Here is a 101,829-nt window from a genome sequence, read left to right on the forward strand (position 1 = left end):
CATGAAAATTCAGCAGAACTTAGATGAAGAGCTCATCACTTCCCCATCATTTGTGTTCTTCCCTCAAGTCAATATTAGTGTATTTACCAATTCAAAAGTTTGCAAGCTGTATCAACAGTGCTCATGCTCATATTATCCAAATGTGTCAAATAATCAATGATGCCATTAATTAGATTAGGTAACGTTTCCCATCATCCCATGGTCCCATATACCTACATCATCATCATCGTTATCATGTACACAATAAAACTTTTTTATGCATGATTCTCCTCACAGTACCCACACGCGTCGCACACAAAATTAAAAGATCTTCGTTCAATTACATATTTGCAATGGTAAATGTTTTAGCGTCTGAAAATGTGCATAACTAAACATTGATCTTGAGATGTGCACAACACCTGTAGTACATCTGTAGTGTCGGAGCACGGAGATAGATTTGTGCTTTCATTGAAATGGGCAAGCAAAATTTTGCCTTAATAACTAGTTCAGTTGTCCCCTACTGATATCAGCATGGTGAGGATTGACGAACCATCCTAGAAAAATGCCAAGCTCTGACGACGTATGACCACCAATTACATACTAGGTTTTTGGGTGTAAAAACCACCATCCTCGCAATGCTAGTAAAAACCAATCCTAGGTTTTTGGGTGTAAAATGGTGTCTTCGTTCAATTACATACTTGTATGACCACCAAACAATAGTTTACACAATTATTCTCTAGTTTGACCATCTCTTCCGTTTGCTCTCTTTTCTTTTCTTGGTGTAAGTAGGTGCCAAAACTGAGAAAAACTAACTGTACCATCATAACACTTGATATAAACCTGGTTAGTGACTTAGTGGTGCTAATAGTGGACACGAGTTTTTTAGTAGGCACTTGGTAGGTTCTCTTGTGATACTTTATAGCTCTGTGTGGTGCAAAAGAAACCATTGACTCGGGCGAATAATGGGAGCAGCAGTAGACGTGCAGAAATGATGTTGATATCAGAACATAAAACTCCAACAGAAAATTTTCTCATCTCTTTGTGGGGAAGGGGATGAGGGATAAAGAGTGAAAAGCTCCCTCAAAGGTGGCATCCTCGAAGTCATTTTGTAAATCATCAACTTAACAAAACAGCTCGCTTTCCTGACTCGCGGCTGGGATTCACTTTGAGAGAGTATAAATCAAGGGCTACCATTCCGCCATGTGGATTAGGATATGGATTAGGAATTAATTAAAGGTATTAATTGTGAAAACCCTTTATAGTGCAAACCCTTTCGCTACTTCTCCCCCCTTAATTATGGAAGCCGAATAGAGATAGAAATTAATTTGAATGTTAATTAGAAACGTAACTGTGGCAATAAACGGCAGAAACCTTTCGTGTACTATGCTTAGCTTCTCCTTTCGTTCTCTCTTCCCCTCCCAAATAGTGTGCGCCTCCTTTGTCTCTCTTTCATCGTCCGCAATTAGAGATATCAATCAAATAATCCATTATACGTAGCCATTACTGCAGGTACATCATGCAATGTGTAAGGAGTTGATAAAATTAGTTGGTAAAATCTCACAAATAGTCCTGTCCATTGAATCAGCTCAACCAGAGAGGGAATAGAGGCTTTGTGCTCTTTAAGCTTAGCTCTGGACTCTGGAGAAAGCAAAGCTAATTATTCAACATTGCACCGAGTCTAGCAAGCTTTACTTGGTATGCATTATAAACTTAAAAGTTATTTATATTGCATTCTCTGTCTTAAATGTGAAAACATCCTATTAATAATTTTTCGGTTGATTTCTTGGTTACGTGTTATTAGCAATATAAGAAACTACAAGATATGGAATGGATATAATGCAATGTGGCAAGAAATAAAAAATTACATACGAAACTGCTTCAGAAAGCATAGAGCATGAATATATGTATGGACTGTGGAATGCAATTTGATCTTGCGATAAGAATTGTTTCGATTTATCTCTCTCAATGTGAGAGATATATATAGCTTGAAGAAGTCCGGGAAATGAAAGAGGCCTGGAAACCGGTTCTTTAAGAGTATTGGTTTGGGTTTCAAGACTCCTAGAGAAGCTATTGAAGGTATTCATAAGTTAGTTGATGCCAATCATAATCCAGGTGTTACTCTAACATTTTGATGTTCTTTGAAAGTTGAAATTTATTGGTATGAATAGGAAATTTGCAACTTTTAGATGTTCAATTTCAGTTGTAAATTACCGAGTTTAGAAGATCATTCACGGATGCAATTAGAGGTAAACTAAAACATTCAACATCTGATTGAGTTGTTATGCAGATTAAATTTTACCTTCATCTTATCCGTTTTGTTTGAGTTTTCTAGAGGTAAACTAACTATTGTTCGTTTTCTAGAAAATTGCCAGTTTCATGTTTTCAAACGTTTAGTTTGTTAGCGCTGATGGTACTGTTTATTTGGTGAGGTGTGCCAGTGATAGTTCAACCAGACACTCTACCATCGCGTTTTACTTGAACTATAAAATCCTTCTCTAATTTGAACGACGAGTGCAATTATTCTCAAGTTTTTACAGCTGGTGGTTATCCATGGTAAGCTTATATATCGATCACTTTTCGGTCTGATGAAGATATATATGTTGTATATAATATAATTTACCACTTCTTTTTTTAAAAATCTTGATCATTGTGTGTTTTTTTTGATAGGCGGGTCTTTGGTTTATCCAAGTGGATCATTTTTTGTCAGTGTTCCTAGATGTTGCAAATTCATATGGTCAGCCTGATGGTTGGAGTAGATATGCTGGGTTTAGTTTCTCAGTTGTTCATCAAATGAATGATCGGTGAAGCGTGCGAAGAGCTTTGAATATTTCTGTATGTGTGCTTTTTGTATAACTTATTTCAGTTTAGGATAAGATATAGCATGTCTATGTTTTGTAAATTGAATCTTACTCTTCATTACCAATTTAGTGCAAAACATCCTGATTGGGGATTTTGGAATTTTATTCCTCTCAGTGAGCCAAGGGACCCTGACAGAGGGTTTCTTCTTGATGATACTTTAATTGAGGAGGTCTAAAGTCTCCATTAGAGCACCCTATGAAGTAGCATTGGTAAGTAATACATAGGAATTTTTTTCATTTGTATGCACCGTTTTAAGTTCTTACTTTTTCCTTTTTGATTGGTGGATTTGTGATAGGATGTTTTCCCTTTTCGACCGCTTAACGGTTTGGTTGTTACCTTGAGCGTTGATTTTTGATAAACATGTGATTCAACTCCCACCCCCACCCCCACCGTAAAAAAAAGGATATACCCGTGAACATATGTTCATGAATTATGCACTTAACTCCAATCACTCAGCTCTGAAGTGAGTTATAGTAATTTAAAAGCGGGGTTGGCCTATTTGAAATGTGTTTCTCTACAAAATAGTATGATAATTTGTCTCGGGTTTTCCACTTGGTCAGATTTTTATTGCGAATAGGTTTACTCTTATGTCATAATGTTTTTAAGTTTGATTCTTCTGGAAGCTCATCCTATTTTATGACCTTGGTATCCATTGACCTTGCCTAAATTTTTTTTTGACTGAAGTTGCATTTAAGAATTAAATTGCGGTGGATATGGTGGATATGCATGGTCGATTGTTCTTTGACCATCATGTTCATTTGTTCCGAGCTGTTATAATTTGGTAAAAATCGGAGTAATATTTTATTTTTTACGTACCGGCATGCACAGTCTTACTTAATTATTAAAAATATTTCATTTTACCCCTTTAAATAATGATATTGACCTCATAGGTAATGTCTTTGTTTTGAAATTTGAAACCTATTGTATTGTTCTATGCTTGATAGTTGTGTGCACACGCTCCTTTTGTAGCCATAAATGAAGCAATTTGGTTTAAGCTTCATTTCATAGCATTGGAGGCCTATTGGCTACTTACGTTTTCTACGTTGTGTACACAAGCTTTGTATGTATAAGTGATTGTACTAATCCAATTGTTTACTTATGCCAAGAGTAGATTTCTTGACTAACTCAATTAATTTTATGTAATCAATCTTTATCAAGGTAGAAACCTTTTCATTCTTAGTCAAGGCATAGCTTCTCCCGAACTAATCTAAACTCTCTTCCCATATGTTCATTTGTTTCATTTTTTGTAGTTCTTGGACGACTTAAGAACTCTAGACCCAAGTGTAGTCTCCCCTCATCTCTCATGCTCTCTAAATTAAACTCTCTCCGTAGCTCTCCCAGTCTTTCACTATCAAATCCAAAATCGTGTTTTAGTTTATGACTGTAAGTGTTAAAAGTTCTTCTCTGTCATGAATTTTATCAATGTCATCTGAAAATTAATTAAATTCTTAATTGTGAAGATAAATGAGCAAACCCGTCGTTCGCCTCTCTCCTATTATAAATCAATCATTTCTATTTTCTTTTTTGTTGTTGGAATGCGAAAACAATGGCAACTAGACAATCGATTTTAATAGAAGGCGGTTTGCAAGCTCACTATTAAGGTTAGTTCATCCGTATATTTGAAGAATTTACACAATTTTTTTGTTTTTCGACTCAAATAGAGGTTCCACTTCAATGCAATTTTAGATATTTGAGTTGACCAATCGAGTGGGGAGTAACTGCAGTTTTTTCAATTTTCATTTTCAGATAAAATGCATACACTGGAAACTCAATGCTATCGCTTTTCGCCCGATTCGATGGGATCCATTTCTAAAGGTACAATGCTATATATCTTCCAGTTTCTTCTTGCTCTTCTTTGTACTTTTGAAATATAAATTCTGACTTATCTTGGTTGTTGTTCTCAATAGAATATCAAACCATACATATTTTTTGTTTTAAGAGATGCCGAGAGAAGGTTAAGTGCCTTCATATATTTACCCAATAGTATTATTTTTATTTTTCAATATTAACCATGTAATTGTCTTTGTAATATGTGTTTGTGGTTCGAATAATTCATTGACTTCGAGGAAAGGAGGAAAGGTTATCCATTGCTTTCACCGCAATGTGTGGTGTTTGTGTGGTAGTGCGATAGGTCTAATTTCTTTTCTTTTTCTTTTTTCTAATAAATCACGGGTTCGATGGCAGCGACAATCAAAAGTTTTGATGTACAAGTCAATCCTAAAATGATTGGTGAGATACTCATTGAGTGCATACATGCATTGTACTTACTAATACAAATGACGTGAACTGGATAAGTAGAAATAACGCTAGAATGTTTAGCTCATGCGATATCAGATTTCTTTTAATACTTTATTCATCAATTTTTATTTTATTTTTTCGTTTGCAAATTTGTGTATTGTGTGAACATGATATATTATGGGTCAGCTTAAGTTTGTTGCAACTTCTTCTTTTGTCTTGAAATGTTATAACTAAAAGATTTATTAGGGTATGCTCAACAAGGATTAGAGAGTCCCATGGCATAATAGTTTTCATCCGAGAGATCGAGCTTTATTTGAACCAACAAAAGGGTTGATATAGGATTTCCCATTGTTCTAACTTTAGGAAGTTGCCACAGTAGTTAAATGGAAATAAGGAAAAAAACATAAAAGAGCAAAAGGATGTAGTAATTCACTTTCTTTGTTCGAGTTTAAAGGGTGAATGAATCTCGGGTTTGCTATTATGTTCTATTATTGGTGATCAAATACAGTTTTCTTAATGCATCCCCGACTCACGTAGATTTTTCCTTCTTACAGGTGGGTAGGAGACTCTACAAGCAAGCAAGCAACAACAAGTTCGAGCTAAGATTGTTATTGGACATTAAGTATGTGTACAAAATCTTTTCCAATATTGTGCCTAAAACTAAAGGATACATTTTCTTCCCTCTCATAAAAACTCATTTTACGTGCTTTGTCAAGCTATCATTAAGTATGTACTATCTACTTCTCTCATTTGCAGTCGAATGTAGAAATTCATGGGGTCAAGGATGCACAAGAAAATTCAACTCAAATGGTGCCTAAAATTGAGGTACATGCTTCTTTTTATGGGGAATGTTAGTGTATTGCAATGATATCACGTCTTAATATTTATATTGAGCTAAACAAAGATAAAATTGGAAGTAGTATGGTGTAAATTGTGACAGACTCTTTTGGCCTTAATATAGAGTACTAAAATATTTACTAGGAATTATTCGATTCGGGTTCGGAAAGGCAACGGCTAACTGTCTTGAATTCAGATATTTGAAAAGGTGAATGCTCAGGAATTATTTGATTCGGGTTCGGAAAGGCGACGACTAACTGTCTTGAATTCAGATATTTGAAAAAGTGAATGCTCATTATGTTAATTTCCGAGAATCGCGTGTTTTGTGATTTAAATATCGATATAAATTTGATGATATAGTCTTTAGGGAGTCAGCATGTAGAAACAGCTTGAAACTATTATTAGTTGTTATAGTTAGTGTTATTTTCTTTGTAAGGTGAGATCAGAGTTTGCCCACCATTCAGTTGTATTTCAGGGCATTTTTTTCCTTAATGATATTTGTAAACCTCAAATGTGTTCATATTTGAGCTTTTGGATCTTGATGTGTATTTGTCCATTTTCAAGGGGATGGTTGCAGTGGAATCTTAGTTACCACATTGTAGGTCATGTGATCATTTATTTGTAGGTTGGGTAATTTTTCTGTTAGAGTTTATTCCTTGGACGACCTTTCTGAACCTTTGATGATTTTAGCTATAAAAGAATAGGCTTCCCTGTTGCACGCTTAATATGAGGTCATGAAGATTAATATGTAGGTTGCATCTCTTCTTAAAGTGTTTCTCTATACACCTTTGGTTTGAACTGATGAATGACGTCCTTACCATTTATCGAAATGGACTTGATGCATCTAATAACGTGGAAGGCTGAATTATAGGAAGGGTTATAGTCAGATGTGGTGGCTAACGTGTTAAGTTATGAGTAGTGCAATTGGATTAGAATTAACATAAGACATGTTTGTTATATAAATTTACTAGCTTCACAGCACTAGAAGCATGATTTCCTTTATTTTGTTTCTTTCATCATTGAATTAAAAAGATTACTCACTTCATTGTACAACTACTTCATGCAAATACAGTTGTTCAATATATTTACCATTTTTATACATGTATATGAAAATAACGCTTTGCCGCTATTTCATCCTACTGCCACTAAACCTTTACTTATCACTTTCTCAGCAGATGCTACTCAGCCAAAGCACCATACTATGGCACGATTTCAAGCATCGAGTCTTACCACATCACTTTGGGAGAGGCAGCCAGCGTCCATGCATGTATTTATATGTAATTATTTATGTTTTTAGATCGACCAATACAGAACATGCTATGTGCGCCGAGCAACAAATTCTGGAGATTGAGGAGGTATTGAGCATAAGTGATCAGTTCAGATGAAATTAGTAGGGTGAGATGTTAGTAAAAACGACGATGATTTCCCTTGAATGTCAGAGAGATCAACTTAAACATCCAAAATATTTACGAGGAAATGGTGGTATAAGAGATTTTGAGACATTGGAACCATAGTTTGTTGTTGTGGTTGTTTTGGCTCTACATGACTACACTCATACAAGAACTGTAAAGGATCTGATGGTATCTGGAAGCGGCTATAAACTAATGGCAGCGGTGAAGTCAAAAGGCCAGTTGGGCTTTGTGAGCGAGATGTCTTAATGTAAATAAGAAGATTACTTATATTTATTTTTTTAGTTCACTGAAAGTTAACCATTAAAAGTACCCAAAAAAAGTGTAGATGAGATTTTCTTTTTCTTTGGAACTTAGACAACGTGTAAGGGAATTTGATAGATGTGTTTGCATTCTTCAAAGCCTAACAAGGTGTATGGAAGCAGTCGCTACAAGTACTTTAGAGTCCCATAGCAAGAAACACGTCTTTTTTTGTCACCTCGAAGAAACTGGAAGAGCTAAATTTGATTGTTATCCTTGGTTCAATCTTGGGTTGTTTGTAATAATCAGAGTCCAGATATCTAAACTCTGACTATACATTTGATGGATCAACTGCAATAAATTTTGTACGCTTTTATAACTGACCATATGTGATAAGTGGAAACGTGGTACCTAGCAAAGAAAAAAGTGCCAAGGTGGCGACTTCTAATTACTTTGTGCTGCAAAAAAAAATAAAAAAAAGCAACCTATACAATTTTCCCTATTTGAAATATTGAAATATTATATGTTATTTACCTATTTGCAAATGTTTTTGCTGAATTATTGATAAATTTTGTAAAAGTAAATTAATCCACATCATTTAGTAAGTGTTGTTTTTTAGTGCATTACATTTTCCAAGTTGCCTACATTATAAATTTTATTTTCCATTACAAATATTGCATGTGTAATTTTATGTGACACGCTAAAAAAATGACCCGTATTAACACCAACTTAGTCAACCCTTTAACTAATTACCATACGTATGCTAACCTTACTCGAAACGCACATTTACAATTATATTATATATAACACAGATCACAACATCTATATTATTGCAAATTATAATAGAACATCATATTAACTATATGAAATCTGTGCCGTAGGCACGGGCAATAGCTAGTCAGTATAACATAATAGGAATGGTTCTAAGTGGTGGCTAGGATTTAATCTTAGAAAAGTTAAGTGGTGGCTGAGATTGAATCTCATGTTTCAAGATTAATATTCTAAAAAGTAGTACGAATTTGATAAGGAATTAGACACTTAATAACATCTAAAACTAAGGAAACTAAGTAATTTCCCAAAATTTAGGCTATCAAAGTTGTTCTGAAGAGTCCCAAGATTTACTAAAACACATCCCCAATTAATAGGAAATTTTAGACTCCAATTTCGATAGAAACTAAAACTAAGGAAACTACTATTTTCCCCAAAATTTAGGCTATCAAAGTTGTACTGAAGAGTCAAGATTTACTAAAACACATCCCCAATTAATAGGAAATTTTAGACTCTAAAATTTCGATAGAAATTAGTTTTGGAAACAAATCCACTCTCTAACAAAAAAAAGTAAGGAACCAATTTCAAAAACACAAATTTATTATGGGTGATCTTGGAGATACCCATAAAAACACTTCCGTACCCCAACTTTGAAATAAATAAATAAAATTGTTTAAGACACATTTAGGTTCCTAAATTACCCTTTCTTTTATTAAGTATATCAAAGACAAAACAAAACAAGTGTTTATCCTTCCAGCAAACACAAACCCTTCGCACTTATTTTCCCTTTTTTCTGTCATTTTTTGTCTCCTTTACGAAAGGAATTACAAAGAGATAAAATTGTAGAATTTAGTTTTCCTCCTCCTCTCACTTATCAGCCATTAATGTATTTTTTCCTCATTGCAGCTCCTTGCTGTCTTTCTCATTTTCTGCTTGAGAAATTTTCAATTTGATATATTTCTACTAAACTCCTTTAACCCTTCTACAATGATGAAGAAGAAGTAATTGCAATAAGAAAAAAAAAAATCAAATTTGAAGCAATTTCTAGAAAAAGAAAAAAACAATATGTTTTTTGGGCATTCTTTTACCTTTATTAGAAGTTCTCTTATTGTGTAGTGTGCTGTAGTAACACAAAGATTCTTCAAGGTCCAGAGTATTATTTTCAATTTTTTTTATTTGTTGTTTCCTTTTGGAATGAGTCTCTCGGTCTTTTTGTTTTTTCTCTTTCTTTACGGATGATCTTGGACATACCCAACAAAACACTCCCGTACCCCAACTTTAAAATAAATTAAAAAAATGAATTTAGACATATTTAGCTTCCTAAATTATCCTTCTTTTTTATTGGACGTACCCAAAATATTTATTGACTAAAATTTACTCTACGTGATTTAGAAGAAAAAGAACGCGGTGGGTTTTTTTTTCAATAACCTCTTATTTTTTTATCTCATCAATAAATATGCAAACACCCACTTTTAATTTGAATCAATCATACCAAAGTAATGATAATGAATACCAACCAAATGAGGATGAAGAAAAAAATTCAAAATCAAATTTTGACAAATGGGAGAACGCATAAGACTATTATACTTTGGATTACTACAATAAACAGATACAAACACCAAACAAAAATGTGAGTTTGTTTACAATATTAAACAAAGTGCTATTGTTTTTGGGTGCATACTAAGTATAAGAAACCTAAACCATTTTTTTTTTTTTTTGATAAAATTTTACTTTGAACCGCCTCATCCTATTAGTAGTGCATCTCCAAATGCATTGTCTTTGCTTCAACTAAATTATGAGTCAGAAAATGAAGAGCAAGAAAGCCCGATAGAAAACTCTAATTTTGTTTGTCCGGATACGACCGACGCACTTCAACTGCAACAGTAAGAACTTGAAGACACTTTTATAAATTTAGTATATCGTTTTTCCGAATGGTGATGTAATACAATCTATAACAAAATGATTACAGGTATTTGAAAATCGAAAAGACCTTGTTGATTGGTGCAGAGAGGTAGGGAGAGAAATTGGTTTTGTGGTTATCATTGCAAAGTCGGATAGCTTTGAAAGTGGCCGAAGACCTAGGGTGCTTTTAACTTGTGAGAGAGGTGCGTGGTGTTTAGAAGTACGTCGCAGCATTGGAGTTGCTCGTGTACATACATGTGTAAGCTCTATAGTGCAACTGTGCCAAGTAGAAGATAGTCACATAATGTCATAATGGTGATGTACAAATACTAGTAGTCATTGCTCATAAAACTGGTCTTGAATATTGTTGAAACATTTCAGTTACCAAACAAACCATGTTGTGATTCTTTTTCTTTTTTTCTTTTTCAGTATACATAGCCATATATCTAGGCACATTTTGAGGGTAAAATAAAACACTTGATAACCTCTCCATAGCACCCTATGTCAACCCAAAAATTTTCTCTACTGGTGTGTTGGCTCAGTTAAAAGGCCAAATCCGAATGGGTAGAGTGGATCATAATGTGCATCGCCTATGTTCATTGGGAGCTGATCAACAGACTTGAACCAAGTTCGAGCAAGCCCGCCATGGAACCCAAAGTCACCAAAAGAACGTCGGCTACACCTTGGCCTTCACTACCGGGGAGCCATGCGGCTACTAGAGCGTCAATTGATTTGGATGTATGGTTTGATCACAACGGGACGGACGAAACTACAATGACAACACACTTGATTTGCGCCAACTTTAGTGATTATTTACGGGCGAGGGGGGATTGTGAGGTTAAAGCTGTCACCCTTAGTCTCTCATAAGGAACCTCGCCAACTACGACAACACCATAGGAGAAGTCATTGGATTTCGTGGAGGTCATCACCGGGTTCTCATTGTAGACAACTTGGGTGCTTTTATCGACCGTGGCCCGATTGCCTTGAGGATGGTGGTTCCTGCTCATGAAGCATGTAAGTTAAATGACTTGCAAGAATATACTTGATAGAGCACCTTTCTCAGATTTCATTCACCATATTAACCCAATCCACAGCAGTGGCACTATGTAGCACATAATGCTCAAGATTGTAATCCCTTAACAAATATGTATGCTATTCATATGGGAAGATACAAATAAAACCAGAAAAAACAAACAAAATTCATAGCAGAATGGGAAAAGAGATGAAGCAGTGAAGATATCTTGACAAATCACCTTTCCAAGATTGATAGTCAAGAAATGCAGTATGAAAATTTGGAATTCAAAATTTTTCTAATAAAATCATATTGCACCAAACTAAGGTAACTGTGGATTGCGATATGCATGAATGTCCACACCATCTCAATTTGCATTGCTCTTAGCACGAGTGCTTGCTTATCTCTAAAAAGCTCAAAGTAAATCATAGTAACAAATCCCACTTCCTAAAAAGATAACAAAATACTTAATAGAAAAAACAAGGTGCGTGTTTCAAAGAGGAGCTAGAAAGAACTTACAGAAGTTCTGCAATCCACCTTGTTTTTTTACTCAGAGAGGATAACGACGTGGTATTTATATGAAGAAAACTGAACGGGGACAAAACTAGAAAACCCACTAAATTTAGTCACAACGTACACCTCTACAACCTGGGTTCTGGGACTCCTCAGATTTGGAGAAAAAATATTTAGAACCCCATACTACTATACTAGTCCTTTATTCCTTTGTTTTCCTTCTTTTCAATATATATTTTTTGTTTTTTTCTAATTTGCACCCAATTCATGAAAACAACGTATTGTAATTGTTGAAAAATACTGGTTAACAATCCCCTGAAAATATGTATGAAGCTCACTTCAAACAACCATTCACCATTCACCAAAATGACTACGCCCAATTCATACAACAAACCCAATTCCTTTTTGTAATGCTCGAAAGGGTTTTTTTTTTCTTTTTTGTTTTTCACTTTGTGTAGAAGATACAGCGAAGGATGAAGAAGAATGCCAAAAGAAACTTTCACATCTCCTTATTTTGTTTTTCTATGGGAGTGTTTTGTTGGGTATGTCCAAGATCACCCTTCTTTACTCCTATTAGAAATATCTCAAATTAATTTGGAAGATATTATTGGATTGAAGCGGTTATTGGGATATGGCAAAAACTGAGTTAGTTATGGGGTACGGGAGTATTTTTATGGGTATGTCCAAGATCACCCTAAAAATACACATCACTTCATTCATTAAAATTAAAATCACATTAAGAAAAATCATTAATGAAGAAAAACCATATGCCATGAAGCAAACACCATACCCCTTTTAAGAATTGCGAGATTTGCGCCTCAATTCAATTTGATAATGCCGCAACATATTTTTGAAATCGAACATGTTTGTCACATGTAAATTAGAAACAAATAAAATATATGTTAGAAAATCATGGTTAATGATTTATTTTGTAAATTGAAAAATAAAATTAAACCATATTCATTTTGTAAGTAAATGGAGTAATGCCGTATTTACTTGCGGGCAATTTCTAGTAGAATTACAACTTGGGACTGACCAATTAAGATGAAAATTGGAGACTAGAAACCATAAGCACTCGATCAAACTAAAAAAAAAATCTCACGGCCCGCCTGGGATCCCTTTCACAAACAAAGAAATTAAAGCACGAATCGTGTGACACAACAGAAAAAGGGTAAAATTTGGAGAAGTAACTAGGAACATGGATTACCAAAGAAGAAAGGAACTAGGGACGTTGCGATAAAAAACAACTAAGCGCTAACCCATAAAGAAAGGAGATGATTATAAACTTTCAATCCAATCAGAATCGATCTAGACTAGGTAACCAAGAACACTGCAAAGAAACATTAAAATGAAGTAAACGCTAACAAGAACAACTAGCCAACTATTCGGCGTGCTTGAGCTTTGCCCTTGTTAGCTTTCTTTGGATATATGATATAAAAAAATGGCAATTAGTGCTCAACATCAACAATACTACACTGTTACCTCACAACAACCATAAACGTCCATGATTGAGACCACAGGGAAGACCAACTCAAGATACCTCAGATCAAAACCAGTCCAAACAAACAAGGACCAAGTCATCTGTCTCTACAAGGGTAAGGAGGAGGGTACAGCTTCTGTAAACAACCTCTCATCCAACACCATATGAAGTGAATAAAAGGGAACCAAAAGAATGTACAAAAATCACACTAAATGAAGAATGAGGTTATACCATTCTACTAGACTCTTTTGTTCAGTCGAAACTAGATGAGCGACTCCACCTACCCTGCAAATAATCTGCCACTGAGATATTCTGCTCAATGCTGCTGTCGGAGAGTGAATCATCTTCAAAGTCGCAAAGTGCAAGGTTAAGGTGGGACTGGAAGCTAGGAGGGGGAACTGCTTCATCGAAACCATCAAATTCCCCTAAAGCACTGACTTGTAGCCTGGACCACTGCGTAACTTCAGCATCACCTTGAAGAAGCTTCAAGACCTATTTCAAATACAAAGGATACTTTAATTAAAATGAATAAAAAGGACGATTGTAGAATGGTTATTATAAACTGAAAGAAGAGATAATGTACCAGGTTCATTCCAGGACGAGATCGAGCTGAACGTCTGATACATAGGGTAGCACCAAGAACCATTCTCTCCATCTGATCACGGTCATAATTTTCACCCAAGGTTGGGTCCAATAACTCTGCAATCTTCCCACAATTTAAAATTGGCTTTGCCTATTCATGGGAAACCATCCTAATTGTCAGTTTATGAAAAGAGGTAAACTAAGGCTCCCATGGTTAATAGTAGAAAAAATTGCAGGTATATAACATCCACATTTTAAGGTGAGCAACCAAACTTACCCACATGACCAGGCTCTCGTGACCCTTTGGGTTTTCGTTGCTGATGGGCTTCCTTCCTGAAAGAAGCTCAAGGAGTACAACACCGAATGCATACACATCAACCTTGTCATTTAGTTTGCCGTACATGAAGTATTCAGGAGCCAAATATCTGCGGGAATATCAATCATATGAGTTACATCCATGGTCAGTAAGACATAACAATTGACAAAGAAAAGTTTACACACCCGAAAGTTCCTGCAACATCTGTACATGTAATATGGGATGTAGAGTTTGAAGCCCACGTAGCAAGTCCAAAGTCCGATAACTACACAAGAAGAAAGACATCTAAGAGATCCATACATATCATATTACAGATTAATTAAACTGAAAACAAGCATCAATGGAAAAGAAATACTGAAACAAACAAAGCACCTGAGGCTCAAAATCATCAGATAGAAGGATATTAGATGATTTTACATCTCTATGGATCACTGGTTGAGCATTGCCACTGTGTAGGTAATCTAGTGCTTCCGCTACACCCAAAGCTACCTTATATCTTTCACCCCAACTAAATAAGTCCTCATTCTTCTTATTACCTGCTATAGCACGTATTCATAAGAAACAAACTGATGGAAAAACAAACACAAAACTAAGAATGATCACTGGAAATATAATGCTAAGACTGAACAAATAAATGATGATATGTGTACCATGAAGGTTCTGTTCAAGACTTCCCCTCGATAAGAAATCATAAACTAAAAGAAGATTGTCGTCATCGAAGCAAAATCCAAAGAGGGAGACAATGTTCTTGTGATTTAAGGTAGTAATGATCTCAATTTCCAAAACAAATTCCTTGAGAATGTCTTTCGATGGCTTCAAAACCTTCACTGCAAGTTCCTTACCATCAGGAAGACATCCTTTGTAAACTTGGCTACTTCCTCCACTCCCTATCAAGTTCTCTGAAATTACAAAGGATTGTTAGAGTAAACCCAAAATATACATTAACTAATTTCTAAAAGCTTCTATGACAGAGATAAGTAAGGAAGAAAACGAACCGCATAAAAAGTTAGACGTCGCTGATAGAAGTTCCTCGTACCCAAACAATCTGCAAGTCGAAGAGTATTTCTCGTGAAGAAATTCTAATTCTTTGTGAAGAGTCTTTAATTTACGATCGGGAGAGACTGAAGGATTGTAATAGTTCCCAACTAGAACAATGGCACCACTTTCTCCATCTAAACTGGAAGTATGATTTTCCTTGGAATTGTTCTTTGATTCACGATCAGGAGAGGCTAAAGGATTAGGATCATTTCCCACTAGAACAATGGCACCACTTTCTCCATCCAAATTAGAAGTACAGTCCTCTTTCTTCTCACGACTATTCAATTGGCGATCAGGATGGACTGCAGCAGAATAATAGCGACTTGGCAATCGCATTGCCCACTGAACAATTGATACATCCTTTGCTGCTGCAGATCTCTTAACGATTCGCTGGTTAGGCGAAACTTCCTGATGGATTGGCCAATTATGTCTGAGCTCAGGCAAATCTTGGATCAAAAGGGAGACTGACCTCTGGGAAACCTCGGGAGTCTCTACAGGTACTAAAGCAAGGGAATTGTCCCCAGTACCATCACCTAAGGTCTCTTGCGCTGGTTTTTCGCAATGGCAACTCAGTAAGACAGACACCGACGAACAAATTGGACATTTCGGTTGCAAGGAAGTTTGAGAACAGCCCGAGCCATCTTTCAGCGAGTTCTCAGATGAGCACCGGTGAGCACTACCTTGATTAGACTCCACATTGTTTAGTACTTTTCGGTTATTAGTCCAACTCCGATGAAACGATAACAGACTTTTACGTGAATGCTCGTCCTCATTGGTACCTGCGTCATTCATATCAAAAGGCAAAACTGAGCATTTCAAAATTATCCCAAACAAACAGATGAAGTAGATGCAAAATTCAGAAATACGAAACAAACTTCACAAACCTCTTGAACCATTGGTAAGTCTAGCCCCCTTAGTTGCTTCTTTCTGATATACCACTTTCCCATTATTCACAGCAAGAACACTGCAATCTCTCGAAACCTTCCTCGCACAATACCGAGCAACATAAGTCGATAACAACCCAATTACACGGTGCTTCTTTGAACTTCCAACAATTACCATAGAAGCAAGATAAGCTTTTGCCTCTCTAACAAGAACTTTTCGAGTCGAAGGCCCACGACAGATCTTAAGCTTAAGATCAACCTATAAACCATTAAACACTCCAATCAAACAAAATAACAAATCCCCACTTTCTAAAAACATCAAAATAATACCAACAAAAAACTATAAAATTTAACAAATTGGACCTGTTTTAAGTTGCAGAAACCCTCATAAACAGCAAGAACAGAATCAAAAGCTTTAACAAGAGACAAAAGTGAAGCAGTCCCTTCACCATTCACAACTTCTACATTGCAAACAACATCCAAAAATTAACACAAATTCTACTCATTTTTATAAAATTTAACCATAAAAATCAAAACTTTACCTGTATTATTAAGAATGTGAAGAGCAATAACTTGGTCACCACTTTGAGCAACTTTAACCAATGCCCAAGTTAACAATTCTTTACTTTCTGAATCCAACTTCATTCCCACCACAACTCTTCTTCTCCCATCACTACTACTCACTTTCTCTTCTTCATTCCTCGAGATCATCAACAACTTCTTTCTATTATTACTATTACTCTTCATCTTCATCTTCATCTTTCTATTTATATAACTCTCCATATTTTCACTTACATTCAACTCTTTATATTTTCATCAAAACAAATGTGGGAACTGAGAAAGAAGAAGAAATGAGGACAAGGAAAAATAAAAACACAAACACAGTTGTTTGTTGATAATATGCAACCTTCGGTTGCCCATAAAAAGAACGTGATATGAAAGAGAGAGAGGAGAGACTAGTGTTTAAGTTTTAACTGAATGTTGTAATTATGGGATTGGATCTTGGACCCACATAAGTATGTGTCCAAATGTTTGGTTTCCATTACGAATGGTAATCTGGTTTTATTGTACTAGTTAATATTGTGGATTTTTTTTAGGAAGGGACCCAATGAGGATTTGATAATTGATAGTTTGACTTTTTATTTTTGATTAAACTGGAAAATGATTGGAATTTTTTTGGTACCAAATTTTGTTATATTTTCGCCTTTAACGTCCAAGTATAGTGAATTATTAGATTTTGGACCGGGCATACGCCCGAGATTTATTAAATATTTTGTATACTGAAAAAGCTTTATAAAATATCTCAAACAAATTTTCAAATCAAAATATATTTTTATTGAAAATAAACCAAAATACATTAATGACATGGTGCATAAGTATTTGGAAACTAAGATATCAAATTGAGATAGCCTCTTCACTTTGTGGTTTAGAATATTAATTTATAATTTTTAAATAGAATTATCTTAAAATCGATCTAATTTGTATAATAGTTTTCTTAGATTTATAGTGATTTAGCGGTAATTTTTCGAATCATAATATATTTTTATTGAAAATAAACCGAAATACGTTAATAAGCAGTGATTATGGTGCATAAGTACTTGGAAACTAAATGATCAAATTGAGATAGCCTATTCACTTTGTGGTTTAGGATATTAATTCGTAATTTTCAAATATAATTATCTTAAACTCGATCTAGCTTGTATAATAGTTTTCTTAGATTTATGATGATTTAGCAACAAATTTTCAAATCATAATATATTTTTATATAAAATAAACCGAAATATGTTAATGAGCAGCGATTATAATGCATAAGTACTTGGAAACTAAATGATCAAATTGAGATAGGCTCTACACTTTGTGGTTTAGAATATTAATCTATAATTTTCAAATTAAATTATCTTAAACTTGATCTAGCTTGTATATTAGTTTTATTATATTTATGGTGATTTAGCGATAAATCATCACCGTTCGACTTACGTAATAATATATACAAATCACTAAAATAGATTGATTGTTTCTATATCCTCAAAGAATATACTACTCCCACTTGAAAAGATCTATCACATGAACGTGTCCTACGAACGGGTGTCATTATATTAAATTATTCTAAAAAATATTATCAACTATGCATAGCTATGAGATATGAAAATTATATTAATTACTCATTTAAATTTCTTGCACCACTCTCTATAAAAATGAATACCAAACCTTGATAAAACTCATCGACTTCTTTTTATTAGATTTATGGTGATTTAGTGATAAATCATCATCGTTCGGCTTACGTAATAATGTGTACAAATCATTAAAACAGATTGATTGTTTCTATATCCTCAAGGAATATACTACTCCCACTTGAAAAGATTTATCACATGAACGTGTCCTACGAACGGGTGTCATTATATTAAATTATTCTAAAAAATATTAGCAACTATGCATAGCTACGAGATATGAAAATTATATTAATTACTCATTTAAATTTCTTGCACCGCTCTCTATAAAAAAGAAGCATCAAACCTTGATAAAACTCATCGACTTCTTTTTATTGTTAGGTTTAATAATAGAAGTTTGATTGAAGTTTTGTGAGAATGCTCAATGTGGCGAAGATAATATTGAAGCTACTTGAATAGTAATGCATTCCCAATCACAATAAAAGAATTATAATAAATATTATTTAAAATACAAAACTATATTTGTCGAGACATTTATTCTCCCTACATATAATACAAATATATTTTAGGGTTATTAGTTCAATGCATTTGCATCAAGTTTCTGATTTTCCATTAATTATATATTCTTTGAGGTTAATTTAATGTAATACGTTGCATCCAGTTTCTAATTTCTCATTAATTATTCTTTGAGGTTAGTTCAATGTAGTTGCATCAAGTTATATACTGATTTCCCGTTAATTATTATTTGAGGTTAGTTCAGTGCAATTGTATCCACTTTATGATTTCATGTTAGTTATTCATTAAGGTTAATTCAGTACAATTGCATATAGTTTTCGATGTTTAGTTAATTAGTCTTTGAGATTAGTTTATTATATTTGCATTCAGGATCCAATCTCCCGTTAATTACTTTTTGAGGTTAGTTCAATATATCTGCATCCAGTTTCTGATATCCCGTTAATTATTTTTCTAGGTTAGTTTGATAGTTTACAATTTCTATACAGTTTGCATACATTTAAGAGTCTATTTTTATAAACTCACTTTCATTTTGGGTTCCTAATTACTCGTAATTACTCATGTGAGAAGGTTAAAAAAGTGAACATTTATGCTTTGAGATCAGTGCATTGCAGTTACATCTGACTTCTGATTTCTAGTTAACTATTTTTTTAGGTTATTTCAATGCATTTGCATCCAATTTTTTATTTTCCATTAATTAATATCTAACTTTAGTTTAATGCAGTTGCATCCAGTATTTGATTTTCCGTTAATTAATTATTCTTTAAGGTTAGTTCAATGTAGTTATATCCAATTTCTGATTTTATGTTAATTGTTATCTGAGATTAGTTCAATGCATTTGCATCAAGTTTTCGATTTCCTGTTAATTATTTTTTGAAGTTAGTTACATCAAATTTATAATTTCTCGTTAATTATTCATTTATGTTAGTTCAGTGCAGTTTCATCCATTTTTCAATGTTTCGTTAATTAGTCTTTAAGATTAATTCATTGCATTTGGATCCAGTTTCCAATTTTTTGTTAATAATTCTTTAAGGTTAGTTCAATACATCTGCATCTAGTTTGTGATTATTTATGCTTTGGGGTTAGTTCGATACAATTATATTCGGTTTCTAATTTCCCGTTAACTATTCCTTGAGGTTATTTCAATGCATTTGCATTTAGTTTCTGATTTTCCACCAATTATTCTATGAGGTTAGTTCAATCCAGTTGCATTTGATTTTTGATTTTCTGTATGTTTATTATTTTTTGAGTTAAGTTTAATGTATTTGCATCTAGTTTCCGATTTTCCATTAATTATTATTTGAGATTTGTTTGATGTATTTGCATATCATTTCCGATTTTTCGTTAAATTTTTTAAAGATTTGCATCCAATTTCTAATTTCCCGTTATTTATTATATGTCGTTAGTTTAATGCAATTTGCATAAAATTTCCGATTTCCCATTAATTACTCTTTGAGCTCAGTTATGTATTTGAATCTAGTTTCCGATTTTCTTATAATTATCCAATGTGGTGTGTAATACCAACTTCTACTGATCCATCTGTAGTGTCCTTGCAAACATGACATAAAAAGTAAATTATGCTTAATTTACTATGTGGGATCATCGAAGATTATCCAGTTTTCGATTTTCGATTTTCTATTAATTATTTTTTAAATTAGGCATGACTCATCATGTGAAATCTTCAAAGATTATCTACAAAATGGGTGTTGTTATATTAATTATTCTGATAAATATTTGCAAATATGCGAAACTATTATATATTAATATTATATTGATCACTCAACCAAATTTCTGATAACGTGAAAATCTCACTCTCTATTTAAAAAAAAACTCGCTTTTGATAAAACCCTTTCAACTTCATTTTGTTGTTTAATAATAGAAGTTTGATTGAAGTTTTGTAAGATTGCCTAATAAAGCGAAGTTCATATATATTAAAGCTACTTGAATACGGAAAGAGATAAGATAAACACCATTTTAAATGCAAAACTATATTAATTGAGACATTCCCACAACATATAACCCAACTATGTTTTGAGGTTAGTTCAATGCATTTGCATTCAGTTTTTTATTTTCCGTTATTTATATTTTGAGGTTAGTTCAATTCAGTTGCATCCAATTTTCAATTCCCGTTATTTATTTTTTGAGATCAGTTCAATGCAGTTGCATTCAGTTTATGAGTTCTTGTTAATTATTCTTTTTGGTTAGTTCAGTACATTTGCATCCAATTTCTAATTTCCTGTTAATTGTTCTTCGAGGTCAGTTCAATGCATTTGCATCCAATTTATGATTTTCCGTTAATTATTTTGTGAGATTAGTTTAATGCATTTGCATCTAGTTTCCGATTTCTCGTTTATTATTTGATAAAGTTGCATTTGCATCTAGTTTTCGATTTTCTATTAATTATTGTTTGAGGTTAGTTCAATGGATTTGCAACCAATTTCGATTTCCTGTTAATTATTTATTGAGGTTTTGCATCCAGTTTATTTTTTGAGACTAGTTCAGTGCAATTGCATCCGATTTTCGATTTCCCATTAATTATTTTTTAAGATTAGTTCAACGCATTTGTATTATGTTTCAAATTTATAATTAATTTTTCTTTGAGGTTAGTTTAATGCAGTTGCATTCAATTTCCGATTTTTCGTTAATTTAATCTTTGAGGGGGTTAGCTCAATGCATTTGCTTCCAGTTTTCAATTTTCCGACAATTATTTTTTTATGTTAGTTTGATGTATTTGCATCCAAGTTTTGATTTTCCGTTAATTATTCTTTGAGGTTAATTTAATGCAATTATATCCATATTCTGATTTTCTATTAATTACTTTTTAAGATTAGTTTAATGCTTGTATTTGCATCTAGTTTCCGATTTCCCGTTAAATATTATTTGAGCCCGATACATTTGCATCCAGTTTTCGGTTCCCCATTATTTGTTTTTTTATGTTAGTTTCATTCAGTATTATACATATTTTAAAATATTTGTCATTATTGCTTTGCCATAATTATTATTTTTTTATTATTTATTATATATTTTGTGATGTTATTTTTTATATAATTATTTTTAAATTATGTTTTGAGGCCGTGTTAAGGATATATTCGAAATAAGTCGATGCTTTATTATAGACACTAAAATTGTATGATTTGTAATAGAGAATTAGTTTCTACAAATCACCTATTTTTTAGCAATTTTTTTTTTTTGATCAAATATATAAGAATTGAAACACTAAAATTGTTTGATTCGTAATAGAAAATTACCTTCTACAAATCACCTATTTTTTAGTAATTTTTTTTTATTTGATTAAATATATAAGAATTGAAAATACATTCAAACTCTTCAAAGAGGTTCCATATACATGGGATTGTAAGTTATTGGAAAATACTATCTTTCATATTAGAGTGTCATATAGGATAGAAAAAAATATAACTCTCATATTAGAGTGCCACATAGGAGAGAGAAAATCATCTGCTTTAGTATATAGATAGTAGATATATCAGAAGTATTTGTATCGCGGCCGAATCGGTTTTGTGTCGTGTTAACGTCTCTTGGAAAGTATACATTATTTTAATGACGAGGATTTTACCATAAAAGAAAATAACAAGATCGAGGAATTTATTGGTGATAAATGATTTTTGATGAACCAAGTTTTTGTCCTAATTGGAATGAGAAATATAAGCATGTGATGCATAGAAATGGCTAGAAATTTGGATTAGAAGAAAATATTGAAATACTTTGTTGGATAGAAAACTAAATATACTACTACATCTTACATGTTCACATATTTGTACTATCAGTTTGGACACTCGATAAAAACTATATATTGAATTATTGTCTTGTTGATTGCCATCAGATTCGTACATTGCTCCAATATTCTCCAACAAGCTGGACATTTCATAATTCGGGTATCAAAAAAGCAAGCTAGATAACAATCTGTGTAAAGAACAATTTAGTGAAATACTTGTCTTGCAAAGATTAGGATATGATTTTGTACCTTTCCTAATATTCTTTGTTTCTATACAAAGAGTAGTATCTATACTTGCCTTCCATAAAATTATTTGTATCTGCAAACAAATATTTTACATTCTCTGTCTTCAGTGAATTATTGGTAATTACATTTGTTTCATTGAGAAGTAATAGTGGATATCTGCGCTACTTTGTGCGAATTATTGAGGAACAATTTGGTTTGTTATTGTTTTGTTTCTTTTTGCTACATGATAACCAAAGACGTAAAAAGGAAATGAACACAAAAACAATTGCACCACATGAGAGCAGTATCATTGTGTATGATACATAATGTGTCATTTTTTTTTGGGTAAAGATAGTCTTATACATAATGTGTCATGATAACCATATGGTACCCATATTTCAGTGTAGAGAGTTGAAATACACCAGTAAAGGTGTTTAACAAAAACATAAAATAGTGATGCCTGGAAGAAACAAAGAATTAAGAACAAGAAACGTGAGATGGCCTCACTTTGATGATCTGTGCCGTGGACCCTAAGTTGAGACAGTGGAGTTAGTAGAGTCGTATAGTTTATGTTTTATTCGTTTATTTTCTGCCATTTTTTTTTTTTTTTTTGTTAAGAATAAACCTTTATTATACCAAACGTAATTTACATAACCCTAATACATCATAAAGGACTTGCATATTTACAACCATTGGGGGATCATGCCACCACACCGACGAGAACGGCGGAAGGAAAGAAAGATCTCGAAAGCAGGTCCGATGAAAAATGTACATCGTGACCGACCTGCCGGACAAAAGTTGTTTACTTGGAAAAAAAAAAGCGTGATGAGAAGTTTACTTGATGCATCTGCAGCACCATTTGCTTCCCGATAAACCCAACTGAAGTGCACTTCATGGAATTTGCAGAGCACTAACTTAATCTGAATAGTAATTCGAGCTAGTGACCAGTGCACCTTTTTTTTTGGTAACTCGTTAATTTCCTGCCTGTCATTTTTATTTCCACCCCTTTTGAGATCTGTGGCACATTTTAAAAGAACTTCCTGAACATCATATCGATCTTAAGAGTTCGACTATAATCTTTTTAATCCACTGAATTATATAATTTTAAGGATGGCATTGATCGTTTTCTAAGTTGTGCGAAGACCACACAATATAGAAGGTATCGTCACAAACAATTGCACGCTTGATTTTGAAAGATATGTATGAACTATGAAGAACATTTTTAATTATAATTAATAATATATCTATTAGTACCGTTGAATTAATCCTCCTTAGCCTTTCACTCTGTCGATCATTTCGAAATTCATCTATTGAATGGCTACAAGTTAACATTCCTCAAAATTATATGACGGGATCTGATTACACTACGTACCTGACTACCACACAGCTAAAACTCTTTATCATTTCGTCATTCTTGTATTTCATATTGTTATTGTGATCACAAAGTTGGTATAGTCTAAATTTTCATCCTCTACTTTAGGTAAAATGTTTTTCTCATTAGTGTTGCTTTTATGGAGCAGATCTCATGGCTCCTAACGCAGCAGATGCACTTGAAGAGTCCATATTTTTCCTCACCAGATTCGGAAAAATCACGTATACAGTTCGAGCAAAAATGTGATGATACTAGAGGTTTTTCCTCACCATATTTTTCTTCTGGGTGATGATACCAAAGGTTTTACCAACTAAGTTAGAAGACACTTACAAAAAATGTGTAGGCAAACTTATTTTTAAAGAGATCAGTAACTCAATAGTATGTAGGGGGTTCGAACCCCAGATCTCTAGCATCATCACCCAAAAATTTTATCAACTAAACTAGAAAGCAGTTACTTAAATAACCAATTTAAACACCACGAAAATGAAAAAACTCCTCTGTTGCCGCTTGCTGCGCGCATTGGGGATAATCCGGCGCCATGTTTCAGAGTATGTGGTGTGCATATTGACTTGTAGTCTTGTACAGTGTATTATGGACTAAACTCAGTGCTACTCGGTTATTTTGTTTCGTTTCGATGAAAATGGACTGAACTGTTGAACCGTATAAAATCACATATTCACATGCATGATTTTCTTTGGAGCCGATGGTACGGATATTGTCTCTTAAGGCACTTTGCAGATATTCCATTGCGAGTTTCCCGGGTACTGCTGATGTAGGTTGTCGTGGCCTGTGGCCACTATCAAAATATTTTCTCATTTGCTTTTGCATGGTCTTAAGAAGTGATGGTGGGTCGTCCCCATTTGTAAACAAACTGCTCATGTGCTTTTGTCAATCAGTAATGGTGCAAAATCGGTCCACTAGATTTCTTGTATTGGTTTAAAACTTTAAACTATTCCGTCTATTCATCATGCATTCTCGCTTAAAAATTGGGGTGTCGGTCCGTAGACGAAGAGCCAAGTTGCCCACTAAAAAGATTTGTTCTTTCTTTTTGGTACTTGGGTTGATCATATGCATGGGTCCAAAATGTCCAATTAAACTTAGGCAAAGATTCTTCTTCTCCAAACCTTTTGATTCTCTAGTTTTTTAATCTATGGGCAAGCATTCTTCTTGAAGCGAGACCCTTGCTGAGTTGTTGTAAAAGAGAGGTATTGGACACTTGGCTTAACATTCTTAAAATTTAAAGAAGCCCATCGATGAATGGATCAACGCCCAACCCAACTCCGAATGCATGAGGATGAATAAAGCAGGAGGGCAAGGGAAAACAAGTGGTCAAGTGCACCAGTTCTCTAGCCTACCAAGTTACGTGAGCTCAAAGAAAAACCTCTTGGAACAGCCTCAAGTATACTCGCATTGCATTATTGCAATAAGCCAATAACAATGGTAATCCTTCATCACCAATTCCACCATATGTCCATTATCCAAACATTTCCCTAAACCATAATGAAAGGGATATCAAATCATCAATTGTAGAAATCGTTCGGTTCTGTAATTGTGAACCTTCAATAATAGAGACGATGGTCCCACGGGCCACAGCACGAACACAAGGACCACGACCAGCCTTCCATGATACTGTGTGGCTCCAGTGCAAGCATATTATAGCGTGAAAGCGACCACGAAGCTTAATATTGGCATTGTTTGGTCGGTTTCTAGCATAATTTCTTCACATGCTCCCGCTTCATTCTCGGATTTGGCCAGTTGGATTCCATGCCGCCATGCCCCTAAGTCTTTACGCAACTGTGGCCATAAAAAAAACAAGGAATACTTATATGCATGAAACAAATTTTGCACTTTTAGGTCAGACGGCGATACCTAAAAAACCGAGATTTTAAAAGAGTTCAAGATACATAGTGGATTATACAATAATCAATCTTGGTATATATTGCAAAAGAAAATTAAAGATGATAGCCTCATGCAAGTGGCTTCCACGTATCTAATTTGCCCAAAAACATAGGGACCCACAATTGTTACATAAAAGTCACCGAAAAAAAAATACAGTAAACGTGGAGCCCACTGTAACAATTAAAAAACTTGCGCCTGTCTACATGTATTCATCAATTCATGCATTCACTTCGTCAAAATACGACACTATTTACAGAACTACCACCATGACAGACAGACATTTTACTGTTCCTCGGACCCAATATTTTTTTAAGTAGTAAGATAAATATTAAAATATATATATAAACTAGAAAACGAGTTTGGTTGTTGGTTGTCGTATCAAGATGTAGCACTTTAGATTGAGAACGAATTTGTAGACAGGCATCAAATTTCTGTCCACATGACCCCATCACCTAATTGGACCACGTCTCCTATTTCACTAACTGGACTAAACAAATTTGGCACGTCAGTTTTTTTTTTTCATTTTTTCATTTTCTCTTTTTTATAACAAAACAAAATAAAAAGAAAACTAAATAGCTAAAAATAAAGCACGAGTTCTTTGGTCTTTCTTCTCTCCTCTTCACCCCTCTCTATGTTTTGTGTACTCCATCTTATCCTCTAGTTTTTCGAGGTTTAATGCAAGACTATTCTCTGGCTTCAATTTCAGATGGGTTTAAATAGTGAACAATGATATAATGATATACATGAAGATGAACTATTTTATGGCTTCAATTTCAGATGGGTTTAAATAGTGAACAATGATATAATGATATACAGGAAGATGGTGTGGATGGTGGAAGAGAATAGGCAAGTTCAAATCAATGGTGCAAATTGCTTTAATTTCATACGGTCGGATGGGCTACAATTCAGATTTGTTTTGAAAGCAATTAGGGGAAAGAAATCTATGAATTTGTGTATTCGACACAATTCCTCACAACTGTTTGACAAAATATTTCACTAACATTTTCTTGCATGTCTTTTAAACCTCTACTATCTCAAAGTTCTCTGGTCAACATGAACAACAATTTGATTGCTTTCAAGAAGAATGTAGTAGTAATGATATGGAAATGCGCGTGTATGTAATCGAGTGTCATTTTATTTTTATGAGATGAATCTTTGTGTTCAGTGTCCCTGTATTGTGTTTCAGTTACAAAGCTTTTATTTGTGTTCAGTGTCCCTGTATTGTGTTTCAGTTACAAGGCTTTCATTTGTGTTAAGTGTCCCTGTATTGTGTTTTAGTTATAAGGCTTTCATTTGTATTGTAACTCTTGTAACATAACAACGACAATGTTTTGGATTCAATCGCGTTGCGTTGTAAATCTACCGATTCGTGAATTTTGAATTTCCAAACTATCTTTCCAAATTTACTTATGATGAGCCATGTCAGCTGGTCTCCCAGTGCAAGAAAGGCTTTCTTAAGAATAGCTTGCAGTTAGTTTCTCCAACAAGAAACGTACTAGCAAGACATACTATCTAAGTAGCAGAAACACAAACACAAACATACATATATATATATATATATATATATATATATATATATATATATATATATATATATATATATATATATATATACAATAAGAATTCTAAACTTCCTGAGCAAATATATTGGCTCAATATATTGATATGAAAATAGTTTTTTACAACAAGAATTCTAAGAGGTCTTCCCACTTAAAACAATTAAATACTTGTTCATAGTTTTCCAAGTTTGTAGCATGCCGCAACTTGATCTGCACCTCCAAGCATTCAACAATTGCATCATGTGTAGTCAAATGTGCACTTGAGCTTCTCTAAACATGAATGCAGGTGCAATAGGCAATTTACAAAAAGAAATGGATTCACTTCAATTCACAAAAGGGCATCCAGTTAAATCTACCAAAAACATACCACTAAACAAAAATACTAACAAAAATTTACAAAATATTTGTCCACCATCCCAAACTGTATTATTTTGATCAATACGGAAAATCTAATCTTCGCACAGGTGCTCGATACTCTTGGATATTTGTAATAGATGCCTACAAAAAGTTCAAGCTTAGTAAGTGCCAATACATGTAATAAGATTATACTTCTAATAAATTAGAAAATCAGAAACATTTAGAGATTGCATATGGGAAGTACTTAAAAAATAACCTGACTAGGTTGGTTTGAGGCTAAGGTTTATTCCTGTATATGTGACATGGTTGTATTATATTCTCTAGTACCACCAACAAAATTAGACATGTTCCCCTATATGATAAAATAACATGCAACTTAGATTGTTTGATGTCGAAGCACATGTAAGTGTAAAAAAATATAATTTCTATGAAATGAAGTATGACCTCCATGGGCTGATTCAAGGTTAACGACCCTCCTTGTGCAATCTGCATGGCCTCATTTTTTTCTCCTTTGCCATCTGTGAAAACAAACCGCATTGTAAATTTATTTGTGAACAAACTCAACTAAGATGCACATAAATTCGTGAAAACTAAGAACATGCATTTACCTATTTCTTTTGAACTGCCTTTCTTCTTTTGTGGTATTTTCTCCAAACAACCCTTTATTCGACCTCCTCCTTTAGGTTGGCCTGGACCTCTTCTTGTTGGTGGGTTTTTAATTTGTCCATCTTCCATGGCATTTGGCATTGAATTGTTATGATGTCCTTCCTGACTAGATTTGTTTGAGGCTAATGTATTTCCCTGTATGTGTGATGTGGTCGTATTTTCTTTTCTAGTACCATCAACAAAATTAGACATGTCCCCCTATATAATAAAATAACATACACTTAGATATTAGAGTACATGGAAACATAAGAGTATCGAACTTGGGTGAAGTGAACTATGACCTTGGTGGGATGATTCAAGATTGATGACCCTCCTTGAGGATTCTGCATAGCCACATTTTCTTCTCCTTTGTCATCTACAACAACAAACCACGTTATAAATTTATTTCCAAACAAAGTAAACAAAGATGCAAATAAGTTAAACAAAACTCAGAGTATACATTTACCCATTTCTTTCGAATCGCCTTTTTTTTTTCCGACCTCCTTGAGGGACACCTTTTCTTTTATTTGAGCTTGTTCTAGTTTCTTCCTCGCAGTTCTCAATTGCATCCACCTCAGCCTCTATTTGTAACATCTTTGATTTCATAATCATATGCAAAGTTTTGGATTTCGCACCTTTAGCAACAAGTCTTTGTGAAATATGTGAAAGCTCACTGTAACGAGCAGTGGATTCTGGATCAATGTCACATGGAATTGCTTCTCCATAGTAGTCATAGACAACCTCATCTGTTACATTCTTAGTCCATCTCTTCAAATAGTATTGAGATGGTAAACTTGAAAAATCTAAGTCACGAAAGAGTTTTAAAGCATGACAGCAAAGAACCCCATGAAACTCAAACTTTCTACAAGTACATTGCACTAACTTATTGGTTACATTAAAAGTAACTGTACGACTCCTTTTCCTTCCCATTTCTGCAACTACATAAGTATGAATGGTATCATCTTCCTTCTCCAATGTCAAACGAAGATCAAGAGTTTTTTTGTACTCATCTTGAAAAAAATGAAACATAGTTCTTGTATAAACCTTTGATGCTTCAAATTCTACCAACCACTTGGACCACAAGTTCGGTATGGTTTGTTGTGTCTTATTATCAGCCTCCTTTCCTCTTTGACGTAGACTGGCCATTGCTTTGTTGTATTGGTCCACAAACTCTCGAAGAATGGTACTACTTGTAAAATATTTCTTCAAAAACCTATTAATGCTTTCACTCCTTTGCGTTGTAGTTATACCCGCACAAAAAAAATCACGAGCATGCACTTGTGCCCACTTGTGGCGCAATTTATACAATGCAATCAACCAGTCATTCCTTTCCAAACCATAATCCTTAAGCAACAGTTTCCAACTCTCTTCAAATTCTTCCTCTGTCTCTGGATTGTATATGCAGTCCTTGAACCGTTGTGGAAAACATGGAAATTCACCAATTAGTTTTCCCAAATGCTTTGCTCCATTATTTAAGATATGCCACAAGCATAATCCATGGCGTGCTTCTGGAAATACTACATTGATGGCTTTTGCAATAGCCTGGGACTGATCAGTAAATATAGTATTTGGTTGCTTTCCTCCCATAACTTCTAAAAACGTTCTAAACATCCAAATAACAACATCACTTGTTTCACCTTCTAACAAGCCACACCCAAATATTACAGTTTGCCCATGGTTGTTAACGCTAACTATCGGTGCACAAACCAAATTATAGTTATTTGTTCGAAAAGTTGTATCAAAGCAAATCACGTCACCAAACAACCCATAATCTCGTCTGGAAAATGCATCACAAAAGAAGACACAACGAAGCTCACATTCTTTGTTAGTCAAAAAAAGAGTAAAAGAAATGTTTGTTTTCTTGTTTCTTTTGCTTGAAAAAATCAATAAGACAAACTGCATCACCCTTTTTTCGTATCTCTTCACGCACCCTTTGCAGTAAATTGTTACAATCAGATTTGATGAAGTTCAAGTTCTCAGCTCCCCCAGCTTCTGAACAAAAGTAATAATAGATATCTGATGGTTTGAGTCCAGAATCTTGCAATTTTTTTTTTCATAATTCCAACTTGAGAATCTTTGACACCTCTGTGAGACCTAAGCAAATAGAAATTTGATGGCGGGACAAGGCCATGAGTGTGTTCCACTATGAGCTTGGACAACACATATTTTCCTTTTTGTTAAGCGTAGTCTGAAATTTGGCCATACAACCGAATCGTCTCTCTTCTCTCTTTTTTGTAGGAGTCTTGACCTTTGTGTACGTGCCTTCACAAAAACAACAAAGAGTCTGAAGCACTATTTTAGTATGATCTCCACGATGTTTGTTTGTCCTTTTTATATTAATGCTAAACCCAACCAATCTTGCATATTCATTATAGGAGTCATACGCCTCTTTTACACTGTCAAAGAGCATTCCCAATTTTGGAATCAACTCCTCGTGGACAACTTCTTCTGAACCAACTGAATTATGTTCAGTAGCAAATTCTCTTTCATCCATCTAATACGAACATTAAATATAAATTGAAAAAACAATAAATAACTTTCTTAAAATGAACTAGTGAGACATAAGTACGAAAAAAAAAGGCTAGTGAGACATTTTGTCAAACAAATTTGGGGCTGTGGAACAACTCTACAAATCCAAATATTTCAACCCCGTAAATCAATGCTTCAAAACAAATTTGAAACTAGAAAATATTACAAAGATAAGGGATACGAGGATTTGCTGGAAAATATTATTGTTACCAAAGAAAGAGGTGGTCATTTGTTCTTCGCCTGCTCATCTTTTGGAGGAGCAGCTAGCAAGCTATAGAGAAAATGAAAGACAAAGACTATTTACTTCTTGTGATTCGTGCTTTATTTTTACTTATTTAGTTTTATTTTATTTTATTTAGTTTTTGTTTTGTTATAAGAACAAATGAAAAAAGAGAAGAAAAAATGAAAAAATGAAAAAACGAGAAAACTGATGTGTTAAGTTTGTTTAGTCCAGTTGGTGAAATAAGAGACGTGGTCCAATTAGGTGATGGTGTCCTATGGACAGAAATTTGATGTATGTCCACAAATTCGTTCTCCTTTAGATTTGTCAACATATCTTGTTAACTTGTATCTTTACTAAATTGCTAGTTCCATAATCGAAAATGGTGGAATAGTCCTCTGCTCCTACTTTAGTCGAGCATAACTTGGGAAGGGGTCATCGTTCTCGCTCTTAAACTGCACTCTAGTGATTTGAGAAACAAAACTCCATAATACCGCGACCTATGATTTCTTTAAATTTTTAAACAATATATCGGTCGAAAAAATGGGCATAATAGCATCTTTTGATTTCCCGATATATATAATAAAATATATATCATTATATCAAACCGATTTTTGATTTTTTAATATTATCTTTTATTTCACATATCGATTATCCGTTCATCTTTTTTTGCCCTCAAATATCCAAATATCGAAAAATTAACAATTTACAAAATTTCCTAACTATTTTCTAAACATTGTGGGCATAAAGCATCTAACAAAAATCAAAAAGTTTTTAAACTTGTTCAAATGTAATTAACAATTTACAAAATTTGACTATTCTAAATATTGTCATAAATAATAACCGTTCATTTTCAAATGTAATTTTTACAAAATTTGACTATATTTGGCATTTTCAGTTTTTGAAATTTTTGATTTTGATTTTGTGACAATATTTAGAATGGTTATGAGATTATATCTACAAAAAATTAGCTTAATCCAAAACTAATAAATGTCCTAACAATTTTGAGTTTGTTTACATGTCAAGATAAAATATGTCCCTAAAACCCTTCCCATCCTAAAATATTAAGAGGATACGGATGTTCTTACTTTTTGGTTCTTGTGCTTGGTTAAAGTTAGAAGCCAGAACCATTTGGCAAGGATTGTACACGAACCATTTGGCAAGGATTGTACACGTATGGATCACCCACTTCTCTCTCTTTCAAGCTTAAAACAATGTATCTCTACCACTTCTTTCTCTTTCAAGCTTAATGGATCACCTACAGGCTTTCTTAAGCCAAAAAGGGGTATCATACAAGGAGACCCCCTATCACCTTTTCTGATCATAATCTGCATGGAAGTTCTCTTGTGACTACTCACCAATGCCGAAAAGGAAAAGCGTTTCCACGGAGTAAAAATCAGTAGAAGTGATACCCCCCATAACTCACCTACTCTTTGCCGATGACAATTTTATATTCAGCAGAACAAATATAGCTGAAAGCCTGAAACACACATCCTAAAAGATATTCTCAAAACATTTAAAAATGTATCGGGACAAGAGATCAATTTTTAGAAGTCAGGTATCTTCTTCAGCCATAATACTTATCATCGACATCAACGTATTGTCAAAAGAATCCTCAGGATTAGGAAGACCATTACCCATGCCAAATATTTGGGAGCTCCTCTAGTTCTGAGAAGGAAAAACAAAATTAATTTTGAAGAAGTTTTAGAGAAAGTTACCCAAAGAATGGAAGGGTGGAGAACAAAACTTCTTTCTCAAGTTGGAAAGCTTACGCTCATAAAAGTCGTAACCTTGGCAATTCCCTCCTACATCATGTCGATTTTCTCCTTGCCAGTTTCAATCCAAAACAATTTGGATTCCGTAAACTTGAACTTCTTTTGGGGACAAACAAACAACAACACAAATAAGGTGCATTACACTTCTTGGAACAAGATTTGTCAGCCAAAGTCGTGCGGTGGATTAGGAGTTCTACTTGCTTCACCTCACAACACTGATCTACAAGCAAAATTACTTTGGTGAATAATCAAAGAGCCTGAAAACCATGGGCCTCTAGTCTCTTGAAGGAATATGCACGTGGATAGTCAATGGTTAGAGCTACATGCCCAAAAGGGGCCTCAAAGATATGGAAAGGTATTATCAAAGCAATGGATGATATCCTCCCCCAACTTTGCTGGCATATCGGAACAAGAAAAAACATTGACATATGGCTGGATCCTTGGATACCAACCTTACCAAGTAGAAAACCAATAAGGCCTCCGCCATGCGCAAACCCGTACCAGCGAGTGGAATACCTCATTGACAATGGAACTCGAACATGGAAAATAGTTGCTCTCCACAACATCTTTCTCCCAGATATTGTGACAGAAATCATGAAAATACCGCTTACTCACAACGAGTATGTTGACTCCATAAGATGGATGGAGGGAAAAGACGGTGAACTAATAGTGAAGTATGTGTAAAAGTATATAAGCAAAAGCACAGAAGACAACAACAACCACAATCCAAATTTTTAGAATCACTCGTGGAACCTGGACACAACAGAAAGAGTAAATCTCTTTTTCTAGAAAGCCATTTGCAACAACCTTCCCACAAGGGAAAATCTATGGAATAGAAATATAATCCCTTCTAGAATTTGTCCGCGTTGCAATAACCAGGTGGAATCTACTACTCATGCACTCTTCAATGCAATTTACTCATACATATATATCTGGTATGCTTCTAAGGGCATTCCCAATGCAAGTAAGTGTTTTTCGCCTCCACGTAGGTTCAATTTTCCCTCTTTGCTACCGTTTTGGTGAAAAACAAGGTGAGGGTGCCTAATGCAGAGGTGACTTTGAATCTTGGACGGGATGTTTGATTCCGTCTGAATGTAAAAATAAAAAAAATGCGCCGGACGGAATGAAACATCTAGTCCGAAATAAAAAAAAAAAACTGAAAAAACATGCGAGACGGAATGAAACATTCTGTCCAAAAAATCGGAAAAATTAAAAAAAAAACACGAGACGGAATAAAAATATTCCGTCCGAAGCTCACAACTTAGTGAAAATCCCAGTAGCAAGTGGTACCCTTATTGTGATTTAGTTACAAGTCACCGACTTTGTCACCCTTGCATTAGGCAAGGGTTTTTTGGTATTCAAAGGTAAAAACTCTCAATTTCCCCTCATAGTGACTTGCATTGGGAATGCTCTAACATTTTCATTAGGACATACCACTGGAATCAAGATGCTACCATTACCTCTATTATCACCACCATTATCGCTAGAATACAAAATAAAACTGAGATAAGAGACACTTTAAGTATTCTTGCTTCTAACATGTTCTCAATATGGACCAGGCCAGTAGAAATGATCTAATTTTTAACAACAAAGACACAGATGTAGTTAATATAATCCGTAGAGATTTAACCTTCATACTAACAAAAAAAAAACCCTGTGCTAAAAGTAATTACATAGATAGTTAGCCTGAGATAGAAAATGACTGTCACTACCTCACTACAGATGTCTCTGATTGGAATAGTAATACTAACCAGGCAAGCCTCGGTTTTTCTATATGGAATGACTTGGATATTGTATTGGTGCAGGACATGACAGAACCAGTGCCGCTGACCCATAAGAGGCAGAAGCACGAGCCATCCGAGGAGGAGTAGACTTGTGTCGACATTTGTAGTTCCGATGTGCCACCATTTTGATGGACTGCAAACACCTAGATAAAGTCCTCGAGCAAAAAGGTACTAATTTATCTTGGGGAGCTAGATAAGTTGCATATGATATTTACTATAGTATCTCTTTGTTTAATCATTGTAATTTCTTTTACATTTGCAGAGACTCGAACATTATTGCTCATGTACTCGCGGCTAGGGTACAACAATCCCCTCCGCATTTTACTTTAAACCCTGCTACGGCAAAGTCACTGATTAATTTATATAAGGATTGTACATGTAAACTATTGCTTCTCGAATATCCTGGTAGTGAGTGTTTTTGGATTTTTCTTGGGCTTAAAGTCTTAAACTAGCCCATGTAAACTCGCATTATGAATTATTAATGTAACACCATGAAAGATATGAGTATATGAAATACTCACATCAGTTTAACTTTCCCTTTTATATGAAAAAAATAGGATTTTTTTTTGGTTTTTAATTCAAAACCTATTTGATTTACCCTATTATAATACTTATATAAAATATATTATATTCAACATATATTGGCGCTCTAAAATACGGAGCTTCCCAACTTAGGCGCTCTCCTGATCCCGATCCCGCTTCCGCTCTCGCTCCTGCTGCCGCACTACGACTGGTGGCTAAGGCTCCAACATATCTTATCTCTTGGAGTATTAATGCCTTGACTGTTCTTGTCAAGCCACTGCAACGTCGTTGTTGTGCATCTAGTGGGGCACTTTCCTATGGAGGTGCTAATCTGATTGACATATGTTCTAATAATGAGATTTCTTCTTGGTGATGAGTTCATCTTCGGGTCTTTTTCATCAGAGTTGGAGGATTGTGTTTCACATATGGAAAAGTTTGTTGTTGCATCAAAAGTGAATTGAAGAAATAGGCTTGCTGGTTGATGGTGGATTTCAGTGGTTATGCAATTCAAGATTACATGATTGCTATATTGGTTTTGTTTTTAATTGCTTTAATATTCCATGTGTATCTTGGTCTTAATGGTTATGCAATTCAAGATTACATGATTGCTATATTGGTTTATTTGTTTTTAATTGCTTTAATATTCCATGTGTATCTTGGTCTTAATATTTGTTTGTACAACCATAATATTCTCTGTCAATAAAAAACAAATGTTTATCGAAAAAAAAATAAAAATAAAAATAGGTCCGTGCATACACAACGGCTTTTTTGAAAATTTGTTCAATAATCATAACTATGCATATAGAAATTTTCTAACAAATTGTGATTCCCATTTTAGTCGCTAAAGCATTTTAATTTCCTAACAAATTATTCTAATTAAGTTTAAAAAGCCCGTTTTTTAATTGGGTGAGGGATCCCATTTTAACAGTTGATTTAATTTAGAAGTGTGATTCCCGTTTTAATCAGATATGCAATTTTTTCATTTTTTCAATAGGGGAGGAATTTTCATTTCAATAAGAGAAGGACTTCCCTTTTAATACGAGAAAAAAATGTCAATTTCAATAAGAGAGGAATTTCTATTTTAATTAGAAGTGCTAGAATTTCTTTTTCTAATATGGGAGAAATTCCCGTTTTAACACGAGATGACGTGGAATTTTAATATAACTCAAAAATCCCGTTTTAATTTCTCAACAAATTGTTTTTAAAAGCCTGTTTTTTAATTGGGAGAGGGTCTCGTTTAATAGTTGATTTAATTTAGATGATTCTCGTTTTAATAAGATAACAATTCCCGTTTTAATTAGATATGCTAGATTTTAATGGAGCTCAAAAAATACCCTTTGTAGGAGCTTTAATATTAAAATACTATAAAATAGACCCGTGCATACGCATCGACTTTTTTAAAAATTTGCTCAATAATCATAATACATATAGAAAATTTCTAACAAATCATGATTCCTGGTCGCTAACCCGTTTTAATTTCATAATAAATTGTTTTAATTATGTCTTAAAAACTCGTTTTAATTTCTCAACAAATTGTTTTTAATTAAGTTTGTAAAAACCCGATTTTTAATTAGGGGAAGGATCCCGTTTTAATTTTGAAGTGTGATTCCCGTTTTTAATAGGAGAAGAATTTTCATTTTAATTAGAAGTGTTACATTTTTTTTTAATAAGGGAGGAATTCCCATTATAATAGGAGAATGATTCACGTTTTAACTAGAAGTGCGGGAATTTATATTTTTAATAAGAGAGGAATTTCCGTTTTTGTGAATATAATGTGATATCTCTAGGCGTGGTCCGAGGAGGGGTATGATGGAAAAGTGTCTAGCCCTGGTATGGGTGACAGTTGCACCATGCATGGTGTGATTCCACTTTGCTTAGGCGGCTGTCCAAAGATCTTAACACGCTCTGAGTAATTGTCTAATTGATCATCTAAACCCTAACACCGAGGCTTTTTTCGATTGTTTGGATATTGGATTCCGTATGAACTCCACAGGTAAGCGTGCTCGAGCGGGAGTAGTCCAAAGATGGGTGACCTCCTAGGAAACTGTTGATAAGTGCTCAAAAAGTGCAATGTAACCCTCGATTATGCCTCTTGTTTAGCCATCTTAGTAGACTAATAGTGTTTGTAAGTTATGTTTTATGATCCTATAGGTGAAAAAGAAAGTTTTGTGGAATATTAGAGAAAAATGGGTAAAACGGAGCAATTCGAGTCGCATGGGAAGCCCGTGGACAATCATGGAGAAGGCCAAGGAATTGAAGCTATTAAAGATGCAACTTGGACCTATTTTAAAGCCTATTTTGAAGCTCAAAACAAAAGAATTCGTTGCTTGGACCAAAAGCCACAAAAGAGGATAGAATGATAGAGCAAAAGAGGTAAAATAGACTTCCGTGTCTGGGACGCATGGATTGTGCATCCAGACGCATAAAACAGCACTGTAGCCACTTACTTCTTAGTTTTGGAGATGAAGTTAGACTCTGAAAGAAGTTGATTTGTATTAGGAAACAAATGGCGGTTTGGAATGCTTTTAGAACTCATTGTCACCCCTATAAATAGAGGACCTAAGTGCCTCATGTAATTTGCCAATTCACTTATACTATTGTCTCCAGAACTTGAGGCAGAGAGAGATTAATAATAAAAGATTCGGTTTTAACTAGTCGAGTCTTAATAAATTAGTCTTTCTAGTCTTATGTTCTTCGACTCTTCTTCTTCTCGTTCTTCATGTTCTTCCTTCTTTATGGAAGGCTAATCTTCTCCTTCAAGGGAGGAGATGAAGCCGATGCTTAAGGTTTAATGATTCTTCTGGTTTATGATGTTCTTCAATCAGGTTAGTTATGTATGTTTTTAGTTATTAGTTTCATTGCCCACACTAGGAGATGGAAGTATAAAATAGGGTTTATGTTTTGCAATATTAATATCATGTTAGTGTTCTTTACTTTTCTTCTAGTAGTATAGTTCTTTAGAGTTAGGGAAGTATTCTTTGTGTTGCCTTAGAAATGGTAGCTCAAGGAGTGGTTGCTTAGGGGAAGTATTCTTTGTGTTTGCCTTAAGTGACGATTCATTGAATGGCCGCCCTATTAGAAAGTACTCCTTGATGTTGCTCTCGATAATACATTGAATGGCTGCCCGAGCTTACATAGAAGGAAAGAAAATATTAATAGCATAAACATAAGAACAACCTTAAGTAGAGTTAATTGTTAACGATGTTTCGTCTAATAGGGTATCGACTCGCTCGATTGCCTAATTGTAGTCTACTTGTAAGAACAACCATGAAGCAGAAGGTCATAAATAAAAAGTATTGGTGGATTCTAATCTCTTGAATTCCCTCTCTTATAAATTCTCAATAGTTTAGTTAATTTAGTTTAGTTTAATATTAGAATCTAAAATCTCTAAAATCATAGTTTTTAATCCCTCAAACCCTCTTTCCAGTCCTGTCCTTCACATAACATACACTTAAATGTGGAAACGATGTCATACTCATCATTTACTTATTGAGGGATAATTAGGTTTTGATACGATTTATTTTGTTCAATGACCATCATCTATCTACATCATCCATCTACAATATTTATCTACATCATCCATATACCATCTACACACACAAAAAGAAGCAAGGTCAACTGCGCTGTTGTCCGGAGTCCGAAAACCCCACACTGTCAGATGTCCGTAGTGGCTAAGTGGGAACAATATCAGCGTGACCTCCTAGGAAATTGCATTGCTGTTCGGAGTCCAAAAATCTCACACTGTCAGATGTCCGCAGTGGCTAAATGGAGACAATATCGGCGTGTTATGATGGGGCAATCGTTACATGTAATTTTAAGAGAGCTAGAAAAATATTCATTGTAGAAGCTTTAATAGTAAGATATAGATATAGATAGATAAGTTTATATAACACAATGTTTTTAAGAAAATTTTCAGATATTTTGATCAAATTTTAAGTTTTCAAAAAGAAAATTTTCAAAAAAGATTATTTTGATCAAATTTTAAGTTATACAATCACTCTTTCTAGCAAAGAATAGGGCATGGTCGGGCGGGTCATGTATATATTTTATTTTTTTTTACCCTCATTTATATTACAAAAATAATCTGATAATTTTTAAATGTTGGAATAATCTACAACTCAAAGGAACCAAAAAGTAATAACCTTCCAAAATTTTAAAATGACCCATTGAAAGTTTTCTTTATACTCAAACCTCACTAAAATTACATTTAACATTGACATACATGTAATAATAATTATATTATCATTTTAAAAGAAGAAGGGAGGGGGGGATTGTGTATTTAAATTAAGAAATATAATATTATCTAGAGTCTGATCGCAGAATGTGTTTCAATTTGATGTTGATAACAAATTAACAATCGATATATTAATTTGGAAAACCTTTGAATATCTATCAGCTGAAGCCTTCACCTTCGATGGTTGTTTGGGCTTTTAATCCAAGGCCCATTATTAAAGTGAATTTAAACTCTTGCCACGTGGACATAATTAGTCAATACATATCCATCTTCTTCTCTACCCGTTCAGACAAAAGAAAAAAAAAAAAAAAAACTGATCCAATGGAACCACGTTCACCGTTCCACCGCCACCACAGCAACGAAAACAGGTATACTACTCTTCCACCACCACCACCACCACTACCTAGATTATTTCTAGATGACCGAAATTTTCACAATCACCAACGTCTCCCACAATACCACCCTGACCACCCAAATTACGATTTATTACCCCATCGACCACCTTTTCGTTATATCGAAGACCATCATCATCATCCTCGTTTTCCAACAACTGATTATATAGAACAACCAATTAAATGGGACCCACCTAGAGTTTCACCAGCAGCAGCACGTCCGTTGTATGATTATCAGTTTAAAGACCATTCACCCATGTCACCTTATCATCGACGTGGAGGAGGACAAGATGGTAATAATTTTGTTGTTGATTTTAATAATACTAATAATATTGTTGGTAAAAAAAGACTACTTTTTGGTGAACTTGTTGATGTTAAAAAGGAAGATTTTTTATGGGGTGATACTGAATTTTACCAAGGAAATTATCGTAGTCAGCCAAGTCGTGTTTCTGTTGATACTGGTGTTGGTATTGAGGAACCTACTGGAAATTTCGGTTTAGTGCCGTCGAGTTTTGGGAAAGGGAAGGTGTTTGGTAATGAAAATGTGAGATGGGGTACTGAGAAATTGCAGAAAAGAGGGGAAGAGTCTATGAGTGGAGGTGTAAAGTGGGGTTCTGCGAAATTGGAAAAAAGAGGGGAATTTGGTTCTGTTGTTTGTAAACCGTCTGTATCCATGGAGAGGGAGGAAATGGGTTCCGAGCGTAGGTTGAACAACAATTTAAAATGGGGTTCTGCGAAATTGGAGAAAAGGCCGTCTGTGTTGATGGAAAGGGAAGAAATGGGTTCTGAGCGCAGGTTTAACGACAATGTAAAATGGGGTTCGGAGAAATTGGAAAAAAGAGGTGAATTTGGTTCTGTTGTTTGTAAACCTTCTGTGTTGTTGGAAAGGGAGGAACTGGGTTCTGAGTGTAGGCTGAGCAACAAAAGTTATAGAGGTTTCAATGAGAAGCGGTTGTACAATGAGTCGAGAAGTGGGAAGTTTAAGAATGTGGGGATTAGAGAGGAATTGGAAGAGTTTGGATATAGTCCGAAGACGAAAGTGCTGAGAACAAGTGCTTTACTTAGAGTGGGAAAAACTCCAACGAAATGGAAAGACCAAGAAACACTCTCTTTTAAGAAATATGATGGACCAAGTACTGGTTCATTTACTCATAGAGGATCCCTTGAGTTGCCAGATGAGAAACAGGAGCAAGGTGAAACAGAAAGCTCCATTGACCTTGATGTTTCGTTCAAATCTAATGCTTTGGTGGCCAAGGCAGTTGTGTCTCGTTCTGATCATGTGGTTGGTTCTGATGAGATGAACACACCTAATAATAACAAGAAGAGGAAAATTGTGGCTCCTCTATTGAGTGGTTCAAGCCCAAGAGTAACTGGAGTTCGTGAGAAATTGTCGAAACGACGACCACGATTCCTTACAAAATTCGAAAGCTGCAACAAGCCCCAAAAAGGTTTAGTACGCTCAAAAGACAAAGCTACTGGTGGTAGAATTGGGAGTGCAGGTAGTATTGGTTCCCAGCCTTGTCGAGATAAGAACATTGTGCCACTTGAGAAAAAAGTGCGACAGGGAGAACTCCTTCACGTGTTAAGACTGGTTCTGAGAAGAAAAAAGTTAAATATAAATAAGCTTTCTAAGAATGTGGATGTTGCATCAAATTCTGACAAGGTTTTAATGCAGTCAGATGATCAAGTTTCTGTTTCTAGTATTGGAACCCTGCTTGTTATTGGTTCCCAGCCTTGTGCAGAACAGGTCACTGAGTCACACAAAAAGAGTTCTTCAGTTCACAACAAGGGTTTAACTCAGTCAAAAGATGAAGTAGTGATTGATGGAAATGGGGTCAGGGATAATATTGATTCACAACCATCTCTAATTGAAACCGATGTCCCACTGGGACAGTGTGATACAGAAAAAACTCCTTTGTGCAGTACAGGTAGTTTCGATAAGAAACCGTTAAGTGGAGATAGTTCTCCACAAACTGTGGATGCTGCATCAGTTAAGGGTTTAGTGCAGTCAGAAAGCATTAATATAAATTCTGGAATGGAGACTGGAGATATTACTGGCTCCCAGCTTTGTCTTAGTGGGACAGGAAAAATTCCTTTGAGTAAGAAATTCTCTTCTGATGAGAATCTGTTTAATGGAGATAGTTACAACCAAAATTTGGATGTCGCATCAAGGTTTGACAGGGGATTGTGTTTGACACAGTCAAGAGACGAAGTTACTGTTGCTGGACTTGGGACTGGGGATGTTAGTGGTTCACAGTCTTGTTTAAATGGGACCACCGTGTCAGTTGATACGACTGTGACTGAAAATTGTATTTTGAAAACACCAGTTGGGTCTGATATTAAATTGTTACATGGAGATAGGTCTATACAGAAGCTGGATGCTGTGTCAGGTTTTGACAACGGTTTTTGTTTGACAGATTTAAATGATAAAATTGCTAGTGTTGGAATTGAGAGCGTGGATGGAGCTGGTTTCCAACCTAATCTAAATGGGACATTCATTTCAGTTGAGACGAGTATGACGGGAAACAGTCCTTCAAAAAATAAGGTTGGCACTTCTGAGAAACAGTCAAATTCTACACAAAAGTCGGGTGCTGCATTAAAAGCTAACAAGGTTTTAACGCAGCTAAAAAATGAAATTACCATCTCTGGAATTGGGATTGGGGATAGTATTGGTTCCGGCCCTTGTCTAAGTGGCATCACTATGCCACTTGAAGCAAATGCAAGGGAAAAAACTCCTTTGTGCACCACATCTGGTTTTGATAAGAAGCTTCCAAATTGTGATAGCTCCACAAGTAAGTCGGATTCTGCATTTAGTTACACCAAAAGTTTGACACAGGCAATGGATGAAGGTACCATTTCTGGAGTTGGAAGTGGAAGTGGAAGTGGAAATGCTAATGACGACCACCCTTGTCAAAATGGGATCGCTACGCCACTTGATATGACTATGACAGTTAAAACCCCTTTGGGCGCTGAGGTTGGTTCTGATGTGATTTGTGCGCCGAAGCTTAAAAAGAGGAAGAGGAAGAGGAAGAAGAACAAGAAATTCATCGTACCTGATTCTGGTTTGCCTGCACCAGTAGTAACTAATGCCAATGTGCTTGTTACTAGTTTACCAGCGCCAGTTGCCGAAGTTTTTCATGGAGTTGCATGCAGAGATAGCTCTGGAAATGGTGAAACCACTGGTGATGTTTGTTTATATCCTTCTAATAATGCCGTCAATACATCACTTAAGAATAGGGATATTGTTGCCCCTCTTTTGAATACCTCTAGTTTTAGTGTAAGTGAAGTTGTGAAGTCTGACAACAGTCTTATGCAATCTGAAGAGAAACCTACAGTTTCTGTGATTGGTTCAACAGTTGGTCTGCAGTCTGATAAATGGAAGAGTATTTCACTTGCTTTTGAAAAAAATAACAAATCTTATCAGAAGGCCAAATTACTCTCACGTCCTTTGGGTTCTTCTCCAAGAACAGGAAAAAGTGAAATGAAGAGGTTAGCAGTTGAACATGGAGGAGGCATAATAGCAGTGAGTGAAGCCAGCATGGGCCACAACAGGGCTGAACCTCTCAAACCAGAGCTGAGGCGCAGTCGTAAGAGAAGCAGGAGAAGCAAGAGGAAAGACATGGAGCATTCTTTAGGTTTATCAAGTCCACCGTTAACAGAAACACACCATGAATCTGTGACCGCCAGTAGCTCCGGCCATGGTGCAGATTGCACCTGGAGTTCTGGCATGGGTTTAAGGCAATCAGAAGAGCAGGCAACGACTTCTGAAGACAGGATAGAAATTGTTGATATGCAGTCTGTACACAGAGTTACTGATTTGGATGAGAGTGTGGTGACGAAATCGCTTCTGAGCCCTCCTGTTGGTTTTGGTGAAATTCCTAAGGTTGACATGAAGACAGCTTCTGACAATTTTTCAGATTTGTCAACTTCAAGATTAACAGAAACACATGATGGACCCACAACTTCAGATCTAGCCACCTACTTTCTGGATGCTTCCACGAATTGTGAAAATGCTACTAGGGATTCAGAAGAGAAAAATGCAGTTTCTGGCATTGAGGCAGTAGATGATGTTGATTTGCTGTCTTTACCTGGCGTCACTGCAATGCATGGGAACAGTGCGGCCATAGAGTCGTTTTCGAACGTTGTGGCCACTGCTGCCCATAAATCCAGGGTTAAGAAGAAGATTAAGAAGATTAAGAAGATTAAGTTGATTAAGAAGATTAAGAGAAAAAGGAAGCTTATACCGTCCTTTTCAAGTTTGAGAAATTGTGAGGAGACAGGAAAATATGTTGAACCAAAAAATTTACTTAGCTGCAATGATGGTATAGATGCTGCTTTAATTTCCGATGAGGTTCAAAAGAAGTCGGAGGAGGAAGTTATAATTTCTAGCATTGGGAACGTGGATGCTGTTGGAAATCCTATATCCCTTGAGAACTGTTTGGAGCAAAGATCGCCAATGAATGTGGTCTCAGTGAGGAATGGTGTCGATGAAGATGATGATATAAGTTCTGCACGACCGAATATAAGTTCTAGTTTGTTTGCTGAGGAATTAACTTTCCCACATGGGCATTTTCCGATGTCATTAGCATATGAAGGTGACTGTAATAGAGACAGTATTGAATCAAAAGTTGGAGAAGGAGAAAGTCACATTGATTTAGATGCAGCTGGAGAGCTTGGCTTGCTGGGCAGGGAAAATTGTGAAGACCTACCATTGCAATTATCTGAGGTGGAGAAAGTAAGCTTCTTACCCTTAGAACTCCAGATATCAGCTCTGAATGAGAGGTCAGTGGGTAAAGTGACGGAAGATGACATTTATGGTCTTCCTGTAAAGGACGAGATACCATTTGTGTCTACCAGCGCAACGCCAAGTGAAGAGGCCTTAGGTACCTCTATTATCAACTCTAATGAAGAAGGTTCGGACTGTGTGTTTGAAAGACTCAGTAACACTGATGATCAGCATTCCTTATTCACAACACAAGACAGTGGGGCAACAGCAGACTCTGGAGTATGTGCAAACTCAGATCAAACAACAGAAACTGAATATGTAATTTCCAAGAAGACACTATTCTCCCCGTCAGTTCAGAGACATCAACTAACATCTACTTCTAGACCAAAGGTTGGAGAAATGATTGGGAGGAAGATTTTCCAGAGTCCTTCAGTGACTAAGGTTTTCTCTGGTCCGGCATCCTTTTCTTCTTCACATTATAACAAAAGCACCGATTCTTCAACTCGCACTGCAAGACCACGAACATGGCACCGAACTGGTAACCCTCTTCCTTTGTCCCAAAAAGTGTCGAGCTTGAGTGCTGGTCCCTCAGAAAGGCTGACAATGAAAAAGATTCAGAGCACTTCATATATTCGTAAAGGTAACAGCCTTGTTAGAAAATGTGTTCCACCTGCCACCAGTCCACAGGTATCTGGTGGCTTAAGCACTTCAAGTGTTCAGTTGAATTATGTTGGTAGTGACGAGTCAAAAGGAAGTGCTGCTTCAGACCATAAGGCTAACTGCTTGGACCCTCAGAATTATTTGAGAACAAGTATTGATGGTGGCTTGTGTAAAACTCCTGATTCGGCATATAAAAATTCAGCTAGTCATACTGTAGCTTTTCAGAATCATAATGATGTGAGCAAGGATTCAGAAACCCAAGGTCTATTAGACAATGGGAAATCGCAATCATCCAAGATGACGGGGATAACATATGTGAAACGCAAATCAAATCAGTTAGTTGCTTCATGCAATACTGAAGTTGATGGAAGCTCCAGCATTGCAGAGAATACTCAGACATTACATTCATCTGTACCCTATGATCAGTACTACAAGAAGAATAAAAATCAGCTTATTCGGAATGCTACATCAGTGGGTAGTCACTTGAAGCAAGCGCTTTCAATCCCAAATGATATTCTAAATTTAGACAGTCAAAGAGCATCCAAGGCTTCTTTCCTGAAGGGCATTAGAAATATAAGTAAGCGAAAGCTTGATAGAGGTCCGTTCTATACTTCTAACCCTTTGCTGCTGTCTTTTTCTCCTTTACATGCTGATTTTTTTTTACATGAAACATTAATTTAGTCTGCATGCTTTTAGATGACAAGGATGACGATGGATATTAATAACAAAAAAATAAAAATAAAGTCTGAATTGTGAACAGAAAGTTAGAAAACGACATCTGATATGGAATTTGTTTATCCAGCTATGGAAGTATTATAATTGTTCATTTCTTTTTATGATACTAGTTACCTGATCTGTTGTGAGAAATGCCCTGCTATAATGTGGTTTCTTACTTTCTATATATCTTTAACCTGTTGTTACTCGTCACCACCAAAATTTGAGAATGCCTTGTACAGTTGTACTTGAGCTAATTGTATCCTACAATGTAAATAAACACCATTTGATTAGCTGTCTCAGTTTCTGAAAATGTTTTTAAGGTAAAGCTGTTAAAGTTCATAGGAAGGTCTAGTAGCTTAAACTTGTTGATGTTGCAGTAGCAATCGACTCAGACTTGATGTGTTCTTCACCTTTGCAGCTTTTGTAAAGTCGGGCAAGACTTCAAAGTTCTCTTTGGTATGGACTTTAAATGGGGAACAAACACACAAAGATACAAGTTCATTGCAGCGGCATTCATTTTACCCAAATCTTTTTCCTTGGAAAAGAGCGACACAATGGAGAAATTTTAAGTGTAATTCGATATCTAGTAAGAATTCTTTCTTACGGATCGGGTACGTTAGTAATATCATTGATGTTTTTCTTAGTTTGTTCACTATTATAAATCTCTTTGTACTTGTGCATAGTCTGCTAATCAGCGTCAGGTTTGTCATTATCCTTTCAGTAAGACATTGCTTCTCTCACGTAAGAGAGATACAATTTACACAAGGTCAACCGGTGGATTTTCCCTGCGAAAGTCCAAGGTTTTGAGTATTGGTGGATCCAATCTGAAGTGGTCAAAATCTATTGAAACACGCTCAAAGAAAGCCAATGAGGTTTGTCTAATACAACATCCCCACACTTCTCCCGTGTCTTATGAATGTTCTCCTTTTAAAGTCTAGAGATTCTCTCGTGAACTTTGAGTTCATTGACAGGGTATGTCAAGGTTTTATGGTCTTGTAATGCTACTGGGTTTATTTTATTTACAGGAAGCCACACTAGCTGTTGCTGCAGTAGAAAAGAAGAAAAGAGAGCAAAAGGGTACTGGTCGTGCGGCCACCATAGCAAAGCGTAGAAATAACTCTTCCCGTAAGTTAACTCATATCATAGAGCTGTGCCTGGTAGTCTGATTAAGCATGCTGGCGTCGCAGATACACCATATTGTTACTGAGCCGTTGTTTGATAAAAACCTTCTGTTAACTGTAATATGTAATGACTTGCTATACCCTTTGAATTCAGTGAGTTTAGAGGCTACGTGAAACTTTTGCTTAAGCTCTTATTTCTAATGCAAAAGAAAGCTTAGTGGCTACTTCTTTATTTGTGAACAGGAGAACGCATATTTCGGATTGGCTCTGTTCGATATAAAATGGATTCATCTAAAAGGACACTGCAGAGGATTCCAGGTAAGATCGGAATGCCTTCTGGAAAAGACGTCCACTTTTTTGGATGTTAGATGCTAATATTTGCACATGTTATGTTATTTAAATTTCTAAGTTTCTTCCCTAGCAGCAGACACTGTCTTTTCTAGAGAGAACTGTAAGCGACATAAAACTTGTCTGTTTTTTCCTTATTCTTCTTGGCCTGTAGGAGGTTATTGCTTACTAATTTTAAGTTGTTGGAGCGAAATGTCTTTCAGTTCACATAGGGTCACTAGATCCACCAATCCACTATGTAGTAGGTCTTTGTATAGGGTTATATTAATAATAAAAGGTGATGACTTGGCCCAAATTTTTGGGTTTGGTTTGAGCTAGTTAAAGCACAAAACTTTGGCTGGGCTCGGGTCCTATTTCTGGCTTTTGACTATATTTCCCGTCCCTAGATTTTGGTGTTTTGCCTATGGTTCTGTCACTGACGCAATCTCTTTGCCGCCAACTTCCATTAATAATTTTCCCAAGTTTTTTTATTGCTTATTACTCACAATTTTCAGACTGGGGTTTGTATTGTTTTGGGCAAATCTATAAAGCACTAGTCCTCCTCAAAGCTGTGGCCGTGTTGTAGTTTGTATATATAGCATGTCAGGGCAGTATCTTGATGTAACTAACATATACTATTTTGGATATCAATTTATGGTGTACAAGCTCTGTTTTTAAGGATCTCATTGTCATCATGTGATGTACCTGTTATTTAAAATTTCTTATATACTCTTGTTTTTGCTCTTTAATCACCAGATTACTTATTTTGTTCATAAAATCATCCTCATGTCTTTTTCTTCTTGTGATTTATGCAGATGAGAATTTATCTTGTGCTGTTGATATCCAATCAGGAAAGGGAACCAGTAACTCTTTTATCCCGAAGAGATTGCTGATTGACAATAATGAGTATGTTTCGCTTTATTCTAGTATTTATGTTTTTGAATGGATAGGAACATCTCAAATTAGGATGGAAGATTAAATTTCTTATAATTTTCTCAAAGGTATTTTTATGCTTTGCAGTTTCTTTGAATAAAAACAATAATAGGAGCTTCCTTTGAAATGAATTTATTTTTATGTAGAGGGCCTTAAGCTAATGTACAGATATAGAGGGATGTCAAAAAACATCAAACTTTGATCTCTGTTTCTGTGTGTGTGTGTGTGTGTTTTAATTAATTTGTTTATTTATTTATAACCCATTTTTTATTTTATTTTATTTTATTGTGCACAGATACATCCGACTTGGCAATGGTAACCAGCTTGTTAGGGATCCAAAGAAACTTGTCCGCCTCTTGGCAAGTGAGAAAATTCGCTGGAGTTTGCACACTGCTAGATTACGTTTGGCTAGAAAACAGCAGTATTGTCAATTTTTCACAAGATTTGGGAAATGCAACAAGGGTGATGGAAAGTGTCCGTACATTCATGATCCTGATAAAATTGCAGTCTGCACAAAGTTTCTGAAAGGCTTATGTTCCAATCCTAGCTGCAAATTGACTCATAAGGTGGGTTACATATTGTCATACCAAAGGGATTTCTTATAAATTATGTAAGTTATCAATTGATTTTGTTTAAGTTGCTCCGAAAATTTGTTTTGATTTATAATACAGGTCATTCCAGAAAGAATGCCGGACTGTTCATATTTCTTACAAGGTGAATTGTTGTTCTCTGTTATATTGGTTGAACATGATCTTAAGTACACTAAAGTTCTGACACTCCTTTAACAGGATTATGCACAAACGAGAGTTGTCCATATAGGCATGTGAATGTAAACCCAAATGCTCCTGTTTGTGAAGGTTTTCTCAGAGGCTATTGTGCTAGTGGTAACGAGGTATCACTCTGTTTGTGCACTTTATTGTTGTTTGGTGGATTTGAAAACTTAAAATTGCTCGCTATTTATTTTACTACCGAGACTATAGGCTCTATGTTTTGCTGTTCACGTCACTGTTTATTATTGTTTAGTTAACTTTCGGTTTTTACTACACCATGCTTTTGTATTTGTTGTGTCCAATTTGTTAAACATTTTAGGTTTGGTTTTAAATTTTTTCTCTTGCAAAGTTACAAATATAGTTAAAGTTTTAGGGATCTTTTGACATTTTTGTGAAGTACAGAAAGACGAAAACTGAGAGGAACTAACTAAAAACTCCCCACTGAAATAAATCAGTAGGTCATTGTCAAATTGTCAATATATATCATATCCTGTATGGCCCCTCTTTTTGGAGCTGAGAATCCTGACAAACTTTTATAACCAAGTTGGATGGATTGTCTTCTCTTGCCTTTGTAGTGTTGCAAGAAGCACAGCTATGTCTGCCCCGTATTCTCCTCTACAGGAGTGTGTCCTCAAGGATCCATGTGTAAGCTTCACCACCCTAAAAACCGAAATAAGGCCACGAAGCTGGCAAAGATTTCGAGAACTATCCGAGGGCGTTACTTTGGCTCCAAGCTCAACGATACTAGTGACACAGGAATAGTTTCTTCTGACAAGCGCACTGGAGAGAAGAGTGAAGACATTTTCACAGATGACACAAATGAACTTGCTGACTACATTAGCATTGATGTTAGCGATGAAGAATGTCAGAATAGTGACTACCCAATAGGTAAGTATACAAAGTTTTACGACAGTGAGCCCTCCGATACACAATCAGACGAACTTCACGAATTCATTATACCTGTGCGTCTTCTGTAACACTTCAATTTGATACAAACCTCCTGGACCAGCAGCCGCCCGGTGTGATCATGCAAAAATGTTGTAGAGGATTATAATCTGTTTTGACTAATTTACCGATAAGAAGAGAGATGCCCCATTCTCGTTCTGGTGAGTACTGATTCTTGACCCTCCGATATGGTTTGGATGAATTGCCCATATGTATTTTCTGAGTGTATATACAGTTATACACAAAAGATAGTCATGGAGATTTTGTTAATTAAAAGGATGATTCATGTGAAAGGCCTTTTTTGATGTAATTTATTCAGTAGACAACTTGTTCACTTGTATAATGTTATGTTTTTTTTTGGTGAAGTCTTGTATATTGTTATAGACTAGTATATGCCCCGTGCCTGAAAGGCACTCATCTCTTTGGTTTAGTGATTTGCCCACAATAGATAGTATTTAAAATGTCTAAGAATTAATTGAGATAAAATTCACTTAGCATGATGGTTATGGCTCAGTAGATAGTACTACCAAGCGAGCGATATTCTTTAGTTGTTTTTAACTTATTAAACTTGATAATAATGATGAGAACGAAATGCAAAATAAATAAATAAAAGAAATTGCCTGCAGCAAGTATCGAACCCGCGACCATACACTGAAGGAACACTGCTGATGTAACCGGGTTGCGAGATATAAAACTGACTTGACTAATTAAAAACAGCTGAAACACGCATCTTGAGGTTGATTATCACATTTCAGCCATCCAATTGTGTCAAAAATCGATCTGGACTGTTGTTTGTCTTAGGCTAAATGTAATTTTGTCCTGTAGTGCCGAAAAAATCCCTAACTTATTATATAGATAGATTATCCGTAGAGTACTTTTATTCTGTTATTGTGCATAACTTTGTTCAGTGGATCAGAAGGAGAAAATGGTAAATAGAAATAGAAAAATAGAGTACAAAATTGGGTGTAGAGAAATATAAAGCTAAAATATATGAAAGATTCAAGTCAAATGCAATCCCTTGTAGTCCAATCAGCTAAACAAAACGAACTTCAAGATTACAGTGGTTAAGTGAGGCTATTGCGTTCAGTCCCACGAAGTGGGCTATTAGGCATGGTTAGAAGATAATATGGATAGCAGATTCTTATTCGTGTGCCCTACATGTTCCTACAGAGTTATAGAACACTCAAATAACAGAATGCAGATTTTCTCTTAAACGGACATATTCCTAGGGCAGTTTATGTAGTATCATTAATTTACGCTTATTAACTTGTTCATGGGCAGCTTATATACGACACTATATAAACTATTTCTCAAGACACAATATAACATGTCCGTTTAAGAGAAAGCCTGAATATAAATGATCTTGTATTATAAATTTTGATATAACATATCCGTTTAAGAGAAAGCCTGAACATAAATAATCTTGTATTATAAATTTTGATGGTGCTCGACAGCACCTCGCAGCTTTTGTAATAGCAGCAAAGTTTTGATGGAATCTGCATCTTCTAATTTGGTAGCGATTAGAGTAGTCGGAGCACCTATCAGCCCCTAAATTCAGAGTGGTACTGGTTCAAATTCTAACCCTGAAGATTTTGCAGAACTGGAAAGATAATACGCGGTCTTCATTTAGGAAGCTTGTCTGGACAGTGGATGGCTTCATTGAGTTCTTTTTTTTTTGTTTGTTTTTGATAATTATTGAGTACATTCAATAGTGCACAATTTAATAACAATTTTTTTTAAGGCTAACTAGTATTATCCCACTAGATGAGTCAATTAGGATTTCTCCCCCAAATACACAAAAAAAGACTTGTTTTTTATGAAACGAAACTGATGTAGTGTTTATAAAACAAAATATTCGTGCAGCTATCCGTTACATTTGACTGATATTTAAAATTTTGGGGTTTAAATGTTTTCGTTTTATTCTCGCGTTAACTAGAATATTAAAAATTGAATTCTACTCACACTTGTAGTGTATATTTATTGTTCTCTCTTTACATTTGTCGTTACTCGAAATATGTACCAGTTGAACAACGATCATTCTGTGGACATACTCTTTTCGCAAAGCTTTATCATTTCACGAATTTATTTGGAACTTTTTACTTGTGGATGGCATTATAAATCCTCTTATTTCTAATAATTTTGGAAGGCCAGTATGGACTCAGCCTTATCTATTGTTGCGAAAGGAATGATTGGTTGGTGTGCTTAAGAAACTTCTATAACCAGCCTACATTTTACTACTACACACTATAGTCAAAAGCCTAGAACACCACCTTGATGGCTTCAACAAGTTTTTCAATATTGGGTTGGGTAGGAGGGAAGAGAGGACTTGGTGGAAGGAAGATGAACTCCATATCCGCTCAACAAACTGACGTACAACAGCAATCGCAAGTAAATATACAGCAACAAGAAGAAGAAAAGGAGAAAGTGACGGTGAAGCAGCCACAAAAGCAACCACCGCAAACACAACCACGACAACCTATGGCAAAGAGCAAGAACATGAGTGTGGAATATGGAGGGCAATGGTTTAGCAGCGTTACACGGCATGTAAGGATATACGCAGCCTATATTGATCCAGTTACACACGCTTTCGACCAAACTCAAATGGATAAGCTTACCCTTCTTCTTGATCCTACTAACGAATTCGTGTGGACCTCAGAGACTTGCAATAAAGTTTATGCTTACTTCCAGGAGCTCGTTGATCATTACGAGGTAATCTAATTAATTTCGTTTTTACCACAAATTACCCATTAGAAATTCTTCCAGAATCCAGACTATCCTTCACATCAGCGTAAGGCATGCATCACAAGTTAAGTTAGACAACACTTGCTTTTTAGTTATGCTCATTGGCCACTAGCCTTCAGTCCGTTGATCACATAAAAAAGCTTGGCTATTTTGTTTTTCGCTAATCCATTCTGCCTACTGCTGCTGCACCACAAGCTGATCTTTTCAAGTTTTTTTTTGAAGATAACCCACCAGTCCACCACAAGATGATCAGGGATCACATTAAAATTAGCAAACAAAATGTACATTCCCTTCAGCCCAGATTGTTGGGATTTAGGCGTTTCGAATGTCATTTTTCACAAGTAAAAATACCTAGTTGTACATTACTTTCAGACTAGATTGTTGGGGTTTGGGTGTTTGGAATGTCATTTTTCACGAGTAAACGCCAGAATAGGTTGACATAAGTCGTGCCGGTTGTTTAACTAAAAGACAGTTCCAAAACCTCCCCTCAAATGTACGTATTTCACTTGCAGACTAACACTTGGGAAATGGGATAAAGAAAAATGAGACAAACCTTGACTAAGTGCAAAGAATGAAAGCAAAGACAGTCCCACACCCTGTGCTCTACATATGGCGTATGCACTATGCAGAATGAGATTCACATTGTAAACTTTTAACATAAGATTTCGTCATTTCCGTTGATTGTTTATGGGTTGTTTTTTTTTTTTTCGATAGCAGATTGTTTATGGGTTTTGCTCAGTATAATGTTGTTGACATCCTAAATTTTCATGTAAAATCAGGGAGCACCACTCGCGGAATACACACTACGACTAATTGGTTCAGACATTGAGCACTACATACGGAAGCTTTTATATGATGGAGAGATAAAATACAATATGAACGCAAGAACCCTCAATTTCAGCATGGGAAAGCCACGCGTGATATTTAACAATAACGATAGAGAAGTTCAAGATGTACAAAAAGATTAGCAGAGACAGAAACATACACAAAGTATCACCGAGAATCTTTGCATCTATATGTCCTAATATAGTAATTAGAGTGGGACTACTACTCAGTGTTCAACGCTGAATAAATTATCACAATGGGCTTGGAGCAACCTTCTCAGTCATGCTTTCTTCTTCAGTAACACACTTTCAGCACTAACGAGGCTTTTTTCCTTGGGATGACTTAACCTTCAGTGGACATGTTCTGCAACCAATACGATGTGATCAGATTAATTATGAAGATCAGCAAAAAACCAACAACATCAATATTAATTAATGCAAATTACAATAAAACAAAAATACATAGAAAGAACAAACACTCACAAGCTGTCGTCGCAACAACAAATTTTGTCATGCAGCCAAGGTGCAGGAGTTCTCCACGGGACAAATGAGCCCCTGTGAGAGACATTCTGTAACCAATAAGACGTGTTAGGTCACATTAATCTAAGCGCCATAAACTAAACTCTAAAGAAGAAGAAAAAGGAGAGACAGCCACACAAAAGTTTACTGGGTAACATTTGTCAAGGATTTGGCATTTAACCAACATAGTGATTCAATGAGCTTAAACAGTTGATCAAACAATTTGTCAAGGATTCCTCAACAAATGCTTTAGAAAGAAACATTGGGCCGTAGAAAAATACACTCTTATAGTCTATGAGCAATTGACCTTTTCCTTTTAACCAGTTATTACTAGAGTAACTGTGATGCGGGGGGGGGGCAACACCAGATCCATCATCATCCGAGCAACTTAATCAGTATCACATTGCTAGGCATAGGCCAAGATAGAGATGTGTCAAAGTAAAACCTACTTAAACAAATGCTCACAATCAAAATTTGATGAATAATTACCAACTCCATATGAACATTGCCTATGTTTTTTTTTATTTTTTATTTTTAATTTTATTTGTTGTTGTTGAAATGGTTATGGGGTTAAGGCAGACTTCCACCTGTGCTTATTGAAAGTTGAACCTTACAAAGCCTCCCTAAGAGTTAGATCATTAAAGGGAAGCACACAATGAATTACAAGATCTACAGGCATCAAGCTTGACATAGATGAGATTACTCACTGACTACACATATCACAATGGGTCCTAAAGAATGAAGTGACAGCAATGCTGTTTCATTCTCCTACTTTTTGGCCATGAATTACTTCATTATCTTTGGCTGATCGTTCCTAAGATGAGAGTTATAAGTGCCAAATCAACAAAAACAATTACCTTCAAGACAATAGGATCTATATTTTCAAAGATACACGCAACATTTATATGGCATGTCAGGCAGAGAAAAAATATAACCTACAACTAAAGGAATTCAAATGACTGCATAATTGATAAAACTAACAACTTTTTACCTCATAATAGAAAAATAAGCAACGCAAGAGAGCTAAAGCTCTTTTTCTATCAAATTTCCTTTCGGCAGCTCTAAGCAACTCCGCAAGATCTAGAACATCAATGGAAAAAAAACTCTTAAGACTAAATTCAATGAACATCGGTAGAAAACAAACAAAAATACATCTGATTAATAAAACAAAATAAAAAAGCAAGCAAACAGTTTTAGAAGACAAAATAGAAAGTGTAACCTGCACTTGACTGAGACACAGGTAAGAGCAAGTCCAATGGGGGGCTATATGGGCTGCTAAAGGCAAATATAGCACCCCAACCACAAAAATGTCATTCCAATGGGGCTGCTAAAAGGGTCTTAAATTTGGAAAGAGTCAAAAACCTAGCCAAAGTTAAGACCTTCGCTAGCAGCTGCTATAATAAGTTCGGGAGACGGACGACATAGTTTATGCCGTCCGTCGGTTTCGACAGACGACAAAAACTATGCCATCCGTCCAAAAAAAATTCAAAAAATAATGGACGGACGGCAGAAACTATGCCGTCCGTATCATTTAGCACTTCAAAACAAACAACACAATTGGATTGGTTTTTTTATTTTGGAGAGCCAAATTTGGCTGGGCAAGCTATGTGGCACTTTTAGCAGCCCAATTTAGCAGCTCTCCATTGGACTTGCTCTAAAGACACAAGTGATACCTTGGACGTACATGCTCCCATGTCACTATATGATTATTGACTTTAATTTGACTTCAAAACATTACAATGTTTTTTTCTTGGGCACGACATAATTGTACTTTCATAAACAAACTAGAAATTTTGACAGACAAAAAAAATGTAAATGTGTTTTATAAGCTGATGGCCATTTGTTTCTATCATAGCACAGCAGTAAGGTTGGCAAGACTTGGAAAACAATGAACTAAGATTGCTTATGAAGGGCGGAAAAGATAGTTTATACAAAATCAATAATTGAAAAGTGGTTAAAATCTAGAGGATTATTGGGCCGATAGATCTCAATGTTCGTCTTATATTATATGAATTTTTTAGCTACTCCTACTTTAAGTTGACCAGTACTTGCTCAGTAGCTGGATGAGGAGGAACATGCATGGGAAATATCAAAGAGAATGGCCACCTGATCTGTTCCTCTTTGCTTTCGCTTCTTTCCCTCCTGGAAAAATGTACAATCACATACGCCTATACTGCTAAAGCCTTTATCTATGCAATCTTGCTTTTAGTGTCAGAACCATTGAACAAGTACCAGAAACATACTTGTTCCTAAAAACAAAACTCAATTTCTTTTTAAAAATTTTAACGTTAGACACGTAACAGAAGAAACATTATCATAAATCATAAATTTAATTAAATATAAAACATAAAAGTAAAGGAAAAACACAGAAAGATGTCACAGATCACACTAACCAGGATGCAAATCGAGATATGATTTGCACATTTTGTCTGTTTGATATGTAACACTACGCCCACGCATTTGCTTGATTCGCTCCAAAGGTTTGCGTAGTCTCGCAGCTTCTAGCTTCTCTGTAAACTCTTTGTCATCAACTGGCTTTAGAAGAAGTTTTTTAAGCTTCTTTCTGATTTTCGTTTGTTCGTCAAACTTTGTATTCGTATCACCAAGAATTTGAACAGAATCTGAATCATCGTCACTCATCTAGAAGATAATGCCAATTAACATGGTGAACAAAAGCATACATCAAGTGATATCAGTACACAAACACTAAATAAATAAGATGATTCCAGGCAAAACATCAGATTGTGGTCAAACGAATTTACGTACTGCGATTTCACAGGTTGTAGGATTTGTGCGTGATGTGAATTTCGTCGTATTGTTGTATGGCATGACCCTGTCCTCTGATTCTTCTGAATCCGTCACCATTCCGCTGTCCGGTTCATACTTTACAATGCCATCCTCATCCTCATAACTCATTGAATAACCTTTTACCCAGAGGTGATCAAGGAAATTGCGGTAACTTTCATCTGAGCGAGAAATGTCTTCAGGTTTACAACAAGAAAGTAACCGATAACGAGTTTTAAGACGAGATTTTTGGACCGGACGTCTATCTCTCTTTTCAAAAGCATCGTCAAAAGGTTCAGCTTTTGGCTTCACCCTAGTATCAATATTGCCCCTCCTTTCTTTGCATAAAATATCATCAGAATCCTTATCACCATCTTTCTTCTTGTTACCATCTTTCTTCTTATCATCAACTTTCTTCTTATGATCCTCAAAATACTTCACAACCACCACCACACCATCCTCTTTTTCCATCTCAAAAACACAGGAATCTCCATCTTCCCTCACATTGTCCAGAAATACCTTGTACTCTGGATCCACATCGTCCTCCACTGAGCTCTTATAATCACAATTATCATCCTCCTCCACCAAATTCTTACCATCAAAATCCAGATCCTTCTCCCAAAACTCCGCGTCAAATTCCCCATTAACGTAACTGAACATTTCAAGAAATGCTTTATAATCAGGATCTATCAGATCAGCAAACCCTTTAGTCGAACCCTTACCCCGAGCACAACTACCATCACCAACCTCAGCTTCAGACATGCTTCTCGTTTTCCTGGATGGAATACTTCTCTCCTCTAAATCTTCATCAATAACATAATAATCTCCCTTTTTTTCTACACCCCCACTCTCTCTTCTTTTCGGACTGTGTAGAATCTCATCAATCCGAAAAGTCGCTCTCATTTCAGGATCTCCACTAGTCTCCATAACCCTAGTCCTTTTACGAACAACTTGGGTGTCCGAATCATCATCATCAGTAAAATATTCCCTATCTACAACACTCCGTTTCACAATGCCCTTCTTTTTACCATCTCTTTTACGCTTAAGGTTTCTACTTGCTTCAAAATCAAACCAACCATCTCTTTCTTTAGCAAGATTCTCAGCTTCAAGTCTCAAATACCCCATAATTAACTCTACAGTAAACTCAAGTTAAAGGTTGAAACTTTCTTACCTGATGATCAAATTTATAGAAGAGATTGAAAACCCTAACCCTTGAAGTGAATAAATAGGACTTGAGAGTTACGCGCCATTAAGTTTGGTGGTTGCCAGGTGCACTTTTTTTTTTTATCGTAAAATATGCCAGAGTTTCAGAAGTTGGTATTCCAATTGAAATTTTGGAGTCGCAAGTAGAAACCAACCTTAATAAATTTCAATTTACAGCCCTTTGAGATTTCAGCTAGTTTTAGATTTTGAGATTTTGAGCCTCAAATGAGTTGTTGACAGATTGTATGAACTTAGTTGTTGCTATGGAAAAGGGATCAGGACTGCTATCTCTATTGCTCATAATATTTATTTTATTTCTTCAAAGTTGGATGACTATAAAACTTTATATATCATTAGATCCTTAAATATTGTAGCTCATAGAGGAGGTCGCCTCCGTTATTTTGTTTGGATAGAGCTTCGGCAAAATCCCTTATTGACCTGTGTAAGTGTTAGTCCTATTGAGGGAATCTCTCCATTTCTATAGGGGTGATTTCCTTTTTGCTTTAAAAAAAAAATTAGAAATCAGTTTCAGCTAACATGCCATGCTTAATGAAGAAGAATCTCAGTAAGCCCATGTGAGACTAAATGCCTGATATATACACCAGAACAATAAGTTAATTAAATTTGGATTTTTAGTGAGAGTTAGAGTGAGATATAAGATTGGTGGTAGAACAATAAGTTAATTAAATTTGGATTTTTAGTGAGAGTTAGAGTGAGATATAAGATTGGTGGTTTTTTCCTCAAAAAGATGTTTGTGTCCTTGGTATAAAGTCACGATTTACAGGCATGCACCATCTCAGTTTTTTTGTCTGTTTCTCTCGAACAAATCCGAAAATGGAGTCAAATTTTTAGACTCATATGGAACTTTTTGGCATGAAATATGGAGGATAAGCTGCTGAGATCAAGTCTTACTATTAAGTATTAACCGCAAAGTTGAATGTGAATTAATCAAAACCGTTCATAGTACATTAATACATTGAAACTTGAAGGTGATTTATAACCATTTTATCAACTACCCCACATCATGCATTCATTAATAGCAAAGCAAATAAGGTCTTACATGTCACACAGGCACCCTTTTCATATAGAAAATAGAAAAGCTTATAGGAGTAAAATTTCAAGTAGTACTCAAACAGAACGAACTAGAACATCGAGAATCAAGTTCCTAAAACAACTCTCATCAGGGTTCTAACTCATCCAATATAAGTGGTTAGCAGACTTTTGTTAAAGTTTGTGTGACACTAAGAATCCACTGAGACCGTTATCTCTTGTTTTCAAGCTTTTCTGTCTCTTTCTTTACTATAAATCCATACCATACCATTTGTTCAACTCAACCCCAAGTCACCGGCCAATTCATCCTTCCCATGCATTCACCCCTTGTTTCTCTACAAATGATTTTTCTTTGGTTTTTCACTTTCAGTGCTTTGCTTGACTACCTCTTCCTCCATTCATTTATGCAACAGTGAATCACAAAAGTACATAGTTCGAGTGAGAAATGATATGAAGCCTTCAGCATTCTCTGATGTTGAGCATTGGTACCGATCAACCATGCGAAGTGTCAGATCAACTCCTCCTCTCGACTCTGAGAACTTCAAACAAACTGATCTTCTTCGTGTGTACAAGCGAGTCTTTCATGGGTTCGCTGCAGAATTAACATCACAAGAAGCTGAATTGCTTAAGACACGTCCAGAAGTTCTAGCCGTCTACCCAAATGAGATGCTTCAACTCCATACAACTCGTTCACCTCATTTCCTAGGACTGATGAATAGTAATCACGTCCCAACTCCTAAAGGCTTGTTCAGAGATTCAGATTATGGTTCGGGAGTAGTAATTGGAGTTCTTGACACGGGTGTTTGGCCTGAAAGAGAGAGCTATAATGATAATGGTCTTGATTCTGTACCCTCCCACTGGAAAGGGGAATGCGTTGAAGGCCAGAATTTCACCAGAGCACACTGTAACAAAAAATTAGTTGGAGCCAGATTTTTTGCCAATGGATTGAGCCCAGATGAAACTAAAGGTTACAGTTCCGCACGCGACTCTGAAGGTCATGGAACACACACTTCTTCTACAGCTGCTGGATCCGAAGTTGCCAATGCATCCTTGTTTGGTTATGCACGTGGAATTGCTAGTGGAATCGCACCCAAAGCCAGAATTGCTGTCTACAAGGTATGCTGGCCTAGTGGGTGCACCTCGGTTGATATTGTTGCGGCCTATGATAAGGCCGTCGAAGATGGGGTTGATATAATATCCTTCTCGATTGGTGGTAATGTAGGTCCTTATTACCTTGATCCCATTGCTATAGCTCAATTTGGTGCCTTGGAGCATAATGTTCTTGTTTCAGCATCCGCGGGAAACGATGGTCCCACCGAGGGTACAGTTTGTAACATACCTCCCTGGGTTACAACAATTGCTGCTGGAACCATCGATAGAAGGTTCCCGGCCAATCTTGTTTTAGAAGATGGCACTGTGTTCCCTGGAGTTTCTCTCTATGGTGGTCCAGCATTACCTAAAAAAAGATATGTCCCTCTGGTATACGGTGGAAACGTATCCATCAATGGGAGTGGGGTTTCTAGTGGTGCACTTTGCATGCCAGGGCATCTGGACCCTAAACTTGTTAGTGGGAAAATAATAGTGTGCGAAAGAGGGGTCATTGCTCGTGCACTAAAAGGAGAAGTGGTCAAGGATGCAGGTGGTGTTGGAATGGTACTTGCCAATGTGGATTCCCTTGGAGAAAGTTTGATTGCTGATGCCCACGTACTCCCAACTGTAGCTATCCCTGTATCAAGTGCAAACAAAGTTCTCTCGTACTTGGCCTCATCACAATTTCCAGTACGTGCTACCATTGTCTTCCGTGAGACCGAGTTAAATGTCCATCCTGCTCCGGTTGTAGCTGGCTTTTCATCAAGGGGACCAAACACAATGTCAGATTATGTAATTAAGCCTGATCTCACTGCTCCAGGCGTTGACATCTTAGCGGCTTGGACAGATGACGTTGGGCCGACAGGGCTCCCTTCGGATACAAGACGAACGAAATTCAACATCATGTCCGGTACTTCTATGGCTTGTCCACACATTTCAGGGGTGGCCGCGTTGTTAAAGGGGGCACATCGAGATTGGTCGCCATCGAGAATCAAATCAGCAATGATGACTACGTCTTATGTAGTTGACAATGCAGGGAATCAATTGCTTGATGAGATGACCTACAAGGTGTCAAAGGTATGGGATTACGGATCAGGGCACGTGGATCCTGAAAAAGCCGTTGATCCTGGTTTGGTATATGATCTCACGGTTGATGATTACATTGATTTTCTCTGTGCATCAAACTATGATCAAAAGGAAATCACATTGATTACACGAAGATCAGTAACCTGTAAGAAGGGACTGAAGGCTTGGGATCTAAATTACCCATCAATTGGCATTGCTTTTAACCGAACTCGTACCCAGAGATACGAAAAGACAGTTACCAGGACAGTAACGCATGTTAGTGAAGGTGCATCTAGCTACACAGTAAAAGTAGAGAATCCCCCTAATGTAGTTATAACCGTTGTTCCTCCAAAGCTGGAATTTAGTAAGAAGGATGATAAGTTAAACTACGTGGTCAAGATTTCTGCAAAAAAGTTTGACTTGCCAGATATCGGCCGGAAGAGTGTGTTTGGTAGAATAACTTGGCAAGATGGAAGACATGTAGTCAGCATGCCAATTGCAGTTACACAGTTTAGTCTATGATGTTTGATGTGTCATATAGAAAGACATAAACTTGATGACTATGATGATATAAGTTTCTTGGGAGGTAGAATGAAATATGGTTCCACTGTACAAAATAATTAAAATGAAATCTATAAATGAAATGAACTTATCACAGATATGTATTCTCCAAGCCAATTAACTTTAGGCTTGCTCCTTCCAGCCACCTATCTTCTCAAGCTTTAAGCTCAGTTCATCAGTATGCCATATTGCCATTCAACCTATCCGTCGTGAGGCAGACCATGACCAGAAAAAGAAAATGTGAGACAATATAATCAGAAAATGTCATGTGGGTCAGGAAACGTGGACAATTCTAGCACATTCTAAAATTGATGTGCCATTCATAACTCAGCAGACAAAGTCATTTTTAAAGAATTAACAAAATAAATAGTATGCCAGATCCCAGAGCTAGTTTACTTAAGGATTTGACTGACCTTGAATTTGGGAGGGGGAACACTGTGAAACACCCTCCACCACACTTGTAATTCTTTTTTTGTTATTATTTTATTAATATATTCGCACCTTACCAAGCAAAATATATCGTATCACATATGACGAAACTATCCTACCTTGTTTGGGGCAAGATTGATGCAACTATTCCATTTTCCCTGATATATAATTTGTTAATTTGTTTGGCCAGACTGCAGCAGCATTTCCCTTCCACATTTGATATCAATTCAGTTCCAAAGCATGTTCAGCCCTGCAAAAGATGAGATATCAGTCCACGTATCCCTTTTAAACATTAAACACGACAAAGAGTGTGAAAGAAGCCAGGTTGATTCTCATAGTAGTACCTACAAGAAGAAAACAAAGTCTAAAACTGTTCATATCAGATCTCGTTCCTATTGCTTCCAGTTTGATCAATACATAACTGGAAATTTTTCGTTGATTCTAGACTACGTATTAGGTAACAGGTTCAGGTCTTGATAATATCACGCTTGTAATATTATGGATCAAGAACTTCATAGCTAAGTGCAAATGAAGATTAAAAATAAGGGTTTCACCTCAGCACTTCTTCATTTTCTTCAAAATTTGGCACAGTTGCTGTCGTCAAGAACAACAAACTGTGGTGGCTCACTTTTGCTATACCATGAAGCTTCAGAAACTCCATATGTTTCTTCGAAAAAACATTCTGGAGCACATAAAGCATAATATCATCACAATAGAGAATACAGTTAATATCAATGGTCAAGATTAAAAAAGAGTATTTACAAGGCGACATAGTTGACTTACATATATTTGTAGCACAAATCATCCCCTCCACGCACTAAAATCAACAGATTGAAGTGATATCTGGCCCATATACAAATCCTTTACATGCTTGTTGCACAAACCAATTTTCCTTTTATTGAAACTTGGGTGGATCGCTGTCAAGAATCCCGTCTTCCAACCTGGATATCTCTGTCTTTCCATTGCATGAAGGCTATAAACTTTAGGTGCTGGTACACTGCAGCCGACAACAAAACAATTGCAAGGACGTGATGGACTCACAATCCTAGCCAGAGATAGTAAACATAAACCACTGTTAGAAATACTATAGTTCAATCCTTCATCATTATCAAAAACATGTGAATCCGAAGCCTCATTCAACATCTCGAGCTCAAACTCCTGAGTTGAAGGAATTCCACTTAGTTCTGACTCAAAGAGTTTCTCGATCTTAGTTTCATGTATCCGATGTTTTGCTGCCAATGTCCGGATGCAAGACATTCGCACTTGATTGATAACTATGAGCTTGATTTCACCAAAGTTGTCGCACTCACTGTACCATCTAAGCCAACGGCGGACAAGACCTGAAAACCAATCTATGATTTGATTGTCATCTTGCAAGATGAGTGCAGAAGTGGGCCTTGAATATCCTTCATGGCTGACTAGACCATATCGTATGAGTCTCTTCTTTATGATGCTAACCGGAGCTATAATCTCAGTGTTTCTAGAACTTTGGGTATTAGAGCTGAAATTGGACAATAGTGCAAGAGTTGAAGATGTCTCAGAGGAAACATACTCCTCTGCGTGTTTTATAAAATTGTAAAAAGAATCTTTTAGTTCTGGAGGAAGTGCTGGTTCTGCTATGTACTTGGCTAAGATTTCCTCTTCAGAATTTATGCTTTTAGCATTTACATCTTGCATCCAGATTTTGAGTAAGACCTTGAACCAGTGGTCGGTTTCCATTCCGTCTTTACGGAACTGGGCAATCTGACTCAAGGCAGAGTTACTATCAGCTAAATGCTTTATTTCTGACTCTTTAACCTTCTTCAAACCATGACCCAGACATTTCTTCCCAATTCTAACAGACATCGCATCCCAAAGCTCCTGTTTGTGCGATGCAAATAACTGAACCTTCTCCTTCAGCTTATGCACTGCTTTCACAGCAGGGCTTTCCTTAATAATTGTGCGAACAATTGTACCCAGAAACTGTAAACCACGGGGACCATCAAATGATAAAAGTTGTGTGTCATCCACGTCTAGGTAAAGAGAGTTCTGCAAATAATTTTGCATCTCCAATTTTAATTCTAAAGCAACTTCTTCAGAGTCCGAAATCGCGACAAAAATCTCATCCATCACACGGCAAGCATGTAATCTTGAACTAGAATTCCTCTTGTCCAGCTCTTTCTTGTTATCATCTTTTAGCTGGCTCCTGAACCAGCTGCGCAGTTTTGACTCTCGTTTCTCTTGATCTGCATGATTGGATCCAAGACCCTCATACTTCAAGCACATCCATTGAAATTCCCCGTCGAAAAGATCAAGGTATATGTTCATTAAAATAGGGGACAACACTCCTTCTTGAGGTAGACCTTGGCCTTTTGGAAAACCTCCAAATTCCAAGTTCAGCACATTGGCATCATACATGCTACGCAGAATATAATACAAGCTGGGGTCTTCAATCTTTTCTTCCATAGTGCATATCAGTTTAGTCAGCATAGCAGCATCAACCTTCTTGTTCACATGCAGTGTAAACCACCATTTTGGATCAGTAATTTCTTTGCAAATGTACCTCAGAGCAGAACCATGCCCCCTACCACTACGGCAACCATGTGAAATTTTGGAATAATGAGGCCTATACACAACTTCGAGAACTATTCTAATAGCTTCCTGAATAACCTTCAACTTCAAATTAGGAAGTACCAATACTTCTTCCCTTTCACCCTTTGTTGACATTAAAATGGTATTCACTTGGACATCAAACTCCCCACTAGCGAGCTCTTCTGCCATGGACACAAAACCAATGTCGTCACTCTCCGACGCCAAACCAACATTGGAGTTAAGTCTAATACAGTTGTAAGCATCCTTGAGTGTCATTGCATTGGCGATAACATTTCCCATAAGAGCATGAAACTTCCCATTTATGTATTGCTCTTTCACTCTCTTCTTAATACGGGTTTGGATGAACCTCTTTTCTTCCATTCTAGTATACTCTCTTTTTTCAATTTGACATGATGATTCATCAAGTAAAGAAGCTAGACTCTTTGCTAATGACACACCACTAGCTCCTTTATTGTTATTATTATTATTATCAGTCCTCAATGTCGAATATAAATAAGAGTATAAATGTACGTTGTTATTACCTGCTGGTGATGAAGTGCTGAGGACAAGAATGGTTGATCTTCGAAAATTTGCTAAACCCGTCGAAAACATGTTAGAGGAATTTCTACAAACAGTTTCAAGGCCAACTCTCTGTTTTATTAGAGTTTTGGTTCAGTAGTTTCAAATTTTAAGCGGACATGTATTTATATTGGATCCGAAGCTATTCTTAAAGCTCATTAGAGAACCGGCCCAATAAGCTTTTGGGGTTCTTATTTTCATCCAAGCTTATGGAAGTTAAATTTAAATGAGTTTTGGTGACAATGCCTGGAACCTAACAATAATAAAATAGAAATGGGTTACACCAATAATTTCTGTTTTATTCAATGGGTAAATTACGCAGATGGTGAACATAATTTAATTTTTGGATCAACATCGAACACACATAAAAAGGTGAACATAATTTAATTTTTGGATCAACATCGAACACACATAAAAACTCTATACGTGTACTTTTTGAAGCTTCCCAGATATATCATCCAAGTCGATGACTTCAGCTTCACTGTCTGTACTGATACTCTGGAGCTCCATATTCAGTCCAGCAATCTGCCTTTCCAATTTCTCTCCCCTATCAGGTAACTTCGAGATCATGGCCTGATATAGCAAAATAAGTAGTGAACGTCACACTAGGTGGATACATGATACATGATACATGTTGCAGAAAAACTCTGGTAAATAACCACTTCCATCCCAAACCTATATTTTCAACATAACCCACTCTACTTGTTCAACATTTACTTCCATTTTAGTTTTTATTATTTACTCTCTCATCATGTTTAACATTCTTTGTATCATCAAGTTCTCCAGGCACAATATCTTCACCTTCGTTATTGACCAAATTTTCATTGGAACTTTTTGCTTGTCTATTGCTAGAAAAAAAAATTGAATGCTTCCAACCTGAGATTGAGTCTTTGTTTTTTTGTTCTCTTATTATTACCAGAGAGATACTTTCTAGTATTCTTCATGACCATAACCAATCAACTAAGAGTCTAAGAATGTTCTGAAAAGGAAAGAATATATTATATCAGTTATCACTCACACTCAATATATATTTTCAAGTAATTTTGAATTTGAGATAATATCTTGAAAATATCTAACAATGCATACTGTGGTGTGTGGTGTATGTAAATGCCCTATTTCGATTTTCAGCCAAGCTATCTAATTATAGTGGTTGTTTTTTTCTTTTTTGAGCAAACCCCAACAAATAGTCGCAAAAAGAATTGAAGGAGATGAGTGTTTTATGTTTCTGTTGAGTTTGAGGCTTTAGTTGGTGGGCTTGAAGGCTAATTGGGGCAAATATGTTATGTTGTAAACAAAAAATAAAAATAAAATAGTGGGTTAGTGGGTAGTGGGCAAAATCCAATTTGGGGCCCTTAATTTTTTTGCAACAAGTGGGGCCCCTAGGCAGTGGCCTATGCTGACTATGGCTCAGAGCCGCCCCTGCAAGGCTGTCAAAGAAATTAACGGTGTAACTCATGTCATTCGAAGAGTCCAAAACAATAATAAAAGTTGACCATATTGTTTGGATTTAAGATATGTAATGTCAACATCTCCTCAATAAATTAAAATATGTTTTTTTTCTGTAAATGAGTACACTTGACATGAATTAGCTTTTCGTGGATGGTACCTTGTTTGCGTAAGTGTGACGCAACCTTTCCATCTTTTCCCTGATTTCTGACTCTGTCAATTTGTTTGGACTAGCTGAGGCAGTGTTCTTCTTCCACATTTTGGTATCTTTTGGGTTCAAGGCAAATTCAGCCCTACAAAAACGAGTAATAAGTGTAAGCATTGTATTGCTATATATATATATATATATATATATCAAGACAAACTAGTAAAGCCAGGTGTTTACCCATCAACATGACGTTCAAGTGATGAACTAGAGGATGAACATCCGACATAAGCAGTTTGCTTTCTCCTGCACTCTCAAATCAGCGAAAACAATATCAGACTTTCGTAATAGAAAAGAAGCCGCAGTCATCCCAAAAATGAGCATGTTAAGTACAACACATAATATGATGTCATTTCTTTTCTTCCGAATTCCAAAAAATCCAACGTTCTCGCCTCACAATAATACTTAGAATGTTAGAAACCGTCATGTGTAAACTTCCAAAAGAAACAAAGCGCATCAAATAAACACACTAAACCAAGGTTGGACATATTAACTTTTATCATCGACTTAACGACTTCATATCTAAATACAAATGAAGGTTCAAAATCATGGCACCTTAGCAACTCGTCATTTCCTTCTATAGCAGGCGAAGGCGCTGTCTTCGAAAATAGCAAACTGTGATTGCTGACTCCCGCTATACCCTGACACTTCAGAAACTCGATGTGGTTCTTCAAGTAATCATCCCTGTGAATAGAAACATGGAAATAGGGGGGGGTGTAAATAATTGTTAGGACAGACCAAAACATGTATAAATACTTATGCATCACGCATAACAGAAATTACAATTACGAAAAAATTTACTGTTTCTTCCGAGAACTAACTAAGCTAGATTCATCATACATGTAAAAACTATGCCTATACTATCTGTTGAAGGAAAAATTCAAGCGTGAGGCCTATACTATCTCATAGATCTCCAACATATTTACTGTTCAAGACCATGCCCATCACATAGGATAGCAAAAGGATAAATGTTACTAATGCGGATAGCATCACTAGTATCAGTACAAAACAGTTGAGAAGGTATAAAACATTACATTGAATGTTGTTGGTCGTGCTCTTCATTCATCTGTTGCTGCGTCACTGACACATCAAACCCCTCTTTCGGGAGCCTAAAAAGTTCACTAAGGTCCTGAAAGTAAAAAAGTGTCCATAAAAACCCTGAAAAATTGGTTGAAGACACACAAGAAGTTGACAGTTCAACAGCTGACCAAACTATAGTACGACATACTTGCTGGCTAAAGTAACGTGTTTGCTCTTTGTTCTCGGTCGCAGTTTTAAACAAACCTCCCTTGAACACCTGGATGACAAAAATCAGTATCATCACTATTGAATATAAAGTTGATATCAATGGTCAATAAAATATATTAGGACTGTTTACAAGGAAACTTATTCACCTGTTTATCTTTTGTAGCATGCCAAGAGTTACAGGTATATGAGTATATAACAAAGTATTTTTTTAATTAGGAACTAAAGCAAGAGCTTTCTAGATCAAATATTAACTTCAAGAAAATCAAACCTGCATTCTATATATCTTCTCTTCAATGGTACCACATGTCATTAACCGATAGACTACCACATCCTTCTTTTGCCCAATTCGATATGCACGATCAACACTTTGATTATCCGTACTGAGGAGATATACAACAAAATCACACGCTATTTTGATAAGGAAAAGGAAGAAGTATACAGAAAATAAATTAGTCAATAATCAACCAATGGAATCCTATTGAAGATTATGCCTTGTTAGCACTCATTGCCACGAATAGAGAAGCACCTTAACGGCAAGTCCTAACATGAAAGGAGTAGAGGACTGAACAGACTGCAAGTTGTGTGTAAAATTCCGAATTTCATATTTAATTAAGTTAAAAAAAAAAAGGTTATTTAGCTTTCGGTCGGCCTTATGTTGCAGTATTCAGCATTTGGCACCAACTTTTTTGTTTACTTATTTTTGGTCCTAGTTTTGTCAGTTGACTGCGTTGCATTTGTGTTGACCGTAACTTATCTCAAATACTCCTCGCATAATGTAGGAGGGACCAAAAACTAAAAATAATGTAGAAGCATAAGCATGCCAAAAACTAAAAATAAGATTCAATGGGCCTTCGCCTGACAGATAAGCATGCCAAAAAATAATAACAATAAAAGATAAATATAAAAATCTGGAGTTGAAGTTGACTATGTCGACTGAAAAAAATGGGGCAAAAATAAATAAACAAAAAAAGTGGGGCCAAACGCTGAATACGGCAAAATGAAGCAGGCCAAAAGCTAAATAACCCTAAGTCCCTAACAAACACAGAATTGTTCAAAGACACTGCTCAAAAGTCAAAACACATAACAGTTCCATGCATCACACAAAGTAAAATTGAGATCATACATATGAAAGAAATAATATGGACAAGAGTTTAGCAACAGTACAATCAGGCCTAATCTTATAATGTTTGATGCAACAAAACGAAAGCTGATGAGCCTGGCTACTCACAAACAAAATCTTCCAAGGCCTCCAATTAATTAACCGCCTTCTAAAGTTAGCTAATGAACAATAACTAACACATTCTCTTAGCTAGTGATTCTAGATGAGCCGACCTGGCACCAATTGTGCAGTAGACTAACAGGAAGTCAAGGTAAACTTTCTATTCAGCGGGCTTTGTTTGCCACTCTACACCTATTGTTAAAACTTGAGGAGATTCCTCAATCAACAACATAGAAGCTGCATAAAATCAAATTACACATTTTTATTCTCCGCATCACACCTCTTTCCTATAACTTGTATTAGTTTTTTTTTTTTGTTTGGTAAAACATTAGATTAAATTCAATCTCAACAACAAGTTTCCTTTGTTCATACTCCAAAATGATGATCTACAAAAAAATAAATAGAAGTAAATTTTTTTTAAAAATGGAAACGAATATACATATGCATATTTTTGTCAAATTCAACCTAACAATACAATACCATTACGGATTAAACTCACCAAAGACTGCACAAATAATTGCAGATGTTACCAAAAGGTAAAGTATTGAGCTCACCTTGGGTTCCATGCTGGATCAACCACAATCACACGATCTGCTTTCGTCAATGTAAGACCAAGACCGCCTACTTGAGAAGTCAAGAGGAAAATTGGAGCTCCTTCTCCTTCTTGAAAATTCTAAAAATGAAGGTCACAAGATAGATAAGAAAAGGTTAAAACATAACAAAAAGAATATATTTTATATGATATCAAGCAGAGAAGAAACTAACATTCACAATCTTCTCTCTGTCACTAATCTTTGTGGTACCATCAATGCGTAAGAATTTGTAACCCTTTGATATTATGGCATCCTGGAAAAAAAAAAGCAACAACAACAACTATAAGAAACCACAAGTCAAAAGACAACATTGCACAAAATAAATAGTTTTTCTTTTTTCAATAAGAGCACAAAATAAATAGCATGACATATCATTGTACATTAAAATAACTAATACCTTCAATCAATATTCAAGAAACAAATAAACAACTCAACCTTAAAAACATTTTCCTGGTAACCTTAAGAAAGTTTTCATGATGTTACAAGCTAGCAAAACAGCTTTTGGTCCAGAAAAACAAAGTAAAAAAGTAAGAGCAAGAGCTGTTGTGAAGGGAAAATCACAACTGGTGAAATTAGGACTTGAATAAAGGGATAAGTTACTACTTATTACTTAAAATAATTAAACTTTGCAGTGCGAGGCTACATGAATGCTATTATTCTTTAGTATAAGCTTCAACTTGAATGAAGCTTAGACGAGCCCAGCCGAGTATATGAAGATCTTGGGCAACTCTCTCAGCACTAAATAATGAGAAGAAGAAGAAAAAAGTGTGATGGGGAAGCAAATGCCAATGCAATGCAGGTCATGAAATGACAGGAAAAAGTAAATAGAATTATAGAAATGCTTATCAGAATCATAACAAACAAAAGATTAAAAACAAACTAAAGTACGGCCCTCCTGAATCAAGTACGAATGCTCCAAAAAAAGAGAACACTAAGAAAACCAAAAAACATTCAAACACAAACACACAAACACACAAACAGAACCAACCTGCACAAAATTTAGCATTTTGCGAGTTTGTGAGAAGATTAGTACAATGTGGCCCTCCTGAATCAGGTTATCCTGAGAGAAAAAAAAAACCCCATTATCAGATGAATAGCAGCTATAGACACACCGGACCAATGTGAAAAAGTGTAGCAGCACCAACCAATAAAGACAATATAAAAGTAATCTTGCACGAGACATTGTCAACCAAATTTTGGAGATCTTCACCATCAGAGGCATTTGCTAATTGCAGAGCCATTTTCTCTATTAAGCTTAAATCATTTCCATCAAGCATTGTCTCCATCCCTTCCAGAACCTCTTCCGCTGCTCTTTTTGTCAGCAAGTATGGATGATCACAAATTTTTTTCAATATCTGTTTCAAGGTAATTATAATTATGTTCAGATCATAAGTAAATAACAGTCGTGCATCAAAACATCACTATTAACTACATCCAGAAGGAAAGCTAACCACAAATAAGGCACAATCCGTACATAACATAAGACTTCACAGTCAACAATGTCAAAATTAACAGTCCGTTCACACTATAAAACACTTCAAAATGTGTTTGGTCAATTTTATAAAAAGTATGGTGAGTGTGACTCATGTACTTTTTTGGAGTCTCTTTGATTGGAAAATATGGTCTGTTTTTCTTTTAGAGACTGGTAACTTGGGTATGGTATTGGATTTGCTTAAAGGTTGGGATCCTAGTCCTTTCTCTTCTTTCGGAAATTGCCTTTGGAGCTTATTACCGTTGTGTATCATGTGGAGCATATGAAGGCATCTCAGCTTCACTTGAGAAGATCATTCTATCAATAAAGGCTTTATTGTTTCGGTGGACTAAAGTATTCAAAGAGTTAAAGAGGATTTTCCTTTTCTTTTGTTGCTAGATGGAATCATCTTATGTTCTTAGACATGGGGTGGGTGATTGGTGCATTTTTTAAAATCATACGCTTTCACTCAACTGCACAGATCAAGTTTTGTATGAGGGAAGGCCCTACTGGCTTACTAGATGGGAATCTCCCTCGGCGACGTTATTATAGATTCGATTAAAGGTGGTTAGGGGTTGTACAAACCCAAACCAACTTCTACAATGTAATTTGTACATCCTTTCCCCATATTAATACAATTTTGCTAACTTAGAAAAAAAAAAAATGGTGCATTTTTTTGGGTTTTCTCTTACTTTGTTTCAATTTCTTGTAAATGTTTTTTTTCTTCTTCATTGCCTTAGCCTACTTTCCCTTTATAAATGAAATTTCCCTTAAAAAGGTAAAAGTTAAGTGAACAACAATCAGAAGTGTTATCCCTGAAAGGATACAGAACTCCTTGTAACTTACACATCACGTACAGTTACTGGTGGAGGCATGTCCATAACCATGTTTAAAGTATAAATTAGTTGTACATGTGTTAGGCCTAGATACGATAAAAACCTAACATGTTAGTGCAAATGACAACCCTTCTGCTGACACTCATCCACACAATGATGTACGAACTAACTTAACTATAAGAACCCCAAAAAACAAGGAAAATCCTGTTTAAAACTATAACATTTCAAGGTACTAAATACAGTAACATTTGGGAATCAAAACCATAACGTACATGCAAACATCTACAACCGTATCAGATAATGAAATGTATTACAGCTAAAGAATCAAAAAGAGATTGATAATTAAAAGGTATAAAAGAAAAACTACCGTTATTGCCGCCAGTGGTGACCCATCAAATGAAGAAAGAACCAACTCACTATTTAGAAACGCTTCATATAGTTGTCTCTGCAATGTAAGACACACCATGAAATGATATCAAAGTAGTCCAAAAATAAGATTAAGGAAGAAGCAATCAGCTAATTAAAGACAAACCGATTGTACCTGACACTGAGTCATTCTTAACCACACAATAATCTCATTCTTCTTTGAAAGTTTGGAAGTTTTTGATGACTCATTTTCAAGAAATACTTCACTCTTCAAGCGGCGCAAAAAGTATGGTTCAATGCGTTCTCTTAATTCCTGGACAAACACATGTATATACGTATGTATTTCAATTTGTTCTAAAGCATTGGAAAAATTGCATATGGTTCTAAATAAAGTCCAAGCAGCAAGCCACAAGACTCTAGAATAGATATGGATTCTAAAAAACTAAGAGAAAAATTCCATCGAGTTATATGACAAGTGCTGCATAAGGCTAGAATATAAGAAAAATTAGAAAATGATAATAAACAAGTGAGGGATAGATTACACCAATATAAAAAAAATGATATTTCAGACAAGAATTGAATTAAATAAAAAATATAACCTATATACACCACTAAGAATTGAATTAACGAGGACAGCACTTCATCCAAAATAATAGTATTTCCATGGTGAATTCATAATATGAAATGTGTGTGTAAAACTATTGGCGGAATGTTTATTAGTTAATTGTATATCAGACGTTTATTAGTTTAACTACCATTTGGGACCTCTATCACCACAGCACGAACCATTAATGAAGAAAAGTATATGGTATAGTGGTTTGGGAATTTAATAAATCAAAAAATAAAGTTCTAACTATCAAAAAAACTTCCTAGAATTTGATCAAAACCATAACCTAGTCAAGGCTGTGTCAAAAAGCACTTCAGTGCAAAAATTCCAATTTGAGTGCAGTAGAAGAAGAAACCTCAGTAAAATATCTTATAAAGGGGTTATAGTATATATGGGTGGGTACTGGGTCTGGTGAGATCCTAGAAGAGTTGGTGCTGATGTAATCTCCAATTTATATCGAAACAATATCTTCTATTAATCAAAAAAGAAATTTTTTGAGTTTGAGTTTGTACTATAGTCTGACATTTTCAAAATAAGCAAAACACCGCTCAGTATATCAATACCTTTGCAATAGCAGAACCAGTTCGTTTCTCCCGGTCAGTGGCATTTTTCTCATTTCCACGAAGAATGGCAGACTCATACCTGACCTTAAACCTGAAAATATATCAAAGCTCTAGAACTAAAGAGTATTAAACCAAAAAAGACAACTCACAGTACAAGGGTGATTCTTACTCTTTCTTGTCACCCAGTAGTTCGGGACAACAAAAACTAAAGAGCGCCCACAGTTCCTAATTAAGAGAAAGTCAAACATTGATTAGAATGTTACTATTATGGTAGCTTATTTTTCTGCAAGCTACAAGATTTTAATGAATATTGACAAAAGGAATATTAAAATACTTCAGAATATTGAAGAAAGAAGATCACCTTGAGATTATTTTGTATTGGTGTACCACTAATAATAATACGATGACCACTAGGAATCTCAAGCAAACTTTTGGCCCTCTGCGTACTAGGGTTTTTTATGATATGTCCCTAATCAATAGATATCAAAGATAAATCAGTTAATACCATTCTACGGAAAGTAAAAGCTCAATATAACACAACCACGGCCTTCCAGAAAGAAGCTTGATAAAGCACGAGTTCTCATTCAAGAAATTCACTTTATTATGATGGCATAAGAATCTGGAAGAAACACAGATAAATCGATGCTAAAAACAAAAAAAGTGTATGCTATATGAAAAAAGCAAGATAACACATATACCATTACAGCCTGAAGTACTAGTGAAGCCTACAAAGTTGCTTTAGGTAGAAAAATTGATTATATTTATTTACATATACATGCATGCATACTGGTGTCTGTCATGAGTATAACGTTCAATGTACTTAAGAGTTTTGCCACCAAAAGTTTGAAAACAAAATCATCAAAGTAATTAATACTATTGAAGTTTTACATCAATAACAACGTTTTACATACACTGCAGCAAAGAAAGGTGAATATGCTTCAGTGCATCCACACCATTACTTCTAGTTTCATCTAGTCTTTATGGACAGTAAATTCTTGATGCATTATCATAGTTTTTGCTTTATCCATATTTCAGTTCTGTTCTGCTCCACACTTTTGTTCTGTTCTTTGACTAACTAAAATAGTAAAATTTGTAGACATAGAACGCTGTACAATCACGCTTCTTCAAGTACGAAAGTCAGCATAGTTGAGGAAGTGTCTAACTTCATTGGTGCAAAGCAACCAAAAACGAATAGCAGTAACGATTTCTTCATTGCACAATTAATCACAACAGTTGATTCAACTAAGACTTATCTCTTTCCTTTTTCTTTTCTTTCTTTTTTTTTTTTTGGGGGTTCCAACTAGTTTTGCCAACATCGACATAAAAATAAGAACACAAAGATGTAACACATTATCCATCAAGCTTTTTCCTGAACAAACACATTGAATCTACCTCATCAAGAATTGTATAGTCCCAGATGATATCTTCACAGTCATCATCAAAGTAAGAGTCGCCTCTTAACGATTTAAAATTGTTACGCACAATATCATATGTTGTGAGAAGGATGCCCTTATCCTACAAAAGAGAAACAATCTTGTAAACACGGCAAGTTACTATGTATTTCAAGAAATTGAAAAGATGGGGATAAAAATACCCAAACAATTACTAAAACATTTTCATACTCTTCTTAATGTGGAAAATAACATACTCAAAACAAAACGTATTTATGAAGAAGACAAAATATATTCAGTTAATTGTCTAAATCATTCTGATCAGTATTACTTCCACTGCCTACAAACGACCTATTTTATGTCCAAGGCATATCATAAAGTATACCGTGCAGATTATGAGAAAATTATGCAATGAGAACCAACAGAACCTGAAATATATACTGAAGCTCATATTGGCGTGCCTTCACACAAGATCCATAGTACCTGCAAAGAAAGATGATAATAAATTAGAGTTTGATTTACCAGATGTATAGATAATGAACAAAGAAAAAAAAGGACCAAAAACACAGCAGAAAAGAAAGCAGATAAAAGAAAAGCCACCCACTCTCTTATCTTTTCTGAAAGTCCAACAACTGTTAGCTCCTTGATCCAATGGGAAAGAAGTGTTTTGGGGGCCACAATCATTACCCTCTTAATCAAACCAGAATGGAAAAGCCCTGCTAAAAAGCTGCATATCTGAAAACATTATAAATGAGAGAATGAATGAAAACATGGCAGGCTTCAATTGACCTAGCTAGAGGTACCTCCAACATCCAAGCATAAATTAATATACTGAATTCAGATTCATCACCTAAAAGAGTTATCATTAAGCAAAAAACACAGCTTAAAAACAATAGGACTATGACAAGTATATATTCTCCTATAAATAACTAGCAGTCGGAAGCTTATTTAGATTGCATCACCATATATGATAAATGGCACACAAGCAACTTCTCCTAAACGTATGGACTATCAAAAGTTTCCAGTCAAGCTTCAGCTAAAACATTAAAGGCATAATGGCAACATCGTATTAAAGATGCAGACATTATTGCTTTAAAGTCTCGAAGGAATGAAAAAACAAAAGAAACCCCATTGTTTAAAATTAGCAAGAATGTAAGAGGAAGAGTGGCAGAAAGAACACAATTGTATCTAAAACTAAAAGTACCAAAACTTAGTCATTTTTGAGAAAATTTACCTGCATTGTTTTCCCGAGACCCATGTCATCTCCTAAAATACCACCAGTACCCTTGCAATGAAGAGACCACAACCACCTCAAACCACTACGCTGATGTGGATACAACATTTTAGCAATTTTACCAGGGAGCATGTAGTTTGACGGTTTCCCAGTCAAAATAATAGACTCCCCATCCTCAAAAACCCAATCACCACCAGGATCCTCCAATGCATCGACAGATATAGAACCTTTAACCTCATTTTTAGCGCGAGGGGCTCTACTTTGTACTCTCTTGCCTGATTCTCCACTGCTTAATATGTCATTAGGATTTTCGTCGTCATAATCAACAACCAAGGAACTTTCTTTTAATATGTCATAAGGTTTTATTTCTATCTTCTTCATACTGTAACCCTTTTTCTGTGTTCCATTGTCATTTATGCGATCAACAGTATTATAACCCTTGTCTTTAAAAAATGGTGTTCTCTCAGTCTTCTTAATACCAAAACTCCTCTTGTGTGGTTCATCAACATTTTTTCCAAGATTTGTGCAGTTCATTAAACTATCTCCCTCCTCTTTGAAAACAGGTTTGTTTTCAATCTTCTTAAAACCATAATTATTCTTCCGAGCTTCATCAATATTCTTTACAGTGCTCATAGAATTGTGAAAACTATCACCATCAACATCAAAAACAGGTTTTTCGATTTTCTTCAAACTATAATCTTTATGTGCTTCATCCACGTCTTTTACAAGGTTTGTGCAATCAACAAAACAATCATCGTCCTCATCATCCAAATCATAATTTCTCCCAATCTTCATCAAACTACAGTCCTGCTCCTGTGATTCATCAACAACCTCTACAACATTTCCACGATCAACAAAACCATCACCCTTGTCATAGAAACCATATTTTCTTTCAGTCTTTTCAAATGTATGATTCTTTTCAGGTGTTTCATTAGCATTCTCTACATCACTTTCACAATCAACGAAACCATCACCTTCCTCGTTGAAAGCGGGTTTTCTTTCAATCTTCTCCATAGCAGAATATTTCTTCTGTACTTCACTGATATTGTTTGTGCAATAAACAGAGCTCTCACCTTCCTCATCATCCTCATTGAAAACAGAAGGTCTTTCAATCTTCTCAACATCATTGTTGCAATCAACAAAGCTATAGCATTCATTATAAACAACATCATTCTCCGCCCCAGACTTTACAGCTAAATCAAGATGTAACAAATCAGATGAATCAGGCGATAGTGAAAAACGATAATCAGCACTACTATAGTCATAATCAGGTAACAGCACGTCACCTTTTCTATCTCCCTTTCGAACAGGCGACTCTTCCTTTGTAGACGAAAGAGTAGACTCATAACCTGCTTCAAATTTATCACCTTTCTTCTTCTCAATAGATAAATAATTCAATTTTGAGCTCAAATCATCTAAAATATCCCTAATAGTCGACTCCGGAGAGTCCAAATTCACATTCTTCGTCTCTGGGGTATCCAAATTCAAGTTTTTGGTCTTTGGGGACTCATAATATAAGTTGTTCTTCGGTGGGGAATCATCAAAATCCATTCTTTTCATCGGAGGTGAATCGAAATCCATGATTCCTGAAAAATTAGGTCCATCATCGTTTTCCTCAGCGTCTCTCGATGAGACTTTGCACAAACGTCTCCTTCCTTCTATCTTAACCTTTTGAGGCTTCTCCTCTTCTAAAATGATAACAAAAATGAACAAACAAACAAAAATGACTAAACTGTTTGATGAAATGTCTAAAAGAAGAAAAAACTATTATTTTAGTATACCTGATGGAGGGATTGAAGAACGGTTGTGAGATTGAGAACTATTTAGAAGACGTTGATTCAGACTCATGGGTTTCTTCTTCTCCGCCATCTCTCTCTCTTTTTATGAAATACTGAAATGAAAGTTTTATGCGAGTTTGGTTACCGCTCGTTTTTTGAAATTTAAAAACATTAATCTTGACTCTTGATGTTTTCCTAGGAACATTGAGCTGTGTGTGAGTGAAAAACTAACATATATTCTAATGTTTTTAGATGAAGGAATTGTAATTTGGTTTTTGATACAATTTTCTTAAATTTAATGGTATTCTTTGGTCGAATTTGATGTATGGATGTATGTTTGTTTGATTTGGATGGTTTGGATGTTCAATGGTGTGGCCATGTCTTTTGGGATTTGAACTTGGAAAATACATAAAGTTCTGTTTTTTGGCCTCTTGACCAGTGTGGCCAAGTCGTTTGGGATTTGAACCTGGAAAAACCATAAAGTTCTGTTTTTTGGCCTCTTGACCGGTGTGGCCACACCGGTCAAGATGTTAGAAAAACATAACTTTGTGTTTTTCAAAGTTCAAATCCCAAACGATGTGGCCAAGTCGTTTGGGATTGAAATTTGGCGAACCTCGATTTCTTTTTTTCTTAACTTTCATATTCCAACAATTCTAACACTTCCAAATTCAAAACCAAACACATAAAAAACAGAGAATCACATAACATCAAATAATATTTTGAAATAACATACCACAAAATCAAGTATTCATAAAGTTGGGTACAGATATCACAACGTCACTCTTTACAACAAAAGCAACATAAACTGCCCTATACTACTAGAACTCCAAGAGTTGAAATCAATGCTCAAGAATAGGTTGTTTCTTCACCTATGCTTCTTCACGATATCGTCCGCCAATGAACTTGCACCGGGTCAAATTGTATGCCTCCATGAACTCGTTCCGTGCATCATCTGGAATCGCAGTCCCACCCAATTGCAAGCCTCGATCGAGCAAGCGACAAATTTCATCGACGATGGGGTGCTGTCAAAATTAAAACGAAAAACTAAATTAGTATATACATTTATAAAATACCAAAACAAAACAAAACAAAACAAAAAAAACTAACAAAAACTAACGTTGTAAGGTATTAACTCACCAGATTATGATATGGAAGACTCTATAGGGAGTAGTGATTAGGATGATCACGGTTTATCATTCGAATATGACTATTGTTTTCGTACCAACTCATGTATCTACTCACACACTCCCATGGATAAGACGCATTGGGTCATCGATGTTCAAGTTGTATCAAGTGATTCTGTCATTTACTCCAGTAGGAAGACGCAATATTAAATTTTACATCGTACCCGCGTCCGGAAGTAGTTCGCGTCGAGGTTTTTGGTCTTGAGGGATCTGAGGGTACAAACTGCATATGACCCAATTGACGCACAACCCTCGAAACATTGTATTGCTCGATATCATCAAGAAAACATATAAATCCCTCGAAAAATGCTATTTCATCCACCGGCGTGTAGCTGGGACTTCAAAGATAGAATACCATTCAACCCACAAATAACATATGATCGAGGAAATTAATCATTAACCACATACTAATAATATCAATTAATAAATAAAACTATTTACAAACAAAAATGCTTACATCGGTACAAGACATATTATCAATCACCGCTCGGGTATGCTTAAATGCAGCTGTTGTGCTAGCATAAAAAGACTAGGTAACTGAGTACCTATGAGCTAAACAGTTAAAATCGGTTTTCGAAACTAATCGGTCGAGGAGCGATGTAACGTCCATATTTAAAATACGAATTTATTTATTAATTAATTAATTTAATTATTTATTTAAAATTCGTTGGATTGGATTTGGGATATGTGGGCCTGATTTATGGGCCCGAGTCTGTGTTGGGCTTAGGTTTCAAACCCATGTATATATACATATTTTTCTAGAGAATAGGGTTTTGAGATAAAAATAAAATAAAAATGGAGGTGGAGATAAAAGATCGTTGGCTAGAGCGTTAGAGCGCGACGATTCGGACGAGGAGAAATTCGTCGAGCTATTAATTAATGTGAGTGGACTAGTTTTATATTTCACGGTCTAATTAATTAAGGTTTCCACTCATGATTTCTATGCATTCTTTTGTCGTTATTATTATTGTTAATGTCGTGGTTAAAACTTGTTAAATGGTAGCATTACTAAAACTCTGGAGGTTGATTTGTTGAAACTGTTCGAACTCTGGAGGTTGTTAATGGCGGCACTAAGACATCGCCAGTAAAAATTTATGTGTGAACTGTTATTGTTGTTTTTTGTTGATTGAAGATTGGTGGTAGTAAGGGGATGAATGTCGGGGTTTAGAATCATTGATGGGTGCTATTGGAAGCTTGAAGCTTTGACAAGCGTTAATGGCATCTTCGCGGTTTGTTGGTATGGGTGATGTCGGGGTGTATGGGTGAAGTGCATTGTTTGAATTATCGGTGGAGGAACTAATTGCCTTATGGATTGTGTATGTATATATATAAGTATATGTTGTATTTTATAGCTACTCACACCAGCATTTTTATAATGCTGACCCGATTTGCATGTTTGCTTATCGGGTGTGTTCATTAAATGAACATAGTTGATAAGTCTTGATAGGTTTAGTGTTGAAGAAAGTTGGTTGCTGCTTGTGGTTTGCATTAGCGTCGCATTTCAAGATAGGTTTTGTTTTCCCTTGAGGTGAAATAGATTTTCAGTTGAGACAATGTTATTTGTATTTTCATTTGTAATTTTAAATAAAGAGTTATTGAAAATAGATTTGTAACCTAATCTTATTTGTGAATTTTTGTAATGAAGATGACTTTTGTTTAATTTAAAATTTTTATTGGTTTTTAATTATCCGCATATTTAAACTGTTTATGGATTTTTGGAAGTTGAAAGTGCATCACACCTCGAAAATCGAAGAGTCGGGAACAAATACAGTTTTTTTCGAATTCTGTCTAAATTCGGGGTGTGACAAGCGATATGCGATTAATCGGTGATTTAATCGGTTATATCGGATGTATATATTTGATGTTTTCAAAATATATATTAGTATAATCATACCAAATATTTCTAAACAGTGATCCGAGATACAACAAAAAATATCAAATTCTCATAATCACATCTAACTAGCTCAATTTTGGAGTACTTCAGATATGTCAAACACAAAAATTACGTTAAATATTTAAAGGAATAAGAGGATTGAGAAGCGATAATATTTATTAGAGATATAATACAATAATTTGTATATTTAACTTTCGTTAAGGAGAGGAAAATAAGTAAACTCTTAGCTTTGTGTATTGATTGGGTTATATTATTATTAATACAGTTTAATAATCTAATTCGTTAATTTTACGTATTTTTTTGGATAGGAAACCGATATTTTCAATAATTTTTTTCTCGGTTTAGCGAAAATCGGTCATCTCGGCCGATTAATCGGTCAATTCAGTGATTAAATCGGTTAAGGCGAAAAAGTAAAAAATCGGTAAAACTAATCGGTTTTCTGAAGCGATACGCAATTAATCGGCCGATTAATCCGATATTGATAGCATAGCCTATGAGCACGTGACATGCTCAACTGATAGTCCAAGTTTGAGAATGACCTGAACACCGGGAAGTACTCATAAATCCATGCCTAAATTAATATAGACACCCAGTTAATATTGTAATAAATAGATAAAATTGACATTGAAAAGAAAAACAAAAAAACTAATACCTGTAGGAGAGTGAAATAGCCTAAAACACCCTTCACCTTGGCACTTGTGGCAGTCCCAAGACCCCTGTACAAGTAAGCCAGTAAGGCTACACCCCACGCGTAGTCTATGATCTCGGTAAATTTCGAAGCAGTCTCAGATAACAAACGGGAACTGCAGTTCCAGACGTGTCGGTGAAGGCGGTACATCTAAAGAAAAATAACAGATAAGCTCCCACAGCAAACTGCAACTCTTTTTGGGTTGACGCCTTCTTCACAACAACCCCATTTCCATCACGTAAATCTTCATCCGTTACCTTCCCAGCAAACTGCTTCATCAAGAAATCTATCCTAACTTTGGAAGTGAACTTATTGGCTTTCATCTCTGCATCTATCTTGTCCATAGGTATACCAAGACCTTTGTGGAGGAGTCTTTTTGTCTGTTCCAGGGTCAAATCAGTGTCCCCAATCACTATTTTGCCTCTGATCGGAACTCCTAAGAGTTGGGAAACATTGTCCAACATGATTGTCATCTCGCCCCATGGCATGTTGGTCTTTAGATGTCACCTCTCCACAAACGCAGAGACCAACACAGGATCATGATGCCTGTATACACCTAAGACCAGAGCACATAAGCCGGTCCTTTGAAGCTCCACGTGAAAATTAGAACAGTCTGAACACTCTCCGACGATATCCCATTGTACCAACTTGTTTAGGTGCCCATGGCACTTTAACACCCCTTGCTCCGCCTAAAACAACAAAAACTCAGTATTAATGTATGCACAAGGTTTCGTAATAAAAAATTTAAATACTAATAGACACTATATGATAATATTACCTGCCCCTCCCAAACATCGCGAGCCACGTGCATCGCATAGTCATACAACAGATGTGGCACACGAGGGCCACCTCCATAAACACCTCTTTAGAACTCCAAGTCATTGTTGGACTTTCTCACAATATTCACTGGAGGTACAGGTACATGGACTTCAGGGACTTTCTCGTCATCCTCCTCCTCCTCCTCATCCTCCGCGTCCTCCTCCTCCTCGTCATTCTCCTCTTCTGCATCATCAACACCCTCTTCGTCATCTTCTTCACTATCATCTTCTTCACCATCACCATGACTTACAACTACACTCTTCCCATAGCTAGTAATTCGCGGATTATTCACGAATTATTCGCGAATTATAAGGTTTGGCGAATAAAATGAATAATTCGGCGAATTTTTGAATGATACGGTTTAATTCGCGAATTGGTTGGGTCGGGCTTATAATTGCCGAATTATTCACGAATTATAAGGTTTGGCGAATAAAATGACATTTGTATTATTTTTTCATGAATAAAATTGTAAAAATAAAAATAAAAACGTTATATACTTATATATCAAAATTTTAAATGTAAAATATATAGCCAAATTTTAAAGAAATATATTCGTATTATACCCGTTTAAAACACGTATATCGTATTTTTACCGTTAGCGTTTTATTGGACCGAATATTTAAAAGTATTATTGTTGAAAATTTCGAATCTTAGGCAAATAATTGACGTATCGAACTTTTGCCGTCCACGAATTTACTAGCTATGACTCTTCCCATTAGGGGTGCAAGTGGATATCCAAATATTCGAATCCGATTCGAATTCGTATTCGAAAAATCGGATATTATCCGAAAATTTCAGATTCGGATTCGGATTCGGATTTTTTTTTTATGTCCGAACTAGTTTCGGATACGGATTCGGATACTGCCATATCCGCATCCGATAATATCCGATCTGATTTAAAAAATTAATAGTTATTATATATAATTAATTTATTCATTTTTTATTGTATAAATATTATATAAAATCATAAACTAATAATATAAAACTATAATAACAAAATAATAATAATAAATGACAAATATATATATCTATACTAGTTTTTATAGTGGTAAAATGAATTATTCAAAGCAAATAAAATTTTAATTAATTTTAATTTTCGGATCGGATATTATCCGATATCCGTTTTGGATATCCGAAATCGGATTCGGATAATTTTTTTAATATCCGTCGGATTCGGATTCGGATTCGGATATCGGTATAAATTTTTGGATTCGGATTCGGATACAGGCATATCCGCATCCGAACCTATCCGTTTGCACCCCTACTTCCCACGATCCATATTTATGTCATCTCATCTACATCTAAATCTAAATCTACATCTACATTTACATCACTCGGAACTGTCCCATTTATTCTCTTTTGATTTCCTAACTCTACACCACTTATAAATACATTATTGGGATCATCCGCTTTCCGATCCCCTCTACGGACTGATGCCGAGGTGGTTGTTCCCCTTCCTCTCTTTTTCTTAGGCGGGTCACCGTGACCCGAACTACTACTCCCCCCACCTAACAACTTCTTAGCACCTGTGAAAACACTTTTTGCTACATTCTTCACATTCTTTGTTCGAGGCATTGCTACAAAATATAACTAACACAAACACAGAAGAATAAGTTTGCCAAGAAACACAAACACAAACACATAAGAAGTGCATAATAGTAGAAGCAATTCCCGTATAAGTAAATCAATCCTGTTTGTTTCTGTGAACCAACAGTTTCACAATATCCTCCTCAAATATGCTTGTCTATTTCCTATCGTTGGGTCACTCTATCAAATGTAGCAATTTGTAACAAATATGCTTGTCTATTTTAATCAAAGACTTTCCTATTAAGGAGGTAGAACAGGTTCGGGAAGGAATGGATGCTCTCAAAGCCAAGACAATAACTTTTTCAGTATTGCAGTAGAGCCATCCAATCCTGAGCTTACTTAGTTTAGGGATTGATATCACAACATCGCAACGCAATCTTTGCAATATTAGAAGGAACTAAAAAGGGGTGAATCCACAACTAATGCATAGTACAAGCATAGAAATGAACAATATGGGCGATAGGTACGAAACTAAATGTAAACAAACTCAAAAAGAAACAGACTCTGAGTATCAACCAAGCAACTAAGTAACCAAATTCAACTAATGATTATGAGTAAATAAAAATTCAACAAAATGGGTATCCCTAAGTCAATGGAACAAATCAAATTTCTAAACTTAATTATAATATTGCTCTACCCTACCAAAACTGATCCAAAGAAGCAAGTAAAATACGTCTTGGACAAATTATTATTAGAAATCAATATCAAAGGTCGTGTTAACCTTTTAATTATACAGTTCAATATCTAGATGCTAAAATCTTAATGACAACAAACTGAAACCACAATTAAGAAAATCTTAATAACAACACAGTTATGTCTCCTTATAAAAGTAACTAGGAGGAGTATTTACGCCTTACAAGAAACAAAACAAACGTTATTGTTTATCATCACAAACATATTGATTGAAATCAGCAAAGACATAAAATAAATAAATAAAGACCCTAACTAAATAAAGTTAACAAATAATTGAATCATACCCAGTCAGTTACTCGTTAATCGATTAAAATAGACAAGCATATTTTAACAAACGTAACAAATGAATCGATTACATATCTAATAACCAATGTAGCAAATTTGTAACGAAAATAACATTAAAGATCAAGAACAATAGAATGAAAACTTACAAATCTGATCTAGAGCACAAATATGATCAAGAGAAGAAATCGATCGAGCAATATTGATGGACCCAAAAGGTTGTTTTTTATGGAGACGAAGCTGGTTTTTTATGGAAATGGTATTTGCCAGTTACACAGTTTATGAGTATTTTGGTTGGGGGGTGTATGGAGTCAAGTTGTGCCCAACACAATATGGGGTCTGGCAGTAACAAGACTCAAAAGTTATTACAGACTTCCAGTTCAGTAGGAAACTCCCTATGTCATGCCCATTTTGCAAGTTTATGAGCAAAAATATTACAAGTTCTAGGAGTAAATCTAAACAAAAGATAATTGAAACTACTTGAAACAGAAGAAATATATAGCAGAGCTTGGTTCCAGGTCCAGGAGGATGCTTCCGCTATGTCTCCACAAACTTGGATTACAGTTTTGGCATCACCTTCCAAAATGGCTTCCTTCCATTGCTTCTGCATTGCAAACTTTACTGTTAACTCTGCTGCAAGAACTTCTGCTTCACCAGGAGAAGTGGCTTTGACTTTGCTGACTATTCCTCCCAAAAGAAAACCTTCACTATTCCTGCCAACCACACCTAAACAGGCATGAAACCTCTCTCTATTAAAGCTAGCATCAAAATTTAGTTTCACCCAGGGGGTGGCTTTATCCAGCTCAAATCAGAAGTCGTAGGATTAGTATCATCATCTTCCATGATATATGGTATATCATTTTCTTCAGAGAAAGCTCAATTCCAATCCTGATAAGAAGAATAAGCTTGATGCAAAACTGACTGTTGACTAGGCATAGCTCCTTTAAATCTCTTCTTGTTTCTGGCTTGCCATATAGCATCCAAGATGGCACAGAAAAGCATAGAAGGATTAAGGAAACCTATATCAGTGGGTTCCTTTAAATTCATGCAGAAGGATAACCAGTTTATCTCATCAAAATCTTCCACTCCAGTTCTAAGACCAAAGCTAGATAAAAACCATATTCCTCTAGACCATGAACACAAAAAGAAAAGGTGGTATAGATCCTCTGAAGTATTGTTACAAAAACAACACATGGGGTCAATTAGTTAAGGGCATGCTTGTTAAATTTTCCCACTTGATTGGAAAATATTTTCCCATTTAAAAATTTACCGGCAAACTAACTAGCGAAAAAATATAATTTGCCACTGCTTGTTTCGTCAACGGCATATGGTTTGGCAAATTTCATTTGTCAGGTTTCGCGGTGCTTGATAACACAAATTTGGCAAATAATTCATTCGGCAAATCTACTAGGCAAATAATTCAACCCTAATTTTGAATCATTAGCTTCTATCACTCTCTCTCTCTCTCTCTGAAGTGAAAGTTAGCCGCCTCAACTCTCTCTCCTTTAAAAAAAATCAAATTTTTACTGTGATTGAATTAACATATTTCGCTCGGAGATTTGGTTCATTTCTTTCTTCAATCAAGGTGAGAAATTATCCAGGTTTTACTTATTTTTTTCTTCATTTGAAAAGTTATGTTTATTCTGTATTTTATTTTTTGCTATTTTTAAATGAATTTGTTGTTCTTAACGAGCTAATTGACTAATTGTTATGTATCCTTTCTACAAATTGTCTTAGTCTATGTTTTGGTTTATCTTATTAGGATGACATAATGTATTAAGTCAATATGTATGGACTATATGGTAACGGTATGAAAACATTGGGAGTTGTGGAAGTGTATGAAAAGTGTGACTCCCTTGCATTGATAGCTAGGAATTGGAAACACCAAGGTTGTCAATGCAAGAGTGACAGTGGAAAATAACTAAAAAGCGAAGGAAGATGAGCTGCAAATGTCGGAGATAATAGAGAAATGTGTGGAGTTTAGGTGACAGTAGCGGGTGCTTCTACAGTTCCGCTCCAAGGTAGTAAGATCCAATAGTATGTTGTTGGCTTATTATGGTAATGTAATTGATAGTATGAATCATACTGTATAAAGGGTACATATCTGTAAGTTTGGTAGGGTCTTGATACATATGAGTACATAACTGAGTCTGGCAAGATAGTTGATGCACAAGCACACATAGGCTCCGATATTACCCCCCATCGCATAAGCTTATCCTGCGTTGTCAATTTTCGTACTCCAAGGCTGTAGTGAGTCACCCCCCATCCCACATTTTTTTCCTTCCCTCTTGCATTTTCTATTTTTTTTTCCTTGTAAGAGTTAAAAGAGATTGTCATGGCTTCTTCCTTTTTGGCATTTCTAGCCTGCATATATACCACAAGCATTAGTTTTAGGTTTCAATGCTTCACAATTTGTACGTTTACCAACTTTTATAGTTTCTACACACCTTCGGCAATCCGCATTACTCTGTCTCATACCCTAGTCATGTTCATCCTCTAGGCTTAGTTCCACTTCCAAGTCACCCTAAGAAAGAAGCCTCGGTTCTCAAAGGGTAGGGGCTACAACTTTTCTCAATCTTTGTCCACTCGTCAAGACTGTTGGTCTTGGATTATCTTTAGCAAAATTTGAATCCACCAACATTGTCCTTAGAGACCCTAGTTCTCAAAGTTCAAACAATGAGAAGTTTGAACTCTGAATTTTTTGAGTGTATATGAATGGCCTGTTGTAGCAAGATTGTTTGCATTGGAAGGTGCATAGCTCTAAAAGAATCAAATACTCTAAACTCCCCATGCGACCACCATTTGTACAAGTAGTTGTTGAAAATGTAGCCTAATTTAATGGAGTGCATTAAATTTTTAAAAGCGTTTAGAAATTGTTACTCTGCTGCTGGTTATTCTTTTGTTTTAATATGACATTTTCATGCAAGCATTCCGCTAATAACCATAACCTTTTGCCATGTTATGAATATGTTCTCGTTGCCTACTAACAAAATGTGTGAATGTGGCTTATATTTTAATTGATTATTAGTGTATATATAAAATGGTTGTAAGAGTAATTATCATTATTTATACACAATGTTATTTAGTGTATATATAAAGTGGTTGTAAGTGTTAGTTTGATTACTTGTGAAATACGTTGTTCGATTAGTTCAATTCACCTTTAACTTTTTTTTCTCGTAGTTATGGCAAGTCGTTAGCATACCCATTGGTCTCCCACGATGGATAAGTTCCTAATTGAATTGTTGTTGGATCATATTGTAAATGGTATGGGCAGAACGCGCGTCAAATAATGGGTGGGACCGTGGGAGAGTGAGACCTTGTCCATGATGGCTAGGGAGTTGAATCAACGATTGAACTCGTCAGTTGGTTACTTGTACCCACTTCTACAAACAACATTATGGACCAAAACCCTACACCAGACACATTGAATCTCCCCACAAGCTTTAAGTACAAACGGGTAAGTAAAACCATCAGGTTTCCAGTTTAAACTAAGCATTAAACAATATAAATTAAACGCGTTACCCTGATACCCATTACTTACATCAGCTTTAATAATTTGGTTCCACCAATAAACCGCATTCGAAGAAGGCAGAATGGTTTTTAGTAAGTCTACAGAATATGCATATGCATGAAATTTTACACGAGTTTTAATGATTTGGATTACTATATTTTTTGTTAAGTAATCTTGTTTTAATAGAAGTTGTTGGTGTATGTCTCTCATGTCGAAAAGAGACTTGCATTGGTTTAAATTTTTTATTAATAGAGAGAAATCGATGATAGTAATGAGTTTTCTTGATGTTTTGATGTTGAAGTCAAGAAATGGCGGGTGGTGGCTGATTTGAGAAGCATAATGTTATTTAGTCAACTAAATCAAATATCATGTACAAGAAGAATAGAGAAGAAAATAGAGAATATATATATACAAACCTGATGAGCAGATTTCTCCTCCTCTTGTAGGAATTGTCGGCACTTGAGAGAGAGAGAGAGTGTGGTTGAGAGAATGTGATTTTGATTTGCCAAAATTAAGGCCAAAGCGAGAAAATTTTGGTCATTTTCCTTCGGCAAAATATATCCAGCTCCCACCTGGATATATTTTTCTCGCATGAAGCGAGAAAATATGGTCATGTGCCTGATTTGCCGGCAAATGTTATTTCTTTTTGCCGGACCAATATTTAGCAACAAGCAGCGGCAAATGGGCTTTTATCACGAGAAAATATTGATTTGCCACGGGAAAACCAGTTATCAAGCAGGCCCTTAGTGAACTCAAAACCGATGATCACTTAATTTGGGTTACACCTTGGTTACTTGTAATGGCATCCTCTAAGGGGTTGTTTTTTTTTTTTTTTTTTGAATTCAGCATTCAAAGCCTCTTAAACTTAAGTTTTAAGCATTCATAGGCTCAAAACTTGTTTGTTTTTTTGAAGTAATTTAAGCATTCAGTAGTATTTTCAGCATTCAGCATTCCAAAATTTATTCTGAATGCTAAATTATAATACTTTAAACGAGGAAGTCCATTCTTGCCCTTTCTTAAGAACCCAATCTCGATAACCCATCTACTTTCTTACCTTGACCTTTATGGCTTCAAATAGGTTCTTCAAAATTTGATGTTGGCGTCATGGGTTTTTTCATTTTTTTGGGTGAATGATATCCATTTTGTTAAAAATAGAATTACATATATATTTTATGAAAGTAAACAAAATATGAAAATAAATTGTTAAAATATATTTGTGAAAGCATATTTTAAATAAATTTATTTATCATTTATTTTCTTCGATAATCCATCTTCCCTCCTCAAATATAATATATATTTTGTTTTACAATAAATAAAGTTAGTGTTTAAAATAGATAGCACGAGTAAAATTGTCTGAATGATTTATATTCAGCCTTCAAAGCAAGGTTATTCTAACAGAAAACAAACGTGTTTTTCAGAATTAAGTAATCAACATTTAGTATTCAGATGATGGGTCATTTAGTATCCAACATTTATAGGCTCAGAAAAACAAACGACCCCTAAGTGTTCTAACACTTCCGCCCTATTCAAATGAGTCGACAACTCGACATACAATATTCCTCATTGGAGTCTCACATTGTTTTCATTGTTGCATTTGTTTTATCACATGACTTCTTTCCACACTTTTCTACTTATGTGTTGTTATTTGTGTCTGGTTGTATGTATGATATTTTTTGTGATAATGAAGCTAGTATGTATATTTTATTTGTTAGCAAGTGGGATATTTGGGGATACCAAATATGTCAAAAAGAAAAGAAAACACATTTATGACTTTTGTGTGCAAGGAGTGTAATAACTGTTGGATTCATGGGTGAAGTATAATGGCTCTAGTTTAGAAATATATATTATCGGGAACAATAGTTGTTACGAGGAGAATTTGATTTTGCAAGTTGGATTGGGAAGGGAGTTCCAGAACGTAACCCAATGAGATAGAATGCACCCATTTCTTATGTAATAGCAAAATTTACAGTGATTGCCCATGGTTATATAGATTTACTTTCAAAGTTTGAAGAAACTATACGAACATGATGAAAATGCATGATGGTTGGTTTCATTTTTATATTTGTATACTTTTATAAAATAAAACTTAAACACCTTGAGAAAATTCTTAACTTTTTATTAAAAAAAAAACATAGAAAAAATTCCAAACTCATTGGGGATCACTAGCTAATTTTCGTATTACGAAAGGTAGACGCTAGTCAAAGATGGACGACGAGTTGTTTGAAGAATAAATAAAACTTAAAAACAATTTCAACAAGAGTTCCGGCCTAGCCATTAATCGAGAAGCTATGGAGGAGTTATCGTCTTGGTACTAATTTAATTACATCACTGAGATTACGGCCCTAAAAACCTGTTTGGGTTAAAATAAAAATAGGAATTGAACAAAACAAGTAAAAAAGAATTTAGTCGAGTTTAATAAGTTTTTTACTTGATAGGAGTTTCTCTGTTTCTAGTAGTGCAAAAAGGTCAACAGGACGCACTGATATATGCTTGTTTACTACTACTTAGAGGTTTGAACTCTCTAAATTGATGCAAAAGCACTCAAAGTTCCTTACTCACGATCTTCGTTTTGTAGAGTTGGAATAAGGATTCGAACTAACCTAAAGTTTAGAACAACTACAAATTGGATGTTACAATAAAGGGAACTAAGGAGTAAGGTTATAATATTAATGTTATGTTTTCCTTCCTACACAAACATTAAGAAAGACATTAAAGTTTGAAAACATGCACTTAATACCAAAATAGAGATTTGAAAGAAAAGGTGGAGAGTTAATCCTCCTCATGTGAAACTATCATTAGTTATTGATTTGAAAAATGTTATTTGATCCTTCCTAGACTCATAGACAAGCCCCTAATGGAAGAAAAGATTTGATCCCTAGCATGTATGGCTTACTTAAGAGCTCACACATGCTAGCAAGTGGAACTAAGCAATGACTTATCTCTAAGCTCATTGCTTTGATTCCTAACTAGACACTACACCAACTATCATTTTGGGATAGGGTGTAGAGCTAGTTGTTATTCCTAACAACCTACCAAACCAACAAAAATTGATTTACCCTCACATGAGTTGGATTAACTCCCCAAAAGGGAAGTTAGCTCATGATCCTTGGGACAAGGATTTATAAACTAAAAAAACAAAAGAGAGATAGAGAAAGGAAGAAGATAAACAATCAAACTCACTGATATATTTATTTTCTAGAAGAAAACAAGTGTTTCCTCCATTAAAACTATTACAAGCTTCTTACAAAAACTAAAAACTAACTTCTGATTTTTTTCACTAAAGAACTAAAATAATGTCATGTGAGGAAAATAAGTCAAGGGAGTAAATGGAGTGTCCCCCACCCTTGTCTAATTTCTTCTCCATTTGAGAGAAATCTCATTTTCTCCCACGTGAATCATCAAACCACATTAATTCATTTTTATCCACCATATTAAAATAAAGTGACACCTTGCCTTTTTTTCACTATTAACACATAATCTAATTTATTACATGCAAGGTGTCAACTTTGCACCAATAATTTGTTATTTTTGTCTTGACATGCTCCATGATTGATGACTCATCCAATCTTGTGGCCCCCATAGTAAAGGGCCCATGTGCAGTCCCGATGGCGGTCCGGTATTTTTTGGCGGTTTACAACTTCCCGCTTCTATCGTAGAGTTCATCGCCTCGATTGTCCGAGCAGCTCTCTTGTCGATTTCGAGTCCCGGTTCGAGAGGTAGGAGCTTTGGAAGTTTGATGCTTCGTGCGCGGATGGGAGAATTCATATATACTGCTCCTCGTGCTTTATTGCAGGTTTAACCAATATTTCCATGTTTACTGCAAATACCTGCAAAAGTATGAAAACATATTTATTTTATGATTATTAAACACATAATTAACCAAATTTATATGTCTCAATGGGGTTTCATAATACACTTTTGGGTGCTTATCACGCACAACCCATTCAACATGTGCCATTAAGAACTAAATTGAAAATAGAATCACACTAATGATATAACACTTATTCCTTCAAAAGTCATGCTCGTGATTATCTAATTCTAACTTTCCACCACCAATAAATAAATCTTTATTTGGTTTTGACAAAGAACGGCCACGAAACACCATGATAGCAGGCTAACAACATCAGATCACCATTCACAAATTCATTGCCTCTTCATCTATTATTTCGTTTCAGATCTATTGTTGCCTATGTATGTCATTGTTGAAGTTATTCCTGTTATCAAACACAATAGATATACGCACAATGAACATTATTTTGCAAACTAAAAGTTTAAGAATAATGTTTTGTTACATCCTTTCATTCTCATAAAAACCTTGATGACTTGCGCTTTCCAATAGATGGCTATGTACCAAAACCAATATTCAATTCCATTTCTTAGGTTTTATGAAGGGACTTTAAAGCAATTCAAATAAGTCTAATTATTTAGATATCTCTCAATTCCAGTCCTCTAGAAATTAGAGTTAGAGCATGTAACTTTTTCAATAGTATTTATTCTGGATACGACTGCTCATAAGTCACATTGTGATCAAAATTCTAGATCATTATAGAAATGACAAAAAACTAAATAAGGTCACTAAAGATCAAAGCCCACGCATATAACAAAAAACAAACTAAACCCAACTGTTGCTAGAACTAAACGGAACGATAGTTAACATTCTGCAATTTCTAAACCTTGACTTGGTCATACTTTGAGTAAGTGCGTGTATATGAGTTTGAGCTTGATTTCCTCCAAGGCTAGTCTTTAGGTCTGCTTCAACAGTGATTGTCTAAAGTAACGACACGCTTCTTTGGTCCCACGCAACAGCCCTTTATCATAAGGTAATTAGCTTTGACCACTCCATAGTGGGGGAAACCTCCCATTAGAGTATAATTTATTTAATAGATAATAGAGTCGATGTCATGGTAATAAAACCGGCATAAGTTTCCAACTTACAAAGTACTCCTGTATACTAACTCTGAGATTGCCACTGACATTTTCTTCTTGCCCAGTCCTATGAGGACCTGGAAATAATAACCAAGCATCACACACCGAAAACCCTACCATTCATAATTTCATGGTACATTCATATGAGTTTCAATTGATTCAACAACACATAACAATAGTAGTGTTATTGGTTTCTAACGGTTTTATACTTTTACAAAGAAGTTGCAGTGCTCATAGATCAGTTGCAGGTGCTCATAGAAGTTCCCTTAATTTATCCGGTCATATATATATTTCCTGGAAAGCATTGTATACTTCCCATGAGATTTAGTCATTTCCATCAGACAACAGCCAAGCAAAACATAAGTGCAAAATCAGACCCCAAAATCAACTTTAATATAGTATGTGTTAATCACAACAATTCATTTGGCATAACAATGATTTATTATATGTACAATATATTTGACAATGTACAGGATCCTTAGTATCAAAGAGCAAAGTAGATGCATTAAACGAATACTCGAAGTGCATCTAAGAACTATTGTTTTTTCTAGCATCACTTTATATACTTGGGAGTCATGCAAAGAAGAGACAATAAATGCTTAAAAAACATGTACGAACCTAAGGAAATCAAACTATATATAGAGATCGATTTTAATCTACTCCTCGAAATACCTCAAGCAATTCTAACTATATTATCAAAGTTCACAAACTGTTTGGGATTTCCTATGGACTTCATTAATAATTTCTTATATGCTGGTCATATTAAGAAGTTCTAGCAAACCTTAATTTGTTGCACAAAGCAAGTTAGTTCAAATTCATATTATGTTCGAGCTTCGCCTAATCAAGACAGAGTATTTACACCATATTCTCAATGAGGTACTTATCCATAGTATCTTAGTTCAAATTCATATCATCTTCGAGCTTCGCCTGATCTCAATGAGGTACTTGTTAAACAATTGGCTTACTTTATTCTATTCATTCATCGCTTATATAGAGTTGTTTACATCGTGTATGAGATCCTATAACTTAGGAAGCTTTGTACAAGATAACTACTGAAAATTTATCTATGATATCCAAGATACTGCTGAGAATATATCCAAGATCTCTAACTTATCCAGACATAGAAGGTTCGTCAATACTCCCCCGCAAACTTGGCAACATGTTAACGAGTTTGGGACGTAAAAAATCAAAGCGTTGTTTGGAAAGGCCTTTGGTTAAGATGTCTGCAAGTTGCTCTTGGATCGACACAAAAGCAACTCGATGGGTACCCTTTGCAACTCGTTCTCTAACAAAATGATAGTCTAATTCAATATGTTTTGTGCGAGAATGAAAAACTGGGTTGGCAGCCATGTAAGTTGCACTAAGATTATCACAATATATAATTGTTGGAGAGTGGAGTGGAATGCGCAAGTCTCGAAGAAGATGTTGGACCCAAATAGTATCGGCATAAGCATATGCAAGGGCATCGTACTCAGCTTCGACACTGGAGCTAGAGACCGTGGGTTGCTTTTTGGCTGACCAAGAAATTAAGTTGGAACCCAAAAATAGACATAAACCAGTAGTAGAGCGTCGACTGTCTGGGCAACCAGCCCAATCTACGTCAGAGTAAGCAACAAGCTTTAAAGGGTCAGGTGAGCGCCGAAGGTATAATCCATAACCAAGAGATCCTTTAAGGTAACGAAGGACTCGTTTAGCTGCAACTAAATGTAAGTCACGAGGGCTGCTCATGAATTGTGCCATCTGGTGAACAACATAGGCAATGTCAGGTCTTGTGAGCATCAAATACTAAAGAGTACCAAGAAGATGATGGTATTCAGTCGCATCTGAAAGAGGGTCTCCACTCAACGATGATAATTGGGTACGGGCTGCAAGAGGTGTGGAGCATGGCTTACAATCTAACATTTTGCTTCGACAGAGCAAGTCAAGTATGTGTGTATTTAGTTTGGGAAAGATGAAGACCATTGGCATCACGAGTGATTTCTAATCCCAGAAAATAGTGCAAATCACCGAGATCTTTAATCTCAAATTTAGCCCCTAAGGTTGCAATAAAAGATTGTAATTGTTGAGTAGAATTGCCTGTTAACACGATATCATCCACATAGAGAAGAAAAATCATTACTGAGGAACCATTATGATACGTGAACATTGAGGAGTCACCAGTGCTTTGAACAAAGCCATAAAGAGATCAGAAAAGAGCTTAGGCGTTGAAACCAAGAACGGGGAGCTTGTTTGAGGCCATAAATTGCCTTGTGTAATTTGCAAACATGATGAGGACGTCTGGGATCAACAAAGCCTGGCGGTTGTGTCATATAAACTTCTTCAGAGAGGGTGGCATGCATAAATGCATTATTGACATTGAGTTGGCGAAGTGGCCAAGAAGAAGAGACATCAAAGCTTAAAACAGTGTGAATGGTTGTTGGTTTAACAACCGGACTAAATGTTTTGTCATAATTAATTCATGGTTGTTGGTAAAAGCCCTTGGCGACAAGACAAGCTTTAAGACGTTCAATGGTACCATTAGATCGCCATTTAATTTTGAAACCCCATTTTGACGGGACTTTGTGTTGACTTAGATGAGGCGGAACAAGTGACCATGTGCCATTTTTCAGCAAGGCATTAAATTACTCATTCATTGCTTGGCGCCAATGTGGTGATTTTTGTGCTTGAGAGAAACATGAAGGTTCCGTCTCTTTGGACAATTGCATATAAAATGTTGCAGGAACGGGATGTTGGGTTGCAAAATCAGCATACCGTGCTGGCTTGAAAAGTTTAACACCATCCTTTATTCTGGTGGTCATATGATGCTCTGTAATTGGTGGTGGAGCAGTGGATGAAGAAGGAGCTGGAGCAGATAATTCAGGTGCTCGGGATGGAGTAAGTGATGCTTGTGAGGGAGAAAGTGGTGCTGGTACTGGTGAAGTATCAGGCGATGTTGGAGGTGTCTCTAAATGTTCTTCAGTGAGTGGGAACTCTGAATTTGACGTGGGTACAGAGAGAGGAGACGGTAGTGATACCTCTGAACTTGTTGGTGGTATATGAAGAGATGGAGTCTCCTATGCAGTAATGATTGGAATGAAGACTAAAGCAAAATAATCAGGCACCACTACTGTACTAGATGAATCGGTTGAAGTTGTTGCATATGGGAAGTTGGATTCATCAAATACCACATGGCGAGAGATGTATAAGTGCCCAGTAACCGGATTCAAGCATCGAAACCCCTTGTGACAAAAGTTGTAACCAAGGAAAACACAAGCAGCAGATATAGGCAATAATTTGTGAGCAGCATAATCTCCAAGATATGGATAGCATGCACAACCAAAAATACGTAAAATAGAGTAATCTGGGGTGGAACCGAACAAAGCGAGGAATGGAGATTTGAAGTGCAGAACTAGTGTTGGTAACCTGTTCATTAAGTATACAACAGTGCAAATCGCCTCAACCCATAAAGTGAGAGGAATACGAGTAGTAATCATCAAGGTGCGAGCCATCTCAGAGATATGACGGTGCTTTCGTTCTGCAATACCGTTCTATTATGGTGTGTGTGGGCATGAGAACCTGTGATGAATACCTTTATTGGCGCAAAAATTATGGAAAGATGAGTTATCATATTCGCCACCCCCATCACTGGTAGTAGAAAATTGATTCTCAATGGAATTAAACAAGTGAACAAAGTGACTGAAAACTTCGGACTTTAGTTTCATGGGAAACACCCATAAGTAATGAGTAAAATCGTCAGTAAAAAGCACATAATAATGGTAGCCAGAGACAGAGAAAATGGGAGACATCCAAACATCACTATGAATTAAATCAAATGGTGCAGTAGTACGATGTTCATGAGTAATAAAAGGAAGTCGTGTAAACTTTCCCATGGCACAGGCCTTACAAAATTGACACTTACTAAAGGAAAACACCTAAACATTTGTTATTAAATAATTTTTGAATAATAGGGGACGAGGGATGCCCCAAACGGCGATGCCAAAGTGTGGGCGACAAACTAGATGTTGTAAGTGCTTGAAAGGAACAACTTGGTTTGATGGGGTATAACCTATCTTTACATTAGCCCTAAAAAAGAATAGATCATGTGCGTAAGTCGCGAATTAGAAAACCAGAAGGATAAAATGTGATACTAACGGAATTATCACGAGTAAACTGAGCGACAGAATTAAGATTTTTACGCATGTTTGGGACATGTAAAACATTGGATAACTGAAAGGAGTGAGAACCAGAAGAGAGAGAGATGCTACCAGTATGTGCAATAGGAAGGAAGTCACCATTACCCAATTGAACTTGATCATTTCCATCATAATCAGAACAGTATGTAAAGGAGTGAGCATCACTAGTCATATGATTCGTAGCACCTGAGTCTGGATACCAGTTGGGGTCAACTTGTGGTCCAATCTGAAGACCAGCAAATCGCGAGGACAAATCATCATTGAAATTACGAGGACGCCTATAGCAGTTTGAAGTGGTGTGGCCATATTTGAGACAAAATGTGCACTGAGTGGAAGGTGGAGAAGGACCAAGTATGCCTAGAGATTGGTTGCCGCCACAACCACGACCATGGCCACCACATTGATAACCACGGCCATAGCCACCTTATAACACCCCATTTATTTTCTTTGTTTTTCCTATTTATTAGGGTTTAAAAAAATATAATAATATTTAAAAGAAAATAAAAGGATAAAGATAAAATAAGATAAGATAAAAACGTGGGAGAGTTAGAGAGGTTTGGTTACAACCAAACTCTCCTTTTGTTGGGTTTTTTCTGGTTTTTGAAATACAAAAAGAAAAACAGAGAGAGACGTACAAGAGAAAAAAAGGAAAGGAGCTAGTCTTTACTGGGGGAGAGTGTTAGAGTGGAGATAGAGAGTTTTACTCAAAGAAGAAATGGAGGTTTTTTGCTGGGGGATTTTCTGGCAACAGGAACGTATCACGAGTGAGTAGTCTAAACCTTTTTTTTATATATATAATTGATTTATTAATTGTTTTCTTTAGTGCATTAAATATTTGCCTCTCAAACTTCTAGAGCCAAGTAAATTTGTCTCGTGTGTGTGGCTGTTTGTTTGGTCTGTGATGTCTAATTGAGTTAAAGCAGTTAGTCATATCCTGGTTTTTGTCCTGGTTTTTGTGTGTGTGGGTCGGTGTAAAGATATTTGTAGACTGTAGCTATCTCCACACATTTATATTAAACAGAGACAACTTATTAGCTGATAGTAAGTCATGGACTTAATAGTGAACTTTATTAGCCTCATGATATGATTATATACTATGCTTAGTAACTTGGTTGTTAGATAACAATATTAACTTGTTATATGAGTTTCTATATTGAATTGTAAACAACACTACACCATAACTGCAATTTTGTGACAAAGGCTTTTGAGGCTTTGTGATGCCAAATTGGCGTCACAAATTTTGTGATGGCAATTAGGCGTCAATATTCAGTTTTTAGCGTCACAATAAATCAAAAGGTAATTTTTTTTTTAAAGAAAATTCTAAAAAAATTAGTGACGGCATATAGGCGTGATGTTATAAAGATTTTAGCTAATAAAAAATTGAAACCAGCGCACATGCAGGTGTCAAACTCGAAAGCCATCAGGTTCTTCTCGATCTCAACTCTCTGAAAGAGTGGAACGAGAACAATTTCGTAGTTTCTCCACCCAATTCGCATCAAATTTAGAAACAATCGAGAACCATATGTGTGAGAACCCCACTCTCTCTCTCTCGATCAAAACAGATCATCTAACCCCATCCTCTCATCTCCTTCTCATATCTTCAAACCCCATTTCTATAGCTCTTGCCATTTCGATGGGGTTTTACTAATTATTTCAACATAAATTAGCTCGATCTATTGAAGAAAGCCTGCTTTAACCAAGGTAACAAATAATTTGGGTTTCAATTTTTTGATATTAGGGTTTTGTGTAGGCATAAAAGTTCGGTTATTTATTATTAGTTATGTGAACCATTGGCAGATTGTAAAGCTTCTTTTGTAGCTAGGAGAGGACAAGGAGGAAAGTCCAGGTCTTGCAAGGTTGCGGAAGAGATGAGTATTAAATTAAAGGTGAATTTGTTATTCAACACGGAAATGTCTTAAATGGTTCTTCTTGTGCTAGTGAAGAAACCGAAAAATCCATACATAGTCTTAATGTTGTGATCCCCCTGTTAGACTTGATTGATCCGATGTCGGCGCATATATAAAAGTAGCGGTAAATTTAGTTTGCTATAGGCTTGTGACCAAGAACACCACTGTTTTTTGTTCTTGTCATTGTTACTTTTTAATTCAAGCTATTCATCAACAACACTAGCACCAATAATTGTTACTGGATAATGGTGTTGTGCAATGGAAAACTCTACACACAGTCATTATTTTGATTTATGAAACTGTTAAGCGTTTCATGTTTTCATGTACTGTCTATGTCAAACATTATGTTCTCCTGCCGATAACCACTACACTTTGTTGAGCTAAAACATGATTGCATGGTTTTTACTTTTTAGTTATGTGCTTGTTATAAAAATACAGTAGTCAGTGTTTAATAAATAGATAATGTATGAGGAAGTGAGGAACTAGTAATTAGCTTACTGTTTTCTCTTTGTGGCTTGAACTTGTTATGGTGCTAATTTCTTTTTGTTCGTTTTTTATCAGTATTTGAAATGAGATAAATTTGTTTTGGTATATGTTTAGATGTCACTATCTCAATAAATTGTTGACCACATTGACTTAGGGGATTCTTTTTTTTTTTTTTTTTTTTTTTTTTTGTGACTGAGGGGATTATGTTGGTTGTCTTCCGTGTAAATAGTTATTGAATGCTTATCAGTGAATTAATGAATAATTAAGAGTTTTTTGCTGCCTTCACAAAAAGAAAATGTTTTTTGTTGCCCCGTTTAATATTAATAAAATCTGAGGGTTTTGAGAAAGGCTATGAGTATGAAACTATGAACACTCTACACTCTATCCATGATCAAAAGTAGGGATCAGAAGAGCATCATGTTCATAATAAGGAAAAAACATCATGTTCATAATTAGGACATTTAAAGCTTTTAGTGTTGACATTTTTTGAAATGCTTATGAGACCAGTGCACTTGCAGTCTAACATTATGTTCTTTCTTGTTTCTCTTTACAACTTTGCCAACAGCGTCCCTCTTTCTGTTTGTTTACTTCATGGTAAGAATAGATCGTTGCAAACTGAACCTTCATTTAAATGTTATTATCTATCAATTTGTTTTCATTGTAAATCCTCTCTTTGTATGTATGTAATGTTATCAATTTGTGAGTGTAGAACTACGATAGAGCTGACCACTTACCTAACTAATCTATGTTGAATTGCGATTGATAGATTTTATTTCATTACAACTTGAGCTCACTTTATAAACAAGTCTCATGGGAACTTTGTCACCGATCAATCGTAGATGTTTTGACCACCGCTTTTAACTTGTTAATTATTTTTACAGGGTCGTGTTCAACAACTTGTTTGGCCTCAGTAGAAGCTTTTGGATGGCAATTGTTACAAGGTTTCTTCTTGGAACCATGAGTGGACTATTGGACTTCTTGGTACAGTGAAGGTACAACTTTTATTTGTTTGAGCGACCGAGCGTGTCTTCTCTCAAGGAAGAAAACCTATCGCATATTGAGTTTATGTGTCCTTGCATCATACACTATTAATATTGCTTGCTGCTGTTGCTCCAGCCTTAAAT

At 35.6% G+C, this 101,829-nt stretch overlaps 7 protein-coding genes, 1 long non-coding RNA gene and 1 pseudogene across 13 annotated transcripts; 4 read left to right on the forward strand and 5 right to left on the reverse strand.

Annotated features, from left to right (window-relative positions):
* Positions 1-13,100: 13,100 nt before the first annotated feature.
* On the reverse strand, positions 13,101-17,042 carry LOC147502851 (protein kinase STUNTED-like). 2 transcript variants are annotated; one of them, XM_086607692.1, is made up of 10 exons: positions 16,600-17,042; positions 16,421-16,518; positions 16,058-16,316; positions 15,131-15,952; positions 14,786-15,034; positions 14,508-14,671; positions 14,321-14,400; positions 14,097-14,244; positions 13,821-13,970; positions 13,101-13,729 (listed from the first exon to the last, which is right to left on the reverse strand). In XM_086607692.1, exons 1-10 carry the CDS (start codon positions 16,838-16,840, stop codon positions 13,490-13,492), a joined length of 2,451 nt encoding a protein of 816 aa, XP_086463818.1. In that variant the 5' UTR covers positions 16,841-17,042; the 3' UTR covers positions 13,101-13,489. The 2 variants fall into 2 exon arrangements, with proteins under 2 accessions (XP_086463818.1, XP_086463817.1); XM_086607691.1 differs by having other exon boundaries at positions 14,508-14,674; positions 16,600-16,983.
* A 10,919-nt stretch (positions 17,043-27,961) lies between these two features.
* On the reverse strand, positions 27,962-31,022 carry LOC147502852 (protein FAR1-RELATED SEQUENCE 9-like). The gene is given in 7 exon segments (XM_086604629.1): positions 27,962-28,024; positions 28,328-28,401; positions 28,492-28,747; positions 28,831-28,904; positions 29,029-30,364; positions 30,366-30,565; positions 30,686-31,022. Coding segments are annotated over 7 exon segments (2,340 nt in total).
* Positions 31,023-39,864: 8,842 nt separating this feature from the next.
* Positions 39,865-50,548, forward strand: LOC147502853 (uncharacterized). The gene is made up of 10 exons (XM_086607693.1): positions 39,865-45,968; positions 46,506-46,698; positions 46,809-46,959; positions 47,113-47,212; positions 47,452-47,526; positions 48,351-48,441; positions 48,764-49,034; positions 49,140-49,182; positions 49,257-49,360; positions 49,814-50,548. Exons 1-10 carry the CDS (start codon positions 39,914-39,916, stop codon positions 50,213-50,215), a joined length of 7,485 nt encoding a protein of 2,494 aa, XP_086463819.1. The 5' UTR covers positions 39,865-39,913; the 3' UTR covers positions 50,216-50,548.
* Positions 50,549-52,406: 1,858 nt separating this feature from the next.
* Positions 52,407-54,033, forward strand: NDHM (subunit NDH-M of NAD(P)H:plastoquinone dehydrogenase complex). The gene is made up of 2 exons (XM_086607696.1): positions 52,407-52,892; positions 53,705-54,033. The coding sequence occupies exons 1-2, from the start codon at positions 52,458-52,460 to the stop codon at positions 53,891-53,893; spliced, it is 624 nt and encodes a 207-aa protein (XP_086463822.1). The 5' UTR covers positions 52,407-52,457; the 3' UTR covers positions 53,894-54,033.
* LOC147502855 (uncharacterized) lies at positions 53,751-58,486 on the reverse strand. 2 transcript variants are annotated; one of them, XM_086607694.1, is made up of 5 exons: positions 57,035-58,486; positions 56,662-56,908; positions 55,260-55,348; positions 54,233-54,318; positions 53,751-54,113 (listed from the first exon to the last, which is right to left on the reverse strand). In XM_086607694.1, exons 1-5 carry the CDS (start codon positions 58,175-58,177, stop codon positions 54,065-54,067), a joined length of 1,614 nt encoding a protein of 537 aa, XP_086463820.1. In that variant the 5' UTR covers positions 58,178-58,486; the 3' UTR covers positions 53,751-54,064. The 2 variants fall into 2 exon arrangements, with proteins under 2 accessions (XP_086463820.1, XP_086463821.1); XM_086607695.1 differs by lacking the exon at positions 55,260-55,348 and having other exon boundaries at positions 53,875-54,113; positions 57,035-58,337.
* Positions 58,487-59,277: 791 nt separating this feature from the next.
* LOC147502856 (subtilisin-like protease SBT1.5 pseudogene) lies at positions 59,278-62,019 on the forward strand (annotated as a pseudogene). Its single transcript, XR_015221820.1, has one exon. The product of XR_015221820.1 is annotated as a subtilisin-like protease SBT1.5 pseudogene (transcript).
* LOC147502857 (Intron maturase, type II family protein) lies at positions 62,004-65,632 on the reverse strand. Its single transcript, XM_086607699.1, has 4 exons — positions 63,233-65,632; positions 63,004-63,131; positions 62,569-62,699; positions 62,004-62,220 (listed from the first exon to the last, which is right to left on the reverse strand). The coding sequence occupies exon 1, from the start codon at positions 65,630-65,632 to the stop codon at positions 63,251-63,253; it is 2,382 nt and encodes a 793-aa protein (XP_086463825.1). The 3' UTR covers positions 62,004-62,220; positions 62,569-62,699; positions 63,004-63,131; positions 63,233-63,250.
* Positions 65,633-65,829: 197 nt separating this feature from the next.
* LOC147502858 (uncharacterized) lies at positions 65,830-67,165 on the forward strand. Its single transcript, XR_015221822.1, has 2 exons — positions 65,830-65,924; positions 65,972-67,165. It is a non-coding gene; the product is annotated as an uncharacterized LOC147502858 (long non-coding RNA).
* On the reverse strand, positions 66,020-78,848 carry CHR24 (chromatin remodeling 24). Of its 3 annotated transcripts, XR_015221819.1 has the most exons (22): positions 78,560-78,848; positions 76,779-78,466; positions 76,149-76,279; positions 75,973-76,027; positions 75,546-75,668; positions 74,515-74,622; positions 74,323-74,378; positions 74,154-74,244; positions 73,159-73,296; positions 72,985-73,062; positions 71,456-71,665; positions 71,299-71,370; positions 70,483-70,563; positions 70,272-70,390; positions 68,767-68,878; positions 68,479-68,547; positions 68,285-68,379; positions 67,806-67,934; positions 67,431-67,496; positions 67,206-67,338; positions 66,476-66,578; positions 66,140-66,172 (listed from the first exon to the last, which is right to left on the reverse strand). XR_015221819.1 is itself a non-coding variant. In XM_086607698.1 (21 exons), exons 1-21 carry the CDS (start codon positions 78,645-78,647, stop codon positions 66,020-66,022), a joined length of 3,792 nt encoding a protein of 1,263 aa, XP_086463824.1. In that variant the 5' UTR covers positions 78,648-78,848. The 3 variants fall into 3 exon arrangements, 2 of the variants coding, with proteins under 2 accessions (XP_086463824.1, XP_086463823.1); XM_086607698.1 differs by lacking the exon at positions 66,476-66,578 and having other exon boundaries at positions 66,020-66,172; positions 76,779-78,463; XM_086607697.1 differs by lacking the exon at positions 66,476-66,578 and having other exon boundaries at positions 66,020-66,172; positions 78,560-78,847.
* Positions 78,849-101,829: the final 22,981 nt, after the last annotated feature.

The sequence above is a fragment of the Coptis chinensis genome, chromosome 4 (assembly GCF_015680905.1).
Source record: "Coptis chinensis isolate HL-2020 chromosome 4, ASM1568090v1, whole genome shotgun sequence".
NCBI lineage: Eukaryota > Viridiplantae > Streptophyta > Magnoliopsida > Ranunculales > Ranunculaceae > Coptis > Coptis chinensis.

Excerpts from the sequence above, each read along its gene's own strand:
- LOC147502851 (XM_086607691.1), bottom strand. The coding sequence starts at position 16,840 with ATGGAGAGTTATATAAATAGAAAGATGAAGATGAAGATGAAGAGTAAT. Across the intron at positions 13,971-14,096 it reads ACGAGAGCCTGGTCATGTGG|GCAAAGCCAATTTTAAATTG; the intron begins GTAAGTTTGGTT and ends TCCCATGAATAG. Across the intron at positions 13,730-13,820 it reads CTCGTCCTGGAATGAACCTG|GTCTTGAAGCTTCTTCAAGG; the intron begins GTACATTATCTC and ends TATTTGAAATAG.
- LOC147502853 (XM_086607693.1), top strand. The coding sequence starts at position 39,914 with ATGGAACCACGTTCACCGTTCCACCGCCACCACAGCAACGAAAACAGG. Across the intron at positions 47,213-47,451 it reads GCGTAGAAATAACTCTTCCC|GAGAACGCATATTTCGGATT; the intron begins GTAAGTTAACTC and ends ATTTGTGAACAG. Across the intron at positions 47,527-48,350 it reads GACACTGCAGAGGATTCCAG|ATGAGAATTTATCTTGTGCT; the intron begins GTAAGATCGGAA and ends TGATTTATGCAG.
- NDHM (XM_086607696.1), top strand. The coding sequence starts at position 52,458 with ATGGCTTCAACAAGTTTTTCAATATTGGGTTGGGTAGGAGGGAAGAGA. Across the intron at positions 52,893-53,704 it reads AGCTCGTTGATCATTACGAG|GGAGCACCACTCGCGGAATA; the intron begins GTAATCTAATTA and ends ATGTAAAATCAG.
- LOC147502855 (XM_086607694.1), bottom strand. The coding sequence starts at position 58,177 with ATGGGGTATTTGAGACTTGAAGCTGAGAATCTTGCTAAAGAAAGAGAT. Across the intron at positions 56,909-57,034 it reads CTACAACCTGTGAAATCGCA|ATGAGTGACGATGATTCAGA; the intron begins GTACGTAAATTC and ends ATTATCTTCTAG. Across the intron at positions 54,319-55,259 it reads GCTTATTTTTCTATTATGAG|AATGTCTCTCACAGGGGCTC; the intron begins GTAAAAAGTTGT and ends TATTGGTTACAG.
- LOC147502857 (XM_086607699.1), bottom strand. The coding sequence starts at position 65,632 with ATGTTTTCGACGGGTTTAGCAAATTTTCGAAGATCAACCATTCTTGTC.
- CHR24 (XM_086607697.1), bottom strand. The coding sequence starts at position 78,647 with ATGGCGGAGAAGAAGAAACCCATGAGTCTGAATCAACGTCTTCTAAAT. Across the intron at positions 74,379-74,514 it reads CAATACAAAATAATCTCAAG|GAACTGTGGGCGCTCTTTAG; the intron begins GTGATCTTCTTT and ends TCTCTTAATTAG. Across the intron at positions 74,245-74,322 it reads CTACTGGGTGACAAGAAAGA|GTTTAAGGTCAGGTATGAGT; the intron begins GTAAGAATCACC and ends ATATATTTTCAG.